At 40.4% G+C, this 144,179-nt stretch overlaps 1 long non-coding RNA gene across 3 annotated transcripts; it reads left to right on the plus strand.

Moving 5' to 3' along the window:
• Positions 1 to 10,401: 10,401 nt before the first annotated feature.
• On the plus strand, positions 10,402 to 101,277 carry LOC128314162 (uncharacterized). 3 transcript variants are annotated; one of them, XR_008295660.1, is made up of 4 exons: positions 10,402 to 11,196; positions 11,489 to 11,650; positions 11,939 to 12,883; positions 99,531 to 101,277. It is a non-coding gene; the product is annotated as an uncharacterized LOC128314162 (long non-coding RNA). The 3 variants fall into 3 exon arrangements; XR_008295661.1 differs by lacking the exon at positions 99,531 to 101,277 and adding an exon at positions 80,600 to 91,137; XR_008295662.1 differs by lacking the exon at positions 99,531 to 101,277 and adding an exon at positions 42,353 to 44,701.
• Positions 101,278 to 144,179: the final 42,902 nt, after the last annotated feature.

Consider the following 144,179-nt stretch of genomic DNA (forward strand, 5'->3'; position numbering starts at 1 on the left):
GGTCTTTAATCCATTTTGAGTTTATTTTTGCGTACAGTGTTAGAAAGTAGTCCGGTTTCATTTTTGTACATCCAGTTTTCACAGCACCGTTTAGTATATTCTTGCCTCTTTTGTCATAGATTAATTGACCATATGAATATGGATTTATTTCTGGGTCCTCTATTTTGTTCTGTTGATCTATGTGTCTATTTTTGTTCCATCTGTTTTGATTACTACAATGTTGTAGTATATCTTGAAATCTGGAATTTGTAGCATATCTTGAAATCTGCAATCTCCAGCTTGGCTCTTGTTTCTCAGGATTGCTTTGGTCTATTCAGGGTCTACTGTGGTTGCATACACATTGTAGTACTATTCTAGTTTTGTGAAAAACTGCTGTTGGTATTTTGATAGGGATTGCACTGAATCTGTAGATTGATTGGGGTAATATGGACATTTTGACAATGTTAATTTTTCTAATTTGTGAGCATGGAATATCTTTCCATTTGTGTCATCTTCAATTTCCTTCATCAGTGTTTTATATTTTTCAGAGTACAGGTCTTTCACCTCTTTGGTTAAGTTTATTCCTAGGTATTTTATTCTTTTTGGTGCAATTATAAATGTGTTTTTTAAAATTTCTTTTTCTGCAACTTTGTTGTTAAGGTATAAAAATGCTGCAAATTTCTGGGTATTAATTTTGTATCCTGCCATTCTACTGAGTTTGTTTATTACTCTAGTAGTTCTTTGGTAGAATATTTAGAATTTTCTATGTATACTATCCTGTTTTCTGCAAATAGTAACAGTGTAACTTCTTTACCAATATGGGTGCTTCTTATTTCTTTTTCTTTTCGGATTGCTGTGGCTATGACTTCTTCTATGTTGAATAAAAATGGTGAGAGTGGGCATACTTGCCTTATTCCTTACCTTAGAGGGAAAGCTGTCAGTTTTTCACCATTAAGGATGATGTTAGTTGTGGTTTTTCATATGTGGGCCTTCATTATTTTCAGGTATATTCCCTCTAATTCCATTTCATTGACAGTTTTTATCCTGAATGGATATTGAATCTTATAAAATGCTTCTTCTGCATCCATTGAGATATCATATAATGTTTATACTTTGTTTTGCGGTTGTGGTTTATCACCTGATTGATATATGAATAGGGAACCATCCTGGCATCCCAGGAGTAAATACCACCTGATGGTGGTGAATTATCTTTTTAAGGTATCGTTGTATGCAGTTTGCTAATATTTTGTTAAGGAGTTTTGCATCTGTGTTCACCAGGGATATTGGCCTGTAGTTTTCTTTTTTTGTGGTGTCTTTGTCTGGTTCTGGTATCAGGATAATGCTGGCCTCATAGAATGTATTTGGAAATTTTCCTTCCACTTCTACTTTCTGGAATAGTTTGAAGATAATAGGTTTTAATTCTTCTTTAAATGTCTGATAGATTTCACTTGTGAACCCATCTGGTCCTGGACTTTTATTTTTTGGTAGGTTTTTGATTACCATTTAAATTTTGTTACTTGCAATCATTCTGTTCAGATTTTATATTTCTCTCTGATTCAGTTTTGGGATATTGTATGCTTCTAGGAATTAATCCAATCTTCTAGGTTGTCCAGTTTGTTGGCATATACTTTTTCATAGTATTATAATCCTTTGCATTTCTGTGGTATCAGTTTTTACTTCTCTGTCATTTCAGATTTTACTTATTTGTATCCTTTCTCTTTTTTTCTTGATTAGTCTGGCTAAAGGCTTGTCAATTTTATCTTATCAAAGAACCAGCTCTTGGTTTCACTGATTTTTTTTTCTATTGTGTTTTTAGTGTCTATGTCATTTATTTCTGCTTTGATCTTTATTATTTCACTTCTTCTACTCACCTTGGGCTTTGTTCTTCTTTTCCTAGTTCTTTTAGAAGATTAGATTGAATTTTTCTGATTTCTTGAGGTAGGCCTACATTGCTTCTGTGTCCCAGAGATCTTGAATCACTGAGTTTTCATTCTCATTTGTCCCTATGTGTTTTAAAAATTTCTTCTTTGATTGTTTCCTTGACCCACTGGTTGTTTAGTATCATGTTGTTTAGTCTCTGCATGTTTGTGTTTTTTCTAGTTATTTTTTTTCTCATGATTTGTTTCTAGTTTCATACCGTCATGGTCAGAAAAGATGCATGGTATGATCTCAATCTTCTAAATTTATTGGGGTATTTTTTATGGCATCATATGTGATCTATTCTGGAAAACATTTCATGTGCACTTGAAAAGAATGTGCATTCTGTTGGTTTTGGATAGAATGTTCTGTATATATCTGTTATGTCCATCTGGTCCATTGTATCAATCAAAGACATTGTTTCCTTCTTGATTTTCTGTCTGGATGATGTATCCATTGATGTAAGAGGAGTGGTAAAGTCCCCTACTGATATTGTATTACCATCAGTTTCTCTCTTCATGTCTGTTAATATTTGCTTTAAGTGCTTTGTATTTAGGTGCTTCAGTGTTGGGTGCATAGATATTTACAATTGTTTTATCCTATTGTTGCATTTATCCCTGTATCATGATGTAATGCCTTTCTTTGATTCTTATTACAGTGTTTTAAAGTCTATTTTGTTTAATATAAGTATTGCTACCCTGGATTTTTTCTCACATACCTTTGCATGATGAATGTTTTTCTGTTCATTCACTTTCAGTCTGTATATTCATCTTTAGGTCTGAGGTGCGTCTCTTGTAGGCAACATATATATGGGTCTTGTTTTCTTATCCATTCTGCTACTCTGTCTTTTGATTGGAGCATTTAGGCCATTTAAATTTAAAGTAATTATTGATAGGTATATACTTATTGGCATTAAAATTTTTTCTGATTGTTTTTATAATTCTTTGTTCCTTTCTTCTTGCTGTCTTTCTTTGTGATAGATGAGTATCTAGTGTTTTGTTTGGGTTTCTTTATTCTTTGTGCATCTATCATGGGTTTTGGGTTTGTGTTTACCATGAGGTTTATAAATGGCATCCTAAGTAAATAATAGTCCATATTAATTTGATTGTCATTTAAATTCAAACACATTCAAAAAAGAAAAAAAAAAGAATGGTTCTTCTAGTTCTCTTCCCTTTCTACTCCCTTCACATTTTATGTGTATGTTATCATTTTACATCCTTTTTTCATATTTTTCTTCTGTGTCATGACCATTTTTTAATGTTTTTTTTTAATTTATTTTTGAGAGAGAGACATTTTGAGAGAGATTATTTTGTGAGTGGGGGAGGGCCAGAGAGAGAGGGAGACACAGAAGACCTCCTTGGGTTCATCTTACTTGGAACTCTGAGATTCTTGGGTTTGGAGGTCTATTTCCTTCCCTAGGTTAGGGAACTTTTCAGTTATGGTTTCTTCAAATAAGTTTTCTACACCTTTCTCTCTCTCTTCTTTTTCTGGGACCCCTGTAATGTATTCACTTGATGTTGTCTAAGAGATCTCTTAATCTGCCTTCATTTTTTAACGTTCCTCTTTTTTTCTCTTCTTTTTGCCACTCAGCTTGTGTGCTTTCCAATTCCCTGTCTTCCAGATCACTGATACATTCTTCTGCATCCTCTAATCTGTTGGTTCTTTCTAGTGTGTTTTTTAATTTCAGTTACTGCATTCAATTCTGATTGATTCTTTTAAATATTTTCTATCTTTTCATTGAAGGTCTCACTGAGTTCTCCCATTCTTTTCTCTAGTGCAGTATCTTTACAGTTATTAAATTGTTTATCGGGCATATTGGTTATCTCTGTTTCGTTTAGTTCTTTTTCTGAGCTTTTTTTTTCTTGTTCTTTCTGTTGAAATATATATCTCTTCCTCCCCATTTTGCTTGTCTTTCTGTGTTTGGTTCTATGGATTAGACAAAATGGCTTCTCCACCTAAAGTTGAAGGAGTGGTCTTGTGGATGATGTCCCTCCTGCAGACTGTGTGCTTTGTGACTGCTGGCTGGCTGGAGCTGTGGCTGTCTGTACTAGTTACTCTTTTAAACTGTGACTTTTTACAGGGAGAATTAAAAAATAAAAGAGAAAAGAAAAACAGAACAAGAAAGAACACCCCCCCCCAAACCCAAAATAAAAAAAAACGTTTTAAAAGTAAAATAAAGTAAAAATGTAAACCCCCCACGAGATCACCACTTGTTTTTGTGCCCTCGCACTACAGGGTGGCTGGTGTGGGCTTGTCTGAGGTTGCAAGCTCACAGCTCACCCTGTGCTGGACCCGGCTCTGGTCTGGCCCTTTAAGGCGCAAGAGGCAAGAACAGTCCCGGGGTTCTTCGCCCCTTTTAAACTGCGGCTTCCCACCTCCGCGGTTCTCCAGCGCTGGCCCACGCGCGCGACTGGGGCTGGTGTAGGCTTGAGGGCCCTGTTCTTGCCGAGGTGGCACGCTCCCTGTGAGGGTTAAAAAGTGCAGGTTAGAAGGGTTAGAAAGCCCTATGGCAGCCAGACCCGGCTCCAGTTGGGGCTTTTAAGGGGGAGGGGGAGAGAGCGTTGTAGCAATTCCTTGGCCCTTTGAAACCTTGGCCTTTTCCGGTGTCCCAGTACAACCTGGGCTGGTGTGGGCCTGCAGTGCCTGGGCTTGCGGAGGTTTGCAAGCTTTTTGTGAGATCTGACCCATCAGTTACGGTGTTGAGACCCCCTCCTTATTGCATCAGTTTGGGCTTTTAAAGCGACAGGGGAGAGAGTGTTCCTACAGCTCCCGAGCTCTTTTAACCCCACCACCTGCTTTTTCTGTGCCCTATTGTAGAGGTGGGCTGATGTGGGGTTATGGACCCTGGGCTTGCTACCGTTGCAAGCTCACCGAGAGGACCGGGCCCACCCCTTGGGGGGTCCCCACCCTGCTCTGATCTAGGCTTGTAAGGTAAGGTGGGACCATGAAGGGTGTACCTGGAGAGCTTTCCCATCACTCCCCTACCGCTTGGCCGAGTTCTAGCACTCTTTTCTGTGCTAGTTCCTCTTTTAAACCACATTTTTTCCCTGTGCCCAGAAGGACCTGTTTCTGATCCCTCCCTTACTTTCCTTCCTTCCCCACTGCCCTTCGCAGTGTCAGGGGGCGGGGCTGAGGTGGGGCTTCCGGTAAGGTAAGTTACTTACCACGTCTCTGTGTCTCCTGCTGTTCTTTCCCTGGTTGTTCAGCAGCTGTGCGTTCAGTGCTCGGTTTGCTTCCGGACCAGTCATTCTGTTAATAGGTGTGATTCGGTGTGTTCCGTGGAGGGGAGTTCAGAGTCTTCCCAGCCACCATCTTGAACTGGAACCTAGAAGTAGATTCCTGCTTGCTAGATTTTTTTTTTTTTTAATATTTATTTATTTTTGAGAGACAGAGCTCACATGTGAGTCGGCAAGGGGAGGGGTAGAGATAGAGGGAGACAGAGGACCTGAAGAAAGGTCAGGGCAGAGCCTAGTGCAGGACTTGAACTCAGGAACTCAGAGATCATGACCTGAAGTCAGTTGCTTAAGGGCCCAGGCACCCCCCTGCACTGAGAGATTTTAAAAGGTGCAAAGCAGCAAGCCGTCCAGTGACTCATCACAAGAAAATGAAAACCGCTGGGGGTAGTTATGGACAATATGGGGCAGCTGGTCTTAATTCCATTCCTGGCATAGACCTGAGCACCCACGTTCGTTTTGTGTGTTGTTACACGGGAGAACTCCTGTGCTCTCCAAACACTTGAAGCTGGAAAAAAAAAAAATGAGATTCTTTCGTCAGAATGATTTTGTTAAACGTTTTAAAAATTTGGTAAGCTTATTTTTAACTTGACGATTTGGTTGGCTTTCGGAAAGTTAGGTATTTCTTTCAGGAAGAAGCCCTGCATTGGAATCGTTTTCTTTTTGAACAGTCCACTGTTTAACGGTGGAGCTTACAAAGGATCATAGATAATTTCTTTTTTCCCCTCAAAGAAATACATCCTCTAAAGTGAGGGTTTTAAAGGCAAATGAAGGCAAACTGAGGAACCTTTTCAGTACACGTATTGCCATGTCATTGTGCCATCTTCTGGAGCAGAGGCTACAGGGAGACTGGTGCCGCTGCAACTCACATGTCCCAGCAAGCTGCTGCTTACGACTCCTTTGCTTCGCCTCCCAGAGCTGCGTGCATGCACTCAGGGCCTCTCTTGTGCCCAAAGAACTCTGTTGCAGCCAAGCTGTAGGAACTGTCCAGTCATCAGAGGGAAGACGTCTCCGTTTCTACATAAATGCTACGTGAGTGATCCCCACTGTATTATGAACTGGTTAGACCTTTTAATTACTATGAGTTAGAAACCATAATGGTGCCGAAATGGAACGGAAATTGTGCCTCCGTATTGGGGCCGCAGAAACAGATGAGAGAGGAATATTTGAAAGGGAACGTTGTGAATTAGGAAAGATCAGAGATCACAATTTAAATACAGTATTTATATTCCAGTCTGTTTTGAATATGGGATGTGGAGACACAAAGATAAGTGGTAATTTCTGTCGTCAGGATACAGTTTCTTCCTCATGGTATCGTGGAAGTGATGGGAATCTTGTGAGGAAGTAGTTGTGGCATTTTAGGATTTCTGCTAGCCAAACAGAAAGCTTGGAATGCTAACACAAGTACTCAACACTTAGAGAAGGCAGATTTCAATGAATTCAAGACAAGATGGTTATCATTCTATTACTGAAGGGGGAATTCAAAGGGATAGGTAAGCTTTCAAAATTATAGTCTGTCTTTGCAATTACACGTTATCCATGCTGAAGACCAAAAGTGAGGGCATCTACAGCCAACATGGAAGCACTCTCTCTGAGAAACTCAGATTTAAAAAGGGCACGTGCCAAAAAGTGGAAAGACCTATCACCAAAAATTATGTGAAAGAGAGGCAATGGCCAGTAACAGGGAACAGAAGGACCAAAGGCCAGAGTGTGCTGAGGCTTTTGAGAAAGAAAAAAAAAAAGGGGCAGGATAATGGAGGACTTACAACTTCAGAGTGAGAACAAGAAGGAAGAGGCAGGCCGTGTTGCTTGCGGCCAATGGTGTGATGTTGATGGATAACGTGAAGAAAGCAGAACTTGTTTCCTGCTGTTTTTCCTGTCTTCTCTGTCAAGGAGAGCTGTCTTTGGACTAAACAGGGTAGAATGAACGTTGTTAAGAGTTGGAGGCCCAAGATGGGTGAAGAGATTCTGTGCGAGCCATGCGTTGTTTGTAAATGAGCCCAAGGTGCTGGCTCTGAATGCATTTCAGTGCAGGGCTCTGAGAAAATGTGCCAGTGAGTTTACCCACCCACGCAGGGAGAGCTTTGAGGGTGGAGGAAGGGAGAAAAGCAGGCTGGCTGAAGACAGGTAAATTCCACCACCTGGGAACTGTGGAATCCACACTTGGAAAGGACCTTAGATACCCAGTTCATTCCCTATCTGATACATTATTACATGTACGAGTAGGTGTTCTATGGATATTCAAGGGCGTATTTGATAGGCCCAGCTTATCTGTCTAGTATTTGATCCCTTTCCTTAGCAGCACAAAAAGCCCTTAATGTGGACATTGTTTCCCAGTTGTCAAATAATCCATTCCTTTCTCCCTTTATGTTCTCTTTCCATAAACATTTGTCGACTGTACATTATGTTGTATTGTCTAGGAAGATAAATAGGACATAGTTCTTGCCCTATAGTTCTTTAAAAATATATGAATTTACTTATTTGTTTATCCAACAAAGATTGACTGCCCCAATGTGTGCTGGGCACTCTTCCAGGTACTGGAAATAGGATTTTAAATAAAACCACAGCCCTGCCCTCATGAAGCTTATATTAGAGGACAGATAGAGGACTAGCAATAAACATAATATCTAAATTCTATAGTCTACTTGGAGGTGTATATGCCATAAGAGACGTGTCAACAGATGAGTCTGGTGACGGCTCTTTGGGGACAGCGGGTGCACAGAGGAAAGAGGAGTAAATTCTCCTGAGGTGCTTGAGGAGGACCTGATCAGTGAACTGAATCTTGAAAGATGAATAGTTTTGAAAATAGCTGGTTGCTTTAGGGGAGGAGCGGAGCTGGCATTCCAGGAAGTAGGAGATACTTGATCAAAGAAGTGTGAATGGAAACAGTAGAATGTGTTAGAAGACGTCTGAGGAATCAGCATCATTTCATTTGATATCGACAAATAGAGGTAGAGATGTTTTTTTCTCCTTTTCCTCTCTCTCCTCCCTCTTTCATCCTCCTGCTCTCTCTTCTTCTTCTTGTAGTGATTAATACTGTTGACTCCTTTGGAGTTTACCATCAGCTAAAATCCTGAATGTTTCCACTCACATTATGCCTGAGCCATATCACCCTAGTCTTTCTGTGTGGGAATACTTTGTATTCTCAATAATCTTTTATGAGTTCATGTTGTGTGTATTTTACGTTTTGGAAAAGAGTTGAAGTAACTGAAGTAATTAGACCAGAGAAGAGAAAACTCCAGAAACGGATAAAAGTCGTCTCCTCACAGTTGAAGATCCATCATCGGGAAGAGAGCTCTGTTTTCTCTTTTTGTGGCTGATCTTACTAGTGGGTGGGACGTCAGGGATGTAGAGTTCAACTCCATGCCAAGAAGAGCCTCTGGAAGTTCATTTGAGAAAAGGCCAGCTGCATTTTTCAAAGCTGCATTTGGATCTCCAGGAATCTGTTGGAGAGATGGGGAAGTCTTGGGCAAAATACAGACTCCAGGGCCCCATCATGGACTTTGTGAGTAGGGGCAGGCATCTGTATTATAATAGGCTCCCAAAGAAATCCTATGCATACTGAGAATTTTAGGGAAAAGAGTTAATCATCTCTTCTTTGAGAGTCCTTTGCATCTTGGGAGCCTTTGTCCCTAGAAGGGGGAGTCAGAGAACATTCATTTTCTTTAAAGTGTGAGGAACCTGATGACTGTGGGTGTCGTCATAGGGTGATCATAGTATTTACCACTCAAACCAGAACACTTTTGAGAAGGAAGAAAGTGCTGAAAGTAACCATGTGTTTTTTGAAATATTTATTTAATGACTGATAGTTTCATTATGTTGATGAACCCATAAAAGTTATATTCAAGAATTGTTTAAAAATAGTTTTTCCCAAAACGTGTAATAACATAACTGCATACAGTAAACTTTAATACGACTTTATATTGAAAAGTAAACATTAAAAAATATCAGAATCCTTATTCACCTCTTAAATCAGTTCCTTAAAACACATATATCTCACATACCACGGTACTGTATTTGTTCTGAAGCAAGTGGGATTTTTTTTTCTTATATGATCTTGTTATGTTGAACCAAAAGTTACCTGAATTTTTCTTCAAAATTACATTTTATGGCTAACAAATTTGAGATGAACCTTCAGTTAACCTTTCTGTAGACCATATTGTGTTGGAGACTGTACTTTCTCTAGCATACTAATAGGATCAGAACACATTCTAAGTGGATGATATTCTCAATTCTAATGCAGTTTCAAGGGTATTCTTGCTTCCATTCCTTTCCTCAAAGAGTATTTTTACAAGGCAAAGCTTATCAAATTAGTTCTCTATTGTACCATGTTTATATTTTGCAAAAACTTATTTCTCAGCTTTACCCTAGTCTGGTACAACGGAAGATAGGAAGGAACTCTGTAAAAAAATTCTCTCTACAAACGGAGATATTCCAAAATGTAGTTCTAGAACTGCATATTTAAATCTTACACATCATCTGAGCTGCCATTATTTAATTTGTTCAGTTCTTCCCTTGCCCTTGTGGGCACAAATTTTAGCGTCTTGCTGTTTTTAAACCTCATTACCAATAATCCCAATTTGCTGAAATTCTAGACAACTGAAGTTTGATCATCTGCTCACTGAAAATGTTGATAACAACTTCTCCAAAACGGATTTAGAAGGATATGGCCCAAATCTAGAAGGCTTATTTATAAAGAGTTCAACCCCATCATAGGACACTTAGATTGACTTACAAATTATTTTCTCAAAGGCTCACATTTTTCTAAAATCCTACTTATGGCAGCCAGCAAAAAGAGAAACCACACATTGCTTGGTATTCAAAATCAGACTTTTCACAAAAAGTGTGTGGTTCAGTTATTCCAAGTACTATATACGTTATGCTATTTATAAACTCCTCAGCCATTGCTTATTTTGACAACTTGAGTACCATGTTGCACCACACTTAATTCCAAGCACATTTCTACTCCATCAGTGTTTTTCGCAAAAATGGGGTTTTACCATGGTACTGGGCTCCATCAAAATTTGTACTTATATCAGTATGCAAGGATAACTTTTTTTTTTTCAAATGTTTATTTTTGAGACAGAGAGAGACCGAGCATGAATGGGGGAGGGTCAGAGAGAGAGAGGGAGACACAGAATCCGAAACAGGCTCCAGGCTCTGAGCTGTCAGCACAGAGCCCGACGCGGGGCTTGAACTCATGAACCGCAAGATCATGACCTGAGCTGAAGTCGGATGCTCAACCGACTGAGCCACCCGGGCGCCCCAAGGATAACTTTTATCTGTCGTTTGAACTCTCTAGGAACTGAATTTACGGCAGCAGTGACTCATTTAACAGAGTTTATCATGGCATTGCACCCTGGTAATGTCAGGTGTTTACCTTCAACAGAATGAAATCCCAAATGCTTTACTGGTACCATGAATTAAAAAAAAAAAAAAGAATTGGGGTGCCTGGGTCGTTTGGGCAAGTGACTTCGGCTCAGGTCATGATCTCATGGTTTGTGAGTTCGAGCCCCGCGTCGGGCTCTGTGCTGACAGCTCAGGGCCTGGAGCCTGCTTCGGATTCTGTGTCTCCCTCTCTCTGCCCCTCCCCCACTCATGCTCTGTCTGTCTCTATGTCAGAAATAAATAAACTTAAAAAAAAAGGAATCATTATGGAAAATGACTGTTTTCTAGTTTGTAGCTTCTGATTACATTTCTGTAAAAGTGACGTCATTTAATTAACTTGAAGCGCTCTTCTGCCAGGGGAGCCAGCACATGAACAGCTGTCTTCACTTTTTCTATGTGCCCAAGAACAATAGAATGAAATTGATACAGTAAGTTGATTAATAAATAGAATACAGAGACATTAATAAATTAATAATAAATAATTACTAGAATAAAACTGTAGAGCAACGTTTACTTGGTCTAGATGAAAGTCTTGCTTTCCTGCATATTTTCCACAGCTGCGCGTGTCAGGTCATTGTGTTCCGGCACAGTCTTTGGGAGCTGACACCGACACTTGAGCAGATGTGCGTCTTCTGGTTTTTGTGGGATCAGCGATAGCATGTGACTCCTCTAGTAGAGGGTAAGTGTCGATCAGCCTTTTGGAATTTATAGGTTTGTCACGGACTTTCTCATGAATAGAGTATTTGGTTTTCCATCAAACAGTCCTTTTCCTCTTTTTAACCCATTAATGCCCAAACGTTCGTTGCCAATTTTTAAAGTGCCACCGCGTAACCACACAATTTAATAGATGTAGATTCATCCTGCATGCCGTTAATGTTAAACCCACTGTAGGAAGAGTATTTGGATTTGTTTCCATATGCTATGTGATGGGACTGCTCAGTGCCCATTACCCATGTTTCACATACATTTAGACTAAGATTTCCCTGGTTTTCCACTGTACCCAATGGTGACCTGCTGACTTTGGGTAGCTCTCATGTTAAGACGGCAGAGGCAGCTGCACCAAATCTCCTCTTATCATTATCCCAGATGGATGAGAGCTCTTCCCAGCTGCTGGTGTTCTGTCACTTTCTTTGGTAAGTGAGCACCCCACAAGCCATCCTGGAAGGGGAGGTGTTACATTGGGTTGCGGGTTGAATTATTCAGAAGAAGATGCCGAGAGGAAGTTTGGGGTCTATTTTGGGGATCAAGAGGAAAGGGGAAGAGCAGAATTGCGTAGAGGAAGATGTCCAGATGTCATACAGGCTTGACAAAGCCTAGGCTAAACTAGCTGGGAACTCTGGAGTAAGGGTAACCCCTCGGAGGTGTTCGTGTTTGGCCAAAGAGCTGGACTTACACACACCCGCTTCTTACTTGGTCACCAGGTGTGGGCTGTCCTGGAAGGTGTGTGAACTTCGATGGGGCCACTCTCTGAAGCTGAGGCTGACCCTGAAGAGGCTGACAGAGGCTGGCTGTTCACTGTGCTGCCCACACCTGGCCAGCAAGTTCCACCTTGAAGAAGCATCTCGACATCAGAGAGCCTGCCATACATTGTGTCTAGACAAGATTGGAAAAAATGAGATCGATTACCTCCGGGCATCCTCTGATCTAACCAGAGTAAGAACTCCGTTCACTACATAAGTGTCTCGTGTGCTACCAGACGTGTAGAAAGCCGAAAGCACCAAGTGGCACCGGTCATTGCTGTGAGCTGCTTGGAAAGTCAACTGTGAGATGGAGATGAGCATCCAGGAGTTTGTTGGGGCGTGTTCTTGGGACCACCCACTCTGGGAGGGGAGCGAGGGAGGTGGCCTGGGCAGGAGGAGAAGCTGGCCTGTGAGGGGGGCCTCAACACAAGCCAACCCAAGCTCCCGTGGGGAGCCTCGAAGCCGGGCCAGGCTTTTCTACCTCTCCATAAACAAGTCATTGAACCTGGGCACCCTGGGAAGAGGACGTGGCCATGTTGAGATGCCACTTTTCATCTGAAGCAAGTCTGAGGAGGGCTGATGGCTGGGGCTTTCTCCAGAAGCCCTCCTGGAAGCTTCAGGAATAATCCTGATGGGTCTCTGAGGGGTACCTCACAGCATCCCCACTGGAAGCGGACTGAGCCTGTCCCGGCTAACTTAGGCCACTGCTACTGTTGCCGCTGCTGCTGCCACCCCTGCTGTTACTTAAAGAATCCTGAACAAATGCTGAAAAGAGGTCACGCCTGAGACAGCAGCTATACACGCGGCTGTCCCTGAGCAAATCAGGAGGCAGCCACCCTGTCTGTAGCAGAGTTCAAGGCATGATTTCCAGGAGAAAGGACGACTTACATTTACCAGCCTTGAAAGGTAAGGTGCCGGTTCAGAAATCTTGAATTTGCACTTGTGTCTCACTTAAATGCAAAAGGATTTAAGTCGGTTATTTCATGTTTGTCTAGAGCGTGACGGTGCTTTCTTTATTTTGCAGTATTTGCTTCCATTTTCAGCAGCCCCCTTTCTGATCCTCGTGTCTACTGCCCTGTCCTGATCACTCAGTAGAACCCGCCACTGGCCAGGGCTGCGTGGCTGCAGGTTGCAGCATGCCCAGTGCCTGCACTGTTGGCCCCCGCTCTGCCCGTGGCCTTGCTCTCCCTTAGGCTGTGAGCAGAGCATTTTTTCACAGCTGCCATAAGATGTAGACACTCATCCCCACCGATCCTTTCAAAGAGCCCAGGGACCCCAGGCCGCTCCAAGTGAGATGCTTCTGCCAAAAGAACGCAGGGAGAGTGGCTCTGGCTACCAGAGGGAGGCTGGAGCATTTCCTTTCGTGATGAGCTCAAAGCAGGGTTGAGAGGAGGTTAAAATACCTTTTGTTAGCTCTCAGTCATTGTCATGGCTGCCACACAGTGTTGTGGAATCATGAGGGAGGAGGACAGAGCAGAAGGAGTTTGGGACACAGATGTCAGCAGGCGTGGGTCCCAGCCCCTCTCAGCCTCTGATATTCTGGTTCTCCCTGGACGGATAAGGTCTTATTCACCCTACACGCGTTGCCTAGGAAAGTGTTAGGTTCACGGTGGGCGCTCTTGAGCGTGTGCCTTTGTTTTCAGGGTTTTCCACCCCTGACACAGCTTGTGTAAAGAAAGAGTAGGTGCGGGGAAAAAAAGCTAAGGAGTTCTGGATTTCCATTCATGATGCACATTCTCTACCCCCACCCAAAGCACAATACCTTCCCTTGAAGCGGGTATCTTGCAGCCCGCTGAAAAGATGTCTCCCAACCTCATACATCTGCCCGAGGGAAATGCTTATTTGGAATTGCTGGACACACATGTGTTCCCCCTCAGAGCACACTTTATGTCCGGGAGAATAGAGTTCTGTGATTATTCAGGCCGAAATACTGCTTCTTCACCGTTCTCTCTTGTTATCCTACTAGATACATGCCTACTAGATACATGCCCAGCCTTTCTTTCTGTTCTACATGTATTTGTGCTGCATTTTGTGTAATTTCTTCAAATATATTTGGAGTTTACTAATTTTCTCTCGAGCTGGTTCTCATCTACTATAACCTGTTCATTGATATCTCACATTTTGAGATAATTATGTCCTCAAAGTTGATCCATGCTGTAGCATACGAGAGGATTTCTTTCTTTTTTTTTTTTAATTTTTTTTAACGTTTATTTATTTTTGAGACAGAGAGAGACAGAGCATGAACAGGGGAGGGGCAGAGAGAGAGGGAGACACAGAATCTGAAACAGGCTCCAGGCTCTGAGCTGTCAGCACAGAGCCCGACGCGGGGCTCGAACTCACGGACCGTGAGATCATGACCTGAGCCGAAGTCGGATGCTTAACCAACCGAGCCACCCAGGTGCCCCAGGATTTCTTTCTTTTTAAAAGCTGAATAATACTCCATTGTTTGTATATACCACATTTTCTTTATCCATTCATCTGTTTATGGACACCAAGGTTGTTTCCATTTCTGGTGAGTAATGCTTTATGAACATGGAAGTGCGTGTATCTCTTTGAGATCCTGACTTCAATTCTTTTGGATAAATATCCTGAACTAGGACTGCTGGGTCATACAGTAGTTCTATTTTTAATATTTTGCGGACCCTCCATACTGTTTTCTGTAGCAGCTGCACTATTTTATATTCCCTCTAACAGCACGTAGGGGTTCCAGTTTCTCCACATCCTCACCAGTGCTTGTTATTTTTTGTTGTTTTTTTTTTTTGAGAATCGCCATCTTAATAGGCGTGAGGTGCTCTCTCATTGTGGTTTTGACTTGTGCTTCCCTGATGAAGCGTGATGTTGAGAATCTTTTCATATATATGTTGACCCTCTGTATGTCTTTTGTAGAAAAAAGCCTATTCAGATACTTTGCCCATTTTTATAATTGGGTTATTGTCTTTTTTGCTAGAGTTGTAGGAGTTCCTTATGTATTTTGGATATTAACCCCTTATCGTATATATGGTTTGTAAATATTTTCTTCTATTCCATGGGTTGCCTTTTTACTCTGTTGGCGGTTTCCTTTGCTTGTTTGTGTAGTTTCACTTGTCTGTTTTTCCCTTTGTTGCCTTATCTAAGAAATCATTGCGGATCCCATGTTACAAAGCTTTCCTCTATGTTTTCACCCAGGAGTTTTATAGTTTCAGGTCTTACAGTTAAGTCTAATCCATTTTGAGTTGATTTTTGTGTATGGTGTGGGGTAAGAATCCAACTTTGCTCTTTTGTATATGGATATCCAGTTTTCCCAGCACCATTTGTTGAAGAGACTCTCCTTCCCCATCATATAGTAGCGACACCCTGTCAAAGATCATTTGGCCATATATGTGTGGGTTTATTTCTGGGCTCTTCTGCCCCCTTGGTCTCTATGTCTGTCTGGATGCCAGTACCACTCTGTTTCGATTTCCATAGCTTTGTAATGTGTTTTGAAGTCAGGAAGTATGAGGCCTCTAGCTCTGTTTTGTAGATTGTTCTGGAATAACTATTTTTTTTAAGGTTTAAAGATAATATGTGTTTTTGTCTTTAACTTGTCTCCTTTTTTCCTAGTTCTTGGCTCTTCCGTTTTAGTTTTAGTTCTTATTGTATAATCTTTTCACATTGTCTTGTCAACTACCCTAGAATATGTGGTGTTAAATCCAATGGTCGTGTCTGCTATTCTCTTTCCAGTAATTTCATTTCTTGTGTGTTTTGTAATTTTTTATTGCAAATTCCTTTTAAACTGGGGTTGTTTTTCCCATGTCAGGGACATACTCCCTTGTGGCTCAATTTTGCATTTACTTTTCTTGGACTTCAGGGGGTCCCTTGTACTAGAGTAGGTTTTGTAACATTCTCTTGGTTTGCATTTATTATATTCTTTGGGCATTGTAATTTCTGATACCATATCTGGTGTGGGGTTTTAATTTCATGGAAGATTTTATTTGTTTTCTACTTAGATTCTCAGCAATTTGTAAGGTTTTTTCTTTCCCTTTCCTGAGCTGATGGGTAGGATTTTTCTAAGCCTCTTTCTGAAGAGAAGGAAGTCCTTTCCAGAAGTTTACTCTGTGCAGGATTCTTATTTTTTTAGCTTCCTGCCTCACACCGCCCCCGGGGCATTATCTCCTTTTCTCAGTGCAAGGTAAAGCCTCTGCCTTTAGCTTCCTGGTGGACTGTGCAGACCTGTGCTCCTGTGGGCTCTTCTTTCATCAGTTGTCAGAATTACCAGTCTGGTTTCGGGTTCTTTTTCCTGGGTTTCCCTCTCCTCCTTGCTCTCTCCTTTCCTGTTCTCCCCACTTCCCTTCTTCATCTGAGTTGATAATGTATTCTATACAATTGCTCAATGTTTTTACGTAGCATTGCTGTGTTTTCAACAGGATCAGTAGTATCTGTTTGTGGTGGTAATGGCGATGGAAGGATGCAAATGACTTCAGTTTATGTTGCCCAAGGATCTTGGGTGATGTTCTGAGAATGAAATAAATCTTGTCTCTCTCCAGATTAAAGTCTGCTGATGACTTGCTATTGCATTTAGATAAATAAACTCCAAACTCCTGATTTTGGCTGAAAATATCCCATAGGAGTCGATTCCTATTTTTCTTTGCAACCAGAGCTCATGGTACATTCCTGCCCCCACCCCCAAACCCCGACTCCCCTTAGTCAAAGCAGCCTTCCTTCTTGCCTTAGTGTCATTGTTCCTTCTACCTGGAATGGCTGGTCCCTAGGTCTTTGCATGGACATCTCCATCTCGACATCCAGATGGAAGAATTGCCACCTTCCTAAAAAGGTTTTCCTTGTTGCCTGTCAAAAGTAGGCTCTCACTCCCTCCTCTCATGTCCACTTATTTCATAGTCTTTTTTTTTTTTTCAACGTTTATTTATTTTTGGGACAGAGAGAGACAGAGCATGAACGGGCGAGGGGCAGAGAGAGAGGGAGACACAGAATCGGAAACAGGCTCCAGGCTCTGAGCCATCAGCCCAGAGCCCGACGTGGGGCTCGAACTCACGGACCGCGAGATCGTGACCTGGCTAAAGTCGGACGCTCAACCGACTGCGCCACCCAGGCGCCCCAGCACTTATTTCATAGTCTTAATGACACTTATCACTTTGTTAATCCGTATCAGTTTATGTTTTTTGCTTAGTTACTGTTTATTTTGGAGGCCGGCTGTCAGGGATTGCTGATGGAGGAGGAAAGAAAAAATCGAGGATGAATCCTGGATCTGGGGCTTGAGCAAGTGAGCAGACTTCTGTAAGAGAACTAGTGTGAAATGGAAATCAAGAGTTCTCTTTTCATGTTTGTGATTCCTTATATTTGTGATTCCTAGTCTTCATCCCTAATGGACAAATCATGTGGGAAGTTAGATATAAAAGTCTGGAGCTCAAGCAGAAGTCAGAGATGAAGATAAGCATTTGGGCATCATCAGGATATAGATAATATTTAAAGCCATATGGCTAAATGGTAGTACCCAGGGTAAGAGTGAAGTGTCCTCAGAAAAGAGAAGGTGGTCCGGTCAAAGCTTCAAGGTTATACCATTGAACCAATAAATGCAAACAAGGGAGGGTCTCTTGATAAAGAAAGTAAACAGCATGGTCAAAACTTTGTCTAATTAGCTTAACTCAGAAGTTTGATGCATGGAACCACCAATGATGGCCACTATAGATTTTCAGAGGAGGAGAAATAAACTTCATGGAGTCCCTGTCCAATGTGACTTAACCTCCTCAAACAAATGTGCATAAGGATTTCACGAATATGTTCTTTCACCCTTTTTCATAAGGATTGGTGTGGGGGGGGGGGGAGTCTGACAGAGATGACACGTGGATATTGTCCAAAACAAAGTTGTGTTAGAAATCTCTGGGCAGCTTCATCTTCTCAGTATCCTCAAAGGCTACTGAGAATGGACCAGAAGAGCATTTTCTTCCCTCATTTTGGGGAGACTAAGTTACGCATTTGAGCAACTTATTTGTACTTTAGAGGAACAGGATGATATTGCTGAATTCCTTCAGACAATTTGGTCCAAGGTGGGAATAATGCTCTGATGTTTTGAGATGTGTGATAAGGTTGAAGAATTGTCAACCATAGTCCTGGTAATAGAATGAACAGTCTCTCTGTCTGTTCCGACTTCCTTGAGCTACAGATCACCGTCTCGCTTTTAAATCTAAGTTACTTACTGCTCTCATTGTCTTCTGGACTTATTTAGGCTATAAAAGGTTTGCCTAGAGATATGGATGGTTTATGCAGATGGTGTGGTTACCGCTGTGCAATATATCCATGCCTTTGCTTTACGATTTCAGTCAAAACAAAATTAAAGGCTCATAATCACCCTTGTTCAGGAAGCACTGAGGAATATTTTAAAGTTCACATTTTCATTGATCTTTCATCAAGAATAGGAATAAAGTTCCAAATGAGATGCATTTTCTATAATGCATGTGGCGCCCTGTCCTGAAATAGCTATTGTTTTTGTCATTGTGATTTGCTGGCCAGACAGTTGGATATTAAACAATAAAAAATAAGTTTTTGTACGTGACATTTTGCTTTTGGGTAACTAGCAACCTCAACTCCCAGGCATTAAGATTAGTATATTCATCTCCACAGGTGTCCAGAAATGAAATGAAAGGTCACCTAAAGCAGTAGACACACTTCATTGCTATTACACCCCAAACTTCCTCCAGTAAAATATTTTATTAAAATTAAATGAAAAACCAAAACCTGCACAGTGGTTGTTCAGACAGCTTTAATGGGCTTCAGGAGGGAGTGCACTCCCAACCATTCTGTGGTGGATATTTTATTATGTGCAAGAATATTATACTGTTCTTTCCTCATCTTTTTGGCTGTGTGTTGAATCAATTAAATTGCAGCTTATAAATTTCGGCTTAAAATCTCTGAGAAAATAGCTTTTGTTTCTATTTATAGATGCAGTATGTACTTCCTGAAGATGGTTTCTCTCGCGCTGAATCATTCTCTCCTTTCTCCTCATTTGGTTGTTCATTTAGCAAATATTCACTTATGTGCTGAGTTACTGTGTGTGTTCTGAAGGTGACAGTTGTGAGCAAGGTAATCAAAGTCCCTAGGCCCTTATGGAGTTTATAATTTAGCCAAGTAGACAGGTGTAGCACCAAAAACAACGGTAACAGCTATAACTTGTTCTGCTTATTAAATGTTTACTATTTGCCAGATCCTGTTCTAGGTGAGTTCATGTATTACCTCACTTAGTTATGACAATACAATGTGGGAAGACCTATGAGCTAGGTTCCACTATTATGCCCATTGTATGGAAGAGGAAGTAGAGGCAGGGGGAAATGTTAAGTAACTTGCCCAAGGCCACACAGCTCAAAGTGGCACTGACAATACAAGGTGACCAGTGTTGTGATGGGGGTACGTTCAGAATATTGTGAAAGCCTGGATTAGAGGCTCCTGACCTGATGTCTTAGACTTCTTCTTGGGCTGCCATAACTAAAGTACCATAGACTAGGTGGCTTAAACAACAGACCTCTATTTTCTCATAGTTCTGGAGTCTGGCAAGTCCAAGATCAAAGTTAGTCTGGGTTCCATTTCCAGCGAGGGCTTTCTTTCTGGCTTGCAGACAGCTGCTTTCTTATTGTGTCCTCACATAGCAGAGAGGAAAGAGGTCAGCTCCCTGGAGTCTCATAAAGACACTGGTCCTATAATGAGGGCCCCCTCCTCATGACCTCATCTAAACCCAGTTACCTCCCAAAGGCTCTATCTCCAAATACAATCACATTGAAGTTTAAGGCTTCAACAGTAGAATTTTGAGGGTGGACATAATTTAGTCGACAGCAGCTGGTTTTAGAAGTTTTTCAGGTCAAGGATTATAGATTCCTTTCCAGATCAGAAATAATATTTAATAGCTATTAATGAGACAACTTAATATATGTATCTGCTAGATCCCAGTGGCATCATAATGGGTTACTATATGACCTTTAGCTTTTTAACGCCATTAAGCCTTGGTTTTCCCATCTGAAAGTTGGGAGGAGAGTTATGTTGCTGTCACACTTATGTATATACAGCACTTATGTATATATGGTGTGCATTTCTATATGGCGTTGTTTATGTGAATGGTGAGGTGTGCATGTATGTGTGTGGCTGGGGCCAAGCGATCTTTTTTTTTTTTTTTTTGGCACTTTCAAATGTACAGCACTTTTAAAAATAAAGTAGGTGTATATTATCTCATGAGATCATCACAGGTGAGCTGTTACTTTTATTCTCATTTTTCCATGTGTAGAAAGTGAGGTCAAGAGGTCCAGTTTCTTTTCCAAGGTCATGCAGTGTGTATGAACCAAGGTAAGGTGTCAACAATAGACCTCCGATGCCTGGGTCAGTGCTACCCCTCTGCCTCACGGCTTCCTGGTGCTGATGCACGTTCTGACTGCCACTTGCTTTGAAAAAGATGTTCGTTCTCTCCTGTATGCTCAGCAGACATTTCCTTTTGGTTCCTTGCCATCCATGACTGTGTCACAGTGGTGAGTGTTTCAGTGGATTTTTGAAGCATTGATTTCCAGCCAGCCCCCATCCCAAACACCTGACCACACACCCACTTCTGTTTGCTTCACTTCAGTTCACTGCGAGCGGCTACGGGAGCTCCTCGTTTGTTCTCGCCCAGTTTACATGCAGCTTTCAGAGTTTTATGGTGGCCATGAGGCCCCAGTGCGAGGACAACAGCTTCAGAAACGTGAGCAGGTCGTGCTGTTTCATTTATATCATTTCATATAAATCTATGCATTGGATCATAGCATCATGCCTTTTTTTAAGCGAAATATTTTTCTTTATCTGCCCTTTCTACTCTTTCCCAACCCATATCAGCCTCTACACCCAGCTAGTCCATGTTTATAGTCTAGCTTGTGCTCAAATAATTCTCAGTGCTCATCTTATGAAGTCACATGTAAACGTACATATATGTGTGTTTATATATACACACATATGTTTATATACATGTATGTGTTTACATATGTGTTTGTTTATATATGTTTGTATTTATATAACATATATGTGTGTGTGTGTGTGTATATATATATATATATATATATATATATATATATATATATATATATTACAGAACAGGTCATCGTTTTGTAAATAACCCCAAAATGGGTTCTTTATTATGATTGTTATGTGTACTTTACTTCATCTTGCTCTTTTCACTCAACAAGAAAGCATGAAAATTGCTCCAGGTCAACTGTCAGAGTTCTAATCTGTTCTTTTATTCTTTATTTTAAAGATGGATTCTTTATTGTAAAGAATAAAAGATGGAGAAAATAACATGATGAATCCCCACTGCCCATCACCTGGCTTCAACAATTATTGGTGCTTTATTTTATTTCATATATTCCACCTAACTTTAAAATATTTTCATTTTTTGCTGGAATATTTTTAAGCAAACCTAGGCTTTATGTTATTTTTATCAGATAAATACTTTAATATGAATCACTGATGGAGGTGTTTAAAAAAACATAACCATAATAACCATTATCACTTAAAGCCAAATTTATAATAGTTCTTTATGGTTAAATCCCCCTGATTTCCTCAAAAATGTCTTTTTTTTATGATCAGTTTGTTTGAGGATTCAGAGCCAGACATTGTGTTTTCATGATATGGCTTATAAATCTCTTTTAAATTTACAACTTTCCCTTCCTCTCTCCCTTTAATGCCTCTGTTATTGAGGAAACCAGGTTAATTCCCTTGTAGAATTTCCCATCTTCTAGATTTGGCTTCCTGTATCCTTATAATGTGATTTAACACCTTTTTCTACCCTGTGTTTCCTTTAGGTGCTTGAATATAAAGCATTGACTAGATTCACGTTCCATTTTTTTTTGGCAAGAACACTGAATAGCAGGTGTTGCATACTGCCTGCTGCATCACATTAGGAAAAACAGAAAGTGGGTGGGCCTAGTTTAAGTGAGGCTGAAATTGATCAGCTGTTTCAGGTGTGGTCAGCTTTATTTCTCCCATACAAACTTCCCAAGAACCCAATTTTGTGAGGACTAAAGGAAAATGACACTTCTTCAGGTGGATAGACATTTTCTCCTCTGCTTCCTGGAGCTGATTTTTAACCAGTTGCGAGGCTGATACCCTTCCCTCCTTGCCTCTCGTGGTTGGAGAAGAGGCCGATCATCAGACAGTGGGCAATGGAGGAAACAAAATTTATTGAGAGCTCTCGGCTCTGTGACTAGCAATAACCATTCCTGGCTGGTTACAAAGTTCCCCAGATACACTGTGCTATATAACCCTGATTTTCTAGGTCATTGTAAATTCACAACACTACCCTAACTCTGCCAACTGGCCCTCTTTTCAGTATCTACATAAAAAAGAAAGCTCCTGGTAACACTCTTAATGCTTTTGATAATACTTATTGACTTTACAGAAAAACTTTTATTATAGCATAATATACATTACAGAAAAGTACATATACGTGTACAACTTGATGAATTTCTACACACCGAACACACTCATATAACCAGCATTTGGATCAATAAATAGTACATCATAAGCACCCCAGAAGCCTCTTTATGCTCCTTGGAGTGTCTCCCCTTTTACCTGCAAGGATAACTATTATCCTGCTCCCTAAAAGCATAGATTAATTTTGCTTGGCTTTGCACTTACATAAATGGAATTGTAGAGTATATATACTTTTGCATCTGGCTTATTTCTGTCAACATTTGTGGCATTCAGCCATCTGAATATATGCAATTGTAGATTGTTCATTCTCATTGTCATATGGGATTCTGTTGTGTGTTTCTACCTACCAGAGAGACTTTTGGTCATGGTGTATGCGGTATGTTCTTTATTAGATAACGCCAAGTAGTTGTCCAAAGCAGTTGTACCAAATCACACACCCACCAGCAGATGGGCCACATTTGATATTTTCTATCTTTTTTCATTTATAAGGACATAATTTTCAGTTGGAAGAAGATTCCCAGAGTAGAAAAGACTTTCTAATACCAGCCTCCAGGTTCTGTTTGAGTGTAGCGATACAAATGGGGCAGGTTAGACTGGGCCTCTAACAACATCCTCCTTTATTTCACTGATGATAGAGGATGAATGGGTCGGATGGATACACATAGCCTTGCTTATCAGCAAGGAGAAGAAGCTTATGGGCTTAGTGATTTAAGAGCAGCCAACTTTATTATCATATAAGTTTTATGACAAAAATAAAGACAGTAAAAAAAAATTCAACATTATGGAACTATAACACAGTAATATTTTTTGAGTTCCCTCATCCACAAACATATATGAATTTTATATGGTTACAGTCATAATCTAGATATAATTTTATATTATGCTTTTTTGAAAAGATACTATATTTGAATCACATTCTCCTGATGTTTCAATGTTTATTCATTATATGTTTAGACCATTTCTGAAGTTTTGCTATTCTCTACAGGTCTGAAGAACATACCTTTATGAGCTTACCTCTTCTTCTTTTTTTTTAATTGATTATTTTTTTAACTTTATTTATTTTGAGAGAGAGAATATCTTAAGCAGGCTCTGTGCTGTCAGTGTGGAACCTGATACAGGGCTAGAACTCAGAAACTATGAGATCATGACCTGAGCCAAAATCAAGAGTTGGATGCTTAACCTGCTAAGCCACTCAGGCACCCATAGGCTAAGTTCTTAAGAGTAGGATTACTAAGTAGAAAATTGTGTTTTTTTGAGGCTTGATTTATCATGCATTTTTCTTTACAAGGCTTTCCACCGTCTGTACCAGTGGAATCCAGCCTTCTTGGAAACCACAAAAGCTTAGTTTTATTTATAAGCAACAAAAACTTTGTTAGGTTCATAAATAAATAAAATATATAGCATATTGTAAAAAGGAAATTACTTGTATTTTGAAGATTTAAAACTCTTTTTCTTGGCATTATTTATGCCAAATGAATAAGCAACCCAACTTTCTACTATTTGGCCAATAGATAAACAAATGTGGTACATCCATATAATGGAATAGTATTTAACAATTAAAAGGAAGGAATCACCGATACGTGTGGCAGGATGGATGAATCACGAATAATTATGCTGAGTGAGAGAAGCCATATAAAAAAAGAGTACATACTTCATGAGTCTGTTATATAGAACTCTATAAAATGCAAACTAATGATAGTGACAAAAAGCGGATCAGTGGTTGCCTGGGGACATGAGGTGGGGGTGGAGAAGGGCAAGAAGAAACGGTTACAGAGGAGCACATGGGAACTTTTGAGGGTGATGGGTATGTATATTATCTTGATTGTGGTTATAGTTTCATGGGAATATACTTATGTCAAAACTTATTAAATTTGTACACTGTAAATATGTGTGGTTTATCGCATATCAATTATACCTCAGTTAAACTGTTTCTTGCCCAAATTTCTTGCCCAACATTTCCAGCTGTTTGAAGCTCAAAAACTTGATTTATCCACGTTGCCATGAGGAGCATCAGTTGCAGTTAATTCATTATTATTATGCAGTAGTGTGGGTTTAAGGGACACAAACCCATTACACTACATGATGATGATAATTAATAGCGATTCATGCCCCTGATTTTGGGTCCCCCCCCCAAAAGATATGTTCAGTCCTAACCCCCAGTACTTATGAATGTGATGTTATTTGGAAACAGGGACTTTGCTGATGTGGCTGAGTTTAGATGAGGTCCTACTGGACGAGGGTGAGCCCTAAATCTAATAATTGGTATTTTTATCAGAGGAGAGGTTACACAAACAGATACACAGAGAGAATGCGATGTGTGGATGGAAATGGGCAGAGATTAGAGTGCTATAGCTCTGAGCCAAGCCCCCCTTGTTTCTGTCTGCTCTGTCCCGAAGGCAATTATGCTGCTGTCGTGTCTTTATATTAACATATGCACTCAGTGGACATCAGAGTATTGTCCATGGGTGCTTGGTTAATCCGGAGTCTGTTCCGTGGGGTCTGGGAGGTCAAACCGACCTTCAGTTTTGCTTCTTTCGCTGTGCTGACATTTGCAGTGATAGTACAAAAGCACGGGTAGGTGAAACTGCTGACGTCTTAGCACGGATCAAGGCCGTGCTGCACCAGGAGACACTGTGTTCTTCATCCACTTGCACTGGCAGAAAACAACAAAAAAAGAGTTTCATTTAAGAATGACCTTGGTGAAGCAGCCAAATTATTTATTTTGTTAAATCTTAATTCTTCACTGCATGTCTTTTCCCTGCATTGTGTGTGATGACATGGGAGTACAAAAAAGTCCTCCTGTTACATACAAAAGTACAAAAAACAAACAAACCAACAACAAAACCAAAAAGCACTTTGCGTAGTTGAGTTGTGAGCCGAACCAGCAGCTTTTCCCAAGAACACCATTTTTATTTGATAGACTCTGGTTATTCAGAATGTCGACTTGGATTTGGGGCAGAAATGCCCTTCCATGCTCAGAGATTCTTCCATCAGAGACAACAGTCTTAGAGATAATGCTTTCTTTACTGAGAATGACATTTCCTGTAAAAGCCTAAGCACAGGTAAGGCCCAGGGAATGCTAGGGATTTGCTTAAGGACACGTAGCAAAAAGTAGCAGTGGGCTTAGAAACCAGCCTCCCTGACTTCCAGCCCACTTCCCTCCCCATTCCACTAAACGAGACAGGTGGCTTTCCATATTTCATGCACCCTCACCTTGAGACAGAGTTAATGCTGCAAAAGAAAGAAATGCCAGGTGGAAAAAGTGACAAGTCAGATATTACACAGCCACTTAATTTTTATTTTGTAATCTTCACAATCGGAGCAACCAAGTAGAATACATAAAGAAGACACTAAAACGTGGCATAATAAAATTCATTTGACCAGGAATATGGGCTTCCATGTTTTTGTCTCCAGCTCATTTTTTTTTCTCATTTTTAATGTCTGCTGTGTTTTGGGTCCAGTGCTCACTTTGGCAAAGGCTACATTTAGCTGAAAATTGAGACATGGTGTGTAGCTGCTATGATTAAGGAATTCAGAATCTTTATCCAATATTAGGCCTTGAGGGTAGAGAGAAATGCTGAGGAAAAAAAAAGATTTCAACCTTGCCATGAACAGATGAATGCCTGAAATAAATATTAACTGTTATTTCTGCAAACTTTCCCACTGTTTTATATACTTCATTTCCCCCCATTTGTGAGTCTACAACGTATTCTGGCAACATTATGGCTTTCTACTCATGATGAGTCTTCTCAGCATGGGCTGGGTCAGTGTTTGTAGCTCAGCTGGCCGGTGCCAGAGTGGAGAGCTTGTCTGATTTGATTCCACCCCAGGCACTGAAGGATTTTCAAGATTTTCCTCTTAATATTTGGCTTTACTTGATAATCCTAGGGCATGCTGGGACGTCTCAGCAAGAGGAAAAAATTAGTAACCACAGGGAGGCCTGTTTGGAGGGTTGTGGGTAAGTATGAAAGCCTATGAGTGTGACTACTAATGACTCTTGAATGTTCTGCTTTTCACAAGATTTTCCTTCAACAAAAAGCGTGTAGGCTTGTGAGGACAGAGGGCTTTTAGAAAACTCAGCCATCCCCAGAACGACAAATATATGATTGAGTCATTTCCCAAGAGAGAAGCCACTAGTCGGTAAGGTATGTGGAGCCATATGGTTTAGCATGCAATTTAGAATTGCAAAAGCAGGAGTTGGCAAAAGGTTGCACAAGATGTTAGCCTCACGTTTTTATCATTATTTTTCTTTCTTTTTTGTTGAGTGCTGACATTGCCCTTGGCATATGCAGGATAGAAGGCATGCTATCTGCCTCTGATCAACATTGGAGAAAGTGCCCAGTTCAGAAACAGGCTTTGCAGCTGAGAACGTGATCCCAAAGGCTTAAAGGTTGTATTGGGGGGGGGGGGGTGGGAGTGGGGGTGCACAAACCAGTTTCTCATGTGTTTTCTTTAGTTTCTGTTTTTTCCTGTTTTTTTTTTTGTTTTGTTTTATTTTGTTTTTGTTTTTATACAGCCACTAAGAATTTCTGTCTTGGAAATGCTTGATAGGCTAGAATCTCCTTTTGTCTGGATGCTCCAGATGTCAGGTGGCCCTATGGAGGAAGTGTGGTAGGGCTGACGGTTTTGCACTGTGCAGTGGATGAGGGAATATTACTGACTGGATGACAAGGCTCTGAGGGAGTCTGTATTTAGAACTAGATTTTTCTGATCAGACAGCAGTTGTGCGAGGCATCTGACAGTGGCTGATCTTGACATGGAGGGGATCCAATCAGAGGTGGTCTGTGCACAGCATGTCCCCTAGAAATACAAGCAGCCTTTCCCCATGACCTTGTACACACAGAGATAACATAGCATGCCAGCCAGGATGACTCAGTGGTGCTCTATCTGCTGAAAGTAACTTCACCTTAATTTAATCGAGTTCGGTTCACTTTATAAGGTTCCTACTAAAACACATGCACGAGGCTTGGACGTAATTAATTCTTGTGACTTAGATATAATTAGCCTCATTTTAAGTTGTAGGAAACTGAGGATTAGAGAGGATAAGTGTCTTATCCAAATTCATGCAACTGGTTCTTACCACATATCTTCATTTTGATAAGACGCACGGCTTTCCTTTCTGTGACAAAAATTCAGTCTCATGCCCTGATTAGTGAGTCTATGACTTCTTTTTTTTTAAAGACTTAATTTTTTCAGAGCACTTCTAAGTGCACAGCAAAATTGAGAAGAAAGTATAGAGATTTCCCATATATACCCTCCCTCCTATGCATGGTCTCCCCCATTGTCAACACCCCCATCCAGAGTGGCACATTTGTTACCATCAGTGAAAGTATACGGACACATCATAATCACTTCAAGTCCATAGTTCACATTGGAGTTCACTCTTAGTGTTGTGCATTCTGTGGGTTTGGACAAGTATATAATGATAAGTATCCATCATTATAGTATCATATAGAGTATATTTCATATAGAGTATTGCCCTAAAAATCCTCTGTGCTTTGCCCATTCATCTCTGTCTACTCCTACCTCTGGCAACCACTGATCATTTTACTGTCTCCATAGTAAGACTTTCCCAGAATGTCATATAGTTGAAATCACACAGTATGTAGCCTTTTCAGATTGGCTACATTTGATTAGTAATCTGCATTTAAGACCCCTCCACATCTTTTTTATGTCAATGAACAAATATGTCTATAATTAAATATTAATACAATAATTTCATAGAGTCTTACATTGCATGAATGTTTCAAGGGTGAGTATCCCCAAATGGAGAGTCTGTTAGAAGCTGTATTGCTTTTTCTTTTTTTAAAGTTTGTATTTAAATTCCAGTTAGTTAATATACAGTGTAATATTAGTTTCATGTGTGGAATGTAGCGATTCAACACTTCCATATAACACGTGGTGCATATCACAACAAGTTTACTTCTTTTTTTCTTTTTTAAAATAATTTATTTTTTAATTTACATCCTTCATTGTATGTATGTGTGTATATGTATATGTATGTGTATACATACATACATACACATACATATACATATACACACACACACCATATCTTCCTTATCCATTCATCCATTGATGGACATTTGGGCTCTTTCCATACTTTAGCTATTGTTGATAGTGCTGCTATAAACATTGGGGTACATGTGCCCCAGGTACATGTACCCCAGGATACAGTATACCTATATGCCTTAGATAAATACTTAGTAGTGCAACTTCTGGGTCATAGGGTAGTTTTATTTTTAATTTTTTGAGGAACCTCCATACTGTTTTCCAGAGTGGCTTCACCAGTTTGCATTCCCACCCGCAGTGCCAAAGAGATCCTCTTTTTCTGCACCGTCGCCAACATCTGTCATTGCCTGAGAATGCTAGCCATTCTGACAGGTGTGAGGTGGTATCTCATTATGGTTTTGATTTGTATTTCCCTGATGATGAGTGATGTTGAGCATTTTCTCATGTGTTGGTTGGCCATCTGGATGTCTTCTTTGGAGAAGTGTCTATTCATGTCTTTTGCCCATTTCTTCCCTGGATTATTTGTGTTTTTTTGGTGTTGAGTTTGATAAGTTATTTATAGATTTTGGATACTAACCCTTTATCTCATACGTTGTTGGCAAATATCTTCTCCCATTCCGTCAGTTGCCTTTTAGTTTTGCTGATTGTTTCCTTCACTGTGCAGAGCTTTTTTTTTTGTTGAGGTCCCAGTAGTTGATTTTTGCTTTTGTTTCCCTTGCCTCTGGAGACGTGTTGAGTACGAAGTTGCTGAGGGCAAGATCAAAGAGGTTTTTGCCTGCTTTCTCCTCGAGGATTTTGATGGCTTCCTATCTTACATTTAGGTCTTTCATCCATTTTGAGTTTATTTTTGTGTATGGTGTAAGAAAGTGGCCCAGGTTCATTTTTCTGCATGTTGCTGTCCACTTTTCCCAGCACCACTTGCTGAAGAGACTGTCTTTATTCCATTGGATATTCTTTCCTGCTTTGTCAAAGATGAGTTGGCCATACGTTTGTGGGTCCATTTCTGGGTTCTCTATTCTGTTCCATTGATCTGTTTGTTTTTGTGCTAGTACCATACTGTCTTGATGATTACAGCTTTATAATATAGCTTGAAGTCCGGGATTGTGATGTCTCCAACTTTGGTTTGCTTTTTCAAGATAACTTTAGCTATTCAGGGTCTTTTCTGGTTCCATACAAATTTTAGTATTGTTTGTCCTAGCTCTGTGAAGAATACTAGTGTTATTTTGATAGGGATTGCATTAAATATGTAGATTGCTTTGGGTAGTATTGACATTTTAACAATATTTGTTCTTCCTATTCAGGAGCATGGAATATTTTTCCATTTTTTTGTCTGCTTCAATTTCTTTCATAAGCTTTCTACGGTTTTCAGTGTATAGATTTTTCACCTCTTTGATTAGATTTATTCCTAGGTATTTTGTGACTTTTGCTGCAATTGTAAATGAGATTTATTCCTTGATTTCTTTTTCTATTGCTTCATTATTGGTGTGTAGGAATACAACCAATTTCTGTGCATTGATTTTATATCCTGCAACTTTGCTGAATTCATCGATCAGTTCTAGCAGTTTTTTTGTGAAATCTTTTGGGTTTTCCATATTGAGTATCATGTCATCTGCAAAGAGTGAAAGTTTGACCTCCTCCTGGCTGATTTGGATACCTTTTATTTATTTATGTTGTCTGATTGCTGAGGCTAAGGCTTCCAATACTATGTTGAATAACAGTGGCGAGAGTGGGCATCCCTGTCTTGTTCCTGACCTTACGGGGAAAGCTCTCAGTTTTTCCCCATTGAGGATGGTATTAGCAGTGGGTCTTCCATGTTTGGCTTTTATGATCCTGAGGTATGATCCTTCTATCCCTACTTTCTTGAGGATTTGTATCAAGAAAGTATGCTGTATTTTGTCAAATGCTTTTTCTGCATCTATTGAGAGGATCATGTGGTTCTTGTCCTTTCTTTCATTGATGTGATGTATCACATTGATTGTTTTGCAGATATTTAACCTCCCTGCATCTCAGGTATAAATTCCACTTGGTCATGGCGAGTAACTTTTTTAATGTATTGTTGGATCCGGTTGGCTAGTATCTTGTTGAGGAGTTTTGCATCTGTGTTCATCAGGAAAATTGGTCTATAGTTCTCTTTTTTAGTGGGGTCTTTGTCTGGTTTTGGAATCAAGATAATGCTTCATAGAAAGAGTTTGGAAGTTTTTCTTCCATTTCTATTTTTTGGAACAGCTTCAAGAGAATAGGCATTAACTCTTCTTTAAATGGTTGGTAAAATTCCTGTGGAAAGGCATCTGTCCCTGAATTCTTGTTTTTTGAGAGATTTTTGATTATTAATTCGATTTCCTTACTGGTTATAGGTCCGTTCAAATTTTCTATTTCTTCCTGTTTTAGTTTTGGTAGTGTATATGTTTCTAGGAATTTTTCCATTTCTTCCAGATTGCCCATTTTATTGGTGTATAATTGCTTGTAATATTCTCTTGTTATTGTTGTATTTCTGCTGTGTTGGTTGTGATCTCTCCTCTTTAAATCTTACTTTTGTTTATTAGGGTCCTTTCCTTTTCTTTTTGATCAAACTGGCTAGGGGTTTATCAGTTTTGTTCATTCTCTCAAAGAACCAGCTTCTGATTTCTTGATTTCTTCTACTGGTTTTTTTGTGTTTTTTTTGTTTTTGTTTTTGTTTTTTTTTTGGTTTCGATACATTGATTTCTGCTTTAATCTTTATTATTTCCTGTCTTCTGCTGGTTTTGGGTTTGTTTGCTGTTCTTTTTCCAGCTCTTTAAGGTATAAGGTTAGGTTGTGTATCTGAGACCTTTCTTCCTTCTTTAGGAAGGCCCAGATTGCTATATACTTCCCTCTTATGACCACTTTTACTGCGTCCCAGAGGTTTTGGGCTATGGTCTTAACCATTTTCATTGGCTTCCATGTGCTTTTTAATTTCATTTTTAACTTCTTGGTTAGACCACTCATTCTTTAGTAGGATGGTCTTTAGTCTTGCGGTTGATTTCGAATTTGATAGCATTGTGGTCTGGAAATATTCATGGTATGATCTTGATCATACCTTGATCAGCCCTCGCTGAGGGCTGCTTTGTGTCCCAGTATGTGATCTATTCTGGAGAATGTTCTAAAGGCACTGGAGAAGAATGTGTATTCTGCTGCTTTAGTTGAAATGTTCTGAATATATCTGTTAAGTCCATCCTGTCCAGTGTGTCATTCAAAGCCACTGTTTCTGTTTAGGTGATCTGTTCATTGCTGTAAGTGGGGTGTCGAAGTCCCCTACTATGATGGTATTATTAATGAGAAGTCCCCTACTATGATGGTATTATTAATGAGTTTCTTTATGTTTGTGATTAATTAATTAATTTGGGACTGCCACATTTGGAGCATAAATGTTTACAATTGTTAGGTCATCTTGGTGGATAGACCCCTTAATTATGATATAATGCCCTTCTTTATCTCTTGTTACAGTCTTTACTTGAAAGTCTAGATTGTCTGATACAAGTATGGCTACTCCAGCTTCCTTTTGGTGACCATTAGCGTGATAGATGGTTCTCCATCCCTTTACTTTCAATCTGAAGGTGTCTTTAGGTCTAAAGTGGGTCTCAACAGCATATAGATGGATCTTATTTTCTTATCCATTCTGTTTCCATACATTTTTTGATTGGATCATTTAGTTCATTGATGTTTAGGGTGAGTACTTAAAGATATGAATTTATTGCCATTATGTTTCCTGTCGAGTTGGGAGTTTCTGGTGGTATTCTCTGGTCCTTTCTAGTCTTTGTAGGTTTTGGTCTTTTTTGTGTGTGTGTGTTTTCTCCCCTCAGAGAGTCCCCCTTAAAATTTTTTGCAGGGCTAGTGGTTTAGTGGTCACGAACTCCTTTAATTTTTGTCTGGGAAACTTTTAATCTCCCCCTCTATTTTGAATGATAGTCTTGCTGGGTAAAGAATTCTTGGCTGCATATGTTTCTGATTCAGCACATTGAGTATATCCTGCCACTCCTTTCTGGCCTGCCAGGCTTCTGTGGATAGGCCTGCTCTGAACCTGATCTGTCTTCCCTTGTAGGTTAAGGACTGTTTTTCCCTTGCTGCTTTCATGATTCTTTCCTTGACTGAGTATTTTGTGAATTTGCCAATGATATGCCTTGTTGATGTTTGGCTTTTATTGAATCTAATGGGAGTCCCCTGTGCTTCCTGGATTTTGATGTCCGTGTCTTTCCCCAGGTTAGGAAAGTTTTCCTCTATGATTTTCCCTCATAACCCTTTTACCCCTTTTTCTCTCTCTTCATATTCTGGGGCCCTTTTGATTCTGATGTTCCTTTTTAACGTCACTGATTTCTCTAATTCTTAAACCATGCTGTTTTGCCTTAGTCTCCCTCTTTTTTTCTGCTTTATTGTTCGCCATGAGTTTGTCCTATCACTGATTCGCTGTTCTGACCTATCCATCCTTGCCACTGCAGCATCCATGGAGATTGCAGCTCAGTTATAGCATGTTTTATTTCATCCTGATTAGCTTTTACTTCTTTTATCTCCAAAGAAAGGGATTCTAATCTGTTTTCAACCCCAGCTAGTATTATTATTGTGATTCCAAATTCTGGTTCAGACATCTTGCTTGTATTTGTCTTAAGTCCCTGGCTGTCATTTCTTCCTGTTCTTTCTTTTGGGGTCAATTCCTTCATTTCATATTTTTGAAGGAAGAAAAGGGATTAATAAGGTAAAAAAATTTAAAATTAAAAAATTAAAAACAACAAAAAAATCAAATAAATGATGCTAGATCCTAGGTGCATTTTAGTTTGGTGGTTGAAAGGAGCTTGATAGATTGGAGAAAAAAAGGGAAAGATATGAGAAGGAAAAAAAAGAAAAAATGAGAAAAAGAAACAAAAGAGAAAAAGGAAAATGTTTGAAAATTTGAAAAAATGTATACAATAAAATAGAATAAAATGAAATGATGAAAGTAAAATAGAAGTAAAAAATTTACAAAGATGTGAAGATATAGTAGAAAATTAGTAAAAATCTTTTTAATAAAAATGGGAAATAAAAATAATTTTTTTCTTTTTCTATATTTAAGAATAAGAAAAGAAAAAAAAATTGAATAGATGGACTAGCGAACAGACTGAAATACGATTGAAATTACATCAATTTCCCCCAGACTGTGAAGCATTTTATAGTCTGTAAACTAAGCAGGCAGAGAGACATGTGGTGTTCCTGTAGAGCGAGGTTGCCCCAGATGGGCGGGGCTTAGTGTAACAGCTCCCTTCTGCACTAGGTGGCCCTGCTTAGCTTACTGAGGTGGATTGTTGTGGTGCGTGTAGGTGTGAATGTGCATGCATGGGAGGGATGAAAATGGTGTCACCCAGCTACCCAGTCTCTAGTTTGGGAACTCTGTTCTCCCCAACCAGCAATCGCACACCCCTCCTTTGTCTCTGGCTTCCATTCACTCCCCGCTTTTACATTGTCTGTGACCAAGCCATCAGGTTGCAAGATGGCACCTCCCTCCTGAATTTTATCTCAGATGTGGCTGGGATTTTTTTCCTAGTCCCTCACTTCTGAGGGTCTGAGACTTTGACCCACTCAGACCCTCTGGGGAGAGTCTCACTGAGCAATGGTCAGGTGCCAGCTGAACCCAGGAACATTCATAGGACTGTGCTACTGACGATGTTCAGAGACTGTGGATGGGTGCCAGCCTGCCCCAGAAAAATTTCCGCTCTCGTGTAGCAGCATCGTTTCAGGGATTATGGTAAATCACAACATACATCTGACACCAGGCTTCCTGCTTAATGTCCTTTTTCCAGTACCAGCAAATGTGGTTGTTCTCCAGGGTCTGCTGGGACCTTTGCCTGTGGGGTGGCTGCACAGCCTCTACCAAATATCCTCCCAGCCAGGGAACTGCCTCTCCCCCTGTAGCCTGAGGACCCCTTGGTCCTTGCTCTCTGCTCATAGGGATTTGCCCTTCCCACCAGAGCTCTGCCCAGTATCAAGCTGCAGAGTTTCAGACTCTGTGATCCCCTGTTTATAGTCTTTTTTTAAAAAATTTTTTCGATGTTTATTTTTGAGAGAGAGTGACAGAGTGTGAGTAAGGAAGGAACAGAGACAGAGGCAGACACAGAATTCAAAGCAGGCTCCAGGCTCTGAGCTGTCAGCACAGATCCCCACGCAGAGCTTGAACCCATGAACCGTGAGATCATGACCTGGGCTGAAGTTGGATGCCCAACCGACTGAGCCACCCAGGCGCCCCTGTTTATAGAGTCTTAATGGAATTTAAACCCTCTGCTTTCTCCTTTCTCCCTTTTAGGTTCAGTCCCTTGTATACTCTTTCTTTTCTCTCCAGCTTTCAGGCAGGGGGGAAGCTTTCCTGTACTCTCCCCCCATCTCCATCCTCTCTCCGCAAGCAAAAACAGCTCCCTCTCTTTGCTGCTTCTCTTTCCCCCAGTTTACTTCTCCACACTGAGTACCTGCTGAGTTCTCTGGTTCAGGTTGTGCCGATTGTTGTGTTAATCCTCAAATCAGTTATCTAGGTGTGCAGGATGGTTTAGTGTTGATCTGGCTGTATTTCATGGATGAGAGATGCAAAAAAAACCCTTCCATGCTGTTCTACCACCTTGGCTCCCACTCAACAAGTACCCTTCTTAGTCCTCATCACCTATTTAACCCATCCCCTCACCCACTTCCCTTCTGGTAACCACCAGTTTGTTCTCTATAGTTAAGAGTCTGTTTCTTGGTTTGCCTCTCTCTCTCTCTTATTTTACCCTTTGCTCATTTGTTTTGTTTTTTAAATCCACATATAAGTAAAATCATATGTATTTGTCTTCCTCTGACTGATTTGTTTCCCTCCGCATTATACTCTCTAGCTCCATCCATGTCATTGCAAATGGCAAGATTTCATTCTCTTTTATGGATTAGTAGTATTCCACTGTATACATATATCACATCTTCTTATCCATTCATCAATTGATGGACTCTTGGGCTGTTTCCATAATGTGGCTATTATAGATAATTCTGCTACAAACATTGAGGTGCAGCATGGAGGTTTCTCAAAAGGTTAAAAATAGAACTACCCCATGATCCACCCATTGTACTACTAGGTGTTTACCCGAAGAATGCAGAAATCCTCCATGTCTTTTAATGGCTTGATAACTCGTTTCTTTTTAGCACTGAATAGTATTCCATTGCCTGGATGAACCACAGTTTACTTATCCATTCACCTACTGAAGAATATCTTGGTTGATTCCAAGTTTGGGCAACTATGAATAAAGCTGCTATAAATATCTGTGTGCAGGTTTTTGTATGGGCGTAAGTTTTCAACTTCTTTGGGGAAATACCAAGGAATGCAATTGCTGTGTTTTATGGTAAGAGTATGTTTAGTTTAGCAAGAAACTGCAAACTGTCTTCTAAGGTGGCTGTACCATTTTGTATTCCTATATACACATATGTGTGTGTGTGTGTATGTATATACATATATGTAGGTATGTATATGTGTGTGTACACACACATACATGTAATATGTATATATATTCATATATATGACATGCATTTATAGACATTTATATGTGTTATACAGAATATATGTATCTATGTATACACACACACACACACATAAAGGTATGTATATCTTTTTTTGGTAGAAATTGGCTCATGTGATTGTCAGAGGCTGGCAAATCCAAAACTTGTAGGGCAGTCCAGCAGGCTGGAATCTCAGAAGCTAATATTGTACTGTTGGGTATGAAGTCTTTAGGGCAGTTTTGGCATGCTGGAAACTTAGGCAGGATACACATGTTACAGTGTTGAGGCACACTTCTTCTCTGGAAAACCTCAGTTTCTGCTCTGAAGGCCTTCAACTGATTGAGTGAGGCTCACCCATATTATTGAGGGTAATTTCCTTTACTTAAAGTCAGCAGATTATAGATGTTAATTGTGTATACAAAACAACTTCACAGCAATATCTCAACCACTGTTTGACCAGTCAACTGGTCACCAGACCCTAGCCACGTTGACACATAAAACTTAACCATCACGCCTGTGTGTGTGTGTGTGTGTGTGTGTGTGTGTGTGTGTAATTGTAACAGAGATAACCGTTAACTTGGTGGACCACATGTGCAAGATTTCTCTAGAAGTCTATCTTGGAGTCTCAGCCTAAAACCAGTTCGACACTCCTTCTAACAAATTTGTAAGGACCTAATCCTTTTTCTGCTTAAAAGAATTAGAGTGGTTTCTGTTATTTGCAACTGAACCTCATTGCTATTCGAGCAAAGTCTTGATGAGAGTATGAGAAAGAAACTCTATAGGCTAAGTATATTCATGAGGATAGATGCAAAAGTAGCATCTAAAATGTTAGCACTTGAGGGGCGCCTGGGTGGCTCAGTCAGTAAAGCGTCCGACTTCAGCTCAGGTCATGATCTCACGGTCCTTGAGTTTGACCCCCACTTTGGGCTTTGTACTGACAGCTCAGAGCCTGGAGCCTACTTCGGATTCTGTGTCTCCCTCTCTCTGTCTCTTCCCCGCTTATGCTCTCTTTTTCTCTCTCAAAAATAAACATTAAGAAAAAAAATTAAAATGTTAGCAATTGAATTCAGGAATCCATCAAAAAGCTAATGTATGATCAAGCTGGGTTTACATCAGAAAAGCAAAGTTCAGCATTAGAGAAATAGTTTATTTTACTAAATTAATAGATGTAATATTAAAGATATAAAATCATTTGATAAAATGCTATTAAGGGAACTAGAGATAGACATGAATTTCTTTAACCTGATAAAGTATATCTGAAATACCAAACATCAGACATGAAACAACAGTAAATTCAATGCTCAACAGTAAATTCAATGCTAAGCACAAAACCTTTCCTTTAAAAAGAGTAGCAGGACAAGGATACCCACTATGACCGTGTAGGTGCAATGTTGTAGTAAACATTTCAGAAATAGTACTCATAAGGAAGAAGAAATAATAATTGTAAAGATTGTGAAGGCAGGAACAAAATTTTGTTATTTGTGGTTGAAATTATCGTAGAAAACTCCATAAAATATAGAGACAAATATCAGAATTAGTCAGAGTTCAACAGGTTGCTGGATGAAGTTCAGTATATAAAAGTCTATTTCTTTAGTAGCACCAGCAACAGACCTTAACATTTAAAAAAATACACTTAACATAATGTGTAGGGGTAAGGAAAAAAAATAAAGACCGTTAAGGAGAAATTTACAACAATTTTATTGAAAAAGACTAAAGATTGTGATAAATGAAGCTGTATACCATATTGTAGCATAAGAAGGTTCAATATTATAAAGGTATTAGTTCTCACCAAGTTGATCTACATTTTTTTTTATTTAAAAAAAATTTTTTTTTTTAACATTTATTTTTGAGACAGAGAGAGACAGAGCATGAACGGGGGAGGGTCAGAGAGAGGGAGACACAGAATCTGAAACAGGCTCCGGTCTCTGAGCTGTCAGCACAGAGCCCGACGCGGGGCTCGAACTCACAGACCGCGAGATCATGACCTGAGCTGAAGTCGGCCGCTTAACCGACGGAGCCACCAAGGCGCCCCTGGTCTACATTTTTAAAAGAAATTCCAGTCAAAATCCCAACAAGACTTTTTATGGAACTTTTGAAGTGTATTTTAAAATTTATACGAACAGAGGTAAAAATAGCCCAGATGCTCAGATGTTCCTGAAGAAGGAGGTGGTGGGTGGTGTGGGGGGTGAAGTGGGGTGAGGAAGGAGGCCAGACAACTTGCAAACATTAAAAACTGTGGTAATTATATCAGCGGATATTAGTATATATTGATAAATAGATATAGAATCAATGAAGCAACAGCTCAGAAACAGATATATATATTGAAATCTGATACATGGCAGAAAGCACAGTGGATATGGAAAAACAGAAAATTGATTCCTACATCACAGGATATACAAAATCAATTCTAAATGTAATAAATATGTACATATGATAGACAAAACTTCCAAATATTTTCTAAGGAAATACAGAACAGGCTTATACCTTCAGCTGAAAAATATTTGTTGAACAAAACATAAAAGGAAGAAACTGATTTAGGAATTAGTTGCTTATTAAATATTTGGTAGAACTTGCATATAAAACTGTCTGTCCTTGGAGTTTCCTTTATGAAAAAAGTTCAGATGGACCCATGCCTTTATTGGTTATCGGTATATTCAAGTTTTTTTTTTTTTCTTGAGTAAGTTTTGACAATTTAACTGTCTCAGGGAATTTGTTGATTTTTCCTATATTTTCGAATTTATTGACAAAAAAAACTATAATCTTAAAGAAATCTTGTTAGTCTCTGCTGAATTTGTAATTATGACTTAATTTTATTCCTCATAATGTACCTTTTCTATTTTTTCTTGATCAATATTGCTAAAATTGGTCAAATTTACTACTCAGTTAAAAGAATTCTTTTGTTCAGTTAATCCTCTCTATTAATATCTTCATATCCTATTTTATTCCTGTGTCATCTTATCTTTACTATTTAATTTTCCTTTTTTCTTTGTTTTTAGTATTTTTAAAAAATACTAAAATTTTTTTTTAATTCCTTAGGTTGAACTCTTTATTTATAGTCACACTTTTTCTCTAATAAAAGCATTCATGGCTGTGTTACTTCGATTTTTTTTTTTTAAATTCCTTATGTTGGACTCTATATTCACCCTTTTTTTTTCTCTAATAAAAGCATTTATGGCTGTGTTACTTCGATTACCTTTTTTTCATTTTGTTCTTGGTTTTGTTTGTTTATTGTACTTCAGGTATAGTTAACATACAGTCTTGTATCAATTTTAGGTGTTCAATGCAGTAATTCAATAATTCTATACATTACGCAGTGCTCATCACGATAAGTGTACTCTTAGTCCCCTTCACCTATTTCACCCATTCCCCCACCCACCTCTTCTCTGGCAACCACCAGTTTGTTCTCTATAGTTAGGATTCTGTCCTTTGGTTTGTCTCTTTTTTTCTTTGTTTGCTTGTTTTGTTTCTTAAAGTCCATATATGAGTGAAATCTTACAGCATTTGTCTTTCTCTGACTGACTTATTTTGCTTAGCATTATATTCTCTAGCTCCGTCCATCCATGTCATTGCAAATGGCAAGATTTCATTTTTTTTAGGGCTAAGTAATGTTCCATTGTATGTGTGTGTGCGTGTGTGTGTGTGTGTGTACCTATATATATATATATATATATATATATACACATACATATATATACATGTATATACATATGTATACATATATGTAGGTACACACACACGCGCACACAAATATATATTGTTCGTTACAATAAAAGTGGTTAAACCCAGGGTCATTTTTTATATTAGTCATGGTATTTCACTTATGATAAAATGAAAGTTTTTACAAAACCACAATTTGGAACAGAAATATATATATACATATACATACACACGTACACACACACTCACACACCACATCTTCTTTATCCATTCATCTATCAGTGGACACTTGGGCTGCTTCCATAATTGGGCTATTGTAAATAATACTGATATAAACATAGGGGTGCATATATCTTTTCAAATTAGTGTTTCTGTATTCTTTGGGCAAATACCCATTAGTGGAATTACTGGATCATAAAGTAATTCTATTTTTAATTTTTGGAGGAACCTCCGTACTGTTTTCCACAGTGGCTGTACCAATTTGCATTCCCGCCAAAAGTGCATGAGAGTTCCTTTACAGCCACATCTTTGCCAACACTTGTTTCCTGTGTTGTTGGTTTTAGCCACTCCAACAGGTGTGAGGTGATGTCTCATTGTGGTTTTGATTTGCATTTCCCTGATGATGAGTGATATTGAGAATCTTTTCATGTGTTTGTTAGCCATCTGTATGTCTTTGGAGAAATGTGTGTTCATATCTTCTGCCCATTTTAAATTTGTTTACTTGTTTTTTTGTGTGCTGAATTGTATAAGCTTTTTATATATTTTTGATACTAAGCCTTTACTGAATATGTCATTTGCAAGTATCTTCTCCCATTCAGTAGGTTGACTTTTTGTTTTGTTGACGGTTTCCTTTGCTCTGCAAAAGCTTTTTTTTAATTTTAATTTTTTTTACTTTTTTTTTATTTTGGTGTAGTCCCAGTAGTTTATTTTTGTTTTTGTTTCCCTTGCCTTAAGAGACCTATCTAGAAAAAATGTTGCTATGGCTGATGTCAGAGATTATTGCCTGTGTCTCTCTTCTAGGATTTTTAAGGTTTTAGTTTTCACATTTAGGTCCTTAATCCATTTTTTTTGTTTATTTTGTGTATGGTGTAAGCCAGGGTCCAGTTTCATCTTTTGCATGTAGCTGTCCAGTTTTCCCAACAGCGTGTATTGAAGACACTGTCTTTTTCCCATTGCATATCCTCGCCTCCTTTGTTGAAGATTAATTGGCCATATAATTGTGGGTTTATTTCTGGGCTCTCTATTCTGTTCTCTTGTTCTATGTGTCTGTTTTTGTGCCAGCACCCTACTGTTTTGATTACTGCAGCTTTGTAGTATATCTTGAAATCTGGGGTTGCAATACTGATGGTGTTAGTCTTTTTCAAGATTCCTTGGCTATTCGAGGTCTTTTGTGGTTCCACACAAATTTTAGGATTATTTGTTTTAACTTCAATTACCTTTTTAAATGCATTCCTCAAATTTTGCGATGTAGTGTTTCTGTTATTTTTCCAAATGTTTTGTGTGATTTCTCCATTGAGCCATGAATTATTTAGTAGTGTATTTTTAACTTTCTAGGGGTGCCAGGGTGGCTTAGTTGGTTAAGCATCCAACTTTGCCTCAGGTCATGATCTTGCTGTTTGTGAGTTTGAGCCCCACATCAGGCTCTGTGCTGACAGCTCAAAACCTGGAGCCTGCTTTGGATTCTGTGTCTCCATTTCTCTCTGCCCCTTCTTCACTCATGCTCTGTCTCTGTCTCTGTCTCTCTCTTTCAAAAATGAATAAATATTAAAAACATTTTTCTAAAGTAGCATATTTTTAACTTTCTAAATATATGGGCCTGAAAAAATCCTCCTCTCACTGATTTGTAATTTAGTATTATTGAGATCAGAGAATGCAGATTATTATAGGATTCTCTGAAATTTATTGAGACTCCTTATGAGGGCCAGTTTTTATAGACAGTCCATGTATACTTGAATAGAATGTTTATTCTCTAATTATATTCTATGTACATTAATGTTAATGTGTGGAATATTAATTGTGTTCTTCAAATATTCTATTTTCTGATTCTTTGTTTACTTGGTCTTTAAATTACTGAGAGAAGTGTGTTAAAACCTTTCACTATGATGATGGTTGCTTTATCAATTTTTCCTCTTCATTCTATAACTTTTTGTTGCATATATCTGAAGGTATTTTATTGTGGTTTATAGAGTTTTAGTATTTTTACATGTTTCTACATTTTTTTAAATATGTAGAAGCCCTCTCCACTAGTGCAATAATCTTTTCCTCTTAAAGATGATCTTTTGTCTGATATTATCGTAACTATACCAGAATTCTTTAGGTTGTGTTAACCAATACGTGCTTAATACATAATTTTTCTACATTTTTAATTTTTCTGTGGTTTGTGTTTAGATGTTCCTTTTGCAAATTTCATTTTAGATGTGACTATTTAAAAAATATATAGTTCAATATTCTTTGTCTTTTAGTTGGGCAGTTGAGTCCATTTACATACATGTGGATCCATCTCTTTTAACTTCTTTTGTGAGTTTTGTTGGTCAGACTTCTTTTGTGCAGTAAGAAGTTTGAGCTTTCCCCCTTAAGTAATTGGAAATTGTCAAGTGTTTACTGAGCGCAGTTTAATACACATACACAGACACACACCCCGTAGGAAGCAGGTTACTTTTACCTTCATTTTACACCCGAGCCAGATGAGTTAATTGTGTGACTTTAGGTACAAAACTATTAGGAGATTAAATTTGAACCACGATCTGAAATTGGACCCCAAATCCACTATCCTTTCATGCTTCCATCTTGTCTCCAGGATAGAGAGGTTCTGTCATCTACAGTGGAGCTACAGATGGCAGAAAAGATCAAAGGACGATGAGGACTCTCAGGAGAAGCTGATAAGGTATGTTGAGCTCAGAACTTTTATTGTCCCTAATTTTTAAAAGGAGGTTGAATAGAATTTTGAAAGTGAATGACATTTTGCTTTGTTCTTGTTTCTTTGATGAGATTTACTCATCAGAAAGTGATGATGTTTGCTACAATAAAAGTGATATTTAAACCCAGTGTCATTTTTTTTAATTAGTCATGGTATTTCACTTACAAAATGAAAGTTTTATAAAATTATAATTTGTAACAGAAGCACATGGTGATTTTGTCCATTTTCTTGATAAGTGGAGAGAGTGAAGATTATTGTTGAACAAGTCTGACAATGAGAAGACCTAACCCCAAGTCCATTTCAATGATTCAAAAAGAGATCAAAAGGAATTTCTCTCTTTTAAATTATTGTTTTACTGTTGAATAATTTACTTGGAAAAAATTTCTTGAGAAGTTTCTTAGGGTCACTGAAGCTAGTTTTGATAATAAATTTAGGATTTGAGAGGAAGCAATGGCCTGGGAAAATAAACTTTGATCAGTAATTGTCTAAAATCATAGAGATTGTATGATTAGGGTGTTAGGAAGAAATTGGAGCTATTTGGGGGGAATTAAGAATCTATAAAATGCAAACAGCCTGATTTTCTTTATGGATTCTATGAATTTCAAGGTAATTGTTTTTTCTATATTAGGTCATAGCACAGCTTTCTAGACCCAGTTCCAGGTCCCCTTGTCCAAAGTGTACCCCCCCCCCCAACAGTGGTGTGGAGTTGTGATAAGAGTTCTAAGTATCTTGAAAATACTGTGGGAATCATATTGAAGCTGGCTTCAGGATCCTAGTTTTGCAGGACTAGGTCACTAATAAGCTGCAAAATCCATTTTCAAATGAAATATACTTATTCTAAAAGAAAAGCCCTTTCAAATGAGCAAAATGCAATTCTAGGTCTTAAATTGGGGCATTAACAAAGGCTGAACTTCACTTTGATTTACTTAAAAAACAAGTCACCAAAACAGGGTGCTGGCTGGTTTTACCCCTTTTCCTCTGTGGTAGGATCACTTCTACTTTGTTTTAGTATGGGACATGTGGGTGGTCTGTGAGATGTACCGATAGTTAAAAGATAATTCTTTAGGCTTTTCACTGGTTTCCTCACTTCTGTTCTTGTTCTATACAATTTATGCACATATTGCTATTGAAATATTTTTTTACAGCCAGTTGAAATTTATGGATAAAGTACTACCTTTACAGCTTGGATTAAAAGCCATTCCTTGTCTTATCCCAACCCGCCATTCTGATCTCACCTTCAATCCTTTATCACCACCTCTAGATGTGTGCACATGCGTGCGCGCACATACACACACACACACACACACACACACACACACACACACACACAGAGTTTTAACCACAACGTGGTACTTGCCCTTTTCTTTGCACATGCTGTTCACACTGCCTGAAATACTCATGACCCTCCTGCCATTGTAATCCCAGATTAAATATCACTTCCTCTTTGAAGCTATACTGAACATAGTCGCTCCCTACTCCGAGCTCCCAAAGCATACTATAAACTCATCATTTTATGGAATTCGCCAGTCATAGTCTAGTAATCCATAAGCTACAAGACATTGCCCACAAACAATAGCTGCATAGGGATTGGCTTTGCTCTTCCAGTTTGGTACCATTGCTCTTGTAACTTCTTACCTTGCTCCTCTTACACGCTCTGGGTTGAAAAAAGAATAGACTTGCTGGCAGTACCTCTTGGACTTAAGTAAATAACGGAAAATGTAGAAGAGGCTGGTACTAAGAAATGACAGCAAGGAAGCAGGGGGATTTCTGTCACCCCAGGGTGGTCTATCCAGACCAACTATGCTCAAGTGGCCATCCCTATCTGGAGGATGAATGCAAAATAGGCATAAGCCAATCAAAGATTACCAGTAGAAGGAACACATTCTGCTTAAATCTAAGAAAAACTAGTATTAGATTAAGGATGTGGAAAAAATAATAACCCTCCCCAAGTGTTGAAATTTCTGTAAAACTCAACATTAGTCATATATTGTTTTAATATAATGATTAGAAATATAAGTACATGTTTATGCTGAGGTATTAACAAACACTAGTTCAGCTTTTACTTATAATCTGGAAAAGTGTAATAAGCTGCTAACCAGTGTTAGAAAGATGGGCTTATTCAAAGCTATAGACTAGGTTGGTAATACTAGTTACGAGTTGCCATTTATTCAGTGCCTGTTAAATCTCAAGCCCCGTGAGGGAGGCGTCATGACTATATTTTACTTTGACATATTTTATTTGACTTAATCCACACAAGATACTTGTAGGCTAGGTACAATCATCCCAACTTTATAGAGTAGACAACTGATGTCCCAGGAGGTCGAATAATTTGCTCAATGTCACCCACTTTGTGAGTGGAGTCCGAATTTGAATTCCAGTCTTTCTGCCTCCAAAGCACATGCTCTTTCTGTCATACAAGGCTGCCTCACAAAGTAAGTTTCAAAGAAAGAAACATCTACGAAGAAAGACGGAGCTTCTCAAAAACTGTACCTGCAAACTCACATCTGTACTCAATAGCAAACAATTCCCTTAGTTAAGAGAAATGTATTTCGGAAAGCAGTTTGGCATATGAAAAATGTGCCTACCATACACAATGACTACAAAAATAATTGAAATAAATGATCAGATGTAGTTATCCCTTGAGGCTTTTCCATCACTGTCCAGCCCAACCTCGTGAGATCAGGCTGAGGACACCATGTAAAAGTTGTGACCCATGGCCCTGTTGGTCCGTGGCCCTGGCCCCCACTCATTCTTCTCTCTTCTCCTCTAGACTTCCTGTTTTCCAACCCTGCGTCTGGTCACAGCATTCCATGCTGTCTTCCTCACTTTATTCTCTGTCTTACACAGGGTTCTATCTCTTCTGGGCACAGCCGCAGTGATTCCCTTGGCAAAGCTCTCGTTCTGGTTTGGTAGTGTAGACCCAGATGGATACTTTGTCAGATGCCCCTATGGTGGTGTTTATCCAGGAGTGGTTTGAAGATCACTTCTATACAGATTACATTGCAGGAGGCTTGGAGAATATCCGAGTTGACTGAATCAGGACCTCTGGGGAGTAGGTCCTACAATCTGCACTTTAATAGGCTTTCTCGTTGATTCTCTCTCTTTTTTTAATGCTTTATTTTGAGACAGAGAGACAGAGAGAGAGAGAGAGAGAGAGAGAGAGAGAGAGAGAGAGAAAATTCCAAGCAGGCTCCCCACTGTTGCACTGTTGGTGCAGAGCCTGATGCAGGGCTCGAACTTACGGCCATGCAATCATGACCTGAGCCGAAATCAAGAGTCGGACGCTTAACCGACGGAGCCACCCAGGCGCCCCTCATTCATTCCTTTGTGACCAATATTTTACAAGTACTGCCCTCCATTTCATGTGATCCCTGGGCATCCCTACCCTTTCTGTCATCTTTTGCAGGGACTCCCACATGTGAGAGCTCACTGGTCTGACCTGAATATACTATTGTTTTGTTCCATTAGTGTGTTTAACTGAGGGTGATCTATATTGCTTGGGCCTTTTAGAAAATCACATACTGGGAGTGACTGTCTGCCCTTTGCAATCACAAATGTAATTTTCACTCTACTTCACATATAACCTGACTTTCCCCAAAGCCTCATCTGTTTGTGGGTACAAATAAAACCACTTAATGGTTATAACCCAAATTTCACTGACTCATGCCTGTACCTACATAATACAAAACCGCAGTTCCCTGCATAATTCTCCTCCAGTATTTCTGGGAGGTCTTGGAAGGTGCCTCGCAGGTGCTCTCAGTCCTGCTTCTCTGCACTGTGCTGCTGGTTGATGTGTGTTGCTTTTGGAGTCATTTAGACTGTGCCTCCCCATGGCTCCAAGGCTGGTGGCCTCCCTGAAGATGCTGAACTGCATGACCAGGACCAGGTGCGCGCTCTCTCTCTCTCTCTCCCTGTTCTCTTATAGCCACAAGCCCTCAGGTTGCTGAGAGCCGTGCTGTGTTCCAAGGCCTCCTGATGGGGATGAATCCATTCTGTGCTGGACACAGAAGTGAGGAGGATACTGTTTGCTCTGATTCTGTGTTTTTTTTTTCCCCAACACTATTACTTTTCTGGATCCCCAGGGTCCCTTATGGAACTATTTCATTTAATTTGTGCGTGCAGCTTCCCCTCGCCGCCCCCCACCCCCAACATCCCAGATAAACACTAGCCTGTATATCCATCCACTTGTCCTGGATGCCCACAAGAAAACCACATACCCCCAACAAAACCTCTGTGAAAAATCTACTCCTTACAGACACTTCCACCAGCTGATCACACGCGCTCCGCCATGTCTGGATCTCGGAAGCTCCTTTCAACTTAGGTTGGGACTCGTCCTCTCTTGACCCATGGCCACATGTGACACGTTCCTGAATCCAGTGAACCTGGCTTGAGAGCTACTAAAGGGCCTCCCTGGGGAAGATGTTTTAAAATTTCGAATGTAGGTGAGGCTGTCAGAGTGAGAGAGCCCAGACAGTACTGATCCTGAAAGTGTACTTATTTTTCCTTTAAAAGAGGACATCTGATCTCTAATTGAAGAAGATGAAAGCAAAAAGAGAAGCAGAGAATTGAACCACATGCAGGATTCAGCATTCTAAATGGTACACATTCTCCCCTACCTTCCTCCTCCTTTACCATAGAGTGCCAGCTGTCACCAGAAGCTGTTTCCAAACCAATTACCGTTCCTTTATCAGAAAGGAGGATAAAATCTTCACAAAGGAACAGATGACTGGATGCCATTGGTTCTTCTGACTCTGGAACTGCTTTAGAAAGGAAGTTGCATCTTTGCAGAATTATTATTATCAATCAGCCTTTATTGCTTCAGCTTTCTTTATTGCATTCTAACACACAAAGTAATGAAAACATATAATAAAGAGAATAAAACACGTAATGCATCACTGTGCAGATATTGCAATCATAGCAAATCCAATGTAAATGCCCTACAGGGAATATTTGAGCCTTCCAATACATTGCTAACAGTTTGCATGATACGACATCACATTATTTATCTACTAAACCTGTCATGCTCTGCTAAATATTGTGCCAGCATCAACCCCAAATAGTACTACTCCTTCCCATCCTCCAAACGGAAGGCATATTTCTTTGCTGTCACTGGTTTTAATGTTTGCAAAGAGTAGCTCCAGCTCCTGAATAATTAATGCATAACGATTACTAAGCCACGGGTAGTTTACTATTCTAGCCCCTCTGGTCTTTGCAATGTTGCTTGCTTTAATATGCACTTCGAATTGGAACCAAGAGGTAGTAAAAGTCATTAAGACGGCATGAAGCTAAGTCAATAATGATTTACAGAGTTTGGATGCATTCCTGGGTTTTTCATTCTTGGCTCTCAAGCCCCATCTGCTGCTCATGTTCTGACTTGGTCTCCCTTTTGCAAATGCTTCTCTGATGACAGGGTTTCCGCTCTGTTTATACTTACTTAAAAGAGTCAGCTCTCAAGAGTTCAGGTCAAGTACGCACTTCCTTTGTTGTAGTTCCAACTTTGGAAGAATACTAGCGGTGACTAAATACATTTGGAATACTTCTGCCAGATAGATGCATGTCAAGAAACGTCATGATCTCAAATGGTATGGGCGCCTAGTAAATGATGATAATACTTGCAAGGGTGATTCACCCTAAAGAAGGGTGTTAAAAGCTAAGTAGGAGGACTTTAAAAAGGAGGACGAACTTTTTCATGGTGTGATGGCAGAGTACTAATGTGAAGACTAACTCTTCTATGTGCTGCTTGTGGTTTCTACTCAAAGATGTTGCTATATATCAACTGAAACTTTAATAATTCCTGTGTGGAGTAAGCTGTTTCCTCCCACAGGGCAAAGATTGGTCACTTTAGTGGACTTGCCTTTGAGCAGGAATGATCCAGTGCTTCAGGAGTATCTAATGAGAAGATGTGACTATGGCAGGGTAAATGCCTCTTGGGTAGACATTGGAAAGAGAACTTGTTGCTTCTAGAAGGCCAGTGACTCAAAGCTTGTTCTCCTTCATGCTCGGTCTGTGGCCAAACATATATACTATAGAAATTTCGACAAAACATTTGTGAGATAGTGGTGAAGAAAAGAATGTTGTAAACACTATGCCATATTAACCAAATGGAGGGCCGCTTACAGCTTGTTTGCTCAGTGTTTTCCTTTTATAGCATATTAATGCCATTTCTCTTTCTTTTAGAGTCCCTCAAATCTCCCCAGCAAATGAAAAATGTTTACAAATAAATATATACATGCTTTGAGTCTGGTTCTGTAGATTACAAAAAAATCTCTGAATTCTCTTATGATAGGATATATTGTTAATTCTTTGAGGTGGTTTGGAAAATGTCTTTGACTTTTAAATGGACCCTGGTGATCTACATGTTAGCTTAAGTCTGAAAGGTCAAGCTTGCTATTTCCTCCTCACCCAACCAACCAAGCCTTCTGTACTATAATTGGTGCTTTGCCCTTTCGAGTTCTTAAATTGTTGCTAGGTCTAGCACTAGGTTAAATGGATGGGACCCTTATTATTGGTAGAGCAAAGAGAAGTGAGGCTAAGTGTATAAATTGCTCCATGAATGCAGCTGGTTTGCCAACAAACCACTTGTTAGGGAAGAATGAGGTAGAAGAGAGAGATCTGCAGGATGACCTAAAGACCCCACAGTAGGGTGTATGAATAAATAACAGATTGAATATCAAAATCTCTGAGTACTTTGGAGAAATAGAAGACACTACAAATTAGCATTGCTTTCTGTAACAGATTCCCAGCAGAAGAACCCCATTGAGTCAGGTTTCTCCACCCCTGATAATGTGCAATAGGACCATTGAATGCATTCGTGGTCTAATTGGTTGGTTGCTGATTGCCTTAGTGAAAGGGGTGGGAGTGACAGGACTCAGGGGATCCCAGGGGAGACTGCAAAATGCTTTGATTTGGTCCTAGGGACTCTCCTTACCCCATTGCCCTATCCTTCCAGATGTCAGGGCCCCATCTTCCTTTCCATGTGTTTGTGGTTACTTGTGTGAGTGACCCAAGCCATCGAAATTGGGGGGCGGTGACTGTCCCTATCAGGTGGGTTGAATGGAAGTGTACAAAGGTCAAATGAACATCAGTCTCGCTTATCATTTGGTGGGTAACACCCAGACTGTTGGGGTCTGAACCCTGGCTGTGCTGCCATGAAGCTCTTGGGTGGCAGATCTGAGTAGCTTCTCAGTGGTCCTGTATTCCTGTCCATGAGATCTCTCCTCCTGCCCTCTCACCAGCCATGAAATTATTTTCTGCACTGAATGACATGGGGGTACCAAAGGTCCTATTGTTCCAAATTTGTACCATCTTTTACCTGCACTTCAGCTTGTCAAACATAAGTAATATATTTGACTCCATTGTTCTCCCTCCTCTGCTTTCCTGTTGCTAAGGTCGTGAGTAATTCATAATGTATCACTGGAGTTGGGGGAAACACCTTGTGGAACATATGAAGGAATTCCAAAGAGGGAGAAGGTTGGGGGGAGGAGGTTGAATCTGATTAAAAGTTACAAAAATATTATCTTGCCATATTTATGCTTAGATATACAAATCATTTAAAGTGTATGGGATCTCAAGTAGGTAATTTAACCTCTGTGTGCCTCCATTTTTCCATTTTTCACAGCTATAACAATTGCATGTAATTCTTAATGTTGAGAATATTGGAAGATATAATGCATATAAAGTACTTCATGTAAGTACTGGGCATGTCACATAAAGATATGTCCAATGTGAAGGAGTAAGCCATCTTTACCACTCTGGAAAGTTGAAAAGCTAATATAGCTTCTTAAAGCTCCTCGCCATAGCCAGGGATTCGGTCGTGTTCTCAGCATCCCTGGCCATGTGAAATAAAGAAACGGATTTGGGATTTAAAATCAGAGGACCTGAGAATAAACTGAGGGTTGATGGGATGTGGGAGGGAGGGGAAAGTGGGTGATGGGCATTGAGGAGGGCACCTGTTGGGACGAACACTGGGTGTTGTATGGAAACCAATTTGACAATAAATTTCATATTAAAAAAAAATAAAATCACAGGGCCTGGATTTGAATGCTGGGTGAACCTCTTACTATTTGACTTTAGGCCTGTTCCTCAATGCAGTAGTTTCCTGTGCAAAACAAATCGCCACACACCCGGTGACTTAAGATAACAGAACTTTAGTCTTCTATAGTTCTGGAAGCTAGAAGTCCAAAATCAGTTCCACTGGCCCCAGATCAGGGTGTCCGCTGGGCTGTACTCCTCTGAAGGCTCCGGGGGACAGTCCATTCCTTGTCTCTTCTAGCTTCCCGGGGCTGCTAGTACTTCTCGGTTTGTGGCTGCGTCACACCAATCTCTGCCTCCGTGGTCATGTTGCTTCCTCATGTGTGTTTGTGAAATCTCCCTCTGCTTCCATTTTATAAGGACCCTTTGATTGCGTTTAGGGCTCGCTTGATAATCCAGGATAATCTCTCCATCTCAGAATCTTTAGTGTAATCCCATCTGCGAAGATCCTTTCTGCTTATAAGGTAGCTTTTATAGGTGCCAGCAATTAGGGCATGATATTCTTGAAAGGTCATTATTCTGCCTGTTACCCCTGACTTCTCTTAGTCTTAGGTTTTTTGTTTTTTGTTTTTTTCACCTCTAAAATGGGAATAATAGTACCAAACTCATAGGTCATTGTGAGGATTAATCCAGTAACCCATGAAAATGCCTTATTAATGCTAAGGCCTTAGACAATAGTTGCTGAGAGATCTTCAAATATCCATTTGAACTTTCCCAGCTGCAATATGCATCCTGCATTCCTATGGCAAGATACAGCATGCAGCCTGTGTTTTCTGAAATGGTGTTAGGATTGTACGAAGTTGAAAACCATAGGAAGTTGCCAGTATTTGCTCAGTTCAAACATTATAGGCCTGCTCTTTGTTGGACGCTCTTCTGAAGATGAGAATGACAGGGATGAAAAGCCATGATCTTGAAGAATTCTGTTCCTGATCTATTCCATTTGGGGTGCACAGACACACAAATTTGGGGGCACAGTGGTGGGTGGCCTGGCAGCATGGTGTTGGAGTGCTGGGGTATGGGCGGGCATGGAGGGGGCGGGCTGCTCATCTTCATGGGGGGGTAGCACTGGAAGAAGTTCCCCTGGTCTGCAGGTCCTACCTGCCTCAGTGGCTTTGTAGTTGCAAGTAGAACAGATCGTCCCTATACCCTTTGGCTCCTGAATTTGGGGATGAAATAAACAACAATATTGTAGAATGAGATAAAAACACAGACTTTGGTGTTTGTTCTCCAAAACTCGAAAGTCATGAAGACCTGTATCGGGGGGATGCTATCGATTTAGCACAAAGAGCCCAGGAAGGCTCTTAGTCCTTTTCTCCCGCTTCCCAATTTAAACATGCCTGAATCTTTAATAATCAAACCAAATAAATTATAAAATACCCAGTGACAGCTGGTTGGTTTGATGGAGCTGGCCCTGGAAATAGATTTGTAATTCTGTCGTGTTGATGGGAGAGAAGATGTTGATCAGCATGTTCCTAATTCATTACCATACTAGCGAGGCCTGCTGCCTCGCGATTTCCTATCAGGTTCCTTGTTGAGCCTGCAGTGGAGGTGGATGTGGGAATGTGTCATTCATACCTATTGGGAGTAAATGTTGTTTTCTCTTCTAAATGTATTGTTTTAGCACTCTAAGTAATTATTATACGAGAGGTAACAATTGTACTTCCAGTTTCAGAGGACTGATAATTTATGGGGATCCTATTTGGAGAGACAGGGCATATTTATCAAAAGATAACAATTCCCAGTGGCATATTCCAAAGTAACAAATGAATGGCTCAGACAAGGAGTTTTAAAGACATTTGGAAGAGCATGGTGTTTGGGCAAGACTCCACTGAAGAGGTGGGCCCAGAGCTGAGCTTTCAAGTGTTGGCAGTTATGAAGGAGGCATTTAGGAAAGGAGTCTGGAGACATAGGAAGGGTGGCACCAGAAAGAGACATAGGCAGGAATGTGCTGATGTGCTCTGGGGACAGAATTTATATCCTTGTTGATGAAGTAGTATGATTAGAGCCATATAAATGTAAAATAAATTTGAATAGAGAATTCAGTCCACATTCATTCATTCGTTGATTTATTCATTCATTCATTGATTTATTCATTCATCGGTATATTAAGAGTACACCGCGTGCTGGCCTTGACCCTGAGGTAAAGAAACTTGTATTTTATCATGTTGGCAAAGAGAAACTAAGAAGGTTTTTTTTTTTTTTTTTTTTTTTGAGCGTTGGAGGAAAGGAAAATCATGTAAGATCATGAAGTAAACTACAAATCATGATTTGAGAAAGTTCATTTGGCTGCCTTGCGTAGCGTGAATTGGACTGGAGAGATCTTGAGAATGGAGAGATGAGCTAGGGAACCATTGCAGCCAAGGGACTTGGATAAGAGAGGTAGCAGAAGGAATGCATGCAGGAGATACTATTGGAGGAAAAGTGGCTGTTCTTCTGTTTCCATAACACTTTGTAGGATGTGTTGTTTGCTTACCTGTGTTTCCCCACCAGACTGTGAGCACTTCAAAGACAAAGACCACACCCAATGTCTTGTGTCTCCACAGCCCCAGGCTTTGGGCTCCGCACCCTGTAAGTCCTCACCAGGGGTCTGTTGACTTTCTAGTTATCAAAAATGGATTGGATGTGAGAGGTGAGGAGAAAGAAGAGTCAGAGAAGGCTCAAGATCTCAAACCCGGGAACACGGGAGGGTTGGTTACTCATTATCAACAGGATAAGAGATGGTCACTGCAAAATTGCTACTTAGACATGTTCTGCTGCTCTCACTGGTCAGGCATTTATGACACTGAAGTGACAATGAGACACTAGGACTGGCTTCAGTTTCTAGGTTACATTTTTATTTTATTTTATTTTATTTTATTTTATTTTATTTTATTTTATTTTGTTTTGTTTTATTTTATTTTATCTTAGTTTATCTTATTTTTTAAGTTTAATTATTTTTGAGAGAGAGAGAGAGACAGAGAGAGAATGAGTGGGAGAGGGCCAGGTAGAGGGAGACACAGAATCCGAAGCAGACTCCAGCTCTGAACTGTCAGCACAGAGCCCGATGAGGGGCTGGAACTCCTGAAACCATGAGATCATGACCTGAGCTAAAGTTGGACACTTAACCAACTGAGCCACCCAAGTGCCCCTCTAGGTTGCATTTTAGAAGAGAAACAAAGGGGCAAGGTTCTAAGAGTTATTTTGAAATCTTAGGTAGGAGGGGGACAGGGAGGAAGTACAGTTTGTAAAAGCATATTCTTTCCTTTCTGATTTTCTACTCGGGGACAATATAAGATATAGAAAGGGTCTTAAATATTTGCTTATAAATGGAGGAATGAATTTCCAGTGATTCATATGCTTTGATAAGAAGTCCAGTCAGACTCATTTCCTAACACCCTTAAAATCATACCTCACAGATCTGGACCATCCTCTTGGAAAGTGGCTTGGCAGACAGGCATAGGAGCAATCTTTTACCCCAGTTTTAAGTTTTTACATACAAAAAAAAAAAAATGAATAGCTTGGTGCCCATTGTGAATAATTCAGTCAAGTAATTCAAACAACAAAGACATATATGGAACAGAAAGTTAAAGTCTCCTTCACAGCCCTCCATCTAATCTTTTCATTAGAACTAGCTATTGATAAAAGTCTGGTTTGGTTTTTTCCTCACATATTTTAATCATCCACACAGGCCTGGAGAGATTTTATAATATATAAGTGAGGTCAGACTATACATATTTGTTTTAGGATATTTTTTTTCTTTTAACATCTATGATCTCTGATATCCATGCTTGTAAATCAGCCTTGTGCCTTTAACAGTTGTATAGTATCCCATTGTGAAAATGACAGTTGACATTATTTAGGCATTTGTTGTAAGTCAGCATCTGTGCTAAGCATTTAATATGATAATCCCATTTATCATTATGCCAGTCCTAAAGGGTAGATATTTTTATTATCTTCATTTTGGAGATGAGGAAAATAAGAGATTGGGTAGGTTTCCCAAGACCACAGAGTTAGCAAGTATCAGAGATAAAACTTTATTTCAGGTAATCTGATTTCAGCATTTTTATTCTATCCTGCCCTTTTATGGATCTACCATAATTTATTTAAATAATCACCATTAATGGGCACTTACTATGTTTCCATTTTTTTCAATTCATTCATTTATTCATTGAACAAATATTTTTTGAGTGCCCACGACCTACCACACATTAGTTTAGGCACTAGGGATTCAATAGTGAACAAACTAAACAAAAAATCCTGCCCTTGTGGAGTCTACTGGAGAAGATAGACAAGCTAAGTAGGTAAATATATATAATATAATGAAGAAAGAAAACAATATAGCAGTGAGGAGAGATATGAACTGTTGTGGGTAGAGAGTTGGAATTTTAGAGAGTGTTCAGTTAAGGCCTTTTTGAGAAGATAATATTTGAGCAAAGACCTAAAGGAAGCAGGAGCTCCAGTCTGTCTGGGGGAAGAACATTCAAGGCAGAGGGAACAGGAACAGGAACAGGATGAACAAAGGCTCTGAGAAACAGCAAGGAAGCCAGTGTGGCTGGAGTGGAGTGAACAAGGGGAATAGCGGTAGAAGACAATGTTAAGGAGGAAAAGGTGGCAGATTACCTAGTTCTTCTAGGTCTTCTGGTACAGAGTTTGGCTTTAACACTGGGTGAGTTGGAAAGGTATTGAAATTTTGAGCAGAGAAGGGACAGAATTTCACATTTTAACATCCTCAAACTATTGAGTATAGACTGAGGGAGATAAAGGCAGACACGGGTTCTTGCCGTTATCTAGGCAAGAGAAAATGGTGGCTTGGATGATGCTGGCAGGGATGAAGTGTTGAATTCTGGGAGCATTTTGAAAGTAGAGCCAATGGGATCAGATGTAGCATGTGAGCATAAAAGAATCAAGGATGACTCCATTGTTCTGTTCTTGAGCAATGGATATATTAAATGCGAAAAATCTGTTAAAGGTCCACAAGGAGATAGTAAGTAGAGAGTTGCATATGGGGTTCTGGAATTCATAGGAGAAGTCCAGACTGGGTTATACATTTAGAGGTTGTCAACATTCACAGATGATGTTTAAGGATAGGTGCCCAAGTCAAATCACTTAGGGAGTAAGAGAAGGTAGAGATGTGGGGCAAGAATGAAATCCTGGGTCATGCCAACCTTATAAAAAGGCTGAAATCAACATTCTTATACGTATTCTTTGCATCTACATGACGTTATTTCTTCCAAGAGTTTTCTGTTGATGGATCAAAGGACATTTTTTTCTTTTTTAAATTTGGTGGTTGCGCATAAATTGGCCTCTGTATCAATCTGTATTCTCAGTTGGAAGCAACAGAAGACCAGACAGCCTTCAGCAAATAGTTTTCTAATACATTTCCTTCCACTAAGGAAGTGTTGGGGTCAGTACTGACTAGAGGCTGGCATAGTGGGCTTCAAAAATGAATGAAAAACGAAGAAATTCTATGGGCTGGGCAACAAGAGAGATTTCATCAAGATGGTGCCAGAGCCGCTGTCGACCCTGCAGACAGATGTGCCGAAGGTGGCTTTGACCGTCGCACCATTGGCACGGCTGCTGCCATCACTGAATGAAATTGAACCTGGCCACTGTAAATCGGAAGTCAGCAACTCCGGTCCCTTGGTCAAATCCAGCTGTCTGCGTGTTTTCATAAGTAAGGTTTTACTGGAATAAGCGCCGTCTACTTATTTACATATTGCTTATGGCTGCTTTCATCCTACAGTGGCAGACTTGAGTCATAGCAATTGAAAATCTATGGAACACTAAGCCACAGTTACTTACTATCTGGCCCTTGGCAGAAGGTTGCTGACCTGTGCGGTAAATGAAGTTCATCAGTCTGTATTAGTTTGCTGTGGCTGCTATAACAAGGTATCACAGACTGGGTGGCTTAGCAAATTTATTTTCTCACAGTTCTGGGGGTTAGAAGTCCAAGACCTAGGTGTCAACAAGAGTGTGTTTTTCTGAGGCTTCTCTCTTTGACTTGTAGATGGCTGCCGTCTCACTATGTACTCACATGATCCTTCCTCTACGTATGTCTGCGTCCTAATTTTCTCTTCTTAGAAGGACACTATTTATATTCGATTATGAACCACTTCCAATGACCTCTTTTTAACTTAACTACCTCTTTAAAGACCCTACCTCCCAATGTAGTTACATTCTGAGGTACTATTGTGGCAAGCACTTTGTTTCAAAACTTTTTGGCTACTTCTTGATTCCCCACTCAAATGGATATTCGGGCGTTCATATTAAATTCTGTTTGTAATACTGTCTGAGGTTTTTATTAGGATTGCATTGAATATACAGAATAATTTGGGAGGAATAGGTGCCGTCATCATATTGAATTGTCTCTGTGAGGAGCACTGTATGTCTCTTAATCAAGAATTCTTTCATATCTTTTAGCAAGGTTTTATCTTTTTTAATATGGGTTTATATACTTTTTGTATATGTTCATTTCTGAGTATTTTACAGTACCTGTGGCTATTATGTGTGTGATATTTCCATTTCATTTTCTAATTAGTTGTTGCTTCTATACGGGAAAACTACTGATTTTTGTAGGTTTATCTTTCATTTGGATACTCTACTGACTTTCTGACTTCTAATTAAGCTGTCGGTTTTCTAGTTGAAAATAATATTAACTGCAAATAAGACAGTTTAGTCTCTTCATTACACACACATACTCACGTACTTACATATTACATGTACATAAATATGAAGATGAGAGGTACAAAAGGAAAGAAAGAACTTATTTCTTTTTATCTTTTTGCATTGACTTGGGCTGTGTAATATTAATTTTTTCCATTGTGGAAAAATACATGTTGTCTCCAAATAGTCTTGTATCTTTCTTCCCTTTCATACTTCAGAGAAATAAAGACAGGGGGGAACAAATATAAAAACATGAAATGCCTACCTTTGAGCATGTTGCTATTTGCAGTTCTGGAAAGCAATAAAAATTGACACAGAAAACCAGGCAACGAATGCCCCATCTAGATGTGTGATAGGTTAGTGTTTATTATGGTCTAGATCAGGACTGTCTAGTAGGCATTTAAGATACATTCACATAAAATAGTCCATCCTTTGCTAGAACACACAAAATGAGTGGATACACTTCAAATGAATTGTTGCTGATTGAAGGAGGAAGTGCAATGGGAATGAGGAATGAGCATTCAGGGGGAATAAATAAATAAGAAAAATTTTGAAAGACTGCAAAAAAGAAAGAATAGGAGTAGTCTCCCAACAGCTGTGCCAACTCCTGCAGATGTTAACATAATCCTTCACAAGCTTGGGATGTACAAATGCAAAGCTAAGTTTCCCGAATACCTGTCAAAACTGAATTGTTCCTTAGTTAATTGAAGTCATCAGAGAATTATTGCTTTGTGGTTTCGGTAACTTCTTTGGGGCGGGGGGCGGGTAGCTGAATTATAAATATCAGAGAGCAATAGAATAAGGAGTCAAGGGATGTCTTCACTCCCAAGATAATGCGGCTGATACCTCTTTACCCATATGTAGATCTCTCCACCAGCCATTTCTTTTCTGACACCCATGAGCCACGATGTCTCTCTGTTTTGAGAAAGATGATATACTATTGGCAAAATCTTTCCTAGAGTATCTTCTAGGTCGGGTTTACAATTTAAATGGAAGTGGAGGAAAGAGCTCTGTGTTGCGTGTTTGCCATGAGGAAGCCAAGAGGTTTTTTGTTGTTGTTTTTTTCATTGTTGTATTCCTTTCAACAACCTGCACTGTTTTTAATCATTCCTCATAGTGTTCTAGGCAGGTGTAACTGTCAGATAGCAAAAGATGAACTCAACAGGGTACAATCATAAAATAACTTTATGTTTCCTCCCATGGCCCTTTCAAACCAATTCAGTGTGCTTATTTAAGTCCCAGAGATTTTCCGGGAATTCTTAGATTATAACAAGTCCCCAGTCGCTTCAAGTCACAAGAATAGTCTCAGTTCAGCAATTTAAGGATGCAGCCCAGTTTAATAATAAAAATCTGAACTTCAATTGAAGTTTGATATTCTCCTGTCCCCCAGCTTTATACTGCTTCTTTGAGCTGGGAATCTAAGACTAGGAGAGGTGAACAATATCAATTTCTATCCATTTCAGTTATATGTGCCTTATCTTCATGCACACCCTTCACTCTACCCCACTTAGCTGACTGCCTCCACCACGGTTGAAGTTGGGGGCAGGAGAAAGAAGTGAAGGAAAGAAGAGTTCTTCCTTCATTGAAAAAGATGTTATCTGGTATGGCAGATAATTTCTCTGCAATTTCTACTTTTACAGATCATAGGGAAATAAATTCTTCCAAAGATTTTTTTTTATGAAGTGAACATAACATTGTCTCCAAATACTGAAAAAGTTTACCAAAAAATAAAGTTACAAATTTTCCTTTCAATAGTAAGACAATTATCCTAAATTAAAAAAAAAAAATGAAGCAGCATTCAATAGCTTTAGAAGATACTACAGCATGACCACGTGAAATGTATTTGAGTGATATGCAGCTGGTTTGGCATAAGAACATGCATCATAATGTATCAAAGTACATAGATGTACATTGGTGAAATACTATAATAATATAGATAACCAAACAGGCAGTTGATAAAATTTGGCTGGCTGTCTGGCTGGCTTTCTTTCTTTCTTTCTTTCTTTCTTTCTTTCTATCTATCATCTATCTATCTATCTATCTATCTATCTATCTGTATTCAAATTAGTTAACATACAGTGTCGTCTTGGCTTCAGGAGTAGAACCCAGTGATTCATCTCTTACATATGACACCCAGTGTTCCTCCCCAAAAGTGCCCTCCTTAATGCCTGTCACCATTTAACCCATCCCCACCCACCCACCTCCCCTCTGGCAATCCTGTTTGTTCTCTGTATTTACGAGTCTCTTATGGTTTGCTTCCCTCTCTGTTTTTATCGTATTTTTTCTTCCCTTCCCCTATGTTCATCTGTTGTGTTTCTCGAATTACACATATGAGTAAAGTTATATGGTATCTTGATTTAAAAATTCAATTAAGAATATGTAGATCCCTCTTTAGGGATTGTAAAAAATGTTTGTAAAAAATACCCATCTCCATCAACAAAATAGCTTCATACCTAGTGGAAAAACTCTAGAAACATTTCCACTGAAGTCATAAATAAGAAAATGTCCGTTAACACCGCTGTTATTTAACATTGTTTAGACTGAGGTACTAGATGTTGTAAACAGGCAAGAGAAATGCACATTTGAAAGGAAGAAGTAAAATCTTTGCATATGATGTGAGTTATAAACCTCTGAAACCAAAAATCAAATGAAAAACTAAACAATAAGGTTAAATTGAGGGAGATGACCACTACAAAATATAAATAAACAACTTCTGTATGATCAACCACCAATTAGATAATAATGGAAGACCCCATCTCTCTTTTTTTTTTTTAATATATGAAATTTATTGTCAAATTGGTTTCCATACAACACCCAGTGCTCATCCCAAAAGGTGCCCTCCTCAGTACCCATCACCCACCCTCCCCTCCCTCCCACCCCCCATCAACCCTCAGTTTGTTCTCAGTTTTTAACAGTCTCTTATGCTTTGGCTCTCTCCCACTCTAACCTCTTTTTTTTTTTTCCTTCCCCTCCCCCATGGGTTTCTGTTAAGTTTCTCAGGATCCACATAAGAGTGAAACCATATGGTATCTGTCTTTCTCTGTATGGCTTATTTCACTTAGCATCACACTCTCCAGTTCCATCCACGTTGCTACAAAAGGCCATATTTCATTTTTTCTCATTGCCACGTAGTATTCCATTGTGTATATAAACCACAATTTCTTTATCCATTCATCAGTTGATGGACATTTAGGCTCTTTCCATAATTTGGCTATTGTTGAGAGTGCTGCTATAAACATTGGGGTACAAGTGCCCCTATGCATCAGTACTCCTGTATCCCTTGGATAAATTCCTAGCAGTGCTGTTGCTGGGTCATAGGGTAGGTCTATTTTTAATTTTCTGAGGAACCTCCACACTGCTTTCCAGAGTGGCTGCACCAATTTGCATTCCCACCAACAGTGCAAGAGGGTTCCCGTTTCTCCACATCCTCTCCAGCATCTATAGTCTCCTGATTTGTTCATTTTGGCCACTCTGACTGCGTGAGGTGATATCTGAGTGTGGTTTTGATTTGTATTTCCCTGATAAGGAGCGACGTTGAGCATCTTTTCATGTGCCTGTTGGCCATCCGGATGTCTTCTTTAGAGAAGTGTCTATTCATGTTTTCTGCCCATTTCTTCACTGGGTTATTTGTTTTTCGGGTGTAGAGTTTGGTGAGCTCTTTATAGATTTTGGATACTAGCCCTTTGTCCAATCTGTCATTTGCAAATATCTTTTCCCACTCTGTTGGTTGCCTTTTAGTTTTGTTGGTTGTTTCCTTTGCTGTGCAGAAGCTTTTTATCTTCATAAGGTCCCAGTAATTCACTTTTGCTTTTAATTCCCTTGACTTTGGGGATGTGTCGAGTAAGAGATTGCTACAGCTGAGGTCAGAGAGGTCTTTTCCTGCTTTCTCCTCTAAGGTTTTGATGGTTTCCTGTCTCACATTCAGGTCCTTTATCCATTTTGAGTTTATTTTTGTGAATGGTGTGAGAAAGTGGTCTAGTTTCAACCTTCTGCATGTTGCTGTCCAGTTCTCCCAGCACCATTTGTTAAAGAGACTGTCTTTTTTCCATTGGATGTTCTTTCCTGCTTTGTCAAAGATTAGTTGGCCATACGTTTGTGGGTCTAGTTCTGGGGTTTCTATTCTATTCCATTGGTCTATGTGTCTGTTTTTGTGCCATGGAAGACCCCATCTCAAATCACAGTACCACACTGTGCAGAGCCAGACCCCAAAGCCAAGGAGCACATGCTCAGTGTTTCATCACATCTGTGAATTGCAACAAACATGTGGCATGCCTTAAAGTGTAAAATAAATAAATAAAACAAAATTGCAATAAAAAGATGCATTTCCTAGAATGAATGCAAGAAGAAATGTATAAGGTCTATACAAAGAAAACTTCTTAAGACCCTGAAGAGCCATGAAAATGATCACTTTAACAAATGAAAAGGTATACAATATCCTTGGAGAGGAAAATGCTATCTCATAAACATAATTTGTCAAGTGCAATGATGCATGTAGTGCAATTCCAATGAAATTCTGTTAGGGAATTATTGATGGACAAGCTTATGTTTCTCTACATGAATGTTATTCTTTAATATTTAATTTTAATTTTTAATCTCTCATGTTAGACATTTCTTTGGTATTTTACATGGTTAATGATTGTTGAAATTCAGTCGTGTGCTTAGGAAGTTTTTTGCCAATATTTCTTTGGTATAATAAAATTTTCATCTAGGATCATGTTCTTTCTTCCTAAGTATAATCTTCAGAATTTCCTTTATTGAGAGTTTGTTGGTAGAAAATTCCCTCCCTCTCTCTTTCTCTCTCTCCCTTTCTCTTTCTTTCAATTTTGGGGTCCTGGAAATGATCTATTTTGGTTGTTTTAGTGTTTGCTTAGCTAGGTACAGTATTTGGCTACTGGATTTTTTTTTGGTTCTTTGATGGTATTACCTGATTGTCTTCTGATTTCCTTTTTGCTGTCGAGAATTCACTGGTCAGACTAATTGTTGCTCTTATATAGATGATTTGTATTTTCTGTGATTACTTTTCCAAATGTTCCCTTTGTCTTTAACAATCTGTACTTTTACTCTGATGAGTCTAGCTATAGATATCTTTTTCCTGTCTTGTGTAGGACTAGTTATCTTTCCTGAATTTAAGGATCCATATCTTTCATTAGTTCTAGAAAGTTCCCATCCAACATTTCTTCAACTATTGCCTCTTTCAAAGTATTTTTGCTTCTTTTCAAATGTCAATTATATCTTTTGTAGACATTTTTTCAGTCTATCTTCCATGTCGCTAATGTTTTTTCTCTTCCCTATTTCTCTCTTTTTCTCAATGTGCTACATTCTAAAAAATTTTTCAATTCTATATCAAGGACGTTATTTACCTCTAATAAGCTGTGTCTGCTCTACTCTTTGGGCTGCTATTGGCTTTTTAAATTTCAGTGATTATAATTCTGGGTGGAGATATATTTGGCTATTTTTCAAATCTTTCTTTTCAATAACATGTAATTATTAGCTCGTGTTTTTATTTAGTTTAAATCTCCTTAAATATTTTAAACACATGTATTATATATTCTTTATACATTCTTCATTATTCTATTATATGAAACAGGCAGAGGTCTAACAGAACTATTATTTATGCTTACCCTTATTTGTGGTGGCTTATTTCCTCATATTTAGTAGATCTTAGTCTGTGAAAATCCAAAGAAGTCCAGTTTGAGGGAACTTCGGCATTGCCTACCTGTGACCATTTAAAATTAATTGTCTCCATGCTTCTTTCTTCCTTCTCCCCATTCAGTTATCCTCCAATTTGCTAATTCTTTCTCAAAATGTGTTATCTTCAGTAAACCTATGCTGAGTTAATTTCAGCTGTTACATTTTTTGGATTCTAGAATTCTCATTTTTAAAAATATTTCAGTTCTTTGCTGAAATTCTCAATCTTATTTTTATTTTCTTGAACACATTAGGTACAATTATTTTAAAGTATCTGTCTGGTAACTATTTTATTATTCCCTATAGATCTGTTTATATTACATATTATTTCCCTTTACTTTGTTCACATTATCTTTGTGTGTGACTGATAATTTTTGATGGAGTCCTAATCTTTACTTATGAAAAAATATAGAAATAATGTGAGGCCCAGAATAATTTTATCTTCCTCCAGAGAGGATCCACATTAGTTTCTGATAAGAGACCAAGGGCTCTAGCCATCCACACTACCTTGATTCAATTTCAGGGATTGAGGTGGCTCAACATTGGGCATCAGTCCCTGTAAGGTCCAGTGTATTCATAAGTCACCTTTACTCTTAGGGTACATTCCTTTTGTGACCATACAAGTCCTTCGTCTTTGTTAATCCCTGGACTCTAATGATTGTCTCTTTACTCCATGAGGCTGTTGGAAACTGGTTATCTTCTCAGCTACATCTTTCAATAGTAACAGATACCCCCAGAAGGAAAGCAACTTCAGAGGTGTGTCTCACTTAGTGGGTTTTTCTGTTTTCCACAGACCTGGTCCTCTAATTCCTCATGGCTTTGTTTGTTCTCTGAATACTTCAAGTATATATTTGTTATATGTTTCCAGCTTTTCTAGTTGTCCTCAGTGGAAGGGTTGATTCTAATGACATACTCTACCATTATCAGGAGAAGGTTTTTATTTTTCTTCTGCTAAAAAAATCTTTTCCGGATTTTGCACCAGTTCTCCATCAATATTAGTGGTCATCTGATATTGCTAGTCTATTTTGTCTGCTTATGTCTGGCTACTGTTTCCCTTAAGTGCATAGTTTTCGATGTATAATATATATTATTATTCCCTCAGCAGTTGAGTCATATTGTGAGCTTCTTTCTAGAGCTTACAACCAGTAAAAAGGTAGTGGAAGGCCCAGCAGTGCTACTCTCATCAGTTAATGAATCAACAGTAAACAAACTGGAGAAAATCTTTAACCCTCTGCTGAAGCTTGGAGAGAAAGCTGGTTACCGCCAGATCTCTGATCACAGTCATAAAGATGGAGAACTATTTTTGAAAGATTCCCGTCTAGTTCCAGTGGGATTAGAAAGATAGAACTCCCTGGGCAAATAGGTAGTGACTTTCCCCAAAAGGATTCACAGGCCTCCAGCAGCTAAGCTACCTCAGAGAACCATGCAATCTCAGACTTAGATCCTGGTGTGAAAGAGAAGTAAGTCCTTGACTCCATGGTTATCTCGTTAGCTCTTGGCAGGCCCCTAAAGAGGTGGAGTTTATCACTACCTTTTTGCCCTGACTCCCTGGGAGAATCCTCAGCCTCAGTGGACAAGTCTTCTGAAGTCCTTTCGTCTCAGAGTCCTCCTCTCCTTGTGAGTCTACTTTTATGAAGAACACTGGTCTGTGTTCTTTGAGAAGAATATGGCTGTGGTGGTGGTGAGGAGGAGGAGGATGACAATAGCTGGAACCATTTATTGAGCACTTTTTTAAAGTTTATTTTTGAGAGAGAGAGAGCGAGTGAGCGCATGCGTGCAGGGAAGGAGCAGAGAGAGGACCCCAAGAAGGCTCCACACTGCCAGCACAGAGCCTGATGCAGGGCTCGATCTCATGAACTGTGAGATGATGACCTGAGCCAAAATCAAGAGTCAGACCCTTAACTGAATGAGCCACCCGGATGTCCTATTGAGCACTTCTTAAATGATAGCCACATCACCATATGCTTTGGGTGTGCTGATTTCTTTAACCTCCTTTAAGAAAATCATATGCAAATGTTTCGTTTCCCTTTACACTGCAAATTGAAGCTTAGAAAGATGAGCCACTTGCCTATGGCTCATGTAGTTAGTAAGAAACAATGCTAGTATTTTAACATGCAGAAGACTCCTCTTTTTATAACTCTGGTACATTTTCTAAATGAAAATTACCTACATGTGCTGTGATAAATAATTCTTCGGCAGGGGGGGACATTTTTTTAAACTATAATGTATTATTAAATAATTCTTAACATATACTTATTTTTGTAATAGTCTTGTAAGGACAATTGTAAAATGTATTACAAATAAACACATTTAGTATTATATATTATATTTAGCCACTTCAAGAGTCAAAGTCTAAAATGTAAGATAATCTTAAAAATTTGGCATCTGTTATTGCAAAGCTTTTGATTTCTTCTCTCCTACTACCTAGCTGTAGAAACATGGGAAAATTGCATTATATTTCTATTGGTCTGTTTCTCAACTGTATAATGAAAGGGCTATCTTAAATTATCTCTGACTCCTTGAGATCAAAGACTTTTTACCTTCTTAAAAATACCAAATGACTTTTAGAAACAATTTAAGAAAGTTATTTTGTAAACTCTTTAGTCAAATAGAACTTCCCCCTTTATTTTTCAATCAGATGGCCATATTTTGCAGGTATGTTTTGCTTTAAGCAATATATAAATTTTCTTTTTTTTTTAATTTTTTTTAACATTTATTTATTTTGGAGACAGAGAGAGACAGAGCATGAACGCGGGAGGGTCAGAGAGAGGGAGACACAGAATCTGAAACAGGCTCCAGGCTCTGAGCGGTCAGCACAGAGCCCGAGGCGGGGCTCGAACTCACGGACCGCGCGATCATGACCTGAGCCGAAGTCGGCCGCTTAACCGACTGAGCCACCCAGGCGCCCCCATAAATTTTCTTAAATAGATAAATGTAGATTTTAGATGTTGGAAAAATGTGTGTGGCAGACACTATTAGCAGCTGTTTCTTCTATCCATTCTATCTCATTAATAGAAGCCAATTTTTGTAATTTATAATTGAAATATAATTGACATGAAACACTGTAAGTTTAAAGTGTATATAGTGTGTTGATCTGATACATTTGTATGTCACGATATGATTACTACCATAGTGATAGCTAATAGCTCCATCATATCATATATAATTATCCTTTGTGTGTGTGTGTGGTGAGAATATTTAAGATCTAGTCTGCTAGTAACTTCCAAGCATATAATACAGCATTGTTAACTATAACCACAATGCTGTGCGTTAGATCCCCAGAATTTAATCATCTCCTAACTGCAAGTTTCTACAATTTGGCTACCATTTCCCCCATTCCTCTATCCACCAGCCCCTAGTAACCACCATTTTACTCTCTGCTAATAGAAACTAATTTAGTTCAGCATGGCAACATGCCCAGCTGTAAATTCTAGCTTCATCGTCACACATGGAAAGGATGAACATGTGGCACAGTACTACTGGCCAATGAAATATAAAGTATAACATTGTAATAACTTTATATGGTGACAGATGGTAACTAGACTTACCAGTGGGGTCATTTTGAACCGCGTAAAAATACAGGATCACTTTGATGAGTACCTGAAACTAACAGGATAGTATATGTCAATTATACTTCAATCAAAAAACTAATAAAAACTAAAGTTGCCCATCTCCAGTCAATGCATACATACGTACATACATAAAGTGACAATTTCTGGAAAGTGTTTGCTTTCCTGATTTAGACACCTCCTCTTCTTCATTGCCCTTTCTTCTTTCCTCCTACCTCCATCGCCAACAAAAGGCTTCTAGAAGCAGCAGCCGTCTTGCAACCGACTATAGACGAAAGCCATGTGCTAAGGATGGCAGGGTGGAAAGAAACTTGGTCCTTGATGGCCCTGGTGACAGTCTGAATGGTCTACCTCCAAAATTTTCTGTTACATGAGTGAATAAAGCACCATATTTTAAATCACCAACAGTATGGTTTTGCTGCCAAATGAGTTCATAGCTGGTAGAGCAGGTATTGATTCTAGTCTAACACTAAAATAGTAGAATGAGATATAAGGCACACATTCCCTTTTGTTCTCAATCAGATTTAATCTGTTGTGAGTGTCCACCTACTTGGTTGGTGGGAAATTCATCCTCAGTCATTTTTGTGATTCCTGTCCTGTGTTCTCAAGAACGCCAGACTTATGAGGTACTTACACACACACACACACACACACACACACACACACGCACACACACACACACAAAACCAGGGAAAATGCCACATCTTCAGTCCACAGTGGCTGTATTCACGGAACATTTATTTACCTATTTTCCAGGAACCGTGTGAAGAAAGAGAATACACAATGAAAATGCCTGTAGCTATGAATGTGCTGTTTGGCCCTCAGCTCCAAGCAGACGGGGACATGTACCATGTCCAAGATTTGCCTATGAGATTTTTAGCCCCTGGTCTCCTGACCAAGACACAGAGTCCTGGGTTCAGGCGTCCTTCAGTCTACCATCAAGGCACTACCTGATCTCCCCTACTGGGCGAAATGTGTGAAACCCTATCCCTATATTTGATCTTAGGACTCTAAACCTTCTTAGGGTCCAAAAGCTTCTGCTCTGTCCAATTTGAACATTCCCCTCTGCAGAAGGGACCTAACTTAATTTTCACGATAATAGCAAACACTTTTGTGCTCTCCTGGTCATACAGATGAGGAAACTGAGGCGCCAAGGCTAAAGCCACCCAGCTAATAAGTAGCAGAGGCAGAATTTGGATGCAGAGAGCCTCATTTTCATCCCTGCCCCTAACGATGTATTGTGCTACTCTCTGCTTATCACACAAAGGCTTCTCACTTCTGGTTACGCTTACCTCACTTCTCTTCTGGGTAAACATGTCCCAACTGTTAGAAACACAATGCTGATCTTCTTTTCCTGGGTGTGATGAGGGAAGAGGTATTAACTCTCAATACTTTTCTTAATAACTCACTCTGTAATATAGCCAATGAAAAACAATATGTTGCTTTAAAACTGCATTAATTGAAGCTCCTTGTGTCTTAGTGTTTTCATAAGTTGGAGATAGTCATTCAGCTACAACTTTGCTTCTGTATTTTACCTCATTACAATTCAGTGATAGGGTAAAGAAGGATTGTCCAAGAAGGTGTTGGAAATCTTCAAGAAAAAAAAATGATATTATAACTAGAAAATTGATACAACAGCAGGTACCATACTGGTAAAATGAATTTTTGCTTTGGTATCCCTAGATGCTCCCTATTCAGTTCTTACTAAAATGTATTTCAGTCTAGAAGAAAATAGGGACCCTGACAACTGTTATTAATGCTCGTTGCCTTTTAATTGAAGCACACTCTTGGAAAATGTCGTATGTATCCGGGGAAATTTAATGCATTCAGCGTAAGAATAAATCTCTTTTTTGAGTGAGTTACATCCAGGGATTTTTTTTTTTCACTTTTCAGTCATTCCACAATCTCTCTGGTTTATCAACTCCTTTTTCTTTGCTAAGCGGTGATGGTAATGCATACATTTGCCTTTTCCAGTAAATCATCCTTTTATAATTTGGCTTTCTTTCAATCTCAGATTCCCATCAGAAGGGTTTTACCTCGAGGCATATTGCAACCAATTTCCCTCGTAATTAATGCCATATCTGCCTCAGAGTCCATTTCAACTCCCAAATGAAAATTGATGAGGCAGCCAACCACGATAATCAGATCACATACCGCTGATTAAACTATCAGTCTAGTTTCCAGACTATCACCTTATAGTGCTGCATCATAGCCAGAGGGGGAGTTTTCTGGTCTTTTGCAATGTATATTGCTCATAGTAAGTGTCCATAAATTGCCATTAGCAGACGAAGAGAGGGATTTTATATGACCCCTATCAAATTCTACCAGAAAGACTAATGATCAAAGAGGTTTGTGTTACAGGGACTGAGACGCCATGGCATATGAAAAAAAAAAAAAAAGCTGTCTAGACTTGATAAAACGAGCCACAGACTGGGACAAAAATCTCCTGGAAAAGAAAAACTACTCGCGTAGGTGTTTTCTCTCATCCAGGTGGAATGTGGATGGTTGAGCTGCATTATTGCCCAGGGAACATGGTGACAAAATCTTCCATCCCAGCCTTCAACTCCAGACCTCAGGGTGGGAGTGGGATTAGAGGTTGGTGTTTGAGATGACTCTTCACCAAATGGTCAGAGCAAGATTAACTCATTCTCTCGTTCATTCGATTCATATATTCACTCGCTCACTCAGTGTTTTTCAGGCGTCAGGAGAAGCACGGGGTCACGTAATGAAAAAGATACTGGGTCTGTTCTGGTGGAGCTGATACACTACGGGTGGGTGAAGGGGGACAAGTATGTAACCAGACCGTTCAATGCAGAAGGGTTAAATGCTAAAGGGGAAGTAAGCATGAAGTACTAGTCAAGTATACAGCTATGTGTGTGTGAGAAGTTCCTGGAAGGGAGCCCTAGAGCCCTCCGTAGATGGGGATAGTTACGGATTGTTAGCCGGGTAAAGAATAGGGGCAGGGCAGGGCATTCAAGGTAGTGGAAACAATTAGAGTCAAGTGTGGGATGGACGGAGAGTATGACTTGTTTGGTTGCTTTGAAAAGCTAACCACAGCTGGAACAAAGGTATGAGAAGGGTTTTGTGGAGAAAAGAAGACTAGAGGAAGGCTGGCAGATGTTCTGCCGTGAAAAATTCCATTGACTATCACAGGGAGCAGGGTGGATATTGGAGCAGTTATGAAAACATATGTATGTGAATATACATGCATAAATTTACCTATAAATGCATTACTTATTTAATCAGTAGAGTATGGTTTTTGTTTGGGTACCACTTTGAAATGTTTTTAAGCAAGTCATTTAAAAAAAATTCAGGACCACTGTAGATAGGAACCCTACCCCTAAGAGACTCTTTGACACTCTCAAGCAGATACTTTATGTCCCAATTTGAATGACCTGACTCCGGTTTATCTCACTAATATCCATAGCTACTCCCAAAGTAATGTCCAGTGTCTTCTGAGATAAGAAATTCCAGAGCTTTTTCCTATTATAGAACAACCTGCATCGGTGGGGACCTAAATCACATTGACTTACTGAATTAAAAAGGTTGACCTGTCCACTTTTCAAAGGCTCAGCTACCCTGTGCAATTTTCTGGCTGCCTGTGACCACTGAGTAGCACAGTGTATAGAAGGCTGTCATGGCAGTCAAGGGGAGGGAACCATGTGGCCTGCTTGGCAGGTGTCCTCTACAGCATCAGAGGACACTCAAATAAGGACCCAGGTTCAAAAAAATAAGTTGACAACAAAAATACACAGTGAACAAATGGCTTAGTCCTATTGGCTATGCTTGCACTTTTTTTAAAAAAAAAGCTGATTTGTTCTTATAATTTATTTTAGGCAACAGACATCTTGTCTCAAAAATGATAAGCTAATTTGATAGCTGTTATAATTCTGAAAACAAACTGATGATGATGTTGATGACGATGATGGTAGGAGTTATTCGTACAGTAACATGCCCAAGACAAATCCCAGGGGAGCAACAGAAACAAAATCAAATGGAGAGATTTGTCTTTGCCCAAGTTCCTCTGAACTGGAAATTTCTAAAGGTGTTTTGTGTGGCACACTGCACTGTTTGCAATTTTTAGCTTTTAAACTTCAGGCACATCAAAGTGTTGGGAGAGATTCAAAGAAAGATAATAAAATTCTTCTGAGGCTGCCTTACAGAACTGGGCTAACTGCCTGAGAGAACAGTGCTGTTGAATCAGCCCTTGCTGAGGAAGCTGCCACACTGGGCCGCTGAGACCCCTCCATCTCATCCAAAGGACAAGGGCTTAGACCATTATTCATTGCCTGGCCAGCCTTGGGGTGGCTTGCACACCTTAGAAGAACAAGGGCAGCAGGCGTTCAGAGCATGGGGCCGTGCTGTGTGGTTTCCTCAGAGAGGGTTAACCGTATGTTTGCCGTGGAGTTCTCCGCTTCCTTCCTTCCTATTTGGCCCTCAAACAGTAATAAGGGGGAAGTCTTAGGATCTAGTTCCTGATCCGAGAATAGATACATGAATGCCGTGGTTGCTTCAGAGCAATGTGCACCTGCCCAGACACACTGGATTCCAGACCCCCTGCCATTAGTTTTACATTGTAAAGAAGTTTCCTTAGTTCCGTTCTTGAGAGCAAGTCTCAGTACAGGATGGGGGTAAAGGCCCTGACACTAGGTTTGGCCCTTCACACAGATAAAGTGAAAGTGAAGGAGAGGCAGATGTGAAGGGAACCTACGTTCACCGAGTTTCCACTATGTGCCAGGCACTGAGCTAAAAGTCCTGTGCATATTCTTTAATTCAGTCCTCACTGGTGTCCCATGCCTTGCCCTTTAGTAACCTTTTGCTGTCTCATACCATGAAGGTGATATGCTTAAGGCCACCCAGAGAATAAATGGTGGGGCTTAGGTCACACCTGAATCTATCTGGCTCCTAAGCCCGTGCTGTTTGCATTATGCCACATTTCTTTCCAAGGACATAGACTATAGGGGTGAGGACTCTTATGGGAACAAACAAAAAAGACGTATCTGTGCTCTATATACAAAAAAGAAGTACTAAACCTTCTCTGATGGCCCCTGATTTACTTGCTTATTTTTAAACAGAGAATAATGACCAGAAAAATGAGCAAACAGAAACTTCTATGTTTTCTACTTCATGCCTATTTTTCTTAAATAATCTCAGTTACTAGGAAAGGATCTATTTAAAAATCTTATTCTAGCTAGTTTGTGACCCAGGACAGATTGTGAAGAAGTTTCTGGATTTCCCATGTTTCTACATTTTGTTCATTAGATCATATGGATATTTTATAATTTTGTGATTGTCAACTCTTAATAAAAATGAACTTGTCATCTAAAGAAGCTCTTCAATGTACCCCAAAATAGATTTCAGGGACCAACTGTCAGTCTCAGTAAATCCCTGCCTTCTTCCATTTTTAACAGGGAACCAAAGGAACTTACAGTGAATTTGTTCAAACATGAGTAAGATCCATTGACTCAATATTCCCATCAGGAATCACAGATACTTCAGTTGCCCATGTTAGTTTCCTACATCTCTTCATACTGCACCACCTAAAAAATTTAGGATTGGAGCACATAGAGATAGAGGCAAAGGACAGAGGATGTCAAGTCCCTCAAGTACTTGGGTTAGGATTCTTTCTTAACCCCTTCCAATGATCCCCTATGCAGAGAAATGCCATAGCAGAGATAAACTGGGGAGTTTCTCCATGGATTACACAGCCACAGTTACATACATATCAGCGTCTCTGAACCAACCAGAACAATGGCAAACTAGGAAGTAAAAGGAGGTAAGAGATAACGACACAAAGACTGAATAATAAAGTGGATGAGTCAGTTAGCCACGCAGAAGAAAAGAGTACAGTCGTAGGCTGGCAAAGGTTATAATTATCAAGCTCTGTGAATGTCAAGTACTGGGAGAGCAGAGCTAGGGGAGAGAATGGCAGAGGGCAAGGTTAAGGTGGGAGTGACATGGACAAGGGAAAGGGAAATGAGGCCAACTAATTAGGGATGAATCACAAGAAGCAGAATCTGACAACAGAGAGCAGAGATCAGGAGGAGCAAGACTGCAGCAAAATAAGAAAAAGAATGAATTGTATGTGAACGTTGAGTTCGGGCGAAAAGCAGAGTTATAAATCCCCATGGCTCCTGAGTTGGCATCACTGGATTATAGCAAGGAGTCTATGTAACTGATGCTTAGAATGATCAGGCTGGGCCATCGAGAACATTTTAAAATAGGAGTGTCTTATGGACGACTGCAGAGACGTATAATACATTTTGGAGGGATTTTAATGTAGTTGGATTTCAGTTTTATCAGTAAATGTGTAAACATTTAGCTATTTGGAAGTATAACAGTTCCCAACCATCCTGGGTAAACTAAAGCCTAGCCAAAGAGATCACTTGCCACATTTCCGAAGGCACAGAAATGGAAAGGAAATGGAGTCCTGTTGCTAGATCCTCGGGTGCCTGGGGGAAGAGTGGAGGCGGCGTGGAATTGCAAGGCTTGGGAAACCTCTTAGGGAGCGTGCCAGGCTGCTTTAGCAATAGCATAGCAGCAGGGCGCTACAGGAACTTGCACTGGGAAGAGGCTTGGCAGTGGAGTAAGGCAACTTAGGCACTTATCTCTGATGCAGAATCCGAGGCAGCACCAAAAACCTCTGGTAATCAAGATAATATTCTGACGGATTGTTTTTACAGATCGAAATTAGTGCAAAAACAATCCATGACGAACAAACCGTCAAACTTTGAAACAAAGACAGAATCAGCAGGGACACTGAAAACATCCGGGAGAGGCTGGATGAACTGGAGAGATGCTTAGGAGGAAGGACAGGTGGTTGATGCAGTGTGCTGAAAGAGCGAGACAGGGGAGTCAGGGACAGAGCCCAGCTTTATGACTCATGTGGCATGTCAGTCCCCGACTTAGGGGATTCAGAGAAGGAGGGCATTTGGGGGAGGATGATGGTAAGTTCCGCTAGGGCTTTGTCACATGTGAGGTGACATGAGCTATCAAATGGAGGAAGTTCAGCCAATTCCTGGAAATATAGCTGGTACTTGGCAGAGAAATCTGAGCTGGCTATAGAGAGAGAGGCTCACATGTAGATGCTACTAGACGCCAGTGTATAGGTGAACCTGCCCAGGGAGCAGGTATACAGACAGAAGAAACAGATGAATGCACTGAATGTAATAATAAACAGCAATAGTAAGTAACATTTATTGAGCTTTACTATGTGCTTACCACTCTGCTGAGTTGTTTACAAGCAATATCTAATCAAATCCTCACAAGGACTCTAAAAGATCTATGCTATTATTCTTCTCATTTTACTGATGAGGAAATGGATGTTTAGAGAGGTTAAGTAAGCCAGGATTTGAGCTCGGCAAGCAAATGGCCGAGCCAAGATTTAAACTCAGGAGGTCTGAAGGAAAGAGGGGGGGCAACCTGAAGAGAAGAGCAAGGGCCAGGATTTGAATGCTGGCTTTGTGGTTTACGGGCTGTGTGATCCCGGCCAGCGCTCATCCTCCTGCTGTCTCTGTTTCTTCGTCTGTAAAACGGGGATAGCAAAGGCTACCTCCTAGGGTTAATAGGAAAATGAGAGAGGGCATATTAAGTGTCTGGGTGCACAGCACGAGCTAGCTAACTAGGGCAATCATGAGGAACACACGAGGGTCATGGCAAACATTTAAGGGGCCTTAGAGAAGAGGAGATAGAGGAAAATATAATGGAGAGGGAGAAGCAGAGCCGGGAGAGAAGCAGTCCAAGGGAGGGAGCATATCAGTGTTTGGTTTGCCAGCCATTGATGCCCTTAGCAGAAGCGGTAAGTTGAGTGAGGTGGTTGGGGGCGGGGGGGGGGTGCTCATTAAGTGATGCTGAGGAAGGAGAGCAAATGAATGTGGACAGTCCTTCCTGAAAGTGTGGCCCTGAAGGGAAGGGAAAGGCGAGATGTTGCTTGAGGAAGACACAGTGGTCAGGAAGAGTACTCTCCCACCCCCTATACATCTGAGGATGGGGGAGAAATTGGACCTTTTTCCTTCCTGAGAGGAGAAGTCATGGAAAGTGAGAGAAAACATCAGGCCTAAAAATAGTGATGACTTTCTACTTAAACTTAACAGTAGTTGAACGTATTCAAAAGTGCTTTTATAGCCAATGTGATATGGAGTCTTTAGAGCAATCCTGTGGAGTAGATAAGGTGGTTAGATTCCCCGATTTATAGATGTTGAAATGAAGACTCAAAAGATAAGAGATAAAGGGTTGTCAATGTGAGAAGATTAAGAGACTCCCTCCTCACCCCAGCTGGTGTGCAGAATGGAGGTAAGGGGCTGATTCTCTAGCATAGCCATGAGAGGGGCCATGTTCCAACAGAGGGCTACTAGCAGGAGGGGTATGCTCCCCGGAGGCAAAAATGCACGGGAGGAAGTGAGTGAGACACAAGAGACCCATGGCTAGCCCCCACACAAAGTCTAAACCATGAGAGAGAGATCTGAAAAAGACTGTAAAGTTTAACTTTGCATTAAGAATATACTAAGATCCTTTTGGAATTGTCTTAAGACATTGAGAAAAGATTGGAATTGTTTGCAGTGGATTTTTTCTCTGGAGCCCTGGGCACATGGGGCATGGCAATATTTTCTTTTGTGCAAAAGAAGAAAGAACAAAGGAAGAAAGAAGAGGAAGTAAGTGGAAAGATAAGGGTTTTAGGAAAGGTTGAGGTTTCAGAGAAAGACAGAATTTAGAGAAAGTGGTTGAAAATGAATAAAGCTGGGCCGAGGTCATATTCTGGGAAAGAAAATCTACACTGCATTTGAAAGAAAAACAAGACCTGGAGAGAAGCTGGGGGGAATGGGATATTGGTCTGGGTGCTAGTGACAAACTAAAAGTGGTATGACACAGGTGTGCTGTTTCGAAGGGACACATGCACCCCCATGTTTATAGCAGCACTATCAACAATAGCCAAAGTTTGGGAAGAGCCCAAATGTCCATTGAGGGATGAATGCATAAAGAAGATGTGGTATATATATACAATGGAGTATTACTCAGTAATCAAAAAGAATGAAATCTTGCCATTTGCAGCAACATGGATGGAACTTGCCATTTGCAGCTAAGTGAAATTAGTCAGAGAAAGACAAAAATCCTATGACTTCATTCATATGAGGACGTTAAGAAACGAAACAGATGAACACAAGGGAAGGGAAGCAAAAATAATATAAAGACAGGGAGGGGGACAAAACAGAAGAGACTCATAAATATGGAGAACAAACTGAGGGTTATGGGAGGGGGTGTGGGAGGGGGGATGGGCTAAATGGGTAAGCAGTATTAAGGAATCTACTCCTGAAATAATTGTTGCACTCTATGCTAACTAATTTGGATGTAAATTTTAAAAAATTTAAAAAAAAAGTGGTATGACCAAGTTGAAAGGTTTATTTCTCTCATATGGAAGTCTGGGTTTGAAGGCAGTCTAGGAGGCTAGCGGTGCTCTATGAGTTTGAAAAGGGGGCCCAGGTTCCTTATGTCTTGTTGCTTCCACAGGTGCTGTCCTTATCTGTATGACCAAAGTTGGCCCTCTACATCCATATTTCAACCCAGTGGAGGGGGGAAAGGGGAAGCGAGAGCTCTGAGTTTTCTTTGAAGAACAAAAGCTCTGAATTGTGCACACCACTCTATTTACATTCCGTTCATCAGAGCGTTGTCAGATGGCCATATGTAGCCGCACGGGAGGTTGGGCAATGTGGTCTCTAGGTGGGCAGTCCTGTGTCCAGCCCGAACTCAGGGGAGCATGTTACCGAAGGAAAGAAGAGAGGACTGTAAACTGAGAACAATTTGTCTCTGCGCTCACAGTCAGACACCATAGTTAGATAATCGGAAGATTCCAGTAAGTAAGCTTGAGTAGGTTATGCAGAGTGTGAGTGCTAATCTGAGTTTGGATTGTGGGAGTGAGGTGTGTCGGTTTTGGGGAGAAGTAAGACAGTAGTAAAGTGTGGAAGGATGATGTGTGTTTTGGGCGTGACTGAGGTTGTACTAAGCGGGACACACTCCTAGGTCCATGACTCTCGTTTATAAATATGCCTCTAGTTTAGGAGTCGGCAAACGTTTTCTGTAAAGGGACCAAGTAGTCAATATTTTAGCCTTTGTGGGCCATACGGTCTTTGTCAAATCTATTCAGCTCGGCTGTTGGAGCATGAAAGCAGCCTAAACAATATAAGCAAACAGGTTGTTTCCCGGTAAAGTGTTATTTATAAAAACAGGCTGTGGGCCAGATTTGACCTGTGGCCATAGTTTGCCAACCTCTAGTCTATTGCTCTGAAAGTACAGTCCTCTGAACCTACAGTATAACCCTATCAAGAATAACAATTTCATCTACATTCACTAATACATTTATTTAACTGGGTGTGTTCCATGCTAGGCTCTGGGATATGAAAGAATGAGACACAGTGCCTGAACACATAGGCAAATTATTGCCTAAAGAAATATACACGGAAATAATTGCAAAACACCATGGTAACTTCTTTCTTCCTTCCTTCCTTTTGTTTTTCTTTTTAAATGAAGTATAATTAACATAGAGTGTTCATTAGTTTCAGGTATATAGTATAATGATTCAACAACTCTATACATTATCCAGTGCTCATCAAGAGGAATGATCCCCTTTATTTCACTCCTCTGCACACCCACTTCTCCTCTGGCAACTACCAATTTGTTCTCTGTCTTTTTAAGAGTCTGTTTTTATTTGTCTCTTTTTTTTCTTTGTACATTTGTTTTGCTTCTTAAATTCCACGTATGAGTGAAATCACACACCGGTAATTTCTATAATAGATGCGTGGGTCAGAATCAGTAGGAACACGAGGGAAGGCATGCCAAAGTTTGCCTGGAGGTCAGAAAAGCCTTCTCAAAGGCAAGGCCCAAGCTGGAGCCGGAGCGGGAAGGGAAGAATCCCTGCCTCACCCAACAGAGAAGGGAATTTCAGAGCGCGTGCGTTGTGTGTGCGAGCGTGCATATGCGTGGGGGTGGGGGGTGGACAGTATGTGGACAAAAATGGAAAATGAGAGAGTCTGGCATGTTTGCAGCACTCCCAACATTTGAGGAACAGAGAGATAAATGCTTAGAAGTCAGGTTATAAAAGGCCATTTATAAGTTGTTCCAAGGAATTTCATTTTATGTTGTAGGTCATGGGGAGCCATCGAGACTGCAAATGAGCTGGGCAGTGACAGTAGCAGATCTGTTAGAGAGCTCCCTCCTGCAGGAGCATGTGCCACGGAGGGGCGGGGCGAGACAAGAGCAAGGAAAACCAGTAACTGTTTATCAATGATAAACAGTTTATCAATGATAAACAGTGATATGTTTGGGGGAGGGGAAGGAGGGCCTGAAATGAGTTGCCAGGGGTGGGAAGAGAAGGAAATAATGGACTCAAGAGACTTCTGATATGAATTATTGGCTTACTGGAAGCAAATTGTGTAGGGAGAAGGAAGAATTCGGTATGACACCCAAGATTCTGACTTGGGTAACCAAGTACATGGTAACACTTATCAAGACAGTAGGGATTACAGAAGGACTGGGTTTGGGGGGGATTTGATATGCTTCTGGTATGGATTTGACATGGCTGGGAAAATCCAGGTGGAGTCTACTGTGCAAATGGGTGTTTATGTCTGTTCCTTGGGAGAGCGTCTGGACCAGAACTACAGATGTAATCAATTAGGATGCCTCAGTTTTAGGGGGTAATTACACTCCGTTACCTTCTGGAAAACACCATTGCAAGGCCAAAATGGACAAATGTAGACGTCAGGGGGAATTCAAAATGTGGGTACAAGACATAAAATCAAACCAGAATCTGCCTGTACTCACAGTAGACTTCAGACTCTGCACTGAAATTCCCTATGACCAATACAAAGAATGAGGCCATTGCTTAAGTCACGGTATCTATAGGACAGTCAACTGTTTAGTGGGAGCCAGTTGGTCGTGGTACTGAAATTTAAGTTTCCCAGGTGATATGGTGAGCAACTTCTTCAACAGCATCTTTTTATTTATATAAAAAATAAAATCACTTCACTGGGTTCTTTCTTCTCCGGCTCTCAAAGGGTTACATTAAAGCAAAGTTGTACAAGAAAGTTGTTGTTCTCAACTCACCTGTCATCTTCATAAAGTCCCTAGATCAGGAACTCTCTGAGGGTTGTGCTGGAGAGAGTTCTGAACCAGGAGGAACCTATATGACATTGTCGTTGCTAGGGTGGGCAACACCAAGTAAATGAGGGCCTTACAGCCTGTTGTCTTAAAAAAAGACAGATTTCTTCTCTTATTTCAGTGGATTTTGTTTAATTATCCTTTTATATACATTTAAGAGATTTCTCCAAAGGAGGTCAACATTTTAGTGCAGGTATTTTTAAGGTCACTAGGTTTAGGCCAAAAAAGCTTTCTTCTGTTCAGGATGTTACAAATAGGTCAGCAGAAGGCTGTCACCATGAGCCATTAGGGGAACATGGGAACGACTTGTACTGGACTGTTATTATCCAGGAGTCTTTTGCGCCTCTAAAAAAGGTCAGCTGAGTAAACGTGGAGTCTGAAATAGAAGAGGAGCAGATTATCTAAATTAGGACATATGTTTGTCAGTTTTCTTCTCAAAAGAGTATCTTTCAGCAGCATGCTTCATCATCTTGACTATCCAGGTTTTAGTCTTTACATTTAAGAATCAGATCCCTGGGGCGCCTGGGTGGCTCAGTCGGTTAAGCGTCCGACTTCGGCTCAGGTCACCATCTCGCGGTATGTGAGTTCGAGCCCCGCATCGGACTCTGTGCTGACTGCTCAGAGCCTGGAGCCTGTTTCAGATTCTGTGTCTCCCTCTCTGTCTGACCCTCCCCCGTTCATGCTCTGTCTCTCTCTGTCTCAAAAATAAATAAACGTTAAAAAAAAATTTAAAAGAATCAGATCCCTTACGTACACTGTGAGAACATCCTTAGCGCACTGCGGTGATCTACATTTATTTATAATTATCCTTCAAACTTTTATGACTGGGAGATGCTGGGAATTGAGTTGGTGGAAGGAACAAAGGAGTTAGAGGGATATGTGCAGAAAATGATGCCGAGAGAGAGAGGCACATAGACATAACAGAGATTTATTCCACTCACTCCTGGCTTATCTTCCCAGGATCTTTCCTCATAAACTTTTTGTTTCAACTTATGTAAAAAATTCTAAACATAAATGAATAGGTAGTATTACAAGTTGTTATGAGCAAACACTTAAATAACCACCACGTAGACCAAGTAATAAGAAGATATTGACAGAATTCCAGAAGCATCCCCTATTACCCACATGGCCCTGTCTGTCACCAAGTCTTCCATCCCATAGTAGTCATGCCCATCAATGTTATGGTAGTCACTATGCATCCCTAAAATACTAGCTTTTGATATAAATAGAATCATAACACATAAATATTTTTGCCTGGCTTCTTTCACTCAATGTTATGTTTTTATAATTCACCCATGGTGGTGTGTGTTATAATTCACTCATTTCCTTTCTTTTTTTAAAAAAATTTTAGTGTTTATTTATTATTGACAGAGAGAGAGAGAGAGAGAGAGAGAGAGAGAATAAGTGGGGGAGGGGCAGAGAGAGAGGGAGACACAGAATCAGAAGCAGGCTCCAGGCTCTGAGCTGTCAGCACAGAGCCCAACACAGGGCTCAAACTCGCAGACAGTGAGATCATGACCTGAGCCAAAGTCGGAGGCTCAACTGACTGAGCCACCCAGGTGCCCCATATAATTGACTCATTTTCATTGCTGTGGAATAGTCTACTGTCCGAATTAACCCCAATTGCTTATCTATTTTATTATTGATGGAATTTGGATTTTTTCCAGTTTGGAGCTCTCCCCACCCCTCCACTCCCAATTTATCCAATCACTCTTACTGCTCTTCTCTTGTCGTATATATTCCAAAATATACCAGGATTGGAAATTGGAGATGATGAGACTTTACCTGCTGATAGCCATTATAATCTTTGTCTGGAAAATTATCTTCAAAAACCCATTTGACCACACTTACCCTTTGATTAAGTGAGCTATTTAAAGGTGCCCAGTAAATGATAAAACACTAAAAATACTGAGTATTGGTTGTTCTGTTACCACAATTATTATATTTCTAAAACCAATTTAGTTAGCTAACATTAATATACACGCCATCAGGCATTGTGTGTTAATCCTCCCAAAGCTCTTCAGAATAGGAACTGTTATTATTGCCATTTTACAGATGGTGAGACTGAGACACAGAGGAGCAGCCCCTTACGTGCTTCCACATATCTGTTACGTGAGGTATCCAGAATTCAACCTTGATGACCAAACTCCATAACCGTGCTCTCAACGATTGCACTAAGTACTTTAACTAAAGGCAAACATGGGGAGCAGAACGTATACTTCTGCCCAGGTTCTGTTTCAAGATCATGTGACACTTAGTTCTGATGACAAATAATCCTGCCAATGCAGCCACAGTAACCTGTGTTAAGGCAGAAGAAAGATTTGTAGGTGAGCTCCCCTGCAGCTTGTGGGGACTCTTCATTTTGTTCTCACACTGGAGTGGGTCCTGCAGAGGTAGAGGGGCTCTGGCAGTGGCCTCACTGAGCACTCCCACAGGAGCCAACCCTGCAGTCCACAGCCACACTTCCCTGGCACCTGTGGAGAAGGTCGCCTTGGGCTTGGTCACAGCCCAGTTAGGTAGTCAGGGTCACAAGGCTGCGAGGTGAACAGCAAAGACAGCCTAAGCAGAGGCATTTCATTCCATACAGAATCTTCAGGGTCTGCCACAGGACCTGTCTCCTCACCAGCAGTCAAGAAATGTCTGGTGAAGGAGCTAGAAGGAAAAGCTATGAAGCTGGTTTGACTGGCTTTATGAAACTGCATCCCTCTGCTGTTAGAATGATTCGAATGCCATGCTTAACAAAGCTCTGATTCCCATGCTTTCCTCCTCTTTGGAACCATTTTAGTCTTCAGAACCTGCTGTAAGCACGCTCGTCAACACAACTGCACATGCATGGGGCTCCTGCCAAAGTGTGGGTTTGTGGCGACACAGATTCAGTTGTGACTGTGTGGCGTTAACTTCCTGCATCCGAAAGCAGGGGCAGTCAATTAAAACCCTGATTTATTTACACATCCCCTCTCTTTCTTTCAATTGAATATCTTGTTCAGAAGAATTCTATTAATATGATTTATCACAATAAACAGCATGGTTCCTGCTTTAATTGATTCATCTTTTTCTCCATCTAAAATGTTTCCTATATCTCTATTCTGCATCAACTTTTAGTGTCCTTTTCACAACCCCCCCCCCCCCCGCTCCATATCTTCACTGACTTTGATCATTTCTACAGAGTCTAGATTTTTTATATAGTCTACATCTTAAATCACTCATTTTCTCATTTTTAAAGTGCTGGTTATAATCATCCCTTAAATTTACTGAAATTAGCATGAGTTTTTAAACCATTAGTCAAAAAAGAAGAGGCTTTTTTAAAAGAAACTCCCTGCTGTTCTTTGTGGATGAAACAGTTGACATTTTGTTAAGAGATTTTTATCTGACTTTAATTCTGTAGCTTTAATGTATTCTTCACAGTTATAAATGGAGCGGTTTGTCCTAAATGGAAGTGTATCTATATAAGCATAGTTATATCCAGTCTTTAAAATGGATCATTTCATTTCACACATGCTATAGAATCTTGAATTTCACCTTTACTCATCTCAATTTCTTTACTAAAAACGACTCTGTTGCTCCAAATTCCTATATCAATGGATTGGATATATCAAATTGTAGTAGTAATTGTTCGTAAGTACATATTTTATAACATGTACTAATGGAATAATAAAATATATTGCAATAACAATATGCTCTGCCTGATAGAATTTCATCATGGGACTCCATTAACGCATTCGGCTGGTATCAGCTTTTGAAAACGCCTTCCGTTGTGGTGCAAGGAAAATGCTCTGTATAATAGTGAATGGTGAAAATGGGATTCAAATAGGAATTTCTAGGAAGGCTGAGCAGAATGAAAGAATACAGAAACATGAACGGATGCTGACCATGCAGTTTTGATATTGCTTGAAACTGGATTGATCCTGTGGATCCCTGTGCTCTCATCACACCCCAGCCTCTCACCCCTTACAGGTCAGGGGCTACCCTCATGCCTGAATGACACTGCTTTGCTCAGGTCACCAAAGGGTTCCTAATTGGCATCCCCAGTGGCCACATGTTAGCCTTCATCTTCGTCAGGCAGCCATTAGCCCTTCCTTTTTCTAATTTCCCTCTTCCCTGGACTTGGCCCTCCTACCTCCCTGAAAAATCCCTTTCAAGCACATTGGTCTGTAGGGCTCCATGCCTCACAGCCTTTCTGGTCCCTGGGTTCCATCTCTGCTCTTCTCCCCTGGGGATCTCCCCTCCTCTTGCCTCTGCACCAACCCCAGGGCTGACTTTTCACCCCCTGCCAATACCTGCAGAATGCAGAGACCTGAAGTTCAACTTGTCCAAAACCAGACAATAATTCACTGTCCCTCAGATCAGCTCTCCTGGGGCTGTTGGCCCTGTGCTTCTCCCCCAGGTCTCCCAGTGGTCCTTTTGGTCTGTTCTGTCACACCCAGCCTGAGTCCCCGGTTCTTCTGCCACCAGATCGTTTGGTTTTTCTCCCTGTATTTCATTCCTGGGTTTGGTCCTCCTTATTTTCTGCTACTGGAAAATGAGGACAGATGCCGGAGTCGTTTCCCTGATTCTTTCCTCATCTTCTCGGATTCATCCTGCTCAGTATTGGAAATCAGTTCTCAGGCCAAGCGCCTACTAAAAACACCACCAGTGATTCCCTACTGTTTACCAATTAAAGTTTATTAAAGTGTCTCCATGACCAAGCTGTAATTTCTTCCCAGAGTTATTTTCCAGCACAAAATATATATTCTCTCTGCACTGCCGCCGAATTTAATTGCTTGTAAACGTTACAGTTAATAAATATTATTTCCAGTAGCTCTCAGGTACTGTAAATGAATAAACGACATAAGAAGGATGACTTAATATTGCCCTCTCACCATGAGACAGTTAATCATAAAATTATAACTTTGAAATAATATGTAAAGTCTAAGCACTTTTTTTTACTTGTTTCAGTCATGTAGGTTGCCTTCAGAATTGCACTAAAGACGAAAATCATTTTCTTTTTTTGTGTATGTGCTTCTCCTGTTTCATAGGAAGGAAACTGATACCTTGAGTTTTAACACCTGACTTTTTCTTACCAAAATTAAAGCTCGTTTAACTTACATAGATTATACGTAGACTTTTTCGATCTTAATTAACTCTTGGTCTGGTTTCATGTGTTTCTTGACCACCATTTCCATGATCTTGGTCACAATCCATTTGACGTATCTCTCAGCAAAAAGCTGGCCCGTCAGTTAGGAAATGGAGGCACATTTTGCACCTTTTCCCAGCCTTTAGCACACCATCTGACCTCTTGGCAGCTGTCCCTCCCTCTCTCCACAGCCCCTTCCTTTCCAACCTTGTGCCTCAAAGAGATCCCTGGACTTATGGGACTTTGCCTTCTGCTCTTCCTTATTTCCATAAATATACAATGCAGCACATACTGTAATCACTTATAGAATTTAAATAGGTAATATATTTACAGTGGTATTTATTTATTTTTTCTCCTTCAACAAAGCTGGGCTTCTGAAACGTCACTGGCTTTCTATGATACTTTGTCAAGCCATCTTGATCATGTTTCTGGGCTCATTACATTATTTTCAAGGTGGAAGGTGTCTTTCTCTAGAACCCTCTGTTTGTAAACAGGTACTCATTTCCCTTCAGAGAACCACGCCCCATGGGCCTGGAGGATGCTGGAACTCACACCATATAGCTGAATGTTTGGCTTAGTTACAATTGGGTAAAGCCTCTGACCCTGCTCCTAAGCTCTGATTTCCAATAGCTACAGGGATTTCCTCTACTTCTGACCTGACTGGACCTGTTGTGTAACTGGTACAGTATGGTAGCCCTAATGTGGAGAAAAATGAGCAACAGTTCTCTGGAGGCAGACAAGGGATTGATTTCGAACATAGGGATTGATTACATTTCAGGCAACAGGACTGTAATTTAAGGGGTAAGGCAGAGTCAATGAGGCCAATATAATGGTTTCCTCTACAAGCACTGATGCAATTAGCAACTCATTTTAATTGAAAAGGTGCAGGAACTCTTGGCCCTGTTCCTATGGCCTTCGTCACAATAGGAAATGGGAGGGAAAACCAAGTCAGGATTCGCTTTGGTGGAATGGTAATGCATATTTCGTAATACCAAATCTAGGAACCATAAATCACTTTAGTAGAAAGTACTGTTATAATATGCCATTGGTCTGGCTTTGAATGAGAATAATTGGCATTTTATTTATGTGATTTATTGCAGGTTAGTATGGAGAATCTTTATCCCAAAAGCCACTCTTATCATGCAGTCCTTGGTCCTAAATCTTTGCCAGACTTGCCAAACAGAAATTCAGTTTATTAAGGCTAAAGCCTTCTGGCTATTGAAGTCCCTTCTTACATGCTATCATACTTTAGTAAACATAAGTAGCACCTAGAATGCTACCTCTCTGATTCTGATTCACTGGGTCGAAGATGGGAGCCAGTTTGAAGATGGGAACTTGTATTTTCCTTAAGCATCCTAAGTGAGTCTGGTATATGAATTGTATTTTGATAAATACTGCTCTACATCTAGAGATAACATTTAAGTAGGTAATTATTAAATGTCTCAGGCTTATCTGAAATCAATTTTTCCTTAACAGCATGTTGGAATATTGGAACACAAATCAGCTAAGTTTCAAGAGAGGGTCATGGCAAGAAAAAAGTATGAAGCACAGGGCAGTAGTTTGAGAAAACATGCTCAGACTGGGTGTCTAGGCAGGGAGCCCTGTCAGAAGCTAGCATAAAGGTACTGAGTGCATGTGGAAGGCAGCAGGGTGAAGACTAAAGTTGGATTGGTCTCTGGGGGGCAATTGTCTGGGATTCACTCTTGGGGTCATGTAAGATTAAGTGTTTCTGGGGTGCCTGGGTGGTTCCGTCAGTTAAACGGCCACCTCTTGATTTTGGCTCAGGTCAGGATCTCAAGGTTTGTGAGATCGAGCCGTGCATCTGGCTTCGTGCTCTCAGCGGGGAGGAGATTCCTTGGGATTCTCTGTCTCTCTCTGCCCCTCCAACCCCTCAAAATGAATAAATAAACTTTTTATTTATTTTTATTATTTTTTTTATTAAAGAGTGTTTCCTTCTGTTTTGCACCCTAGGTACCTCACTCACCTCACCCTAGTGCTGGCTTTGGTAGATAGCTTCTGCAATGGCTGCCAGTGGTCCCACCTTGTGGTATTCATGCCCTTGTGTAATCTGCTGCTCTTGTGTGTGGACTGAAGCTAGTGACTTGTTTCTAATGAGTAGAATATAGCAAAGGTGATGGGATGTCACTTCCAAGAGTAGGTTATAAAAGACTGTGACTTCCATCTTCTACCCCCTCTCATGCTCTTTTGTTTTTTAACTCTGATGAAACAAGTTGCCATTTGTGATTTATTGTGGCTTATTGCCATTTCTGCCTTATTGAGAGACCTATGTGGCAGGGAACTGAGGGGAGCCTCTAGACCATAGCCAGTGGATCCTTCCCTGGTTGAATCTTGACGTAAGACCACAGCCTCAGCTGACACCTTGACTGTAATCTTTGGGAGACCCTGAACCAGAAGCCCCAACTAAGTCTTGCCCAGATTCCTGACCACAGAAACTGAGAGAGTAAATCTTGTTGAAGTCACCGTGTTTCAGTATGATTTTTTTTATTCAGTAGTAACTAATACAGTGCATAAAGATCATGGTGGTGGTGGAGTGTTGGTTGCTGAACCTGAAGAGCAACATAAACAAGGAAAAGAGAGAAGGTACTGAGGACACACTGAACCCAGTTTTGTGTGTTTAAGCAGTTTGAACCAGGAATAGTTCTTCCTACAGGGGTTGCTTCCTTTTCTTCTTCCTCACCTCCTCCAAGTCTTTGCTGCCCTAAAAAATAGCTGGACAGTTGCTTAATCAACGTTGACTGCTAAACGTTGAAATTTCTTCTATTGAATCTCCAAGATTATTGCTGTCACCACCTCCTTGCCTATCGTGAACTCCTTCCCTGAAATTTGCTATGGTTCCTAATAAGGAGGTCTGTACTTAACAGTGATAGATAATATCTTCATCCAGCAGCCATAGCCACTAGAATATAAAAAAAGTAAAATGTCTGACATTGCAAGGATGTGGAGCAACGTGAACTTTTATAATTGCTAGTGGGAATGCAAAATGGGATGATCACTTGGGAAAACACTCTGACAGTAGTGTATAGAGTTAAATCTAAATCTACCATACGACCCAGTAATCATACTTCTGGATATCTATCCAAGAGAAATAAAAACTTATGTGTACACAAAAGCTCATATTCATTTTTTTTTGTTTTGTTTTGAGAGAGAGAGAGAGAGAAAGAAAGAGTGCAAGCAGGGGAGGGGCAGAGAGAGAGGGAGACAGAATCCGAAGCAGGTTCCGGGCTCTGAGCCGTCAGCACAGAGCCCGATGTGGGACTCGAACCCACCAACCTATGGGATCATGACCTGAGCCGAAGTCAGATGCTTAATCTGAGCCACCCAGGCGCTCCTATATTAAAATATTTATAGCAGTTTTATTTGTAATAGTCCAAAGCTAGAAACAATCCAGATGTTCATCAACTACTGAATAGATAAGCAGACTGTGGTGTTACAGATTATCCTCTATTCCCCTTTGTCTGTCTTTCTCAGGATTCTCTCAATGAGCGCCTTTCATCTAGCACCATAATCGGTCATATTCCTCATAGGCCTTTGGGGTAGGGCTCAACTGGGAGGGCATTATTTTCTCAGAAGGGAGAGCCAGTAAGTGGGGCCTTCTGCACTGACTTAGATTTGTCCTTTTTTTATGGGCCTGGGACATTCACTTACCAATTAGCTCTTAGAAGCCTCTATTGGAAACAAGGTGCTTCTGAGATTTTTGACGCAAGGGATGCTGCTCAGAATCCTAAGTGGCCTCCTTAATATTCTGCATCACTAGCAAGGCTTACACAGCAAATATTCATGCCCATCAAAAAAAAAAAAAGTCTAAGATAAAAGTGCATGCATAACATAACACTTAGAGTTGTTGAATCACTATGTTGTACACCTGAAACTAATGTAACGTTGTGCGTCAACCATACTTCAATTTTAAAAAGTGCATGCAAGAAGTTCATCGGGATAAAAGGCCCATTTTGGAAGCAGTGGGAAAGCTAGTATAGGTCAAGTTAAATCTATCACATACTTCAGTCCCTTAAGAGGGCTACTCTATAGCTCACTATAGTTTCATTTATTTTTCTTTTAAGCCTATCTAATGATTCTTAACTTAGAACTGGAAAGCTACATAGAGTACATGAGTCAGGGCCAGGATTTGCAGAGGTCAAGAAACTTCTTTATTCTTTATGAATGGTTGCAGAGAGAACATCATCATCATCATCGATGAGATTATTTTTTTCTTCCTACTAATGGTACAGCATCTTCCTTCCAGATCACTGTCAGCATATCCCTCGTCAAACAAGTCTATAATTCCATCTCAAGCAACTCCTTTTACAGGCATGACAAAGTCATTGGCTGATTTAAATGAGGGAGGGGGGTTGAACATTTAGCATAAAGATGAAGTAAAGGCATTTTTAAATTTTTTACTTTATGTGAGCACTGGTGTCTAACTTTCCACACAGAAAAAAAAATCACCAGTGATGAAAATAACAATTAAATGTAACTCGTATAACACCGTACCACTGTATGTTGTTTTGATTCATTGTTACCTCCTTTTTGTTTTTGTTTTGTTTTGCTTATTTGTCTGGTCTTGGGTGCTCACTTAGAACCAGTGAGGCCACGGAAAGGTTAGACTTGAGACCAGTTCTTTGGGGGCTCTTTCTCGTTCTGCTGAGAGTGTTTCTTCAGCTGCCAACAAAAGATGCGTGCACGAATTCTTTTGCCTGTGTCATGATCAACTCCAGCTCCGTAGATGAACCCAGCTGTGGCAAGTTGTTAAGTCCAAGTTTCAGGATGACACAAAGGGATTGAGTCAGGCAAGACCCAGAAGATTTGGGGCCAAATTAAATGTTACTGCTCGATGGGAAAGAAGAGAGGAAGGAGGATGTGGAAATACACAGCCCAGTTTCTGCTGAGATGATAGGCTCTGGAAACCCACCCCGCACGCTCACTGTTAACTCCATACTGGTTTGTGTATTTTCCGAATCTGCAGTGGGTGGCTTCAGCAGTCACCCGGGGACCAGGCACCCGGCGCCCTGTGATGACTTTTCCCTTTCACGGTTCTTGGGATTTCTCTGGAAGGTTCTAATTCAAAGGCAGCTTTTATTTGGAAAGCTTCAGAAGTCATTTCACTCTACACATTATATGAGGAGTAAAAGGCTTGTTTACGTTTAGCTCCACTGCTCTTAAACCCTTCTACTTGTTCTTGCTGGTAAAATTTATTATGTGAGTGGGAGATTATTCCTAGGTATGGGGTTTGTGTTAGAAGTTACTTTTTTTTTCCATTCTCATTCACCAAATAGGTACTGAGCACCCACTAGATGTCGGGGTACATGGGCAAAGCACCTGTTTCAGAGCTTGTGCAAAAACTCAGTTTCTGAGGTAGCCAAGCCCTGCACTTTTAGCCCTGCGTTGAACCACAGGTAGTGCTGACGGCCCTGTTCTTGTCATGGCTGAAGGCTTCTGGGAGATGGATCTTTGGGGAGCTACCTTAGCTGAGGCTCTCTTGGTTGAATCTCTAAGCACAGCAGCACAAGCCAAAGCTTCCTGTTGAGTAATGTGGCCTAAGGGGAGAGAAATGAGAGAAAGTTCAAAGTCAACAATCTTACAAAACAAATAAGCAAACAACCTTGCAAATGTTTATGAATCCATAAAATTTCCTCTACTCTGCACAGTAGAAACCATTGTGTTTAACACACCCAGGTTGTAGGATCTTTGAAGACAGGCAGCGTACTTCTCTTCTTTTGCATTGCTCATTCAGTTAAGTTAAAAAATACATGGTCATTGATCAACATGACAAATCAGCTGGGGAGGGACTTGGGCCATGAGTCATCTGAGCCTGACCTGCATATCTTCATTTTCAAAATTTTCCTCAAGCCAGAAACTGATGTATTGAATCTCTGTCAGTGTTTTTAGAGTGTAGGCTGCAGACCAGCCACGACACAATCATCAGGCTGAGGCCACATTTAATAACGCTTTTTTGAAAATTCAGATTTCTGGCTCTATGCCAAAGACTTTCCTAATCAGAAACTCAGAGAGTTAGGTCTGGAAATCTGCATTTTGATATCTCACGCAGGTAGATCTTATGCGCACTAAACACTGAATGTCTCTGCTCGGGTTTCCTTGGGCTCTGTGCAATTTTACTCTACGAACAAAGCTAGTAGATGATGCTTCTGCAAGACTTCAGGCAATCCTGAGCAGGCTGCATCGAGCTCTGCCACTTACCGGTCACATGATCCTGGCCAAGTGATTTAACTTATTCACGTCTCAATTTTCCTTTCTGCAAAATGTGGGTTATAAAAGCACCTACCTTTGGATGGAGGTGACTGAGTTTCAAGTAAGACAATATTTGCAAAGTGCTCAGAACTGTCCCTGGCAGATAGGAAGGCCTGATAACAGATACCTATTGTTACTGTTCTTGTTATTCAACCATTTGCAAAAACCGTGTCTTTTATGCAAACGCAGGAACAACAATATAAGGTTGATATGCTAATGTTAAGTGAGCTGCTTAGAAAAAGAAAGCTCTTCCAGTGACAGAGGCCAGCTGGAGACGGAAGTCATTTGCTAGAAGAAAAGAGACTCAACGCCAGTCACATCTTTCACAAGGTTGTTGCTTAAAGTCTGTGAAGATCTTTTGCAACCATCATTTCATTTGTGCTTCATAAAATCCCATGAGGTTGCTAGAAGAAGAGAGATGTCAGAGCATGGGCGTGAAAATGCATGATCTGTGCAGGCGACGGCCCTGATATTCACTCTACGACTTGAGCAAGTTGTATAACGTTGCTGAGCTGCAGTTCCCCACTGCTGTGAACTGGGGAGAAAATGTATAATATATAATATTACATATTATATGTGTAGAGCTCCTAGCACAAGGTCTCTAGCGTGGGAAATGCTCACGAAACGTAACTGTTATTGTTGTGAGTAAACCAAGCCTCTGAATTCGCACATCCAGCAAGCGGCTGACCTGTGGTTTGAGCCTAGACCATCTGCCTAAGCCCATTGCCATCTCTACTAGATCAAGTGCCTGTAAATCTCAGACAGTTGTTGACATTTTATGGCAATCCATACTCTGATTTCTTGAAGCCCTCTTAATTTACCCATAAAGCCTTGCTTAGTATTGTCAGGGATAATCATTTTTAAACATGGCCTGCCAGCCATGTTATAAAATAGCACACTGGCAGAGGAGGCCATTCTACTTGAATTATTTATCTGGAAACTTGACTTCCGGCTGCAGCACACGAGTCCCTCCCTAAGGTGCCTGGTTTGGGTCAGGTAGTTAAAACTCACCAAGCAGCTGCTGGTGCCGAAGGCTGTGAATATAGCGGTTCTGCAGGGCCTCCCACTGGGGCCTGGAATTGTAAATCCTCATGATGCTGTAAAAATAGCGCTGCTGCCCTTGGGTTAGGTCCTGTCGGAGCAGAGCAGGTGATTTTGATGAGTTGGTGGAATTCTCTAGGACTATGAGTGTGATGTATTCAAAGCTGACTTCTTTTGGAAATAAGATATATATATATATATATATATATATATATGTATACATACATATGTATGTATAACAATTTTATGTATATGTGTGTGTGTATATATATACAAATTGTGTGTGTATATATATGTATGTATACACACACACACACACACACACACACATATATATATACACACACACACACACACACACACACACATGTAACAATTGGAAAACAACAATTGGGTAGTTTCTTCCCCTAGTTTATTTAAACAACTTCCACTGGCCTGTGTGATAGTAAAAATGGATAAGCAAACATTCTAGGTTAAGTAAGTAGGTCAAGGTATTGGGCTGAGAGAGATCTAAGGATTTCCAACATCTTATAATTTTATTTATCTATTATGATCCTTCTTGGAGAAGGTAGGCCATGAGAATCTACACAGGGCCTGACATAGACCCGGCTTCTGAATGGGGTCAAGAGAACTTCCCATCAAGAGTTGTCAGTAAGCAGGGGAGATAGCTGGATGAGTGGATGGGTAATGTGATAAAGGTTCAGCATTATTAGTTAAAAGGTGCTATGAACACAGAGGAGGAAAATAAACTCTGTGCAAGGCTTTCTAAATGAGTTGACCAAAACATCGGAGTCTTAGGGTGAGGAGAAATTCCCCCAAAGAACCAGAATACTGGTTCTCAAAGGGCATTGGCATCACCTGGGAACTTGTTAGAAATGCAAATTCTCAGGCTCCACCCTAGATCTACAGAAGCCTGAACTCTGGGGAGTGGGACCCAGAACTCTGGGTTTTAACAAGCCCTCTGGGTGATTCTGACACAAGCACACTAAAATTTGAGAACCACTGTGCTGGAAGAAAAAGAAAGGCTAATTAGTGGGAGAAAGTGGTACAGATTTCCAGTGGGGCACAAAATATCTGGATATATTGGGAAGCAGACTTTTTTTTGTTTCTTCAAGCAAAATATAGAGTCTGAGCTGGGAAAGGCTTAGAGGTAGGCAGGGGAAGGTCATAAAAGCCTTATAGATGTAATGTTCCGACTCAAATCTTAAAAGTAATACTTAAAAAAAGTTTAAAGATTATCTTTTATATGAGGAGCCATTGAAGGTCTTTATTGAAGTCCGTGATTCTCAAAGGGAGTGATTTTGACCATTGAGGACATTTGACAATGTGTAAAGACATTTTTGGTTGTCATGAATGGTGAAAGGGAGGATGTATGGTACTGACAGTCAGTAGGTAGGAGCCAGGAGTGCTGCTGAACATCCCACAGTGCACGAGACAGCCTCCTGGTCCCTCGTAACAAAGAATTATCCAACCCCAAATGTCATCCTTTCATGTGACCAGATTTTGCAGCTGGCCCTGCTGTGGAGGATGAGCTTCTGGGAAGACAGACCATTGGTAGGGAGAGCATTTAGAAGGCTGACCTCTAGGGCAAGCAAGGAGCAAGAAGGGCTGGGACTACAGTTTCTGTTATATACCTCATCTATCATCAATGCTTATCGTATGTAGATGGGGAGACAGATAGTGGCATCAGCATTCTAGAAAAATCAAAGAACAAGAAGTTCACCGTAGGCTAAAAAATTCAAAACAATGACAGAATTTTCAGAGCAAGTTGTTAACCATTGTAATGAAAACTAAATTTAAGTGAATCAAATGTAAAAGTAAAGTGACTTTCATCTGTTAGAAATTTGGTGTGGAGGGGTGCCTGGGTAGCTCAGTGGGTTAAGAGTCTGACTCTTGATTTCAGCTGAGGTCACAATGTCACCCTTCATGAGTTCTAGCCCTGCGCTGAGCTCTGTGCCAACAGTGCTGAATTAATTCTCTCTCTCCCTCTCTCTGCCCCTCCCCTGCTCGCTCGCTCTCTCTCTCTCTCTCTCTCACTCAAAAATAAGTAAATAAACTTAAAAAAAAATGGTATGGAGTTGAAGCCTGTGTGTCAAATTTATTTTCTGGTCTAGAGACCTTAAGCTTGATATTGAAAATGTGTCCAGAGAGAAGGTAGCAAAGCCAAGTGTTTCTCAATTTGAGACATCATTTCAACTTTACAGTTCGTGAATTAGATGTTTTAAAAGATAATATCTTTGAAGAAGATAATCGATTCTTAATTAAGCTTTTTCAAATGACAGACAACAATATAATATGAAAATAGCAAGCCAGTTTCAAAAGCAAAGCTCCAAAGGGCAATGGGAATAATCATTATAGAAGATAAAATGTTAGCAGTTATTGTTTTATTTCATGGGGGGGGGGTCGGGGGGAATGCTATGTCCTTTCCTTAGCAGGGATCTGAGCTTCCTAAATAACAGTCCTAATATTCTTACCCTATTGCTTATCCTTCCTTGAGGCGATGGAAGAGAACTTAACTTTTGCAAAAAGTATTTATGAGAATGGCTTTAAATAACTTTGACTGAAAGGCACTAACATCGTTCTCTAGCAGGGAGCCATAACATGGTTGCTTCCTGCCACCGATCAGTGCTTTTGCAATGAAGACAAGACTGTCCACAGAGCTCCTAAAATGTGCTGGGTATAGGATCGGATCATCCAAGGGCTCATTTGTTCACCACACAGGCCGTCAACATGCACTGAGGGCCTTTGTCAGGCACGATGTTACCAAATACTGGGTAAACAAAGACATGAGAAAAAGTTCTCAAGCTTTGAAGGAGAGACCTACAAATTTTCTCCATTAGCGAATGATATGCTATACCTTCAGTAAAGAAGTCTCCAAGGCAGAGGAAGGGACGCGAATGCAAGGAATCCGTGGAACATTCCCAAGTTTTTGCTGTCTTTTCCGTTTTTCTCCCATTCTTTATCCTGTGCCTCCAGGGAATAACAAACATAGCATGAAATTGCATTTTGTTCAGCCTATTTTGGGACCTAAGTAAATAAGTAAGCAAGTAAGTAAATAAAGAAACAAATAAATAGATGTTATTTATGTCAAGGGATAAGAAGTTTTCTCACATGTTTCCAAGTAATTGGATCTCACCAGACTGCTCAGTTCTGTACTTTTCCCTATTCCCACCTGCTATTTATGGAAGGACTTTTCTTTCTGCTTCATCTTGTGTGTGCAACATGTAGACTGGGGAACCACTCTCTGTCACAAGTTATTTCTTATAGTTATAAATAATAGTTATTACTTTATCTGACTCTAAAAGCAGTATATGTCATTTTTGAAAATTTATCCATGATCTAACTGTCCATAACTATTGGTGGCATTTGATTGATTTCCTTTTATTCTTTCTTTTCTGTGTACATTTTGTATGGTTTTAGAAAAGGGAGATGATACTCTATATGTTGTGCACTTTCCCAGCTCATTGAATATCCCTTAAAAAAGCCTATAATTTTTAGTGGCAGTATAGTATTCCTTTACATTTTTCTCCTTTTCTTGTACATTTTGCAGTTTTACAGCACTGCACTGTCCAAGAAACTATTAAACTTAGCTGTATTTCTTGCCAATTACCTGACAAAATGAAGGAGCCACAAAAAAGACTATGAGTAAGTCTTTTTTTTTCCTTTCCATATTGTTTAAGGTTTGGAATCTGAGATGTGTACAATAATAAAAAATTAATAATCAAGGAGTAATAGACATATTGGAATAGGGTCGCCAAGGCATGGAGTGAGAACTCTAAGTGTTGTCTCCTCTGCTCATACCTTTGCCCTTGCCAACACCTACCCCCATCGGGTTGTTTGATTCACTGAGATCATGGCTATAGAAAGCTCTCCTTCATGCCAGTTCCTTCTCTCTCTCCTCTCCTTTATTATATGCTCATGCACATGCATACATAAAAGCACCCACATGTACACACGCTGAAGAAGTATTTCAACATGTGATAAATCTCTGCTTCTGAATTCATGAAGCTAAGGCTCCGATCTTCCTGAAGAGAAATTTATTAGGAAAACATCAGCCAACATCTCTGTGTGTCTTGTTTCCACGTTATAAACTTATAAATTAAACTATAAATATTGTACTTAATAGTGCCTTCCCTCAATGTGCACTTCAGAAACCACACTAACCAAGATAACTCTTTTAATATTCTCTGTGATAAAAGTTGACACTCTATCCTGTACTTAGATCTTCTCAGTATCCCTCCTCCCATTTTCCAGATCTGCAGAGCAGAGCATAAATATTCTTCAAAGCTAGAAAGATTTCTTCTTTCCTCAACTAGCATAAGGAAATGACTGACGATCTTTCTTGTGGCAACAATTCATGGGTGTTTTTCTTGGGCTATTGCTAAGGAAATCCTTCTTACCTAGTCAAGTGGACTATACCTGGTAAAGTTTGATTAGAATGCTTGGAAAATTCAAGGAGGGAAAATCTACCAAATAACTTCTGTCTGAAACAAAAAGATTTGCTTCAAAGACTTACCCTGTATTATAAACTTCCCTCTTTTAAAAGCTGCTACTCCTATTCAGTGTAGTCTGCTTGCAAGGTCTCTTTCTTCATGGGATGGTGGCGGTCGAAATTCAGTCTGTTGATAAGCTGATATCTAGGCAACGTCATGTGATGAAACAAGGAGCTGGGGCCGGGGGGGGGGCAGGGGGGGATGGATTTGGCTGCATGCCTTTCCCTGCTTCTGGGCAACATTCGACTGCACAATTTATCCTTTTCCTTTGAAATTTTGTGTCTAATCAAGTGTCAGCTTCTAAATCTACTACATCTGCATTATATGCAGACATGAGAAAAGAAAGTACATGGAGACAGAGAGGCTGAATATTAAAGGTCAAGAGATCCACCAGGGCAATGGGCCATTATATATTTCCCAGATTTGGAGTCAGTCCCCTCACCCACACTGTTCAGAATGAGGAAGAAACAGTTCCTAGATATAGACCTATGGGCGTGAATTTTACTGTGGTAACCTATGGAATTGTTCAAGACAGTACTCCTTTCTTAATTTTTGGAGGAGTAAGATATTCTCATTTTGAATCTTGGTTAGAGGCTGCATATGATGATAATGAACCTGTGGCACAAGGATCTTGCCCACACTGATGTCATCAGCATAAGCCTCACATTTTAACCTGATTCATGACAGCAATCTTACCCCTCCCTCTGGAGTAGCATTATTACTACAGACTTCCTTTTTTCCTTCTGAATCCTCCATCTGAATGCCAGATTATCTGTAAAAATGAATAATTCCTAGGGAAAATGGAAGAAGAAATACCAAAAGAAAACCACAAATTCAAAATTCTTAAGTATCTAAAGGGAGTATCTCATCAAGATGAGAGTGATGAATTGTGTAGCCTACAGAAGAAAGAAAGAACTCACCAGACACAGAAAGTCTGCATTTTCTTCAATAATTTAAATTATTGAAGACTGGGGAATAAACATGGCAGACACAGGAGTCTATAAAAGCCTGTGGATACCACAAACCTCTCATTGGATCTGAGAGTTTGGTGATTCTCTACTGAGAGATAAAGAACAACTGAATGCAGAGTTGACATCGTCAATTGAATCTTCCTTGAATGTTTTCCCAGCATATGATGAAATGCCTTCCAGGGTATACCACATCTGCTGACTGTTACACACACGGGCTGATTCATAGCAGTGTGCATCAGTCCCTGCACCACCAGGAAAACAGAAACAGATCTAGGTGTTTGACAAAGAGCTTAATGTAAGGAATCTGTTTCAGAAGTACTGGAGGGGCGCCTGGGTGGCTCAGTCGGTTAAGCGTCTGACTTTGGCTCAGGTCATGATCAGGTTCGTGGGTTTGAGCCCCGTGCCCGGCTCTGTGCTGACAGCTCAGAGCCTGGGGCCTGCTTCGGATTCTGTGTCTCCCCCTCTCTCTGCCCCTCCCCCACTCACGCTCTGTCTCTCTCAAAAATAAATTAACATTACAAAAAAAAAAAAAGTATTAGAGTGGGTTAGAGGAGCAAAATAAGAAAGGCCCGCTCATGCAATGATAGGCAATTCCACTCCACCACTAACACACCTAGAGCTGGAGGACAAAAGGGAAAATGATTTTCCCCAGAGTCCATAAACACTGTGCCATCCAGGCTGTTTCTGTTGGAACACGGCCTGAGTAGCACCTCAGTACCTGGCACTCAACCAGTGCTGTTGCTTCCCTGCTCTGTCCCAAATGCTGATGTTACAGTGGCTATCACCGCCACCACTGCCCCTGCTGCTACTGTCCCTGACATGGTTGCTGATGCTTCCACTGCCACAGACGTAAGCAGAAACCATGAAAGCAGTTTCTCCTTTCCTCTCACCTTCCATTTTCTGTCCCCCATCGGATGCCAGCTGGTAAGGGACTCTGCAAAATGCATTTTGCAGTCTTCCCACTGCCATGATAAAGAGAAGGGTATAGAACGGTAAGTGCAAAGCTGGGAGATGTTGACACTAGCCAACACGTGGGGATACCATCAGCGAAAATCTAAGAGGTACCTCTTGTTTCTGTGATGTCAGGTGGGAGGCTCAAGAACTTAGGTGTACAGTCAGTGCTTGCCTATTACCACTAAGGTTTGTAATTTTTAAAGAAAAAAAAATACCTAGCTCTGTACATAGTGTCAAGGAATGAAACGGGAGGTTTTGGTCAGTAATTTAACATTTAAGAATGATGAAACCATGCCTATCATCAATTTTGATCAAAGAAATTATTTTTCCAAAGACTAGACTTTTCAAAAAGAATTAAAGTTGACTACAAAAAAAAAAAAAGAATAAAAACACTTAAAATCTAATTACAATAAGGAATACAGTGTTGACTATTGGTAGAAAATATGCATGCTCTCTCAGAGCTGAAACATTGGTAAAACAATGGAGTAAGACAGTGGTATATCTATATAACCGTCCTTAGAACATGTGTTTTCATAGAATAATAGAATAATAAAGAGTTTTCATAGAATAGTAGGCTAAATATGATCTCGTGGTCATTACCAAGTGAGGAAGGAAGAGGGACCCATGATTAGAATCCAAGATGAGGTTAAACCCTAATTCAAAGAATCCAATCTTCTAGAACAAGAGGCAAAGCTTAACTCTATTTCATTGAGATAGGTATTTCCCTGGAAAACCATGAACCCAAGGGGAAATTATCTGCTCATATCTTTCTGCTTTTGCTCCTTTCCATCATTTCCAGGATCCTCTTAGCTGCAGAGCTCTCCAGGGAAATAGTTATGCTAGGCACAGATATCCTCCTTGTGCTACCCCAAGCCCTCAGAGGGCCTCAGTGCACCATCATGAAATGAAGGGACTGTCCCTGTCCCCATTCAGAGCTGCTGTATATCACCTGGACTTTTGGATGTCTCTACACAAGAGTCTTACACAGACTTTTTTAGACTCTCTTTCTTGTAGGACTACATAGCCCGTTGGGTGTAATCTTGCTTGGTGGGGGTTGGAATGAGTGTCAATTATTCCTCTACTATCTTGTTTTTCTTCCCTCTGATCTCTTCGCAGAAAATTCCCACTTCTCCAAAACTCCAAACCAAAGCTCTCACACATACCAACACCTTAGGGGGCACTGGTCTCAAAAACTAGAAACCTTAAAAGTCCCAGTTTGGTCTATAAAAGCCACTTTCAATGAGTAATAACTACTTTGAACACTTAAATGCAGTGATTATCAGGAAATGAAAAGCTGGATATGGTCATATATGTGCTAAGGACTTTGGGAAAACAGATTCAAAAAGTACTGAAACAATCTAAAATAGAATATAACTCAAGAACAAAATGGTCTGTGGATTTAATTTTGACTCTATAATCCCAAATAAATGCTATGGAACGAAGAGGTATGATGTCAAAAGAAACTAGAACAGGTGTCCTGGGAGCTTGTAGATAATTCTAGATTCCAGACCTTGATTTTTTTTTTTTAATTGTAAGAATTTGCAAGAAACTCTTTTTCATTAGGGACTAGCAATGGTCCTCTAAAAATAGACCTTATGACATAGTTATTAAGCAGGAGAACCAGGATTCAAACCCATGGTTACCTGAGGTCTATGGTTTCTCCCCTTGGCCTTTGGAAATAAAAGGGAATTTGAGCAACACACGCATTGCTATAATAGGAAACTCTGTCTCCTTGGGTGTGTTCTGTTCCCATCTGCAATATTGCTTTGTTGAATAAGGGGAGGCTTCAGATTCACAAAGTCTTATGGTCATAATTCTGGAGCAGGTTATTAGTCTTAGGATACCAAGTCATCCGTCTTCTAATCTAGTCTCCTGGGAAGGTTTCACACAAGCAGGCCATTCCCATCAGTTCTCAAACCTGCCTAGGCGTTTCTGCATTCACAGCACTTAGGGGTTTAAAGCTTAGGTCCTTGTCCGTGAAAACACTTCCCAGATGTATTCTAATTTTCTAAAAAGTGGACTGAATAAAAATACCATCTACTGCTCGGCAACAGATTGGCAAAACAACTTTATAAACATTTAAAAGATCAGTACTGACAGCTATGTTTTCAAGCAATGTCATTTCCTTTTGTTGTCGTTCTTGTTAACAGGGAGACGGTTCTGGGACTCTTAGATGTTGTAGACCTGGTATTTCTGCCGTTGACAAGGTGCCTTGTGCAACCCTCATGGACAGATAAGTACAATTTGAAACTTGTTAAAAATTTTATACTCAAGTGTGCTAATTAATGAGTTCATGACAATCTGGATGGGTTTTTGGTGGCACGCTCTGATCTGTTCCACAGTTTCACCGGCTTATTAAGTTCTCAGATGACGAAGATCTAGTTTCCAGATGATAGAGATCTAGGTGGGATGGAAAACATGGCAGATGGCAGATGACGAAAAGATCTCGACAAGTTAAAGTGATGGACTGCATCTAATAGGACAAAATGCAGTAGTAATAAAAACAATATTCTGCATCAGAGTTTCATTTCTAATTGGACAAATACAGAAAGAAAATGTGATGCTTAGTAGCAGTTCAGGCACAGGGAAAGGCAATGCATCGTGAGTTAATGAGGCCGCCGGAGGGATTCATGAGTGTGTATCAACAGAAGTATAGTATCTAAAACAAGGCAGAGACTGGGACTGCCCTGGTGTGCTTTTTGTGCTTCAGTGTGTGCAGACAAGGGACATAGGCAAAGTGGGCCTTGTGGCTAAACTAGAGGTGCTTCGTCATAGGATAAGCTGACACATGCATTAAGAACTATGGAATCTGGAAAAGGCCTATGGCAGAAGGGGGCGGGGTGGGCAATAATGCGTCACAAAGTATTTGAAGAGATCACGCGTTTGAGGTTAGACTTACTTTGTATATCACCCAAAAAGAAAAAAATTAAGATCCGTAACTAGAAGCCTGCCAGGATATAAATTTCTGGTGTAAGAAACCACCTCAGGAGAGAATGAGCTCCCCATCCCAGATGTCTTAAAAATAAACTCCCTTGATGAAAACGCTGTAAAGGGTATTTACACATTACACTGGGTCGCTGACACGATAATTCTATAATTCCAAAGGCCTGTATATGAGTCAGAACATCCCAGCTCCCCCATTGCCTGCCTGGCCCTTCCTGATACAGTCCATCCTTCCTTCCATAAGCTTCAACGTTCTGTGCTTTGATTGAAGCCACAAATTCGGCCAGTTCCTATGTAACTGTGGCTCACTGTGTACCATTCCAGGCACCTTTGTAACATTAACCCATGTAAGCCTCATAACATACTGTGAGGCATTCACGATGACTAGCTCCATTTGGCTTCTGAGGAAATGGAGCGGAAGAGAGGCTACCTAACCTGCCCATGCTCCCACAGCCAGGAAGTGGCAGGACTGGCACCTGAGCTCAGGCAGGTAGCTCTCCTTCTTAGAGACCTGGGCTACCCACAGCGAATCTCCTCTGGGCAGAAGCGCCCTGAGAGGTACTCTTTGGCTTGGATTTGACACTCTCTAGTTCTGAGACGTTCCAAGTCCAAAGTCAATGGGGCAGGAAGGGACACTCTTCTCTAGGAGGTCATGGGAAGGAGCGAATGTTTACTTAAAGGTAATTTGATCTTCCACGAAAGGACTGGATTTAGGCCAACTCCTAGCCCGGGGGCAGGGCCGACTTTCCCAGAAGCTAAAGGATATTTATCCAATGTCAGCTGTGGAAGGCTGTTATCCAGGAAGAAAGAGTAAATGGCTTTTAAATGGGTAAGAAACAGTGTCAACAGTGTCTGCCTTGATCTGAAAGGAATTTTTGTAGTTCTATCCACATCTTAAACTATTAGGCAAAAGATGTAGTGTGTCTAAGTAGATAATTATCTTTTTCTGTTTCATACCTCCAGGGACAGGGACAAAGATGAGGAAAGGAACTACCATTTATTATATGTCTAATAAATGCCACAAACTGTGCTAGGAACGTAATACTAATAATAACATATGATTATTATAATTTTATAGTTGTATGGATAATAATAAAGATAATTGTTACTGTTATTATTTTATAGTTGTATGGAGGAAGAAATTGAGGCTTTGGGAAGTTACTTGACAATTTATATTATCATACAAGGGGGACCCAAGATTTACACCCAGGTTTGCCTGGCACTAGGGCTTTATTCTTTCTATTGTACTATGTTGCCTTTACCACACTTTGTTCTATTTATTTAAGAGCTATTTCTAGAACATTCTACACGGAGTCTCCTAGAAGAAAATCATCCTCAAACAGGATAGTTCTTTATATGTATGAAATCAATCATTGTCTAAGTCATTGCCTCTCCAGGTTAAAAATAGTTTCTTTAACAATTCCGTTTATTATATGTGTAAGCTTCTGGTAGTTCCATTTTTCAGAAGGTCCCCAGGTAGTCCGATGTGGAAGAAGAACTCTTAACCAAAACAATCAGGACTAATTGTCATAAGCCTATGTAATATTTAATTAAAGCATGCCATTCCGATAACAAGAGCAATAACATAAACAGGTTTGGGAATGTACCCACATTGGTAAGTACACAGTACAACTGGGAGTGCCATTAGAAAATCAGGGGATGCTACAAAAATATGATCAGAGATCTTCCACAAAAATGTGTTTCTTGGAATCTCTGTTAATGACTGTGGCAAATTCCTTGCAGCCCAGATTGCAGGTGTAGTAGACCGAAATCCATTTTGTGGAGAATTCCCCATCAGGCTTGTTACTGTTTCCCTTCTTTCCCACTTTTGCTGGGTCTTCTGCCTTTGTATCTTTTGTTTTGGTCCTTTAACCCTTTATCAGTTATGCGATATGCAGTATGAACCCCAGAGAAGAGAAGCTGCATGCAACACAGCCTTCCCCCCACCACCTCGCAGGTAATAAGAGAGGGCTTTCCATCCTGTCTTCTCTTTCTTGTGTTACCGCCTTCAAATCTAGTGATCCAGTTCTAAACACCTCACCTGGTGAAGCCGATGTGTCATCTTATAGCTGTTGCTCCTCCTTCTTTCCAGCACCCCTCCTCAATCGTGGACACAGCTCTCAAAACTCTAGCCCGCCTCTCCTGGTGTTGGAGATTGGACTTTGTGGCCATCATCTGCAGCCCTTTCGAAACCCCACGGCTAATATTGTCATCTGCGGTGTGGTGGCTTGTTCACAGTTGTGAGCTGTGCTGCCTGATTATTTTGAGCTCAAATTAGGGACAGTAAAACCCTGAGGTTAAAATCTCAGATGCTTTTAGCAGAAAAACCTGAGTTTTGCAGGATGATTCTATAATATTCTGCCTGTGTAACTTTGGACAGGTTTCTCAACCTCTCAAAACTTTGGCTTCCTCATCTGGAGGAAGGCTATTTGAGCAGTTCCTGTATACTTAAGGGTTGCTCTGAGCATGAAATGAGCCAATAATGCTTGAGATGCAGCAAGCGCTCGATCCACGGGAAACTTGCGTGTTGCCTCTGTGTCATGCGTGAGTCTAAGAAGTTTACATATATTATCTTGTTTAATCCTCACATAAACCCCACAAGCTAAATACTATTAAGTCCTATTTGATAGACGAGAAATCTGAGGCACAAAGAGTCTTAACAGCTCAGTCGTTTATACAAGCTATTAAGTGGAAGTGCCAGGATCTAAACTCAGGGGGGCTGGTTCCAGACTGTGCCCGGCTGACCACTATGCCATGCTGCCTCTGCACTGGTGGCTCTTACTGTCTACATTACTGTTTATACCTGCATCACCTCGACAGAGGGAGGAATGGGAAAAGACCGACCCTTCCTTTTTTGCATGAGGTCATCCTTCCTGCTTTCTTTTACCACCAACGTACGCTCCCCTTTTATGCTTCCTGTACAGAAAATCCATTTGTAGCCTCTTCCCTCTGCCTTGCCACTCGGACCCAGCACCCTTCTTCATCTTCACCACACTAGGACACCTGATAAGGCAGAAATTCACAAGTTTCTAGGTCATAGCTAGTTAGAGCCAGTCTCCATGTGCTTTCCTTAAAAATATATATATTATAATATTCCATATTCTATATAAATAAATATGTATAATATATAAAAATATTTAAATATATAATATATAAATACATTTATATATTATATATATTATATAAATACATTTATATATTATATATATTATATACTATAATATATATATTATAATATTATTATATATATTATACATATCATATATATTATATATTTATTTATTTAAATTCAAGTTAGTTAACAGACAGTGTAGTATTGGTTTCAGGAGCAAAGCCCAGTGATTCATCACTCACATATAACACCCAGTGCTCCTCCCAGCAGTGTCCTCCTTAATGCCCGTCACCCATTTAGCCCATCTTGTCACCCAACACCCCTCCAGCAAGCCTCAGTTTGTTCTCTATATTTAAGAGACTCTTATGGTTGCCTCCCTCTCTGTCTTTATCTTATTTTTCCTTCCCTTCCCCTGTATTCATCTGTTGTGTTTCTTAAATTCCACATGAGTGAAATCATATGATATCTGTCTTTCTCTGACTGACTTATTTCACTTAGCATAAAACCCTCCAGTTCCATCCACGTTGCTGCAAATGGCCAGATTTCATTCTTTCTCATTGCCAAGTAGTATTCCATTGTATATATAAACCACATCTTCTTTATCCATTCATCAGTTGATGGCCATTTAGGCTCTTTCCATCATTTGGTTCTTGTTGAGAGTGCTGCTATAAACATTGGGGTACATGTGCCCCTATGCATCAGCACTCCTGTATCCCTTGGGTAAATTCCTAGCAGTGCTATTGCTGGGTCGTAGGGTGGCTCTATTTTTAATTTTTTGAGGAACCTCCACACTGTTTTTCCAGAGTGGCTGCTCCAGTTTGCATTCCCAACAGTGCAAAAGTGTTCCCCTTTCTCTGCATCCCCACCAACATCTGTTGTTTCCTGAGTTGTTAATTTTAGCTATTCTGACAGGTGTGAGGTGGTATCTCATTGTGATTTTGATTTGTATTTCCCTGATTGATGAGTGGTGCTTTAAACCTCCCCTATAATTCTAACTGGGCTCTTATGGACTACCTTGGTTTGTCAATGGCCTTTCAAAACATTTCCCTTGAGCCAGACACCATGTAAGTGACCAGAGCCAACCCTGATGAGCCTACTTACTTCCTATGATCTAGATGTTGTCCTCCTCTTTAAACTTCCCTAGAGAGTGTTGATACCCTTAGAAGCCACATCTGGGTTAGCATGGGGCATCATATTACATTTATAATCAACTATCAAAGATAACTTTCCAAGGATGGTCATCCTCTTCCTATAATAATAAAATTGATAGTTTGTTATTTTTAACCCTAATAAATCTTAGTAATTTTACACTTGCATTCAATCCTGTCAAAGTAATTTTGACTTTGCATTAGGTTGTCTTTTATAGTAGTTACTGCCAAATGTTTGCATAATCTGAAAATCATGTGTCTGTGATGTTGGTTCTTAGCAAAATCTAGACTTTAATAGCAAACACCTAATTTATGAGCATTTACAAAATAAGACAATGGTCACTCAGAGCCAGTGAGTGATCACCAGGACCAGGTCATGTTGTGCTAACCTCATTTCCTTTTGGTTAGGGTCGTTACTTCATTAGAGCAAAGCCATACACAAATTGTGTTGTGACTTCCACAAAGTCCTTGACAAAATCTCGGATTATGTTGCTATGAATGAGAAAGTGAGCTGTAATCTTTAGGTTGGTACATGCTAGGGGAATTCATAGTTCAATGAACTACTGAGTCCAAGACTCCAAAAAATACTTATGAATGACTTTAGGTCAGCCCAGATGATTTCTCTATAGTAGCATGTAACAACTTAGTGCTGGGCCTTGTTTTACTCAACTTAGGTATGGAAAATGTGCACCATACTATGCATGTATGATGTGTAGTCCATTCTTATTCCCATTTGAAAATTAGGATACTTCTAAAATTTCTCCTACATTTTCTGTTGTCCAAGAGTGCCTGTAGTGTTTCTGAAGTTGATCAAAAGTGTCTTTAGTGCCTGGAACACCAGACAGCTGGGTCTGGCGTTGTGAGCACATACAAAGTGCATGTTCTGAATTGTAATTCCCTCTTTATATCATTGGCTCAGTCCTACCGGTCAAGTTTTAATTTTCTTTTTCTTATTGGGCAAGACAGAAGCAAAATTGGAGTGGAGTAATTTTGCTGTCATCTGTTGAATTGTACTCAACATTCCCTAACCCTCTGTGTGCTCATCTTGTTCTTATTCTTGCCTCTTATTGCTTCTTTTTTTAAAAAAATTTTTTTTTTTAGAGAGTACGCAAGCAGGGGAGAGGAGCAAAAGGAGAGGGAGGGAAGTAGGTGGGGGGGGGGGAGAGAGAGAGAGAGAGAGAGAGAGAGAGAGAGAGAGAGAGAGAAAGAATGAATCCCAAGCAGGCTCCACTCTCAATGCAGAGCCTTATGTGGGGCTCGATCCCACAACCCTAGCATCATGACCTGAACCAAAATCAAGAGTAGGACACTCAACCAACCGAGCCACACCGGTGCACTGCCTCTTATTGTTTAAAAATCACTTTCTGTTGTTCTGACACTTTTTTCAAGTTTTAGCTCATCCTAGAATTTTGCCTGTCTGGCACCATTTTTACAGGTCTGGGATATTTATTTAACAAATTTATAAAGCAAACATCTAATGGAGCAAGAAAGACGATAAGCTTCATAAACAGGTGAATTATGTCATGGGTTATAAGATGAGCATAGTGGAAAATGCAAAGGAAAGCAGAGATGCGGAATTCTGGGTTGGGGGACGAGTTGCAATTTTAAACAAATTGGCCAAGGTAGCTCAGTGAACTGACATCCTTTAAGCAAATACTTGAAGGAGGTGAGCAGTCAGTTAACCTTTGTGATGGAAATTAATTAAATGCTTCTTTCTCCCTTGCTTACACAAAGGCTCCCATGTTCTGAATCAGTTGTAGAAAAGGAGCATTACGTTTATTACCCCTCCAATTTTCCATGAACGCTTGCTTCCCCCCACCTCTCTCACCTTCTTTCAGTCAGGGACTAAGATTGACAGACTAATGCTACGTCCAATTCTTCATTTCAGCTGTCAGCGAATGCTTTCTTGACACATAGTAAACACTTAGCATTCATTTATTAAGTGAATGAATAAAGAGTAAAAGCCACTCGCTAATTATAAAAGGTGGCAACTAAGAGCTAATTTTGAAGCCTCTAGGAATATATTCCCTTGAATGGGATCCTCTGAAGATGCAAGGTAGGCGGTGGATTTGTAGTTTGGGGCTGGAGGCCTTTCTATGCAGTTCCTTGAGGAATGCCTTTAGTGATGTGGGCGTAGAAGCTCACTCTACGAGCTTCCCGTGAACTTGGGAACTGTACACTCAGACATTGATCCTGTGAGAATAGGAAGTGGGAAAATCACCCACGAGGTATTTTTCCATTTAGTTTTTAACCTTCTGAGTGAGCTTTGCTGCGACTCACCACAAGACAAACATCCAGCAGTGTTTTTCCCAGGGTCCCACATCTTGGGCGGGCTGAATGCAAAAGGCACTTGCCAGAAGTCCCCGCACTGAGTGTGCTGTTTGTAAGGAAAGAAAACAGGAATTCACAAACCAAGGAGTTCTGAAACACTGTGTAGGAAAACGGTCTGAGATAGAACTTTTTCTTTGGTTTGAAATATGCAAACTATGGAAATCTAATGCATCCCGTATTCTAGGAACATAGATAATGAGTGAAAGAAGCTTAAAAGATGGGTAACCATCTAACTTATTGTCCCAACTGGGACACTTTGGGGAGTGAAAGGGCCTCTGTTAATCGCTACACTTGGAAAACAGGCATAAGCCAAGGTTTGACTTTCTTAGGCAAACCAGAATATGTGCTAATGCTACGTAGAAGAAAAGTGCTGTGAAAGAGAATGTACAGAGAAGCGTAGGTAAAATGTGACACTTCTCCCCCTGCTGCTCATTTTACCTTTGACATTGCCATCCCTATCATAGAGTCACCAAATCATAGGATGTTGGGGCACAAACTGTGCTTACAGATCATAGACCCTTCTACTCAAAAGATGGTCCATGGCTAGCAGCATTGGCATCATCTGGAAGAAATACAAATCTCAGGCCCCACTCCAGACCTGTTGAATCAGAATCTGTGTTCTCATACGATCCTCAGGTGATTTGTGTTGAGTGTTAAAATTTGAGAAGCACTGACTTAAGCCATTTAACAAATGAAGAAGCTGAGGCTCAGAGAGGAACAAGGGTTCATCTAAGTTCACTAGTTATATCCAGGATACCATCTCCTGTCTCCTAAGGCTAGCTTTCCTTCCATGTGCAGTGGTTCTCTTTTATCAGACCTAAAAATTCCTGAGGCTAGCGAAAGTGGAGCTGAATTCTCGACCTGGAGTCACCTCAGGGTCAGCAAAGTCACTGCATGCAGTCTCTTCATTGGTAAAATGAGAAAAATTGACAATTTTGCCCACTAGGTTTCCCTTCAAGTTCTAAAGTTCCATAATTTTACGAATTGTGGGGCATCTCGGAAGCCTGAAGCTAAATGAGAAGAGTCCCCCAAAACATGGTGGAGGACAAGTGTCTTGATTAATGCTTTTCATGAGGAAGACATGTTGTTTTTAATGAGAAACAGGAAGGACCTTCCAGGACCTGGAATGGCAGATGCAACTGTTGATCCTAGGAAAAAGTTTTGGCGGACAGTGGATAAAACGGTATGGGATGTTTAAGAAAGGGAAAAAAAAATATCAGGCAGCTTTAAGCATGTCCCTAGTAAATTTAGACCATGGCATACAAAATAGCCTGTAAGTTAACAAAACTTTTCCTTAATTGGAGGTCATATATTCACTGCTTCTGAGACTTTCCCTTGCAACCTTGGGCATCTATGTCTACGGGCAATGAGATAGTTAATTTCAGGTGTCAACTTGGCTGGGGTTTGGTGCCCAGTAATTTAGTCAAATACTAGTGTAGCTATTGCTATGAAGGTATTTTTTAGAAGTGATTAACATTTACAGTCAGTAGACTTTAAGCAAAGCAGATTATCCTCCGTGATGTTGGTGGCCTCTTCCAATCAGCTGAAAGCCTTACAAAGGCTGAGGTTTCCTGAAGAAGGAATTTTGCCTCAAGACTGCAGTATAGAAACCTTGCCTGAGTTTTCAGACCCTGTGGGTTTGGGACTCAAGAATGCAACATCAACTGTTAGCCGAATTTCCAGCCTGTCAGCCTGCCCTACCAATTTCAGACCTGCCAGCACCCATAATTGCTTGAACCTGTTCCTTAAAATCTGTCTGTCTTTCTCTCTCTCTCTCTCTCTCTGTGCACACACACTCAGTTCTGTTCCTCTGGAGAACCCTGTCTAATGTAGGCAGGGTTCACAGATCAATTCTTATTTAAAGAGAAGTTAAGTGACAGACAGACTTTGGGTGATCTATTGATAAATGTGAAAAGTAGAAAAGTCTTTGTTCTGAAGTTCTGCCTGAAGAAGGCAGGGTTCATTTCTGGCTCACTGATTTATCCTTAATATCTATCTCTGTGCCTGGCACAGAGACAGCAGAGGCTCTCAATAAATGTTTGTGAGGGAACTCACATGAGACTAATACTCGTCTGGGAATTTTGAAGGCTTGGGAGAGGGAAATGGAATACCTTGGTATCCATATGCCATAATGATTAAGAACATAGAGTTCATTGCAAGGTCTAATCCCAGCTCTGCCGTTGGTAGCTGTATGACCTTGGGAAAGCTACTTAAACTCTCTTAATCTCAGTTTACCTATACAAAAAAAAATGGGTATAATAATGTGCCTGCCACAAAGGGTTTATGTGGGGCTTCTGTGATTTAATTCAAATAAAATACTCAAAACAGTGCCTGGTATCCAGTTAGCACAACAGAAGTGTTAGCTGTTATTACTATTATCTTCTCACATTCAACAGAGAACACTCATTGTCTGCAACTGTACTAACTGCTGGATTAAAAAAAGAAAAAAAAAGCAAGACAAAATGACAGCCTTGGAGGAAATCAATCAGACAAAATGACTAAATGCAATGTGATGAATGTGCAAAAGGCTTATAAAGTGTTTGGGAACACAGACAGCAGCTGATTATCTAAACCACGTAGCCCATGAGGCCTTTATGAAGGAGGGAAAAATTTAAGCTAAATCTTGAAAAATGAATAAGAGTTCACAAGACAAAGAAGTTGGGAAAGACATTTCTCATGGAAGAGACAGCACATAGAAAAGCATAAAGGCGCGGTTTGGGAAGTGATGAGTTCTGTGTTGAGGAGAAACGTCCAGAAAGAAATATTCAGTAGGAAAATGGCAAGAGGGTCTAGAGCTCAGAAGGAGGTAGAGGCTGAAGGAATGAATCTGGAAGTTACGGTGTCAGCAAATTTGTTCCAGCAGTTGTGAACCGTGTGCAAGAATGAGCATGTGGGTGAGAAAATTCAGAGATCTCCAAGGATCATGGTGTTTAAGGAGCAGTGGGGATGTGATATACTTGAAACAGAATTAGAGAGGTAGCAAGGAGACCCAGAAGAGAAGAGTACCATGGAAGCTGAGAAAGAACATTCCAAGAATGAAGGAATGCTGATCTTCTCTCTGTCACTATGGATTTGCCTTCCATATAAGTGGAATAATACATAGTCTTGTGTCTGGCTTCCTTCGCTTAGCATAATGTTCTGAAGTTTCATCTATGTTGTAGCAGTATTTTATTCCTTTTTTTGTGGCTGAATAATTTCCCAAAGCCACATTTTGTTTATCCATTCACCAGTTAATGGTCATTACTGTTGTTTCCACTTTGTCTATTATGAATAACGCTGCTATGAATATTCATGTACAAATTTTTGTGTGAACATATGTTCTTAATTCTCTTGAGTCCAGCAATTGGAGATTAGCTAAATAATATAATAAATTACTATGTAACCATCAAAAAGAAGGGTATAGAGTTGTATATGTTCATATGGACAGAATCATTAAATGAAAATACAAGGTACAATGTGTATTGAATAAACCCTTTTTTATAATTATAGACAAACAAATGAATAAATATGCAAAAAAAAAAAGAATGAGGAGATGCTAGAAGGAAAGTGATTGTTTCAAGTCGTATCTTGTCCCTAATACAGACTTTGCCAACATGCAGATGTTTTTAGAACATTCAGAAAGAGATGCACCAATGTGCTTATGTTAAGAAGAAAACAACAGACAAAAAACCCTCACTAATTACATAGCTTCAAGGTAATCTTATTTCACCTCTTTGGTAAGGTTTCCATGAATGTGCAATTAAGATAATTGCCAGTAACTGTGTGAATTTAGTCAAAGCAGGAAGTATGCTGTTCTAGAACTTGTGTGGGTGCAATTAAAAAATAAAAAAGGAAAACATCTGTTAATGCTCTTGAAGAACTTCCAGTGCTTTCAGTCCTAAGTTATCACCCCCCAAATTGCCACTAATCCTGGCTTTGTCCCCACACAGCCATCTATTCCCATTTACCTACTTTCCTTTTGTTTTGCGGAAATCTTTCCCAAACAAATGCTTCTCTAATCTGTTATATTGGTGGCCTCCAATGAAGCTTGCTTCCAGGGTTCACACCTTGGGGGGTCCTCTCCCCTGGAATCTGGATTGGCCTGTGACTCACAATACCAATAAAATGTGGCCAATAAAATGTGGCTACCGTGAAAGTGACAATGAGCCAGTTCTGTGCCTAACCCTTAAGAATGTCTGACAGCTTCTACTTTTGGGCTCTCCAGAGCCCTAAGCCACCATGTAAGAAGTCTGGGAGCTCTGCTGGAGAGACCACCTGGAGAAGCCGCGGAGAGAGGTCATGAGAAGAGAGAGACGTCCTGAGATCCCAGCTATCCAGCATCCTTCTAGACCTAGTGACTCAGTGTAGCCAAGCAGCCATTGAAAGGACCAACAGGGGAGCTGCCCAGCTGAACCCTGGCCAGTTACTGAATCCTGGGCAAAAAAAAAACCTTAAGCCAGAAGTTTCGGGATGATTTTCTATGCAGCAGTAGGTGACCAAAAGGAATAACTGGTCTTTTTTTGGGAGAGGTGTAAGGAATTTTGAAGGGATGTAAATAACCTTACCCCGAAGGGTTAAGGACCAACTTCTTCATGTTGCAAGTGGGTCCTTCCCTAATCAGCCCTTTCATATCACTGGGAGAGAGATATGAAAGGAAGGGAATTCAACTCCTTCCGCCCACACTTTTTTCATCAAAGCAGCATCCCTTTTTCCATTAAAGCTGTAGATCTCAAGTTTTTCTCGCCATCTGCTGTTTTCATGTGTGTGCCTGCTGAGGATACTCAAGTACATGTTCATTCCCTGGAAAATCCCCTTACCTACCTTTCCAGGTTGACTATTCCCCTGGAGCCTACTGTCCTACGGGTGTTCCCTCTCGTCTTCTTTTTACCTTCTCCATCCCGTGGACCATCACAGTCCCTGTGTCTCTTGGACGCTGGTTCTCGAAGCGTGCACGATGGGCCGGCAGCACCAGCAGCTCCTGGGAATTTATTAGAAATGCAGTTTTAGATTCTACCTCAGACCTACTGAAGCAGAAACTCTGGAGACAGGGCTTGTGATGTTTTAACAAGCCCTCTCGGTGATTTCTAACGTACACCAGCGTTTGAAAGCTACAGGCCTAGAGCACAGGTCAGCAAACTTTTTCTGTAAAGTGCCAGAGAGGAAATAATTCAGACTTGGCGAGCCTGATGGTCTCTGTTGCGGCCATTCAGCTCTGCTATTATAACATGAAAGCAGCCACAGACAATACGTAAACGAATGAGCACAACTGTGTTCTAATAAAATCTTACTTATGGGTGCTGATATTCGAGTTTCATACAGTTTTCATGTCTCACAAAATATTGTTATTCTTTTAATGTTTTTCAGAACTGTTTAAAAAAGTGAAAATTATTCCTAGCTCAAAAAAGCAGTCAGTAGACTGAGTATGGCCTGCAAGCCTGAGTTTGCAAACACTTGCCTTAGAACATCTCTGGTTTGCTCTTACTCAAGATGCCTTTGGCTGAGGCATCCACCTTTAGTTCAGCAATCTTTTCTTATTGAGGCCCCCGGGGTGATTACTTCCACACTCTAGGCCGTTGATCTTCTCCGAAGCCATGTCTTAAGAAAATGGTTCCAACTGGGCCTTGGGATGGAAGAAGAGGTCTGTGTATGGCCCTCAGCCAGGGCCTTCCTTCTCCATGAGAACTTACTCAACCTCAGGTCAGCCTTAATGGGGGTGGATTTGGGCCACTCTGCTCCCAACAGACTGACGGTATAGTCCATGCTGAGCTGGGCCCCCCACTGACCCCAGTAAACCAGATATAGGGAGTAGAGATGACCTCTCCAGAGCCATTCCAGGCAGGGATGATCTTGGACCAGGCCACATCCCTCTAGGTACTCCCCTCTAGAGCTATGCTCCCAGGACTGAGTGCTCCCAGGACTGAGTGCTGGAATCACAGTTGTTTGTTTAGTGCCACTCCAAATCACATCTTCCGAGTGGGCTAGGGAACAAGAAAAATGTGTATCTTGGCACGGTTGACAGAAAGCACACAGGGAACTGTGGGCTGGGAAGGGAGTAAGCGTTACAGTCTTCTAATTTAAAATTTTTTTTAATGTTTATTTTTGAGAGAGAGAGAGAGAGAGACAGACAGACAGACAGACAGACAGGGTGTGAGATGGGGAGGGGCAGAGAGAGGAGGAGACACAGAATCCGAAGCAGGCTCCAGGCTCTGAGCTTCCAGCACAGAGCCCGATGCGGGGCTCGAACTCACAAACCGTGAGATCATGACCTGAGCCTAAGTCACTCAACCGACTGAGCCACCCAGGCGCCCCAGCAGTCTTCTAACTTTAAAAGAAAAAATAATAACATTGAGTCTCCCTGGAATACTGTGGCTCCCTGGAATACAACATCATTCGTCTCCCCTTCTCTTGCCACCCCCCCACCAGGGAAAGCACAGATACCGTAACAGCAACCGGTGTTTATTTTCCCATGCTGCATCCAGTCACACACGCTTGCAGCCATTACACAGCTTCCTCCATCTCTGCCACTGCTCTGGGATTTGTAGTACTTCCAGACTCCGGTGCTAAATGGCAAGCAGATGGAAATTTTTTTTTTTTTTTTTTTTTTGTACCATTAACAGAGGCAAACCATTTCAGGGCTCCTCGTTTCTGGCAAAGCTGTTGTTGTTGTTGTTGTTGTTGTTGTTATGGACGTAAAGCAGAAAGGTGATGACTTGGTGAACTTCTTTTCCTGCTTCAGAATCAGAACAGAATCCCTCTCCTGAAAAAGATCAGGAACACAGTGCGTGTATCATTGTATACAAGGTTTTCCAGATGGAGCTCAGTGGGAGCCCTTCACTGGGGTCCAGGGCTGCAGCCTGAGCAAAAGAGTGGCTTCCTACCCAGAGACCGCATCACGCTGCATGGGAGAGAAGTAGGGATGGGGGGCTGGAATGACGGGGACCGTGTCCTCCTTAGCAGTGACCATGAATGGGGCACTCCGCACAAGAGATGATGAAATAGAGGCACGGAGAGATCAGGTAGCTCATCAAGGTCACCCAGTGAAGTGGCCAGAACCGATGGCAGGTCCAGGTGTATTTGGTTCCATGTTCCTTCAACCACTCCACGGCTCCCCCCACCCAGCACCCACTAGTCCTAATTAGCCCATGTCCTAATACTAGTACTTCAGGGTGCCACGCGCCACATGTTGTTCTAAGCACCCCACATAATTAACTCGTTTAGTCCTCATCATGGTATAGTAGACACCATTATTATCCAAATTGACCTGAGAGGCGGCTGAAGTGCCAAGTTAGCAAGTAGCTCAGGCACCATCTGAACCCAAGCCCACTGGCTTTAGACGCTTGCTCTCAACCACTGCACTATGAGGCTCGGGAATGAGACAGAAGGCTAGAATCCTTGGTTAGCTGTGTGATCTTGGGCAAGCTATGTAATATCTCTAACCCCAGCTCTTTTATTTGTAACATGGGCTCAACAGGGTGTTAGCAGCAACAAGTAAGTGAACTGTCCCCTAATAGCCTACTTGCCAGGCAGGTAGCAGATGCTTTGATAAGTGGATGCTGTTATTTATTATTACAGAATCCATCCAGGCTAAAGAGAGAGAACCACGGACTTATAAATCTTTTTTAGCGATGTTTTTCTGCGGAAGAAATACATGTACACCATAGAGAATGCAGACGAGAATGAAGAAGGCAGCAGCCTCCAAATTCCAGCAGTATAAGATTAACTATATGCTTTTAATATATATCCTTCTGATGTTCTTCGATGCATATACATGCAGTTATTCTTAGAAGGTTGAGATTATACTCTACATTATGCGGTACACTAAATTGTGTATTATGACCGTATTTCTACATCATTAGATCTTCTTCTACAGTGTCATTTTGAAAAAAAAAAAAGATACAGTTTGCACTGAATGGTGACACTATAATTTTTCTACTCAGTTCTTTATTGTTGGGTATTCAGGTGGCTTGCAGTTCCCCCCTATTTTTTATAATAAGTAAGGCTTTGATGAAAATTCTTAAGTGTAAGAACACAGCCTTTCACAGCATTTGGTACTTAAGGGTCCCATTTGAGACCTGCATTTGAGTCCCTTTCTGGCTACGTATTTGCCACGTAACCTTAACAAGTTATTTGCCCTTTTTGAGGTTCAGTTTTTCCACTGGTGATCGAAGACAGCAATGCTTACAATGTCTTAGTAACCACCTCACAAAATGACTGTAAGGATTAAATTGAGAGACTCGGCATAGACCCCTAGTGTGTACCTGTCAGGTCAAATGATATGCGTATTTTTGAGATGCAGGATAAAATTGCTCTATTACTTTCCAGAAAGGTTGAGCTATTTTTATCCCTGCCAGGAGTGTAAGACAGTACCCGTTTCCTTAGAAACTTGATAACGTTGAATATTAACATAAAAAAAAAAAAACTCTGCTAATTTGATTGGCAAAGAACATTTCAGTGCTGTTTTAATTTACATTTCTGATCATGTGGATTTTTTTAAAATGTTAATTTTTTGAATGTTTATTTAGTTTTGAGAGAAAGAGACAAAGTGTGAGTGGGGGGAGGACCAGAGAGAGAGACAGAATCTGAGGCAGGCTCCAGGCTCTGAGCTGTAAGCACAGAGCCCAACATGGGGCTCGAACTCATGAACTGTGAGACCTTGACCTGAGCTGAAGTCGGACGCTCAACTGACTAAGCCACCCAGGCGCCCCTGATCATGTGGATTTTTAAATAAATGTGTACCTATGTGAGTCTCGTGGTTCTGCCTGAGGAAAGAGAATGCCAAGAGTGACTAGAAATACTCAAAATGAAGGATGGCAAGGAGTTCTAAGATATGCAGCTGAAGGGGAGAGGCCAGTCTTGGAAGAATAACACTTCGTACACATATAAGCTGTGCCTCCAGAGACCTGGCCTCCTATCAGTCTCTTTACATGGGGTTTTCTGGGAATTTGAGGCCCCCCAAATCCAACACCGGGGTTCTTGAGTCTCCTTTGGAGGATGGACGAGGGAGATGAACCTGTTCTTCCCAAATGATTTGCCGCAAGCCTCCTAACCTGGCCCTGCTTCCTGTATGGCAGGGGCATCAGCTCTCACAGCCTCTGTTTCTGGTGCCCTTGCCTCCCATGGCCACAGGCATGGGGTGAAGAAGCAGCAGGTCTCTCATCTGCTTGATGATGCGATTCCTCTGGAAACTGTCGAGGAGAAAAGGCAAGCCAACTTTTATCAATTAAGGAGCAGAAAAACTCTGGGAGTGAGTCCTTGGCTCTTTTTCATGACTTTATTCCAGCTCAGAGGAAAATAAATAAGCAGGGGATGGAAACAGGGCTGAACCGAGCCTTTATGAATCTATGTCACCAGACTTCTAGGATGTCACCCACACCCACACACGAACGTCAGTGAAAGATACATTCAATTCTGCCAAGCTCATCTACTGATTTATTTATTGCCTGAGGTCTTTTGCAGTGCACTTCTTACTCTGACCCCAAACCAGAGCTACACTGATTTCAGTCAGTCATGCGTGATGCCCACTTCCAAGATCACTCTCCCTACATTACCGGTGGACAGGCCCCAGTATCCTCTTAGTCTCCGGGACATTCCGGCACTCTCAAAACACCACCTTTTGGCAGAGAAAGCCAATAAACTCCCTTTAAGTGACAGATTCCCCTTCCTTGCTTTTCTCCATTGTCCCCAAGGAAAAATCTCGTGCCACCTGTTGCCCCAAGGTTTCTTACCAGTTTCTCAGGTCTTTGACCTCATTTGTCCCATTTGTTTGTCTTGCCACCTTCCTGTTCACCTCCAACAGCCTGTCTACCCTTAGGCCTTTCCGATTTTACCTCCCAAACATCAAGTCTCCTCATCTCTGATCATCAGCACTCTCACCTTCTGTCAGGCTGCCATCATTGCTCCCCAGGACTCGTGAAACTTTGGTTTCCACATTGTTAGTCTCCTCTTCAATTCGTTCTTCCCACCACGCTGGGAGATCTTAAAGTACTTCCCATTGGCTTCCCGTTGCTTTTAGGAAAGTTGCGAGGCTTCCACACTAGTCCCCGTGCTTTAGCTTCATCTCACAGCCCTTATTCCCTTGGCGTCTGCCACCCTGACCGTGGCCATCTTTCAGTTTCTTGGACCATCCCTGTGCCCTCCTGCCTCTGCATCCTTCAGATCTCTACCCAAAAGTCATTTCCTCTCAAATGTTCTTCCTCACCTCCGTGACCAAGTCAAACCCTACACGTGTTCTTAGCCCTCCATGTCATTTGTCTGGCATGGGTTCTTTCACAATTCATAAATTTACATTTTGTGTAATTATTTAACTTATGTCGTAGCCAATTAGACTCTAAAATAGGTGAAGGAAGAAGCATGGTGTTTTTACTACTATATTTCAAGCACACGTTTGGCATATAGTAAATAATCAGTAGATGTTTTAATTAAAATAATGAACGAAGAAATGATTTAACAAGGACCGGGTAGTTTTCTCAAGAAATGCTAAGATTTTTCCTCAGAAATAGAACACATTCATCTATGTATGTAGGAATCTTCTTGGTTTTGTCACATTTAGGTAACATGACCAAGGAGGCATTTATCTTTGGGGTTCAATGAATAGGGGGAAGCACCACAGTTTCTATTCTTGCGTGCCAATTTTGCACATTATTATAATGATTTAGTGTGGGCATGGTTTAAGATAATATAATAAATGTGTTTAATTAATTTACTTCTTCTCCAACACCTCCTACCCTTAACTCACCCAACCAGCCCTTGTCACAGATTTATGCAGGGACCATTTCAGCACTACAGAGACAGGCTGTATCTTGCTGCCCCCATCATCGACCACTAGAAAGGTGTTTCTGTCTTTGTCATTACTTTGATGGTTCTCAGGAGTATTGGTCAGGTAGTCCGTAGAATGCCCCTCAATTTGTGTTTGTCTGATGTTTTCTTTATTTCTTTTTTTAAAAACATGTTTTTTTTAATAGAGAGATTGAGAGAGAGAGAGAGAGAGAGAGAGAGAGAGAGAGAGAGAGAATCCCAAGCACATTTCATGGGGATGAAACCCACGAACCATGAGATCATGACCTGAGCTGAAATAAAGAGTTGGACACGCAACCAACTGAGCCACCCAGTAGCCCCTTCTTTCTTTCTTTCTTTCTTTTTTTAAATTGAAATATATTTGACATATAGTAATGTGTAAGTTTAAGGTATACAATGTATTGATTTGATATATATTGCAATATGATTGCCATTGCAGCTTTAGCTGGATAAAGGTTATACAGGAACCTCTCTAATATCTTTGCAACTTTCTAATAAATATAAAATCATATTAAAATACATTTTAGTTAAGATTAAAGATATTTTTTTCATTTGTAATAATTCTTACCCATATACATAGGTAAGAATTGAGCATATGGATGTTTTAGAAACGTGTACTGTATTTCCTCCAAGCTTTCTGCTTGGAATATGATCCTTTCTCCATCCATGTATTCTAATCTTACTTAAATTTCTAGGTCCAGCTAAAGTTCTATAAGAATAATCATCCTCTTTCTAGAGTAAGTACCATGTGCCAAACAAAGTGCTGATCATATTACATGTTATTTAATTTCATCCTTAGTACATGGTGGAGTGGGTATCATTTTCCCTGTTTTTACAATTAGTGAGAGAACCAAAGCTTAGAGACTCTGAATAACTCATTAGCATCATCTAGCGTGCTCCAAAATCATACATTTAATCTCACTGTGCCCTGCTGCCTCCATTTATCCCAGGAAGCAATTCTTGGTCAATTTTAGTCTTAGTGACCCTCTCTTCTGAATTGCTGAAGTTCCTTCTGGCTGTGACACTCAACTCCAGATTTTATTACATTATGTGCTAATTTGTTGGGGCTCCCTGTAGACTCCCCTTGCCTCCCCGTTTCTCCTCGTGCAGTACAAGAGTGATGGCTAGCACCCTTGGTAGTTTGCTTACCCCCCACCATGGATGGAGAAATGGAAAAAATGGAGCAGGAGTTCACTGGGGGAACAATCTACATGAGAAGGATGGCTGAGGGCACATCCTATAACAAATGGGGTGCCCAGTGAGGCAGTCAAGCCTTTGGAAGTATTATGATAGTTTTGTTCACATTTGCACATATCCCAAGCAAGCTGAATAATCATAAAAGGAAGTGTTGCATCCACGGAAAAGGCAAGCAATGGGCTCCTTTGAAAATAAACAACATGCATCTTATCGGTGGGATGGCATTTGGCAAAATAGAAAAACATATGCTGTGGTGGTGAGTGTTAAAATAACAAACCACAGCCCAAACCAAGCATAACAAACCAAGCAGCTTGGTTTCTCTTAATTACAAGTTGTTACAGCTCTTTTCCTTTCTCGATTGTGAGCCTCTATCCTAATTGTCTCACAGACTTGTATGAGGAGGCTCTTCAGCCTGGATTTACATCATCACCCATGCACCATCACATTGTCTTGCTAACCAGTTTTCCTTGCACATGCTTGCTGGGTTTGTTTTGTTTTGTGTTTTTAATTGTATGTCCCACTGCTTAACTAACTTTTTCTTCGGATTCAATCCAAATTCCTAGCTGTGCTTCTGGTCATGAAGCCGCCCTCTCTCAAATCCTTTAGGTTGCAATCATCAGGCTAACTTGCTTTCCCTCTCAGGCACTGTGAATGAGACTTACTCCTCTGAGTCCATTTTCGGAAAAGCAGGTCAAAGTCATCAAGAATAGACTTCCTGAGTGGTGACTTTCTGTCTCGCCATTCATCACTTCCTCGTGAACAATGGGAAAATAAATTTCATGTGACTCTAGGCAGGTATCAAGCAAGATCCTCTGTTGAGTCCTGGGAGGATATAGGCAATTTTATGGAACTGGAAAAAAAAGAAATTTTCCATTTTTCAACCCTGAGATTTCTCCTTTCATTTTAAAATCGCAATTGCTTCCACTTTTATCATTTCAGTAAATCCTAGGAGATGATTCTGAGGAGTTTATTTGTGTAGTTTGAAGGCAGAAGAGTGCTCCAGTGAGTAAGGGACAGAAAGGGGTGTTCCTAGTCCAACAGCAGGTGCAGTCTTTTCTCAGAAGTAACTCCTACCCTGTGAGTTGGATTTATTAAACCAGAGGTTATGGCATAGGAAAAAGTAATGAGCCATGTGGACCCGTTAGTTCTAAATTGCTTTCACCTAATTGTGACTCAGCTCCACAGGATGAAAAATCATCTGGCTACAGCCCATAATCAAGAGATATTCACACTACAAAAGAAAGTCTCTAAAGGGTGACCCCGGACTTGACTTGTAATTATTTCCAAAAGGCGTTTGAAAGCTCTGGCAGAGATTTTGACTTAAAATTAGTTGAAGGGAAGGAAAAATTCTTCCTCTACCCTTCAAGGTCTTCCAGCTGGACTAAGAAATTTCCATGAGACAGATGAACAGGAATAAAAACTCAAGTTTTTATTATGTGCACATGGAGCCCCAATAATGAAACTGAGACCTAAGGAAATTACCAAAGCAGACAGTTTTTATGCCTTTTGGACAAATAAGACAACAGATCTGTGAGGAATTGATGAGACCAAAGTTAACATTGGGAGCTTTGATTGGTAAGGAATTCTAAACAGAATTTGGGCTGGGGTCGTAACTTAGAAAAAAGTAGCAAGGGTTGTTTATATAGCATTCTTGGTTTTAAATGTCCTATCTCTGGTAATAAGGATGTCTCTTTACTTCCTGGTACAGGGAGGGTACCTTTCACGTAGGAGATTTATTTCCTGCCTGCTGGAGGACAGAGGAAGATCTGAGTGTCCTCCTTGCACAGGCTGTCTCTTAAGTAACTTGTGTTTAAAATACTCAGTGTGACAAGGGAGCCCACTTTGGGGCAGTCTGGCCTTGGCCCCTACACAGTCTAATATCTTTTCTTGGTAGAATGGGCAACTGTCCTGCATCCTTGAGAAAGAGTGAACTGAGAATTAAGGTGGAATACACCGCCCTTGATTTGGCCTGTGGGGTTTCAAACAGGGTTGAGATTAACCTGCTGACATCCAGCTTCTACAGGGCAGCACAGCTATTTGCAGATGGAGATCGGCAGCCTAACTGTGCCTATCTCCGTCAGAAGCCTGGCCCCTAGAACTGAGCCATCAACAGGAGCACCGCAAGGTAGTCAGAACAGCTACTGAGCAAAGGAGCCTATATGTGTTCCCTCTGTGGAGAGAGAGAGAGAGAGAGACGCTGGCTCACAACACGGCCTTCTCAGCTACCTCCTTCTAGACAGAAAACAGCATCATCCAGCTCTTCAAGAATAAGCATAAAGCATGGGGCTGCTAAGTACAGGGGTGGGGCACCATAGACAAAATATGCCTGTTTTATTGTGCTTGAGAAGCCCATTCCAAGAAGAAATTCTGAATAGTTCAAATGTGACCCGGGCCAAAACCTAACGATAAGGGGGAGAAGGAGCTATGCTAATTATGTTTCCAAACTCTACTCTGAAAATGTTGCCTTACTTGTTGTCTAAGCTCAGCTTCATTCATTCATTGATGCATTCACTCATTCATTCATTTGCTCATTCACGAGCCAGGGCCTGTGCAGGGCATGGGAGATAGAATGGTGAATGAGGCATGAGATACTCACAGGCTGAAGGGGGGGGGGGGTGGGCAGGAGCAGCCTTGTTATCGAACCCACTGCCTCCTGAAGACTTCTTTTAAAATGACATCACAGCATTTGCTGTAGTTTTCTGGAAATAACTTGTTACCCAAATGAAGAAATGTTGCTGTTACTTTGGAGACTCAAGTTCAGTGGTGACACACCCTGAACAAGGGGCGTGCTAACAACTCACCCCAGTAGTTGAGGGGTACAGTCACTCAACTGGAGGCAACTGCTTTTGGGGAAGAATCTTGATAGAAATCTCTACAAGGTTAGTTCCTCGTATCGATGGCAGAGGGGGATGGTCTTCTGACCGAGTTTATTTCCAAAGGAATCCTAGGGGAATTCACCACAGCCCTTTGTGACTGGTGGGTGGATAAAAGAAGTAGAAAACCAGTCGGCAAGGCTACAGATGCTCTTTCAAACCAAACAACAGGGTAGTTTGCACGTCTTGAAGTTTCTCTCGCTGTGTTACAGGATGCAAAGTACATCCACATTGCTGAAACAAGGGGCATGAGAAGGGTGTCTGTTTGATGCGTGTGTCTATTTAATGTAGGTGACTCTGCTGGATGACGGAAGCCCAGAGGGGTGGAGAGAAGGAAGGGTAGATGTTTGTGATTATATCATAGTATCTTAAAATCAGTGTTTGAATAATGAGTTTTCTTGGTGAAAGCGATTTAACACGTTAGACCCGTAAGAAGAGACCGCCAGCGATGTGATAAAGCTAAGAAAAATTATAGCAGATGACACTCCCGGGGCAAGCCCTCCTCAAAATGCCACACTCTGTGCTTTCACAAAGTCCTCACCGAAGCACATGGCAAAAGGCAAGCCTCCCGTCCACAGTTGCTCTGAGTGGGAGTGTGGGGCTGGAAGAAAATGGACAACGTTATGGTTCTCTCAATCATATTCTTCAGTTCCAGCCAGTATTGACTTCAACAGGCACCACGGTTTGTTTTAGTGTGGTTGAGGAAGATGGCGAGGCACAGCCGTCTCCTCTTACAAAAGGTTTCTGGAAGGTTACTGGTAATGACCTACCAGCTTCAAAGGGAGTCTGGGGAAGTGTAATTGAAGGAACTGGGTGAACTCTATGAGGGAGCTCAACCTTCCTTTCTTACAGCCCCTCACCACATGACTGCTCTAGGAACTATATAATCTTTCCCTCCCTTCCCTCTGAGAGGGAGATACGGGCAGCTTCTGTGAGGTAAACTCTGTGTTGTGAGGTTTGCTGTTGTGAAGTGTGCTCCGAAATGCGAAATGCTCTGGGCTTCATTTTTTGCTCATCTCACAGAAGTACTCAAAAAATTCAGGTGAGATTCCTCCTGCGTAGATGGTGACCTTTTGACCTCCTATCTCAGGGCTCACACCTTGACAGCGTCACCCAAAACCCCACCATGTACATGTCCTCATAGTCTCTGCTTTGATCACCTTCCCCAAGTACAGGCGCACACAGCACTCCATGAGCAGCCCAGCCCCGAATCCAGGAGCGACAGTCACCCAAACCCATGCTAATGGCAGTGGGCCTCCTGGACGGCTTGAGAGAGCTCTGGACATGTTTTACTTGGGAAACCCTGGACCCCTCCTTCCCAGCTATATGAGAAGAGAAACTTAAGAGGCTGAGAAAGTTAACTTCGTGCAGAACTTCTCTGGCCTCTAGATCCTTTTTCTCTCCACGGTCTGAGTCTGTAGGTCCAGCAAAAGCCGCAGAGAGCCATGAGCAGCCCCTGGGGAGCAAGTTGGATGGAGGAGATGAGAATATCATGAAGGACCTTTGCCCTGTCGAAAGATCTAAGATGTTCTTCAGTTTAGAGGCCACATCAGTTGCATTATCACCTTCCCCATGTCAGGCAAAATGGGGAGTGACAATAGGGTAGCCTGCCTCATCTTTCCTCCAGACCCAGGAGAGTGTTTGGTCTTTGCCACCGACAAAGGAAATTAAGACCATTGGATTAAGAGCTTTCAAAATTTAGGAGCCTTGGAAATTATTTAGTCTAGTGGTTTTCAAATGCTCTTTAGCTATGAAACCCTTTGTTTCAGGAAACCGTTCTGGAAGCACCTTACTGAAAACAGAGGAAGACAGACATGTTCTGACTGAAGCAGGAGCAGGGCAAGTTCTGGACCCCGTCTCCTTAGACCCCAACTCGGACCCTTTAGAGTTGCATGGCCCAATATGGCAGCCACTCGCCACATGGAGCTATTTAAGTTTAAGTTAATTAAATAAAATTTAAAATTCAGTTTCTCAGTCACTCTAGCCACATGTCAAACACCCCACAGCCCCTAGGGATGAGTGACTACCAATTAGATAGCATGGATGTACAACATTTCCATCATAGCAGAAAGTTCTGTTGAATAGAAGTTCAATTGAACAGCTATGCTCTAGAGTCTAGGAGATCCCTAAGGAGACTCTGGAACTTCCTGGACCCTGAGAAACACAGGTAGAAAACCACTGGTCCTATCTAACACCTGAGCAAGAAGAAAAATGCAAAGAGGTGGTGTGGTTTGCCAGCCAGAGTCTTACCTCATAACTCCTACTCCATTTCTGTCCGTTCCCAACGTCTTACCCCACTAGTCTCTGTTGCCTCTCAGGATTCACCAACGCCTCCCCCAAGCCTTTTTCAGACATCCCTACTATTGAAAGAGAGGGCATTCAGGTCCCAGGCATCTCTCAGGTTTAGAAATGGATTTTAAATTTTATACATGTTCAATCAGCTTTAGGCACTTAAATAGAGACATTTAAACTCACATCAGGCCCAAGCAGATGTGGAGGGAAATACTGTCAATTAGTGAGAGGCTAATTAATCTTTCTTTGCCACATGCACTCTGGCAAGATCTAGAAAGTGCTGTTTTGCTCAGAGCTGTGGGATCCTTTGCTATGGAAACAATGCATGATTATAATGTTGATTTCTTGACTTTGTTCAGAAGTTGGCAGAGGAGGGCAGATTGTGCCAGCAGTCACCCCTGCAGTTAGAAAGGAAAGGAATTAGAAAATAGAAAGATACTTTAATTAGTGAAGCTGGGTATTTTGGATTCTCTGCTTATCATAGGACAAGCATATTTTATTCTACGTAGCATCTTCCAATTCAGGTATTTCAAAGTGATTTCCTAATCACATTTTGTTATTTCTCAATCTAAGTATTATTACTATTATTTCATGACACAGAGGCTTGGATGAGGAAATGAGGCTTTTCAAGGGCAGAGGCATCCTACACAACATGGTAACTGGCTGTGCTTTTTGCAAGGACTCACAACTGGCCCGGTTTTTCTACATGTTTGATAACTTCTTTCTTCCTGTCCAAATCACCCTGTGGCTGCTACAGAGAGTCCTGTGCTTACTTACAGGGAGATGCCCTAAAGAGGGCCAAGCCAGAAATCAGCCAGCCAGCCAGCAGTCTCGGTAGCCATCTAAGTGTCCCGAAGTTAGGCAAGGTAAGCTTAGTGTCAGGCACTAAATTTGTACCCAGCACAAAGGTGCATCTATGCAAGTGAAGAGAACAGTTTCTAGTAATTGGCACTGACTCCTGAACTCACATTTACAATATGGTGTGGTGTTTGTGTTAGAAGAATTTGCAGTGATGGGTGCTGTAAGCTTTAGCCCTCGTCACTACAATGAAACTGTTTTCTCTCATGTCAGGCCGCTAATCTGTATGTGTTACTTCCTTGGCTTCTTCACTTCTCTCAGTAATCTTCATTCATTCATCAAAGTTCAGTTGAGGTTGCTTTTATCTGTGAATCATCTCTGACCACACTACCTTCCCGAATGATAGGCAGAGTTGGGTGCATTAGCTTCACTGTCCTTAGGGTAGCCCATACATTTCTCTGTTCAATACACACACAGTTTTGAAATTATTTGTGTAGTTTCTATTACCCCTTTGGAATATGAGCTTACCCCCTCTGAGACCCAATTTCTTTATCTATAAAACGGATCAGTTTTATACTTCTTCTATACTATACTTCTATACTTCTGTAAGAGTACAGAGGTTCTTAAATGAATGGTAACTAATATTATTATATGACTAGTTGGAAGGATGGATGAATGATATGGAGGATGTGACAGATGAGTTGTGTCATAAAAAATGGAAACTGTCAGGTAGAGATGCTATCTTAATTCTAGTAACATCCTCCGTAAAGTTCGCAGCGTATCTAAAATTGGGCACTAGTTTGTTGAAAGTCCATTATTCACTTCACTAGAGTGCCTTTATTTTGTTTATTCATTCACTTATTTAAAAAGTTGGAGAGGACGGAAACACTCTTGCACTGTTTGTGGGAATGCAAACTGGTGCAGCCACTGTGGAGAACGATATGGAGGTTCCTCAAAAAGTTAAAACTTACTCTCATAGAACTACCCTATGATCCGGTAATTGCACTCCTGGGTATTTATCCCCCAAATACAAAAACACTAATTCAAAAGGATACATGCACCCCTATATTTATAGCAGTATTATTTACAGTAGCCAAATTATGGAAGTAGGCCAAGTGTCCATCAATAGATGAATGAGTAATGAAGAGGTTTCATATATATATAAAGGAATATTATTCAGCTATAAAAAAGAATGCAATTCTGCCATTTGCAATGACATGGATGGAACTAGAGACTATAATGCTAAGCAAAATAAGTCAGAGAAAGACAAATACCATATGATTTCACTCATATGTGGAATTTAAGAAAAAAATGAGCAAAGAAAAAGAAAACAGACAAACCAAGAAACAGACTCTTTTAAAAAAATTTTTAAGTGTATTTATTTATTTTGAGAGAGAGAGAGAGAACACAAGCAGGGGAGGGGCAGAGAAAGAGAGAGAGAATTCCAGGCAGGCTCCACACCATCAGCAAAGAGCCTAATGTGGGGCTCCAACTCACGAACATGAGACCACGACCTGAGCCAAAACCAGGAGTTGGACGCTTAACTGACTGAGCCACCCAGGCACCCCCCTGCCGCCCAAGAAACAGACTCTTAACTACAGGAAACACCTGATGGTTACCAGACAGAGGTGTAGGAGAGGGGTTAAATAAGTAATGGGGATTAAGCAGGGTACTTGTTGTGATGAGCACTGGGTGATGTATGGAAGTGTTGAATCACTATATTACACACCTGAAACTAATATAACACTTTATGTTAACTATACTAGAATTAAAATAAAATTTTAAAAATAAAAATAAAATAAAATGTATCCTACACATACACATAGGATTTGGGGTGAGTTTTTGACAAAGGAAGGACACACAACCCTCTCTGGAAGAGTTTGAAGTCAAAGATACAGGAAATAGTTAATCCTGTAGACATTTAACTCGTAAATGCAAAGATGAAAAATATATAAAGGATATAAAGGACATATATGATGAATGCAGTGGGTGTTCAAAGGGTGCAGATTTCGTTCTGATTTTGATTGAGGAAATTTTTCATGAAGGAGGTGTTTTGAATGGGCCTTTAAAGATAGGTACCATTTTGAAGGGGTTTTGGGAAGGGCTGTCCAGTAGTGGTAGACTAGGGGCATAGGCCAGTAAGAACCATGGACAGAGCCGACTCAGGAGGCAGAAATAACTCCACCACCTAAGGAGAGATCTTACACTGAGGAATTCTAAGAACTAAGATGCATCCATTTATTCAACAAACACTTACTGAATTCCTGTCACATGCCAGACACTGTTCTAAGCATGGGAAGTATAATAATAAACAAGATAGATTCCTGATTACAAGGGAAGACTGTCAAAAATAATCCCCAAAAATGTCCACTGAATAAAAAGGAAGACTAGGTTGTTAGGCCAGATTTGACTTTTCTTATTGGACTATCAAGTGATTGCTGGATGATTGAAGGCAGGAAAGAGAATCATTATAATGGGCTATAAAGGTCAAGCCTTCTGAGCTTCCATGATGTAGCTACATGTCTCCGTCTGGGAGAAGAAGTGGGTCTGAAAGGGGAAGCCTTCCTATATGTCACATGGTTATTTTCAGGGACTCAACGTAACAACTCATTTAACACATATTTATTTAGTGTGTACGGTGTGCCAACAGTGATTCACGCAGAGTCCTACTCTCCTGAAGCTACAGTCTGGTGAGGAAAGCCATAAAATAAATAAATAAGCAAATGGATTATTTCAGTGTGGTAAGTGCTAGAAGAAAACAAGCAACATCACACAGATGAATGTAACTGGGGTTTGGAGGAAATAGGGGAAGTGCTAGTTTGAATAAGATAATCAAGGAGGGTCTCTCTGAGAAGATGGCATGTGAGCTCACATCTGAAGGTAAGAAGGTGCAGCCACATGAAAATCCAGAAAGAGAGCATTCCAGAGGGAAAGGCAACAAGTGCATAGTGCTTAATGCTGGAACGAGTATTAGGAGCTAAGAGGGCAAAGGTCTAGCCAGCAAACTAGAGTATGTGGAATAAAATCTGTATTGTATTTTAACTCAGTGAGAAGATATTGAGAAGTTTTAGGAAAATGAAGTAAAGCACCCAGTCATGAAATTGTAGAGACTAGTAGTCCAAGAAAGAGGTGATAGATATTAGGCTGGGGTAGCAACAGTGGGGAGAGATGGAAGTGGGCAGATTTGAGATACATTTGAGAAGTGATGTCAACATAGGGTTGAGGGAAGAATTCAGTTGACTCCTGGGTCTTGGGAGAGCCTTGGGAAGATGAGGCAATAAATGCATTTGTGGGCCGAATCCCAAATGGCTTAAGACATGTTGAGTTTGAAATGCTGTAAGACAGAGACGTAGTATGTTAAGCAGGCAGCTAGCTACACAGGACTGGGGCTCAGGGGAAAGGTCAAGGATGACAATTGGGATTTGGATCCCATGAGCATTCAAGGGCTGTTCAAATCTATGGAATGGGTGAGATAAGTTAGGGAGAGAGTATAGATGGAGAAAAGAAGGTGGCCTAGGACCAGACCCTATACTACTTCAAGAATGAGAGGCTGAATAAAGGAGCAAGAGCCAGCAAAGAATCTGGTGATGAGTCTCTAGAATAGTAAGCAAAAACTCCAGAGAAGAAAGCACTTCAAGACAAAGGGAGTAACAACCACATTCAATGTTGCAAAGAAGCGATGGGAAGTAAGGGCAGAAAAGGGGCTATTAGCTTTGGCAATTTGGGAGCCAGGGGGTAAATCCCAGCAAGGGGAGTCTTGGGTGTGATGGTGGGGTACCATACCAGACACTTCCATGAAGTCTCAGCATTAGGAAAAGCCCTCCCACTGCAAAAGAGCCGGATATAGCTTAGCACTGCAAACCTTGCACAAAAAACAAGAGAGAGATTCAGAAGCCAAAACACCCCAACAGGACACCAAAACAACAACTGACCTACTGACAAATCTAGAAAAGAAAACTAACACCTCTACAATTTGCAGAATAATGCAGACAGTTCGCTTGGCCTTGAGCCTGGACATGGGGAGAGGCGAAGCACAGACCACGTCATGAGACACACGTCTTTAGCGGATGTCTTAGGAAAAAGACTGGCTTGCTTTCAACAAGGGGAGCGACAGGATATGGCTCCAGGTGGAAAGCTGAAAGGAGAAAATCCATCATCGCCGCCATCATCATCATCATCTTTTTTTTTTTTAACCATAGCCTTGCCTTCAAGTGGGCCTGAGGTTCAGATTTACATTATCTGCATCATCAGGGAATGCACAAGTCAAGAGCATTAAATCAAACTAATTCCAGGTTAGTAGCAACCTCTACTCAGCAAGCTCAATTTCATAAATATGTTTAGAATTCTGCACATCGAAGTAAGAGAACTCGTATTGCTTTCAGGCACATCTGCAATAATTACAAAAATATAGCCCATACTGGACCTTAAAGGAAATCTCAAAATTTTTAAGATTGTAAAAGTGTAACTCAATCACAAAAGTAAATCAATTATATAAACAATTATGAAAATACATTTTGAATTTTAAAATGTATTTCTATATAACTCAGATGTAACAGAATAAGTCATTATCGAAATATTAAAATAATGAGAATTTAACTTAAATGAAAATTCTGCACTTCAAAACTTGTGAAGTGCAAGTAAAACAAAACTCTGAGGGAAAATGATAGTCTTGAATGCTAATATTAAAAAAAAAAAATAAAGAAATGGCTGGGGCACCTGGGTGGCTCAGTCGTTTGAGTGTCCGACTTCGGCTCAGGTCATGATCTTGCAGTTTGTGGGCCTGAGCTCAGCTCAGAGCCTGGATGGAGCCTGCTGCGAATTCTGTGTCCCCCCCACCCCCCACCCCTCACTCTCTCTGCCCCTCCCATTCTCAAGCTCTGTCTCTCTCTGTTTCTCAGTAATAAATAAACATTAACAAAAAATGAAAAAAAGAAATGGCTGGAAATGTCCAAGTTATTATTTTTAAAAAGAAAAAGAAATACAAAAAATGCCAGAAGGAGTGAGATGATGAGAATAAAAGAAAAACTAATGAAATTGAAAAAAAAAAAAAAACTATAGAGAAGACAAAACCAAAAGGTGATCCTACGGAACAATTAATAAAATTGACAAATCTCTGGAAAAATTAGTCAAAAGACTGTGCACATAATTAAAAAGTATTAAGAATGAAAAAGGGGACATGGCTAAAAATGCAGCAGAGATAAAAATATATTAAATACATACATTAAGAAAAACTATGAAGACTCATGTTAACATTTGAAAACGTAGATAAAAAAATTTCTAGAAAAATATGGCTTACTCAAACTCGCTCATGAAATATTAAAATTCTGAACAGCTATAGAATAACTACAAATTAAGTCAGTTAACAATATTTTATAAAGAAAGCTCTAGGCATGGACAGTTTTATAAGAATTATACCAAACTTTCAGGGGTGCCTGGGTGGCTCAGTTGGTTAAGCATCTGACTCTCGATTTCAGCCCAAGTCACGATCTCGGCTCAGGTCCTGATTCCACAGTTCATGAGTTTGAGCCCTGTATTAGGCTGTGCACTGACAGTGTGGAGCCCGCTCGTGATTCATTTTCTTTCTCCCTCTCTCTCTGTCTTTCTCTCTCTCCCCCTCTCCCCCTTCTCTCTCTGCCCCTCCCTATTTCTGCTCTCTCTCTATATATCAAAATAAATAAATAAACTTAAAAAAAGGATTATACCAAACTTTCAAGCAATAATTTATTCCAATATCATATAAATTATTTCTGATAATCAAGAAAGAAAAAAAGAACAAAAAAGAAAAAAGAAAAAGTCCTTAGCAAATATTTTGTCATAAATATAACCATGATATGAAAGCCCCCATAAGGACAATTAAAGACAGGAAAACTATTTATTCATGAACACAGATACAAAAAATCTTTTAAAAACTCAGCAACATATGAAAAAAATATCATCAATTTCGGTTCATCCCAGGAATACATGTGAAAATCCATGTGAAAATTTACATGTGAAAATCCATTAGTTTAATTCATTAGATTAAGAGATTAAATGGTCATTTGAATAGTACTAAATAAACTTCAACCATATGTGGTCCCCCACCTCTCCAAAAACCTTTCACTAAGATGAAGAATAGAAATTCTTCTTAATAAAAGAAGCAATGAATTGCTGTTCCCTAATACCTATGTCGGAGAGCAGAGAGCAAGGGAGAGAGACAGAGGGACTGTGTATCTGTTCATATATATGCATCCCGTGGAGTGATAGAGTAGGTAACAATGATTGCAATTGAGGAAGGCAACTGGAAATTTGAGGAACAGGGTGGAAGGGAGATTTTTTTCTGTTTACCTCTTTGTGCACTTAACATCTTGATTTACATACATGGATTACATACCCAAAATCAATGTATAAAAAAACAAGGCTGAAGTTATAAAATATTACCAATCTGTCATCAGTGAAAAGCCAGTGTTATTTCAACAGCAGATAACTAGTGAGATACGAGTACTCCGAGGGTTCCTGTGGAACAAAGATACCAGGACATTTGGGAGACCATAAAACACTTCACATTAGCTTTCTGTGTGTCCTGACTGAAACATATATATTCCCTAGAGGAAGGTAACAAAACAGCTTGAGGACTTAGAGACCAAAATGAAACAAAACAAAACAAAACAAAAAAACATCCTTCTTCTTATGTATATAGTTTTCCTGGTAAAATACACTAGTGATCTAATTATCTAATAGAATACTTTGAGTACCCACCCACCATGTACTAAGCACTGTGTTAGAGTGTGTGTGTGTGTGTGTTGGGGGGAAGGGGATGAGTTATAAAGGTGAGTAAGACATAGTCCCTGCTTTTAATGAACTTATCATCTACTTAGGAAGACAAGTCCAGCATACAAGAAACACTGTTTTTCTATCTGTAAGTAATTCAATTTATGTATGTGGATCTACGACCACTTCTTTTATTTTTTTAATTTTAATGAGCAAGTAATAAAAGACCATACAAGGTTTTTTTTTTAATTTATATTTTATTATTTATTTATGTTTCAAGTTCCTTTTTAAATTTTAGTTAGTTAATATATAGCGTAATATTAGTTTCAGGAGTAGAATTTAGTGATTCATCACTTACATACAACACCTGGTGCTCCTAACAAGTGCATTTCTTAATCCCCATCACCTATTTAGCCCACCTCCTCCCACCTCCTCTCTAGCGACCCTCAGTTTATTCTCTATAGTTAAGAGTCTCTCTCTTTTTTCCTTTCCCCTATGTTTATCTGTTTTGTTTCTTAAATTGAAATCATAAAGTGAAATCATAAAGTAGTCTTTCTCTGACTTATTTTGCTTAGCATAATATAATCTAGCTCCATCCATGTTGTTGCAAATGGCAAGATTTCATTCTTTTTAAAAAATTTTGTTTAATCTTTATTTATTTTTGAGAGAGACAAGAGCATGAACAGGGGAGGAGCAGAGAGATAGGGAGACAGAATCAGAAGCAGGCTCCAGGCTCTGAGCTGTCAGCACAGAGCCCGACATAGAGCTCGAACTCAACAAACCGTGAGATCATGACCTGAGCTGAAGTCAGATGCTTAACTGACTGAGCCATCTAGGCGCAGTTTCATTGTTTTCATTCTTTTCGATGGTTGAGTAATAGTCCATTGTACATATATACACCACATCTTTATCCATTCATCAGTAAGTGGACATTTGGGCTCTTTCCATAATTTGGCTATTGTTGATAATGCTGCTATAAACACTGGAATGCTTGTATCCCTTCAAATCAGTATTTTTGTATCCTTTGAGTAAATACCTAGTAGTGCAATCCCTGGGTCATAGGGTAGCTCTATTTTTAACTTTTTGTGGAACCTCCGTAGTGTTTTCCAGAGTGGCTGCACCAGTTTGCATTTGCACCAACAGTATAAGAGGGTTCCCCTTTCTCTGCATCCTTGCCAATGTCTGTTGTTTCTTATGTTGTTAATTTTAGCCATTCTGACAGGTGTGAGGTGGTATCTCATTGCGGTTTTGATTTGTATTCCCTGATGATGAGTGATGTTGAGCATCTTTCATGTGTCTATTAGCCATCTGGATGTCTTCTTTGGAAAAGTGTCTATTCAATGTCTTCTTCCCATTTCTCAACTGGATTATTTATTTTTGGGGTGTTGAGTTTGATAAGTTCTTCATAGATGTTGGATACTAACCCTTTATCAGATATGTTATCTGCAAATATCTTTTCCATTCTGAAGGTTGCCTTTAGTTTTGTTGATTGTTTCCTTGGCTGTGCACAAGCTTTTTATCTTCATGAGGTCCTAACAGTTCATTTTTGCTTTTGTTTTGCTTGCCTCCGAAGACATGTTCTAGTGAGAAGTTGCTACGACCTATGTCAAAGAGGTTGCTGCCTGTGTTCCCCCCCGGGATTTTGATAGTTTCCTGCCTCGCATTTAGATCTTTCATCCATTTTGAATTTATTTTTGTGTCTGGTGTAAGAAAGTCATCCAGTTTCATTCTTCTGCATGCTTCTGTCCAGTCTTTTTCAACACCATTTGTTGAAGAGACTTTCTTTTTTTTCCATTGGATGTTCTTTCCTGCTTCGTTGAAGATTAGTTGACCAAAGAAAATACAGTTTTAAGAGCACTGAAATAGGAGGTTTCGGTCTAGTAGAACTGAACCAAAGGGAATGATGGGAGAAATCCTGTTCCTGAAGGAAAGCTGTTTCTGGACAGAGGGCTGGGAATTGGCTTACCTGGTGGGCCATCTTACAACTGTAGCTTTTCTGCTCTTTGCATGGAAAGATGCCTCTCCTTCTCTGCGTTAGGCATGGCTGACATTCCAGCCTTACACTGGTATGCTCAAACAATATTGTTCGAGAGTGGAGAGTAGGAGTCAGTGTTGGAGAGTACCAGTGTGTAAGTCAGAAGGGAACGTTTATGGTCATTTTATATTTTATTTTGAGGTGCTGAGTAAAGAACTCTTGAATGGACCTCTTTTCGTTCAATGAGTTGAAAAGGAAAAATCTAGGGCTGTCAAGTAGACAGGCCTAGATCCCCACTGACCATTTCCATCTCCTCTTAGCTATGGAACGTGGGCAACCCACTGAGCCTTCACTTGCTCACTAAGAAATGGGGAAAACTGGGGAAGACATGTGTGGGGCAGGCAGTATATGGGAAACCTCTGTTCCTCTCAATTCTGTTGTAAATCTAAAACTGTTCATAAAAAGTCTTTTAAAATGGGGAAAATAACTACTTTGCAGTATTATTGTTAAGATTTAGTGAGCTGCAGATAAAGGGCCGATTAAATATCTAGCAAGTTAAAACCATTAATTTTAATTATTATTATAACTATAAACTGCCATTTTCTCCCCCAGGGCATGTCCGGGTCTGGAGGAGACATGCAAACCGTCCCCTCTGAGGGTCTCCTCATCCTCAGATCAGTACCAGACATCACACCTAGCTATCATCTTTTAAAGCTTAATCTGCATTTCCAATTCACATTAGTAATAATACTAACACCCACAACTGTTCTCTATTGGTCACCTGCATCTGCCAGGCCCTGTGTGCAAGTAGTCTGCATAAATTAACACTACCAATAACCCTGTAACATGGGGAAGATCCTTAAAACATTTTAGTCACAATATTTATGATTTGTTTCATAGACAGCAAAACTTAAAACTTAAATGACTTGTTCTAAATCATCTCATAATCAAAACACATATCCAACATTCTTTTACATATCCAGCCATGTGCTGGGCATTGTACAAAAGAAATTGATGAGACAGCATTCCAGTTGTATAATTTACTACTTGAAGAAGCAAATTAATAGCATATATTACTGAAGACAGGCCCATACTTAAGGTCTACAACAGCTTAAGTCAATCTTGCAGAGAGAAGGAAGGAAAGGAAGGAAGGAAGGAAGGAAGGAGGGAAGGAAGGAAGGAAGGAAGGAGGGAAGGAATGGGGAGGAAGGAAAGTTGGGAGGGAGGAGGGAAGGAAAGGAGGCAGGGAAGAAGAGAGAGAGGGAGAGGGGAAGAAAAGAAAAAAGAAAAGGAAAAAAGAGGTGAAATTAACAGGAATCTAATTGTAACAGTCAAATAACAAGACATCTTTCCTCCCGGGCCTCCTCCCTCATTTTCTACTCTATTTTTAGAACAAAGAAACAAATAAAACAAAACCTCCTATCAGAGATGTAGATGATATTGTTGATGTTGATTTGAATTCCAGGGATGTGCTGGTGGGTGGTTGTCTTAGGGGGATAGTGACTGACAGCAAGTTGCCAACAGACACAGGGAAAGAATACAAATTCTTTTCCTTAAATGGATACAAATGAGAATTTAGCTGCCGGAAGACTGCTGCACAGAGCAGGGGACCCACCATGAGCTCATGGTTGGAGATGCCGCTTCCCTAGCCCCTACATTTCCGGTATCAGGCCATGTAACCAGCGACACCACCTCAAGGGGCTGATGATTTGGTCAGGCCCTGCCAGACTGTATGCTGGACCTCCCCGGGTTGGGAGTGAGGTGGGGGGTGTCTTTATGCCTCTCTGGCGTTCTTGACAGTTGGGAGAGAGGAAAGTAGCAATGCTGTCCAGGCAAATTGCTCTTCAACTGTATCAATAACAAATTAGTATTCAGTGTACCAGGGTAGGAATGCATTTTGCCCTAGGGATGCTGACATCCCCTTCTCATCAGTTTAGGAGCTAAAACAGTCCTGCACAGGGCTGGGTGAGGGACGCAGACTCCACTGAAGTGGTCAATCCAGGACTCTCTGAGATCTGGCCATCCCAAGTAGGATCACAATTTGATTCTGCTTGAAGTTCGGTCCTCACTGGTAGGCTCAGCAGTATCCAGGACTGAACGATACAGCTGTACAAGTTATGCACCGTACAACTCTACAAAACCTTCACTTTTTATGATGGCCCTGGATTCTGCTCATATTCCTGTCCTTCTGCCGCCCCAGTGATCACTGAACAGTGATCACTGATGTTTAGGATAATAAATAACCAAAAGTACTGCAAGGTCTCAGTAATCAAAAAAGAAGAAGATCTGCTTTCTATTTTATTCAGGTAGAAAATGGATAAATACAATAAATATCATGTTCTAAGATTTCAAAACAAGATATAAAAGAAAATCTCTACTTAATAAAAAAAATTGATTCCACAAATTCCATTTACTTAGGATTTTGCAATATACAACTTATGTATCCTATTGTAATCACAGCAAAGAAAAATAGACTCTTGCTTTATCACCCTTTCCACAATGGAAAATCATTTTATGAAGTTTTCATTTCAGTAGGAGTTGACTTTTCAGTATCTAATATGTGAATCAAAAACCCATCAGTAGAAAGTGCATAGTGGTTTGGGAGGTTAATTTATAATTCAAGCCTATTCCCAGGTAATTCAGGAAGGTATCAGTAACGATTGTACAGGATACACAGAAAATTAATACATTTTAAGGAGAAATGTAGACAGGATTGAATTAAGAAGGATTCAGCTAGGCCTGTCTCCAGTCGGGGTAGAGTGTAAACTCTCTCTCCAGATTGCCGTTAGATTAGCTGAAGCAGCAAAGTCTTTGATTCCAAAATATAAGCGGCAATTAGCTCATACCCATTTATCTGAAAGCCTGCAGCGAAAACAGAGTTAAAGCCGCTTGCAGTTGGTGAAAGACTAGTGTTGAATTGGAATTACATTGTTTACTACAGCACTTTCCGATGAACAGTGAAATTTCCACTTTCAGATTTCTCAAGCTCAGATAACACAAATGATTTCATATCAGTAGCTCTCACCCATTCTTCCCGCACAGAGAGCACTCTGGCTAAGCCAACCCCTCGCCCAGATGAGGAAAAGAGTCAAGGACTGAACACCTTGAGTGGGAGGAAATGACAATTGAACCAATTAGCCACGTTACAACCTCCTGCTAGTTTGAAGACAGGTTTTGTTCTAGCTTCTTTGTGCTCAGAAATTTTTTACAAATGGTAATCATTATTCTATAATTACATGAAATGCCAGCTTGTGTGATCTCTCCTGAACCCTGTAAAGCTGCAAAGCAATTCATCTAGGCCGTGATGAACTTTCTAAATTAGACACAATATACTGATTTACTGTGGATGCAGCTAAAACCCAGTGGGGGCAGCTGATTACTTATGGTTATAAATATTAACAAATGAGCAAGGAAGTTTTTGAATTTCCTCTCTCTCCCATTCGCAGCTGCGTGTGCGCGCACACACACACGCACACACACACACAGCCTCCTTTCATGAGCTAAATTGATGTTCAAGTATAATTTTCAAAATGATAAAATCATAACTCTTACAGAAATTTAACGTGAGTCGATGATTTTATTTATCTCTTTATTTAAAGGAGAATCAATAAGATGTTTCTAGAGAATTTGACGATTGGGCAATGGGGAATGAGGAAACGAATTTGCTCACAGATGCAGAGCAGGTTAATATCCTGTAAGGAGATAATGTTTGGGGTAGCCTTCTCCATAGGTCAACAATCCTTTGTCCACTTACCAGATAAAATGTATTTATATTGCTATGGATAAGAATCACGTACACTGCACTCAATTTCCTACAACTTCATTCTCCCACTACAGAGTTACAACATACTCAGTGGAAACTGGCCAAAGGCAGAATTTCTACAGAAACCAGCAATCCCTGAAGGTCAGATAGACAATCCCAGCACACCCAGGGTGCAAGACGTCCAGCAATCTCCTTTGCCATTTGAAAAATGTGGCCTTTTTTTCTGACAGTCAGCTAACGTGCACTGATCTTACTCCTATGTCAGAGGGAGAGAAAAGGTATCTGGAGAGAAATCAGGTAGATCATTCAAACCCACACAAAAGGGCTAAATGAGGCTAAGGCCAAGATTTCAGAAATTTAGAGCTAGAAGGGATTTTAGAGATCACCTAAGATGTTCATTTTGCGGGAAATAAGTCTGAGACTGCCTTCCTGGAAGTTGAAAGAAGATCTTAAACCACCTTGATCAGGTGCCTTAAGCTCTGTGGAGTTTGCCTCAGGAAACTCCTTTCTTCTTTGGTGTAAAGAATCTCCTTTTTCCTCCCTCATTCACACCCTGAACCACCCCAGAGAGGTTTCCTTTTTTATTCAGGAATAATCAGAGTTAAAAGACACAGAAAAAACATTTATCAGTGTAATACCGCTTTTCAATCATGTATGCATGCTCTAAGCTTTTTTTAGCTGTTACATTTTTTAATTGAAGTATAATTAATACACAGTGTTATATTAGTTTCAGGTGTACAAGATAATAATTCAACAATTCTATACATTGCTCAGTTCTCATCAAGATAAAAAAAGTTTTAATGGAAGGACAGGACATTTAAAATGGGACTGAAAGTGAATGTTAGTTCAAATAACTGATATGGCATACTATGGAAAATAGTCAACCTACTTTTATGTCCAAAAGGTTGATAACCTCTCAACCCCACAGAACTAGAGGATGATGGGGACGCCACTCCCCACTCTGTGTCCTCACTCTTTGGAATATCTGCTTGGTTGGGCAAGCTAATATTCTTCTGTATCCTAAACAGAGCCACCACTCCCCCCCCAAACTGTTATGCTCAGAAAGAACAAAGTATCCCCCCAAATAAAACATCCCAGTTTTAGGTCTGCTTTTTTTTTTTTTAATTTCAAAGAGTATACTTATATAATTCATCTTTTCCTAGGGCTTTGTATGCATAGCTCATTCAGATCAGGGGTAGAATCTACATGTTCAGACTCCCACACATTTAACATTGACCAAACACAAGATAGTGTTGCTCTGTGTCATTAGATATATGCTATCTAATTGGTAGATTAAAGATACTTATTAGTTAAAATTACATTGGTGCCGGTAGGAATAAATGGCTTCTCAAAATTTATAGTTCATAAAAAGTCAGATTCTGATTACTGTAATTATTTCTTTCAAAATGTAAAGCACATGAATTTTTCACATTAATGAGAGAAAAACAGAAAGGAAGCGGGACCAAAAAAAAATGAATCTTATTTTTCACCTTGTCTTTGTCTTCGAGTGTTAGGCTAAATTGCTATTATTTCATTTTTGTCAAATTCAGTGCATCTCTGTCAACATTTTCAAGGCATGGATGGAATGAACAAAGCTGCATTGTCACCCCCAAATTCAATTTAGAAATTTCATAGTGAGAAATATTTGCGTGAATGTAGAGTTCTGAAGGAGCTAACAATACCTGTCATTTGGTTTCTTGGGCGTTTTGCATGTTTTATTCCGTTTATCTGCACTCTCCACCCCACCCCCTCCGTAGTAATTACTACAAGGAACAAAGAACTTGAGCCTGCCTCCTAGCCCTGAAAACAGCTTCGTTGTACCCCAAGCCTAAATGAGGCATGCAAAAAATGGAATCATTCCTAATGAAGAAGATATTGTGCCCCGCTAGGGATAGATAAGCCATTTATTGCCCCAGAAGAAAGAATTTTGTTACAAATTTAGTTAATGATGCAAATAGATACACTTCACCTGTTAAGGGGAACTCGTCTATTATGAAGGGGGGTAAAACAAGGTTTTTTTGTGTTGTTTTTGTTTGTTTTGGTCTGTGAAGAAATGAGCCTTATTCAAAGATGACACAGATACAAAGTAGAGTATAAAATGTGAACCTGTGTTATTCCCGTGATAGAAATATCAGATACCAGACACAGAAGAGAGGAAAGCTTGGCATATTGGGAAACCAACACCACTATTTCCTCTCTTCCATCACATCTGAGATAATAAGAAATGCTGATCATGAGCCATCAGACTGACAATCATGCATAAATTGCTCTTGACTACTCAGCAGGGGCAAAGTGATGAAATTTTACAACACAAGATGGAAAGATCTCCATCAGGACTCAGCGTGAGGTTGCTGGGGCAGCCTCCTGTTGCTTTTACTTCTCGTGGGGAAATCCTGTTTCCCTGAAACGTCCCTGGGCAAGCAACCTCAGTACCTTCTGAGCAGTCCAGCCTCGAGAGTAGTCACTTGGGGCTCAAACCCAGGATCAACAGAGGCTTTCTGGCTCTCAGAACTGCCTTCTCCAGAGTATGTCCTTTGCCCACATGTGAAGAAGCATCAAAGCACATTGCCTGCCATCCAGAACTTATTGTTCAATGATTACATTTTGGTGCCAAAATTATGAATTCAAACTTAATTTTGCCTATTCTAACTTTTTTTTGGGGGGGGGGAGTGGGGCTCCCATCTTGAGGATATCCTGTGTGGGCTCTTTCTGAGGCAGAGAACAGAAACAGGCTCAGGGTACCTTAGTTAATGAGATACATAGGGAAGTATAAAAACCTGGATGCTGTCTCAAAAGCATACAGCTAAGGGTCACAGAGGATTGGGACACACTTATCACATGTAGCATATGACCCCAGCTCTGATAGTTTGACAGTAGCTTGAGGGCCAGAATAGAAATTTTATTTCTGAACCAAGTTTATGTTTCAGTTCCTGCCTCTACTTTTCCCTTCAACTGCTTCTTTTTGCTACTTTGGTATACTTCTTTTGCTCTCCTTTTCTCTGCTTTGCACGCTCTCTACTTAGGTCGCTGCTCCTTCATGGCTTCTGCTCACTGCCTTCATGCTCTACCTCTCTACGTCTGGATCACTCTGTATTCTACTGGCTATAAGCCCTCACTCAAACCCTCACAAAGAGAACCTGCCCAAGGCCGCTAGTCCTGGGGCTGCAGGAGGGTGAGGGAGACGCTGGTCCTTGTCTCACGGAGTCCAAGAATGAAGTTGGCAGACAACAGAGTGAGCAAAATGATAGCGTTCATTAAGGGAAAGTATAAAGCTCTCAAGAGTGATAGGGGTCCCAACTGGGGAGCCGCTGAAGATTTTTGTCCCTGACTTTTTATTGGGACCTTATCAGAAAGTTTGTGAGACTTCATGCATGGCACCTAGACTGGATAGGTCCGGAACATGTGTATCTTATCCACTTCTTCCCCAAACTCCGCTGCCATTGCTGCTTCCACAGCCCCCCACTTGCAGCTGCAGCCTGCCTCCCTGAAGGTCCCTTATCTCTCCCTGCCTACTGTTGACCCTTTCCCTACTCACTTGTGCATATGGTGGGCCCTTATTGGCCAGAGATCTTGTGCTAGGCACCCCGAGCGACCCTGCCAGCTCACAGATGACAGCCACCTGTCTCTGGTCTGGTCTGCTGTGACCACAATGACAGGGACACGCAAAAACATGATGACCTACAAGAAAGGAAACATGCAGAAGAGAGGATGGAGTGGGTCCTGCGTATGGACAATGAGAAGAGGCCAATGAGATCTGCAGCTATAGGAATTCATAGTTCCGAATCTATGACTTCGAGATTTTGAAGCAGACAGGAAGCCAAGCCAGTTTGACGTGATATTTTTGAATCTGACTCTTCACCTACATATGAACTAGACACTGAAGGAGGAAAGAGCCTGAGGGCTATTGATTCCCTGCAGTAAGGAAATGGAAAAAAAGGCAAATAGAGTTTTTATTACTTTTCTCATGTGATGCAGGATAATATCAGTGTTCAAGTGTTTGATTCAACCAGCATTAATCTGATTGCCAACAATCTGCAGTACTCCTTTAAGAAGACAGGATATAGCCACAGAGTAGGGCCATAACTCTTGAAAATGTACCACTAAGGCCAAGACATGAATTCATGTCAGATACATGCTTGTGATCATTCATTCATCCCTACACTCACATATACTATGGTTATCAGACAGTTTCAATAAAAATCTATTAATAAAAATTGGTTGGCTAAAACTCTACATATATATTATAGGACATTTATTAATCACTCTAATCAGATCTCATCTGTTACACTAAATTGTGCAGCTTTTGATCATTTTAAAAATTTCCCCCAAACTCATCTTTTACTTCTAAACAATGAAATGTGTATATCTTTTTAAAAGCTAGAAATTGAGAACAAACTGAGGGTTGATGGGGGGTGGGAGGGAGGGGAGGGTGGTGATGGGTATTGAGGAGGGCACATTTTGAGATGAGCACTGGGTGTTGTATGGAAACCAATTTGACAATAAACTTCATATATTGAAAAAAAATAAAAAAATAAAAGCTAGAGGTCACATTATGTAGAATCCACAGACTATCATATTCATTGATCAATAGATTACCTATGACACTATTTTTTTTTTCCTACACAGCCTTTTAGCATTGAAAGTGAAACAAAATACTGACCTGGTTTCTAAAAATTTGTAGTGTAGTTTCTTTGCTGAAAACAAAACAAAACAAAACAAAACATTTCTACTTAGCAAGAGATATTGTTCCCTCATGGGAAGTAAAACATCATGTCCAAGGCACTGATTTCCTTATTTTAAAAAATGGAGAAAATGCTTCATTCCTGTTGACAGCATTCAGAATTGTATTATTTCATCAAAATAGAATGATATCTGAAAGAACACAATATACTGACTTTTCAAAAGGAAATCTTGTATCAAAAGGCAGCTCTGTGTCACTGCTATTAAAAGTAATTATCTTGAATATCAGAACTCTAAGAAATTGTTTTAAAATATAAATATGACCTATGTCCCCCAAACCTTATTATCACTTTCCTCAGGAACTCTGAACCTACTTGTATTGTTAAGTTTGTAACAAAAAGTAACGCTCTTTAAAAATTTATTTTCCTACTAGGAAGATGAAAGTTAGACAAATGCTGTTTAAGTCATGAGCATTATTAAATCATTAAAGAGATTCAGCATTATTGAGTGCTTCTGCACTGTCAGCCTTCTAGACAATGAATGCTGCTTGGAAATCAGACCTATAGTTTACAAGTGTACTGGGTTGAATGGTGGTCCCCGGAAGAGATGTGTCCATGTTCCAATCTCCTGAACCTGTAAAGGTGACTTCATTTGGGAAGAGTAAGCAGATCATCTTAGATTATCCAAGTGTGTTCTAAATCCAATAACAAGTGTCCTTATAAGAGGCACACAGGGAAGAGACACAGAGAAGAGGAGAAAGCCATGGGAAGGTGGAGGTGGCCATTGGAGGGACGCAGCCACAAGCCAGGAAATGCAGACAGTCCCTGGAAGTTGGGAGAGGCAAGGAATGAGGCACCTCTAAGAGCCTCTGGGGAGAGCGTGGCCCTGCTGCTGCCTCAATTTCAGATTTCTAGCCTAGAACTATGAAAAAAATGCTTTTCTGTTTTTTTAAACCACTCAGTTGAAAAAGCAGGAGAGCTTGCAAGCAGAGTACTTATGGGACCATGATGGCTGCTTCAAAAGTAAGCTCTCCAAGGCCTCAGTACGTGTTGCATTTTCTCCTCCAACTATCCCCCTCCAACTTCTTTGTTTGACTGTCTGCTACCTTCCCTTCAGAATTCCACTCAAAGGTCACTTCCTCTCTAAAACCTTCCACACTCAAGCCTGGCTTAGATGTCCTGCCATGGGCTTCTGGAACAAATCCTAACTGCTTATCATGTCATATCGTATTTACAATGTAAGTTACTCATCTATCCATAACCCTGGACTTTACACTCACGGACCTATAATATTAACTTTGCATTTCCAGTGTCTAGCACTGTCCCTGGACAAGGTAACCATTTAACAAATGTTCCTTGAATTATGGAATGAATGACTTTGGAAGTCTACTATGCTGAAAGTTTTGGATTTATTACTCATGGTAGTATGATTTCAGCAAGCAGAATTATGACTGGAGTACAAATAATGAAGTCTCCACACAAGTAGAGACATCCTACAGATGGGATATACTGACCTACCTTTATATAGGCTGTATGAAGTAGCGTGTACCCATAATTGGAAGTGCCCAAACAAGGGCCTGATATGAGAAACAGTGTTGATGTGACCCTCTGCATTATTTAGTTGGTGGAGTCAAGTATGCTCTAGGGACTTTTCTTGCTCTAAGATTTTATCACTTTCCAGAGCCTGGAATTTCTATAAACGATCTAGTGCTAAGTGATTCCAGTGATCCAGTTCCATTGAATTCATTGAAGTGAAGTTTCGACCACTATCAATTACCGAATGTGTTCACTGCTACTAGAATTACTTAGATGAGTAATGTTTCTATCAAGAAACATTAAGCATTACGGTAAAATTGTTCATGACTCATGTAACAGACACAAAATGCTGTGGGTGTTCACAGGAGGAAAAGATCATATCTACTAGAAGAGAATCAAAGAAAACAGGATGAAGCAGGTGACTTTTGAGAAGGATCTTGAGCAATAGCTCGTATTTTTAAAGAGTTTAGGAATAAACCCTTTTTAATGGTTGTTTCCTGTTTCCTAATTCTTTATTAAGATCCAGCTTGTATTTTATAAAATTTTTTATTGGGAGAGTTAGTCCTACATACTCCTCTTTAGTCATTTTAGCGTAATGACATTTAGCTTATGAATGGGCAATCATTCATTTG

The sequence above is a fragment of the Acinonyx jubatus genome, chromosome A1 (assembly GCF_027475565.1).
Source record: "Acinonyx jubatus isolate Ajub_Pintada_27869175 chromosome A1, VMU_Ajub_asm_v1.0, whole genome shotgun sequence".
Classification (NCBI taxonomy): domain Eukaryota; kingdom Metazoa; phylum Chordata; class Mammalia; order Carnivora; family Felidae; genus Acinonyx; species Acinonyx jubatus.